Source organism: Mustela putorius, unplaced genomic scaffold (assembly GCF_011764305.1).
Source record: "Mustela putorius furo isolate JIRA1106 unplaced genomic scaffold, ASM1176430v1.1 tig00003972_pilon_pilon_pilon, whole genome shotgun sequence".
In the NCBI taxonomy this organism is placed as follows: domain Eukaryota; kingdom Metazoa; phylum Chordata; class Mammalia; order Carnivora; family Mustelidae; genus Mustela; species Mustela putorius.
The window spans coordinates 22890265-23019475 of record NW_025422115.1 but is presented as its reverse complement, the minus strand read 5'-3'; the positions used below and the strand labels follow the sequence as shown (position 1 = coordinate 23019475).

The following is a 129211-nucleotide window of genomic DNA, read 5'->3' as shown; positions in this document are numbered from 1 at the left end:
GCCAAGGGCTCCTCCGTGGCCGCGACCTGAGCAGAGGGCTCATCTTTAGGGAGCACGTTCTGGGTGTTGCTCTCCATGGTCTACATGCATCTCTCAGCATGTAGAATTTTTCTGTGCATTGAACCCTGAGCAGGAGCAGTTCCTACCCTCACTTCACAGATGAGAAAACTGAATTTTGGCAAACATAAGGGATTTGCATAACTGATACGCACACAGAAAGTGCGGATTTGACTGCAATCCTGCCCAGCTCTGGAGCCTGTGCCTGTCACCCTCCCCGATCCCTCCCAGTGGCTGTGTGTCTTGGAACTGGGAACATTTTCCTAGTCTGCCCTGCTTCCTGAACTCTGTTAATGCCATTTCCACAATAATCGATTAGAAATCAGGGCGATCAGGGTGGGGTTGGATATGAAGTTCTCTTCATCTGGTTTGAATTATTATGAAATCAGGATTATGTTGGTATTTTTCATGCTACATCCCGGAGGAGAGTGATTATTTTCTCTTATTCATTTATTTTCTTTTTCTATCAGCTTCAGTGACTAAATCCACCTCAGTATAACCTTCCGGATCTTCCCAAAATTGCACCGGATGAGGCGGCTTTACTGTGTCCTCAGCAAGTCTGCTCCTCAGGGTGGGTTAGGCGGCCCCACAGGCAGAACGGTGCTTCCAAGGTCTTTATCTTTTGGCCTATTTTGCCCATAAACTGTTGGTTTCTGCAGGGAAAACACATTTCTTCAACACCCCATCAACAAGCCCACATAAACTCTTCCACACACGGAATGCATCAGAAGACAAATGGAAAGCAAGTTGTCTTCTGGAGCTGGGGCCACCATGTTCCTCGGCTGCTGGTGGGGCATAACACTGTGGGAAACAGCAGAAGACTCTGTGGACAAACTAGCTTTACTGTCCTCTCACTCTTGCTTCCCTTCCCATGGCTTCCTCCAAAGACTTCACTTAGAATTTCTAGGCCGCTGAGTGCCAGGCCAGAAGGGTGGGTCTCAATGGAATGACTGTGGGGTCACCGCAGTCACCAGCGCCACTTTTGTGTAGCTCAGAGGAGGTGAGTCTGTCAGGGGTGGGGGGAAGTAGTGAGGAAAGGAAGGTTCTACAACTAGAAAGGATGGCCACTTCTCCCAACAACACCTTGTCTGTTGGGATGGAGGCACTGACAAGTTCAGCAAAGGCATCAGGGACATAACATATAAAATGTTCACCTTGTGTAAGGGAGTATCTCAATGTGGTTTTGATTTGAATCTCCCTGATGGCTAGTGATGATGAACATTTTTTCATGTGTCAGATAACCCTTTGTATGTCTTCATTGAGATACCACCTTACACCAGTTGGAATGGCCAAAATTAACAAGACAGTGAACAATGTGTGTTGGAGAGGATGCGGAGAAAGGGGAACCCTCTTACACTGTTGGTGGGAATGCAAGTTGGTTCAGCCACTTTGGAAAACAGTGTGGAGTTCCTTAAGAAATTAATAGAGCTTCCCTATGACCCTGCAATTGCACTACTGGGTATTGACCCCAAAGATACAGATGTAGTGAAAAGAAAGGGCATCTGTACCCCAATGTTCATAGCAGCAATGGCCACGGAAACCAAACTGTGGAAAGAACCAACATGCTCTTCAGTGGACGAATGGATAAGGAAGATGTGGTCCATAGACACTGTGGAGTATGATGCCTCCATCAGAAAGGACGAATACCCAACTTTGGTAGCAACATGGACGGGACTGGAGGAGATTATGCTGAGTGAAGTAAGTCAAGCAGAGACGGTCAATTATCATGTGGAGCATGAGGAATAACACGGAGGACATAGGGAGATGGAGAGGAGAAGGGAGTTGGGGGAAATTGGAGGGGGGATGAACCATGAGAGACTGTGGACTCTGAGAAACAATCTGAGGGTTTTAGAGGGGAGGGAGGTAGGAGGTTGGGTGAGCCTGGTGGTGGGCATTGAGGAGGCCATGTATTGCGTGGGGCACTGAGTGTAGTACATAAACAATGAATTCTGGTACATTGAAAAGAAAAAAAAAGGGTTAAAAAAAACAGTTCACCTTGTAAACCCGCATCCTTCCACCCTGGGAGTTAAAACTTGACCTTCTGAGGTATCAGCTAAGAAACCCAGCACATTCCTATGCATAAAGACAATAGAGCCATTTACAATCCCGGCACTGGGAGTTGAGTCAACCTAGAAGAGTGGGCAGGGATAGGCAGATAGGGCCATCCTGGTAAATAAATACGAGTTAAAAGTGATGGGTACGGTGAATGCCTCGCAACACGGATGGATCGTAACAACAAAGGACTTCATTTTAAAAATGAAGCAATAGGACAAGATATATAGATCATTTATATAAATTGGAAATACACGCACCCCCAAATTTATTTATGGTAACAGAAGTTAGAATAGCGGTTCCCTTGGGACACAGGGTGGGTAGTGATGGACTGGGAAGAGCATGGGAGAGGCTTCTGGATGTTGGAGGTCACCTTCACCTTGCTCCAGGAGCTGCATCTGAGTTACAGACGTGCGCTGAAGTCCCCTGAGCAATATACACTTCCAGCCTCGTGTTTATATGTGTGTATGCACATAAAATAATAATACTTATTTTGCAAATAATACAAACGAAATGATTAACACCTCTGAATGTTGGGCCGTGGAGTCCAAAGAAAGGGGAGTGGGGTAGGGGGCTAAGTGAGGATGAATGGCTAGATGGAGGGAGGGGTGGGGGGGTTGAGAGAGGACTGAGAGAGAGGGATGAATGGATGTGTGGACGGACGGACGGGTGGGTGGGTGGGATAAGCTGACCTACGGCCAGTTGGTGGGGAGGTATAATGTCATCGCTTTGGATCTACCACACTAGGTGCAAGTAGCAGACACCCGAAGCTGACGTCAGCTAGCTTCAGCATTGAACAAATTGATCAGAAGGACATAGGTGAGGCCATAGACCCAGGAAATCGGGCTCAGAAAGCAGGCCAGCCCAAAGGGAACTGAGAAGCCACAGAGGACTTGCGACAGAGACAACCCGAACGCCGGGTCTCGAGCAGGCAGGCTTGAATCATCCTGGAGACTTCATGTGTCTCCTTCAAGACTCAGAGTCCTGGCGGAGAGCATACGTCTTGCCAAGCGAGAACATGCGCCAGAGCCAGAGTCGCATGGGCTGGGGAAAAGGAACCAGCACCTCCATTGTCTTGTTGTCCCTGTAGTGATGGAGGGAGACTACACACTAAGGGGACACTATGGGGACTTCCCCCAGAGAGAACGTGTGTTCCCACACCAAGCAGCCACTCTGGCCTCTCTGCTCTGACACAGCAGAAGAAGGGGGGAGACGAGAAGAGCAGTTCTCCAGGTTCAGGCGTGAGGCCAGTTCCAGCCATTAAGACCAAGGGCACTTGGGGAACACGAAGGTCTGAGCAAGCCACTGGCTGGAGCAAAAGCAGAGAGAGGAGAGGGCCGAGGGAGGCTCAGCATGCGTGCCTCTGTGTGGGACTGTCAAACGTAGGGCGCCCGGCTGAGCAGCTGTGCTCAGACCTGAGGGATGCGGCGGGGGGACCCTGGGCTTTCCACACTCCCAACCGGAAAAGCCCAGGAGAACCAGGACGAGGTGGTCCCCACGGCAAAGACTCCATCAAGTTAGCACTGGGAGAACACGACTCCGCCTGGACCACTCACTCACTCCCCAAAGCGGGGCCCGGGTGCCGGGCCCAGAACTTTTGGTTCTGGAAAGCAAGTTCTGAAAAGTTTTGTTGAGTTTCAAGATACAATAAAAAACATGTTAACTATTAATGACTTCCTCCGCCCCACTCCCGCCCCGCCTAGCAGGCGCTTTGATTGGATCTGGAGTGTTTCTCCGTGATTTGGGGCAGGACAGGAACGCAGTAAAACCGCGTCCTCTCCGCCAGCTCCACCCAGGGCAGACTCTCCGCTCCCCGCAGCTATCAGAGGGAAATCCATGGGGTATATGACAGAGCCTTGTAAATTGTAAAGTATTATGCAAATGTAAGTAAGATATCATTATTATCCGGGGTTGTGAAAGTCCCTTGTGGTATTGATGATTTTTTATATGACAAAGATCTATGCTTTTTCTGTGCTGAATTAATAATTCACTTATGCTAATAAAACAAAGAAATCCAGTTGCCAGTGTCTCAAAAACAATCTTATTTCTTCCCATGAATTCTAATGTGGCTGGGTTTCTTCCCCCTCATCTTTTTTTTTCCGAACTGGCAAATGGAAACAGGTGAGTTGCAAAGTCTTTAGGGTGTTTTCAGCCCAAAAGAGCAAATGGTCTGTGCATGTAAAAAAAGGGGGGACAGAGGAACATTCCTCCGCATTTGCTTAACCTCAGAGCTGCAAGGGCTCCGGGCCTCCTCTCGGGCAAGCCCTTTGATCAACGACCCACCTTTTTGGTCAAAGCATGAGAGACCCTTGCTGCTGTGACATTTTGCTCCTGCCCATAAACGTGCCTGCCTCCTTGGTCCTCCACGAATGTGTGCTGTGGGCAGTCCCCGCCACCAGGTAAACCACAGTGGGAGCGAGCTGCTCGGTCGCTGAGGATGTCTAAAACTTTCTAGATGATCTGACAGACTCTTCCTCTGTGAGTGACTTCTGGTTCCTAGAGATGTTCTGGAAGGGATTCAGGTATTTCGGGGGTGGTCCGAATCTTACTATTTTCCAAAGCCTCCCGTCTTGAGATTCCAGTGGCCTCACTCTGCCCGCTTCTCTGGGCGCTGAGATGAACGGCTCTTCGGGGATGGGGGGGGATCATCCCTGCCGGAGAAGAATGTCACATGCTTCAGGGCTGTCCCAGTGCCCCCATTTCCCTGGAGCAACGAGCGTCAGGCATTGCTTTGTGCTCTCTGCCCCAAGGTGGTAGTGCAAAGTCTCTGGGGGCAGAGAGCTGGGTGTAAATGCCAGCTTGCTGCTTCGCTTGTGTGGCATCGGTGAGGCGTCGGTTTCCTCATCTGTAGAATGGGAATGAAAATAGCCTCCGTCCTGGAGGGTTGCAGGGAAAATCTAATGACTTCCCACCTTGGTGCCCATGGTGTGGTCTGGGTCCCCTAGACCCTTTCAAGGGCCTAACTCTATTTTAACAAAAAGCCTCAGGGGCGCCTGGGTGGCTCGGTTTGCGTCTATCTTTGGCTCAGGTCAGGATCTCAGGGTCCTGGGATGGAGCGCCCAGTCGGGCTCCCTGCTCAGTGGGGCATCGGCTCTCCCTCTGGCCCTCCCTGCCACTGCTCACGTGCATGCTCTCTCTCTCTCTCTCTCTCAAATAAATAAATAATTTTTTTTAATTAAAAAAAAGATAAACAAAACTCAGATTCTGTCAGGACCACACAGGGGAGATTACATGGAGAGTGATATTGCAACAGACTTTAAAAGTGACGTGCAAAAACGATGAATAATGCCTTTCTTTTCCCTAAATGCCCTGGAAAATATCAGTGGTTTCCATTAAAAAATACATAATGAGTTTATCACTGCTATTTTTAAATGAGTTAATAAATTATTCTACATGTGTTCAGTGTTAATTTATAACACAATAAATATCGATTGCTATGCTATAATAGAGATTTTGTAACAACAGCTCTTTAGGGTTCTCCATCATGTTTAAGGGTGTCGAGGAATCCTGAGGCCAGAACTCCTAATACAAGTAAAGCTCTTGCCAAATGTCACCAGTCGGAGTGGGGCTTCCTACTGTCCTTGTTTTAGAGAAAGGCAAACTGAGGCACAGAAATTCAGAGAAGAGGCAGACTCTAGCCCAGGTCCGTCTGAGTCCAAAGACTGTGTGTGTGGCCCGACATTGAGTTTACTCCCCTGCGGTCCTCTGTGCTATCTAGTGACTAGTCGACCATGCCCCGCACGCAGTGGGCACTCTGGAAAGGCCCATCGAGTGAGTGAATCCATGACTGAGCCTCCCAGCTTACACTGTACAACTGGACACATCTTGGCCACCACATGCCAGCGTGTGCAGGGGCTAAGACGGGTTTCCCCAGAGCAGGAACAAGCCGGTCTTAATCTCTGAGTCTTCGATGTCTCACAACGGTGGGCTTATAGGAGCTACTTGCTATGCAAATTGGCAAGCCCAGGTGACTGTTGGGGGTCTGTTCTCCAGGGAAGCAAAAGACTTGTTAAAGGAAACCAGTGTCCATACTAGCAATGAACCCCACCACAAAAATTGTGTGGTTTTGTTTCAATACCAGAGGAAATCTCTGGAAGCTTAACAAAAGAGGGCCTTCTAAACTTGGATGCTAAAGAATTTAGATTAATTCAGAAAAGACTTCTTGTCTGTCCCTCATTTTATCTTGACATTAGTGAACTCCTGAAATATCCCTGAAATTTAGACACAATCCACCTTTTGTCTCTCTGACTTTCAGGGTAGAAAATGGCTGAATGTATCCAGAGGTGTTTCTTATTCAAGGCAGATCTGAAATCGATTCAGGCCAGGGCCACCGCAAGGGCTTTGCAGTAAGGAAAGTAACGCGTGCCTCGACAGAGGGCTGGCAAGGTGGGGCCCTTACAGAGAGGGGTTTTCGCCCCCACAGTGCTCACCCCCAATACCCTAACTGCATCGTTTTATGGGGTGGCGTGGTTCTGCTCACATGCATACACACACGGGCTGCAGCCCCCGCCACGTGAATTCCCCTCTCTGGTACACCAGGTAGTCATTTGAATTTCACATGTATGTAATTGGAAGCTACGTTTCCTCCCGCAGCGCAGGAAACCACCAAGCAGTGACCACAGTGGTGATTAATAATATAGCCTCCCCCACCCACCCCCCAAGCTCCGAGGTTTAGGGTAGAAGTCAATTAGATTTCCACCTTTAAGCTCCCTGCTGCTCTAAAGCATATTATTTTATTCAATCTGTCAGTAATTTCCCACAATCTGGTTATAAAATCAAGGCACAATCTGGAGGGCTTTTTTCCCCTCCATCCATCCTCCTATAGGTTCTTTCTCCCCCAGATGAAATAGTGATGAAACCTGCACAATGGGGCTCTGATCCTTGGTCATACGCAGCCCTCGCCTGTTCCCAATGCTGCGGGCTTCTCCCGGCAGAGGACTCTAACTTCTCCGGCCCTGTTCATGTCTTGTGGCAGGTGTGTCCCCCAGGAGGGGACTGCAGCTTTACTTTCTTGGCCACTTGTGAAAATTGAGTTTTCACAGCATGAGGGGTCTACAGACGGTTCTAATCCTTCCTGCTGAGCGGCGTTTAGCTTTGGGTTTAGCTTTGGGTCAGCGGCACAGGCCAAGGCAGGTACTGGGACAGCTGGGACCCAGGGGCTCCACGCCGTCTTTAAGCCACCGGTGGTTTAAGAAGTTAAATGTTCTTCATTCTCAACAGCTTCCTTAATTAAAGACCAACATGCATGTCTGTTCCCTGGCTTCCAGCCCCGATGTGGGATCTGACACTCTGAAGACAGCGCATTTTGAAGTGCTTTTCCCTGGTGTGCTCCTTGGTGGACATGGACCACTTTTGTAAGTGCCAAATAAAAGATGACTCATCTACCCTGACCCAGGAATTGGTTTTTTAATTGGATGATCTCCATGGGGGAGACCTCAGCTACTAATTGAAAAGGTTAAGCTTTTCAAACTTTATGTTCAGTAAGGACTCAGCCTGCCGAAGGCAATAAAGCAGCCCAGGAGCTGGGGGGGCGCACGCCCCGAGACAAGCCTGAGCAAGACCACACACACTTACAGCCTGCTCTTCCTCAAGCCCCAAATAGGTTGTTTTTCAAATGCTTCTCCGCCATTCTCTCTGGCTGAAGAGAGAATGAGGGACAGAGAGGGAGCCCCAGACTCCGAACACGAGCCCCTTCTGGAATTGTGTCATTCTCTAAGTGATTTTGATTCTGCTCCTACATTAAGTCGGAAGAGAAACCTCACTCTGTGAGTCCCACAAGGCACAACACTGGAGGGCAGACATCTAGAATCTTCTGGACGTTAAAGTGACCTTTTCCTTCATCTTTTCAACCAGATGAACACAAAAATTGCAAGGCGATTCCAGCCACCTACTCCTCCATTACAAGCTTTACGGACCGCGGTTCTCGAATCCCAGGGTCGACTAACCCTTTAAGTATTTTGTGTTATAGCTTAGATAATCCCCTGTAGATGGTCTGTTGTGAAAAAGTGGCCAGGTTCAGTGGGATGACAAAAACCTAACGAGGTCTGTATGAAATTTTGCACGGCTCTGCACAGTGCCCCCTTGCGCCACATTGAAAGAAGCTGATTTAATCTTAGGTTCGCTCCCATTCTCAAAAACTATACAAACTTCCTGGGCAGGTCTGCCATTCTCATTTTAAACCAATTTCCAGCTTTCCGGTCCCAGAACTTCCCTAGCTCCCCAAACATGGTGTGAAATTTTAGGTTGTACTGTTCAGGATAAAAGCACACTGCTTAACTCTGTCCACTGACTCCTCAGATCCAGCCTCGCCCAGCAGTGTCATAGGCACTCCCCGGTGGCCCACAGGCCACCCGTCTGCTCCTCTCCAGCTCCGCGCTCCTTTACCGGGAGCACCGTCACCCTCATCCCAGGTCAGCCTTCTGGGTCCAGCCCAAAGGCTCCCCGAGTCTATTGGTTTCCCCAGATTATTTTTTTCTTTTCTCACCTGGCATAGTCCCTTGTTAGCATTTGTTACGTTGTAAGTAAATAATATATAATCCTTTGTTCAATGACATCTTCTCTACCAGGCTATGCTGGGCAGATGGCAGATGCTCAGTACATATTTGTTAGATAGGAAGGAAGGAAGGACAGACGGACGGATGGACAGAAGGGAGAGGAGGGACAGGAGGGAGAGGAGTGGACGAAGGGGGGAGGGCGAGGAGGAGGAGAGCAGGGAGGGGTGGGAGGGCGGACGGGCCTGGAGTGGAAGCGCACTGGAGTAGATCCCGCGATGTCCCAGCCCAAATTCCCCAGGGAAGGGCCAGAGGGCTGTCTCCAGGCAGCAGTGGTCCCTCCAAGGCCCACTTGGGCCACAGAGAGCTGCTTCCCCCAGGGGCACAGCCCCTCTCCAACGCACCCCATGGGTTGGCCAAGGCTGTCTTTGTATTAGAGCTCAGCCCCCTCCCTCTGCCCCTTCTGTTCCCCTGTGCTACTTTACACAGCTGCCCGTCATCCCAAGGGCCCTCCCAAACCAATCTCCAACACTAAATTCTGTCTCAGGGTCTGTTTCCAGAGAAAGCCCATCTGAAACTCTCACAAACCTCTCCTTGCGAATGGACGCTCTCTTAGGAGGAGTCAGCCAGCCCCTAAATCTCGGGTTCCAGTGGGGGAAAATCCTGGGTGCTACTCCCCAGCTATACCTCTAAGATGAGCCATAACAGTTTTGGCAAAAACCTTAGAAGAATGGCCTTTCTGGACCCACCACTGGAATCAGCAATGAGGCATCCAGAAGTTTCTCTCACCTGATTGAAAGTGATTTTAAAAGTAGAAAAAGTCACAGAAAGTATAGCCTGGTGCCAGGCAACATACCAAATACCCAATAAATGTTTGTTGAAACAATGAAAGCTGCTTTTTTCCCTTATTCTCTGTCTCTCCCCTAAGAATTTAAAACCAGAAAAAGAAAATAAGATTAACACATTCAGCCCATGCAGTTATTTTCTTCAAATCACTTGTTTTTAGCACAAAAGGGATAACTACTTGTGATGTATTTTTCCATTATTTTCTTTGTGCAGGAGGTTTTTAAATTAATTTATTCTCTCTCTGCATCAGGTTGTCTTATAATTGAAGATGTGAAGTGTTTGTCTTCCACAGGCTTTCTGGTGATGTCTTTCTGCTGTTAGCGTCTTCTTTGTCTACGCTCGTGATCCCTGCCAAATTGCCCATGGAGCAGCAGCTCGAGTACATAAATTATAAGACCACATAGGCGCTGCTAACATCACAGCCTGTGATGTCTGTGAGTCTAATGTCTTAGGACAGAAGTTTCCTTTTTGCAAAATAAACACAAACCTTGGTTAACTAGAACAATTAGGAAATGGGATAGTCCGGATAATTTCATTATCTGGGTAATTTCCAGTTAACTAGGAATTGATCAGTATTTTCAAACTCTGATGCAGAGAATCTTTTTAAATAATGTATTGCTCTTCTTTGCACTTTTAGCAAGGATGGTAGAACAAAATGGAACATTTCAGAGGCAGAAGGTGACCGTGTCATGGCAAGAATGTTGGACTTCAGGGCTGAAGCCCAAGTGTTAGTCATGGCTAACTCTGACTCAAGCAAGGACAAAATCCTCTGGTTCTCAATTTCCCCTAAAAAGAAGAAAGCTCAAGCCAACAAGCTGGCTCAGCTCAGTCAAATCCAAAAGCTTCCCGGTACCGACATCAGTATCCATATTCTTTCCTTCCTTTTGGCTCTGGAGACCATCTGAGAGTTTGGGCTGCATTCACCCTCACAGGAAAATCCAAGCTTTTGATCTAGAAATATTTCCTGAATGTCTACTCAATACTCAAACACCTGTTCACATGGATTTACCTTCTCATGTCCTGGTTCTTTCTTCTCAAGGAGGAATGCAGAGTAGAAAAAGCAAATGAGATTCAGGGTAATCGGAACCATAACCAACAGATGGCCTCCTGTGTGCAGACTCTGGAAGCACATCCTCATGCACCTGTGATGCTGTGGAAAGTCTGCTGGCCTGGGATGTGGAGCCTGGACTCTACTTCGGGTCCAGTGTCATCACCATTATGAGGAGCAAGCTGTTCGTGGGTTTCTCGTGGACTGTAACCTCACATGAGCCCCAGGCACTCAGCTTAGTACCAACAGCTCGGTGGACTGGACGTTTTTGTGCGGGACCGGCCCATGCCCACCACAAGAGATGCGCCGCAGGATGTCGAGCCGCATCCCTGGCCTTCACCGCAGCACCCCTCACCCCAAGCTGAGACATCAAAACTGTCTTCAGACACTGTCCAATGTTCCCCTCTTGCCCAAGAACCCTCTTTTGAGAACCATGCCTTTAAGGGTGATCGCTTAACCTCTCCCGAGAAAAAGAATCCAGGACTCAGATCATCAAGAGGACTTTGATGGTTTCTGTCAAGGGAGTTAGGTCTAAAACATGCTACCGTGGGATCCAAGAGGCATTCACCCCTAAGTGCTCGGGTCCCTGTATATCAGCATGAAGTCACCATGCCTGGGTCAGGATATGCCACGGACACTGAAGCGACCAAGAAAGTAAGCACAAGACTCATGAGATCACTCTGCAATGCTCTCTGACCATGTGAGAAGAACTGAGGTGGCTGGCACAAAGTGGCATAGATCTTAATGTAGAGGATGACTTCTCCTGCTTTACTGAGGACAGGAAGAGAGAAACGTTTATTTGCCTTAAATGTTTTGAATTGGGGTGAGATAGACACTCTTTAATACCTCCTTAGCACCACCTGAGAGTATATTGTTTACATATTCGTCTGTCTGGTTGGTTAATGGACACTCCCTCCTCCCAAATTAAAGCTCCACGGAGCCTGACTTTTTCAATCTTACGCCCTCATATGCCTACTGCATACTTAAGCACGGGGTAGATATCGGCTGAACAAACAGGATGGAGGACATCATGGAAAGTGTTGGCACACTCTGAAATCGGTGGACGGAAACTTTGCTATACGCTTTTGTTCATCTCTGATAAGGAGCATCAGGGCTGGGCTGAATCACTCATTTGCGAGTCTCTCCTTCCTCTCCCTGCGGAGCAGTGAGCCACTTCCCAGGCTTACTTAACAAATGCGCGCTGGTACCCGCTGGGAGCCAGGCACTGCTCCAGCTGCTGAGGACACCCAGATGTAGATGCTGCAGGCTGTGCTCCAAGGAGATCCCTCCTGGACTACGTATGTGGCCATCTCATTTCCTAGCTCACCAGCCCTGCTCCACTCATTCTTGAACAAGAGGACCTTTTGTGTAGGTCCTCCATGAATGGCCTCTGCATGTGTGCAGGAATCCTTAGAGCAAACGTATCTGACTAGAACACTAGCATATAGGAAAAAAAAAAAAAAAAAAGCCTGGATAGCCAGGCTTTCATTTATAAGGGTGTTGGCACCTCATTTCTGCCATATTACATCTCATTTCACACTACGTACTCACAGAAGACGACCAGATCTGCACTGTGGCCAGAGATAGGACTATGTCACTCTGCTCCAGATGCTACACATATAAAACCACCAATTTCTTACAGGAATCTATTCACTCACGCATTTATGCAGAAAAACAATTCATGTACTTCTAGGAAGGAATCAATCATAAAGGGTGCTGAACTTGCCTCTGGGAGGGAGACTGAAAGCAGAGATGTCTGTCACAGCTGGAGACCAAGGTCCTAGACGCCACAGGGCAAGTCTTTCTGCAATTCACAGCCCAAAGATCAACAGGCTGTCACCAAGCAGGAGACTGGAAGCTGCTCTCCATGGTTCTTGGTGCAGCCAAATCCATTCACTTCAAATCCAGGAGTATGGAGACAGGTCCTTGAGCAGAAGCAGAATTGAGGATAGTCCTTGTGGTTGTGCATGGATTGCAAACTGTGCCTTCCTTGTACCATGTGGTACTCACCAGCCACCAACCTATCAACCAACCCAGCAACCAAACACCAAAACAACAAAAAATGTACAAAAAATGTATCACAAGACATGATGTGACTATTCCTTTGCAGCTGAAGGATGCCATAATCCTTTGACTTGGAATGACAATCACTCACCTATGAAGTTTGACTGATGAAAGTTATCTGACAAACCTACAGGTCTACTTCTGGTCACCAGTTCATTTGGCTTGGAGAAAAAATGGGGAGAGTGCTGTGCTTACCACGAACTAGAGTAGCTGAAGAAATTAACAATGCATGGACCTTTCAGATTCACTCAATGCTCTCGCAACTGTGAGGGCTATACCACTGGCAGTGTAAAGATGGTATTTAACTGGTACATGGATGAGTAATTTTTAGTAGTTTCGTTTGTTACAGATCAGAAAATAAAACTATCTAATTCAGGCTGAGATTTCACAGATATTATTTAGGGTAATGATCACTTCTTTGAGACAGGGATGATAAAGAAGATGTAATACACAAGCACACACACGCGCACACAGAGGAATATTATCCAGTCATAAAAAAGAATGAAATCTTGCCATCCGTGACAACATGGATGAACCTAGAGGATATTATGCTAAGTGAAATACATGAGACATAGAAAGCCAAACACCATACGATTTCACTTACATACAGAATCTAAAGAACAAAAACAGATACTCTAAAATACAGAGAATAAACTGGTGGTTGCCAGAGAGGAAGTGGGTAGGGGTTGGGGGAAATAGGAGATTGGGAGGTACAAACTGCCAGTTATAAAAGAGTCAGTCACAGAAGAGAAAAGGACAGCATAGGGAATACAGTCATTATTATTATAAAAATGTTGTGTGGTGACAGATGGTGACCACACTTGACATTGACAATTGTATAAAACTGTTGAATCACTATGCTGTATACCTAAATCTAATGTAACATTGCACGTCAACTGTATTTCAATAAAAATTTTCTTAAATAAAAGCATGTGGAAAACAAGAGGAGTTAAACACAAGTATTAAGTAAATAATACACCCATATGTGGACACATATGGCAAAAAGCACTAAGATGATTCCCAAATGATTGAAGTTTGGAAATAATGGGTTAATTTATTACTATTAGAGTTTGATGAGTTAGCCAAAAAAGTCTCAGAGCCATCAATAAGTATATCTGTGCCTTCCATGTTTCCATTCGTACTTTTTCTCTCGAAGCATTGTGTCTCCATTGACTTAAAGGGCCTTTAAGACGTATAGATGTAGAAGACTAGAGTTGTATCGGTATGTAAAAGGACTCGACTTATTCTTGTGAAGAATACATGGACTATCTTCATAAGGAGGTACTGTTTTGAATTAAGAATTTTTTTCTATTGATGAATAATATTAAATATCAAAGAGACATCAATTCTAAGGGGGGAAAGTTTTGGATTATTGCACTGTGGATAGTGCCCTCATGTGGCTTCAAAACTTCGCTACATTTAAGAATTTAAAAACACGTTTTTAAGTTAAGAAGTCTAAAATATGGCAGACGATGACAAGTGAGACATGTGGGAAACGGAAACAGCACAAGAAAATGTGGTAATCTGCCATTAGCCAAGCTTTTTGTTGAGTGGAATGGGATACCAATATGGTGGACAGGATGTCTGGTTAACTGCTTGGGAGTAATCAGATATCATATTCATACAGGCTACTGCCTGTGATAGTTTGGGCTCAAATGTTAACAAATCACACAACACATTTTTCTTTTCAGTTTTATTTTTATCAAAACAAAATAATTTAACTATATAAAGGAGATAAATTTCAACAAACATCCAAGAGGCCAATAGCTTTCCTGATTATGAACAATCAAGAGAGGAAGTTTTGAACAGTTGACTGCATATAGGAGATGCTGAGTCATCCTCTAGGGCTCCAAGTTACAGAGATGGGCTATTTTTCCTGGCTCCTTTTCTTCCAGTGATGAAGCAATATGGTCAAACGTTCCTAGACTTCTTCACATCGAATGACATTATGTGCCCACATAAATACAAAAGCCATGGGTAAAGAGAACTGTACAGGTGCAAATCTAGCACACAAGATTTTCTGGGTCCTGACACCTATATTTACTGAGTTCTGAAAGATAAAGACAACGTAATTGTGCTTAAATATCAAGAAACGTGGTGTTTCAAAAGCCAAAGAGAACTCTGGGAATCACAACTGAAGTGAGGAAAAATACACAAATCTGTTCGCTGCAGTCGTAGACATCCGATCGCCACGGAGCCGGGCAGACCATTTTCTCCTCACCGTATTAAATTATGTCTGCGGAGTTGAACAGCAGCACATTCCAATAATGATGACAGTTTCCATAACTATAAAAATCTGCTGCACCAGGCAAATCTTGTGCAAAATGCAAATTTCTATGCTGGGGAAAAAATGAATAATGTGATCATTCTAAGTAATGAATGTAAATGCAAGGAAATACTTTTTGGCACAAGGCTGCAACTCGTTCATCTTTCATGCCAAGAACTGTGGTCACAATGCATTCTCGCAAGGCTACTCTTCCCATATGAGCCTTAGAAGAGGGATTTTAGGAGGAGAAAGTGTAACCTGCCTGCAGTTACCCATCATGCTACTGGCAGGTTTGATTGGAATCAGAGGCAACCCACCCATCTTTTTTTAATCTCTTGGCAAATGAACCATAGGTTCTCTTGCGTTGTGAATCAAAGGGATATTCATTCATCCAGTCTCCAAGGTCATACATGCATAACAGAAGGGATGTGCTCCATCATGCCTTACAACAAAGAGGATCCAGGCTGTGTGTTAAACACCATGTGATTTCAAAAGTCACTTAATAGTCCAGGCTGCCAAGGAGGGAGGTAAAACCCCTTTCCTTCATGCATTTCTGACAAGGGATGTCTGGCCAGGTGTAGGTACGGCTGGAGAGATAAACCGGGTGGTGAGCCTTGAGTATAACGAGTCATGGCACCTGTATACCTAGCCCTGAGAGAACAGCAAAGAATTCAAAGTACACTTGACTTTAGTCTACACCAGAAACCCTGAAGTGGAAGAAGCTGAGCACCAACCGCTTAAGACCCTCACCTGAAGGTACAATAACATTAGCAGCCCTCGGGAGAGTGGGGAGTCCGTGATCTGTACACTCCAGTTTGCCTTGTTCTGAAATCAATTTGTTTTCCCTTCGCCACTACACAGTGAACACCTGAAGAGTAAAAACTGCAGCAATTATCAATTAATAATATTTAAATTTTATTTTCAATAACATAAACTGGGTTGTAGACTGCTGATAAATGTAGCCCAGGGACAGCATTTCTCTTTAAGAAGCCCCACAGGAAAATTAAGATTTATAAAATCAGAGAGTATTTGTTGCTTTATAAAAGGATTCTTTTTTAAAAAAGAAAAATTATACCTTAGGATGATTTCCAATAGCCAATTTCCCTAGAGTCACTCAAAATATTTTTTTTTAAATCCATTGGAATATAGCTTTTCACAATACATGCTGATATAAAGTGAGGCACCCTTGTAAACACGGCCACCCATTGCAAATGACTAGCTGACAGGATGGCTTAGCAACCTGCTCGCCCTGATAAGACACACATACAAGGAGTCAGAGAGATGGAATCAATGTTCTACCATACTGGATCCAGGCTGGGATGTGGCAGTCAGCAGTGGTGGCTCTCAGAAGGACAGAACTTCCACCACCATCTGAAGGCCAGTGCTATTTGGAACTGTGACTTACTGATATAGATCAGCAATCTCACTGACAGCTTAGCAGCCACCAGGAAAAAAATATCTGGAAGATAATTTTCTTCCCCTAACCATGGCATCTCCAGACAGAGTAGTCAATTCAGCCCATACACATGCTGTCTTCCCCTCACATGGTAGTGTTCTGGGTTTGCTTTCAAGTTTTGAATTACGAGCCAAATGTATAAACTGGATGACTGTACCCCCAAAATCTGGAACTCTAAGGAAAAAGAAATCATATGGAGCTTCTCTTAGCTCATGTTCTTCATGGCAATACTTGGCTGAAGATGTTCATGCTTCAGCTCTCCATGGTCCCCCCTGAAATGTCTTGTGGGGGGCCCTCCCCATGGAGGCCACCTCAGAGCCCCCAAACCTCTGTAGGTAAAGGAGAGGGAGTTCATCTGACAAGGACTGGAGCCTGGAGACACATCCAGCTCATCTGGTCCAACTCTGATTCTCAGCTGGAGAAACTGAGGTGCAGAGGGCCTGTGTCTTACCCATGATTTCCCAGCTCAGTAAGGACACGGGTAGGCTTTTTACTCTCCCTCCAAGACTCAGCCACTTTCCTAGACCTCCTCTCTCATTACAGGAGCATGGAACATTCAAAGGTAGATAATCACCACATCGCTTTTGTTTGGTTTAAGAAGTACACAAAGAACAAAACGTACACAAAGTGAGTACCTAGCATCCTTTCCCTCCCTTCTCACGTTTTCCTTGGCTGGGCTTGAAATCACTTGAATATTTATGAGTGCGTCTCAAATACGCTAAGTCACCAGGGGAAGCTGGTCTTGTATTGAAGTTTCCTATGAATAACTCCAAAATCAGAAAACTCATGTTGACAATACTTGAAACTTGCCCATCCTTAGTCCCAGACAAGGACACGTTAAGCGTGTTCACGTGTGTGAGATACTGTGCATTGCTGCTGCTCCTGAAGGTTCAAGATGTCACATATACTTCATCACATCAAAAGCTAAGCCAAAAGAGCTTGGCTATAAATTTCAAATTGTACAAAATCATACCAAAAGCAAGTATAAATTTTTTTTTTTGAAATGCAGCAGTGTAAATCTCTTTAAGTTTTTCCTCTCCCATTTAAGGAGAAGGAGAAGAACTCTTCGCTCACTGAGTTGGCTGACGTTGATCAACTATTTTCTTCTGCACAGGGGCGCACTGGCTTGGAATACGGGGGAATTTTATCTGTACTGTTCTGACTTGCACAATACAGAGGCTGATTTAATTTGACAGCAAAGTAACACCAAGCCCCCAAAATAAAATTACTGAGATGTAAAACAGCGTCAAAACTCCAATTAGTTTTGTATCCTTGAAGCTTCTGGAGGAAATCTAAAAGGCTCCCGTCACGATGAGCAGGCATCAATTTAAGCTGAAGAGATTACTAAAATGTAACCCTCTAATTGAAATTGCTCAGAGCACAATATGACAGAAAGAATCAGAGAAAAATAACTGAATTTTTCCCCCTCAAAAAATGACTCATTACAGAAACTGTTCTATTAACTTTTAACACAGCGTTCCTTTGCAAGAGCTAAAAAACCAAGGGTTTGAGAGGTCTCAACAGAAAAAGCACCGGGCCCAAGAGCAGTGCATGCTTGTGTCGCTGGATCACATATAAGCTTTGACCACTGGCGGAACATTTAAGATAATCAGCATTTCACCAGATCATAGGCGTTTTGGAGTATATTTACAACTTCCACTAAGGACACAAGTTATTCTAACCAAACTGCAGTTTGAATGAATCTGGATTTTGTTTCCAGAATGAACAGATGTATCTTGATGCCCCATTCATACCCATTTCCTCTGCGAGCAACCCCGATCACCCACGTGCGCTTACCACCTCTGAAGCAAACCCTCAGCTCACTGACGGAGGAAGTCGGTCCACTGGACTCTACAGATTCACTTGCACATCACATGCAGACCGGCTGTCCTGGTTAACGCGTCATGGACGAGGCAGTGGGCACGACACAGAGGACGCGGCTGGGAGGCGAGTGCGGTCTTTGTGCACCAAGCATCCCGCACTGGGCTCCGTTGATCCCTTTGCCCTTCCTGGCACCTGGTATATCGCAAGGGGGCCGGGAGGATGCGGGCTGCAGTTGGCTGGGGATGCCTTGGAAAGATCCCCAATGGCTTTCCTCGTAGGGAGGTGCTTGGTGAAAGAGTGTTCGGCTGTCCTGCCAGCCTGATAGCATCTGGGCTCCGACCCCAGGCTCAGAAGCTTCACATCTCTATCACTAACCGGTCCTCGTCGTCACTGCTGCTGTCACTGACCTCCACTCGAGTCTGCTTTCTCAATCCTTCTAGACCCCTCCTCTTGACAGTCTTTGAAGGGACTTCGGGAGCTTCTCTGGGCTGCCCTGGGTTAGAAGTAACCACACGGTCCTTTAGAGCAGTTAATCCAGGGCCTCGACATTTCCCACCGTCTTTTCCTAAGGGAGGGCAGGGGGCTTTCCTCTCCCCACACCCGTACTGTCCCCCGGTAGGAAAAAACATCTTGTGTTCCCCTTCCTCTTCGTATGAACTAGCCAAGCCTGGTCCTAAAGCTGGTATTTCAAGATGAGTTTTTCCAGCTGACCCCAGCAAAACCAAACCTGAAATTCTTTGCCCAGATGAAGGTCTCCCTGGCAGTACTGGTGGCGACATGCCCTCCGCTCTAGCTTTTCTGTCTGGGGAGCTTCGTGTCAGGGCCTCCCCTGCAGCCCTGTGGTCTTGTGGCTCTGCACTGTGAATCCCCAGGGCTGTGTGAGCTGCTCTCTCCCCCAGAGCACACACGGCACCCACAGAGGGAGCAACATCCTTGCGGGGGGAGGTTCCTTTGGACTCAGGGGAAGAAGGTTCTTGAGCATCTGAGAAAACGTATGGTTTCAGATCCACAGAGACTTGCTCCTGGGAGGGCAGAGGCTGGGGCTCCAGCAAGCCCGGGCCGAGACCTCCGCCTCGAGACAGGAGGCTGTCATTCTTAGCCGGGGCCACACAGGACTTGGAGTGCTCTGACCGTCGTGACCCAGCAGCAGTGTTCCGAGGGCAGCGGTCACCGTGCCCACCGGCAGCTGGAGAAATCGCCTGCAGAAAACGTGCAAAGGAAAATAAACGGGGGAAGAAAGGTTAATGGTACAAAACAGACAAGCAAACAAAAACCTTGTGGTCAGAAACGTGGTTCTCAATGAAACTAGGTCTTGAGTTCTTAATGATTCTTTACCAAGCGTGAACTTCAACAGGATGCCCTCCATCAGTTCCCATTAGCGACTAACCGATGCATTAACTCGAGAAGAACCCCTTGTTGAGACAAAATCAGTCACTGAGATTGCCAGGTGTTTTTATCTGGCTTTATGAAAAACCCAATCGCTCAATTATCCCCCTAGTTCCAAGCATCTGATGCTAGATTACCATGCTCGTGCGGTAGACGTTACCTCAAACTTAAGTTTTTCCAGAGAAGCAGCTTCGAAGTGTGGTCTGGATTAGCATTTTTGTGCTTTTCAACCCACACCCAACCCCTCCACCCCCAATCCTGCCTGGCGGTGAAGCCATGTCACAGTGATGTCGGCACATGACAGCATCTCTGTCCTACTCAGGGACTAATTAAAAGCGTAGTCAGGATTTGAAGCGATCATCCTATTCTTCCGCGCACCGTGTCTGCAGGTGTTTGTGCACTCCTGGCGTTTGTGTGTTTGTGTGCCGGGTGGTGGAGGGGGCTCTCTGCCTCCCAGGACACCAACGACAGCAAGCGAGACCCATTAATCCAGACAACCCACGGGCAGAGAGCTCAGAACGTGGTCCCCACCTTCATGGTTACATGGTCTACTCCACTGCCAGCCCGTGAACTTGTGCTGGGAGAGAAGCTTCCCGACGTTTGTCTGGAGCCATCCTCCTCCTCCTCTCTGTGCCCACAACCAGCAGGCGATCCTGAAGAGGCACGAGATGGCTCCTCCTGCAGATTCAGACCTAAAATGGGGAGGCACACTTACACACACAGAAACTGATAACATCAGCAAACAGGGGTTCCCTAGGACTCTGGCTTCCTGCGCAGCTCGGGGCTCGTTTACCAGAGTCCTCCACAATGTGCGCGGGAACACAGCTTACTTTGAACCACTTCACACAGCCTAATGAAACATTTCCACTTTGGCTAAGAAATGGTAAGACCAATTCCCTAGGCAGAAAAATCCCTAAATCACATACATTTAAAAAAAAAAAAAAAAAAAAGTCACATGGATGTTTTTCAGCAGCACTATCTTCCTGGCCACGTTTAGGTCAGGTTAGGTTCATTTCAGGTTGGCGGGAATTCTCTGGTCACGCAACCAGGATGGAGGGTGGAAATTTCCGTCTCCATGGAAATGGGATTTTGTCTCCACTGGAGCATGGGGCAGCAGGAAGCCAGGTGGGTTTTGGTGTTGCTGTAGTTTGGTGGCAGTTACTGTGACCTGGGTGGGCAGAGGGCACCGAAGAGGAGACCTTGACAGCATCTGCCACACAGCAGCATCCTCTACAGGGAGCAGCTGCTTCCCCTCCTGTCTGCCCCGCACGCACTCTCCTTCTGTCACAGGGGCCTGGGATACGGGTCAGAAGGACCACGGAACTGCAGAAAGGATGGATTCCATCATGAGATGAGATCAGAAAATATTCTAGAATGGCTGCACCACCAGAGAAAAGCATTAGATCCCCTTTCAAATTTGCTTTCCTTTTGATTAAAATTACATATGCACAGACTTTCAAAAAGTCCAATCTTTCTACTTATTAAGAAAAATAACAGTGCTTGCCCACCCACTCACCTTTACCCACTTTGGATTCTTTTGATATTTACTTACTTCACTTTAATAATATGCTTACTGCAGTACTTCTTGATTACTTTTTTTTCAGTTTGGAGGAGAGTCTATGGCTTCCCACGAGGGAAGGCAAGCGTTCACCTCTTTCTCCAGCACTCCTGGATCCAGAACCTTCATTCCCCCACCACGACCTGCCACGTATGCACACGGCCCACTCCATCTCCTATCACAGTTACATAACTATGATGTCATAATGTCGTTTAGGAGAATATTCAGTGCTTACATATCAGGACCATGTCTCTCACTGCTGAGCCATGGAATGTGGCGTGACTACACGGTCTTTCTGGCCAACACTGTTTCTCCTCAAGTGAACAGCTACCTTGTTTTTAAATTTTGCTTGGTTGTCCATAGGTCTACTACTAAAACCATCCTCCCGCCTCTTTCGCAATTGTCTGAGGTTTTCTTTCATTTCCTTAGAAATGAAAAAATCTCTTTTCATTAGAAAGATCTCTTCAAATTCTCTGACCTGCCTCCAGAGGCCCACTGCTCCCTGGGCCCACTGTGTGGCTGTGCCCCCAGATCTCCTTCACCCCACTGTGGCGATTCTCCTCACCTAGTTGGCTCCTGGAGCCCCCCACTTGTTTCCTTGCTTCCCTCGGCTTCGCGAGAAAGGGTGCATTAAATACAATTGTTCAGACTTCAGTCTGCCACTTGTTGGGGTATAACATTCTGAATTAGAATTCATTTGCTTTCAGAATCAAAGACACCATTCTGTTGAGTTCTAGTTGTTAAGAAGTCTGGAGCCAACATGATTTATGATTCACGAACCTTTGGGCAAAACCTTTTTGTGTTTTGTCTCTCTGGAAACTCCTAGACTCTTCTTTGTTCAGTGTCTCCATGGTCCTGCGTCTATTTTCATTCATTGTCTGGGCATTCAGTGTGCCCTTTCAAACTGAATCATGTCCTTCAGTTTTGGGAAAACATGGTGCTGTTTCTTTGATATTTATTCTCCGGTTTTCTCTTTCCTCTCTTTCTAGAACCGCTCTTGGTAAGTTACTGGGCTTCCTTGTCTAATCCTCTTTTTCTTGTCTTTTCTCTCGTATATCCTACTTGTCTTTTTATTTTACTTCTGGAATTTTCTATTCCAACTCTTCATTTCCTATTTCTGCTATTAGGTTTTTTAATTCCTAAGAGCGTATTATTATTTCCTTCCTTAGAGCACCCTGTTGTTACCTCATGGCTCTAGTATCTTCCATTCTGTCTCTGGCAATATTGATAATGTTTTGTTGCCACTGCTGAAGTTTGGCTGAAGTTCTGGCTGAAGTTTGCCTCTCCCTACATGGTCTGTCTTCCAAGTTCCTTTTGTTCTCATTTGTTTTCACCTTTACCTTTCAGAGTAAAGCCTGCCTTGAGGTATCCATCAAGCAATCTCAAATTTCCACCCACATCTAGCAAACAGGCACTGCACAACAGACTGTGAGCTCTTTACAGGGGCACTTGGTCCACTGGGGCCACCCTGCGGGGGGCAACCTGCTTGCCACATTTCATTGGGAAGCCCTGAAATAATTCTCTGGGCCTTCCACAAGGACTGGATGGCTTCTGTGTGAGGAGTCCTCCAACCTTCTGCCTGGAAAGTACGATCTACTTCCTATATCTCGAGGGGTAGGTTACCAGATTAGCAAGTGCATTAATCCTGAACAAATCAAGTCTGAAAATCTATAGGAAAGTACAACGGTTTGGGGAAGGAAGTAGTCATTTTTCCTTTAATACAATTTTCACTTGAGCACCTGTGCATCAACATAGAACCCGACTCTTGGTATTCCGTTCATCTGCTCATCAAACATGTCTTGGACCTGTTCAGTGAAGCAGGCGCCATGCTGCTCAGCCCCGAAGCACTGGACAACAGGGTGAAGGAGTCCCGGCCCCCGAGAGCCTCTGCTTCAGTGGGGAAGACAGACGAAGGCCGGTCAACTGATCATATCATTTCCAGTTGTGCCAGGGGTGGAGGAGGAGACGATCACCCGCACACGGCGGGGCGATCGCAGGGGGGCTCTGAAGGAGACTGATGGTGAACAGGGAGGGGAGCACATCCCCATCACCGTAGCAGGGCTCTCACCGAGAGCTGCAGTCAGTGGGGGGCGCAGGACAGGAGTGGTAGGCGGGTCACTGCTGCCCATGACCGAAGAAGGTGACTCTGAAAAACCAGTATCTGGAATGAAACTTCCAGGTGAGAAAGAACCAGCCCAGGATGGCCATTCCAGGTGACAGAGGAACAAATGCAGAGACCCTGAGGAGGGAAGGAGCCTGGGGTGGGGAACCAGTGGGAGGCCATCGTGGAGGAGGGCAGTGAGCAGGAGCGACAGGAGACGAGATGAAGGTGGGGCAGCCAGCAGGGACCCAGACGTTGTTGGATGCGGGCAGCTGTGGAAAGGGGCTTAGACTTATCTCGCAGTCACTGTGAAGAAACCAGTTTCCAGTGGGAGGGTCCCCATCTTCTCAAGATGCATACTCGCCTGCTGCCCAGCCACCGGGGCTTCCCAGGGCAGTCCAGTGGCCAGATGAGACAGTTAGCAAAGGCAGTGGATGTTGAAATGGAGAAAACACGTGGATTCCAGCTATATTTTCACTCCCCCACCATGAAAAATCACCAAAAGATAATAATGATGATAAACGTTTCTCCAGCCCCCCTGCTCACCAAGCGCAAGCACCTCAGCCTAAGTGGATTAAGCTGGGTCCCCACAGTGACAAAACAACCGGGCAATTCATTCAATTCAGTGAAGAAGGAAAACCAATTAGTATAGAGAAAATAATCAGATTGGCCAAATGTCTTCTCAGCAGGCTGTTTGGGTTTTGAAGCTTAACGGAAAGGCCATGTGCACATTTGACCAATACTTTCTGACTCATCTGAGAGCGTGAAGGGAGAAAATCCATTGATTTAATTTGCTTTTGACCTACAGTCTACAGAGAAAAGTGAGTTATCTTTAATAATTGTGAAAAATGCCCAAATAATGTCACTGAAGTGTGTTAAACTAATTTGGATTATTGAAGAAGGGCGCTAACTCACTTTTAAATGAATGGCCCTTTTCAAAAAGTAAGTGGCGCCCTGGCCAAATGGTAAAGCACAGAATGTGGTCCTGTTTGGGGCACAGCATCACTCCGTGAATCACTTCCTACATCTTCAGAAATGACGGAGTCTGCCTTCTTCACACAGTCTTCAGAAATTTAACCGCTCTCACACAATTACGTGAATCTTCTTAAGAAAGCACCTGTCATCTGAGCTTCGCATGCCGTTCTGTTCTCCCCCTGATGAGAGGCTGTGCTTTTAATCATTTCCCTCAGAAATAATTGCCAAGCCACGTTGAGAGGAAGAGACTGCTTAAAACGTTGTAGCAAATTTAAATTTAGCCATCTTGAAAAGGCTACCAGAAACTGTAAAATAATTAGAGAGAAAATGGAGTGAAGCAGGCTGATGAAACTCACAGAACTATCGACCTCTTCAGAGCCAAGCCTCCTCCCACTGTCTCAATCCCCGGGCTAATATGTTTATTAGCATTATGGAAAAGCTAATAAACATATTACTCAAATATCATTATCAATGATAATGCAAGTAAACGGATACATCTCCTTCAGTTGCCCCAATACACCAAAAACTCCATTAATCTGGAGACCAGACTCTGAATTGTGTATGAGGAAGGGGTCAAAAGAGTCCACTGTGTTGGGCTTCTAAGCAAGGTACAAGCATCAACAAAAACACAGGCGTGATCTCCACGACTCTGAACTGATCTGAGATTGAACTGTTTAAGAGCATCGCTATCACAGAAGGACGCACAGTGTGTTGGTGAGAAAAATGTGCAGTGACTTAAGAAAGGCCAGGCAGAACTTTTCAAGTTCTGCCACTATATTGGCAGATGTTTGCTCACTTATTCAGATGTTCACTGAACCCATTTTTCTGAGTCCCTATTTGTTGGGCCCATACACAAACCCATATCTGTAAGCCTAACTATCCAGTGAGCCCAGGTTTACCGAGCACAGAGTCCAGCCAATACTCGTGTCCAGAACCACGCCGAGCACAGGCAATGCATTCAATGGCAGTCAAGGCAGACACCCTCATGCAAATTACCGTCTAACGGGGGAGAGATGCAGCCACCACAGTAGGACGCAGAAAATGCACCAAGCAAACATGGTAAACAGCCTGAAGGGAAAAGTGGAAGGAGCCATGAGATGGTGAAAATGGGGCCCTGACCCCACCTAGACCTGTAGAGGACAGCAGAAGCCTACACACTGCAAGAATGTGTGTGGACGCTGCACCTGTGCAGGCTGCTTCTCTCTTCACCAAGTCTCAGCATTCATTCATGTTATTATTCAGCAAAAAATTTTTAGGCTCTGTTTCATGCCAGACATTGTACTAAAATATTTTTGCAAGTAGATTCATCCGCTTCCTCAATCATACTGCAAGCTTCATTGGTAGGGACTCTGTGGAAGGATGATGGAAGACAGGACTTCCTCTTCTCAGGGAGAGTCTGGGGGATGTCGATCCTAATCAGAAGGTGATCATGAGCCAGCAGGAGGCAGCCTGAGACCCGAGTTCCATAGACCAGGGCCATGGGAGGGAGGACCACAAGAACACTTTCATCGGGGACAGTCTCAGTGTCTCTGTGCCACCCTAATGCAGTCTCGTGAGAGTTTGCCTCTAAGTAATCACAAACGAATCTTTTACTTCGGAAACTGCATTTCCTTGCAGTTTTCAACTATTTTTTTTCGTGGGGGGAGGGTAGAGGGGCAGAAGGAGAGGGAGGGATGAACTTTAAGCAGACTCCACACCCAGCACAGAACCCAACGTAGGGCTCAACACAAGGACCCTGCGACCATGACCTGAGCTGAAATCAAGAGTCGGACACGTAACCAACTGAGCCACCCAGGCACCCTCTTGTCCATATATTTGATGAAAGGCAATCAGTCAGGACAAGAATCCTTCTCACCTGGAAACTCTTCACTAAATGGTGTTTAGTGCAAAGGGTGGTTTAAAATCTTGCTTTCACAGGGCATCTGGGTGGCTCACAGTTAAGTGTCTACGTTTGGCTCAGGTCATGATCCTGGGGTCCTGGGATCGGGTCCCACATCAGGCTTCCTGCTCAGCAGTGAGGCTGCTTCTCCCTCTGTCTCTCTGTCTCTCATGAATAAATAAATAAAATCTTTAAAAAAAAAAAAACCCTCCTTTCAGTTATAAGTTTTATCATGTCCGGAGTGTGACTTTAAGGCACACAGCAAAAATAGGATTAAAGAATCACATAAGGAAAAAAGATCATAAAAGAAAGGCCATTTGGAACATTATAAATGCCAAGGCTGCACCTCGCCGATCTACTTCATGTATCGTTATTCCAGAATTTTCTTGTTGCTAAATGAGAACTGTCTACGCGATCCTCTTCCCTAGGACATAACTGATACACCCGCAACATCCTCTCATCTTTTCTCAAGATTTACACCCTAGAACGAAGAAGGAATTATTCTGTTTCAGCAATTTCGGAGCACTAAGACTTAACTAATAGCTTTCGGGAAAGAATTAATACTTCTCTATTAATTCTAATCAGAGAAGACGTGGAGAAGTCATTACCTCCTGTCAGAGAGGGAGAGCGAAGGCACGGGGGAGTGGGCACTGCAGAGACCCCTCTCCAAACCCTCCTGTGTCTTCCTGACACTCGGACTACATTCCAGGGGGCACCCGGTTAGCTCCCGAGCTGCCACCATGAACTCACAAAAGGAAAGCACCGCCAAGCGACCGGTGAACAAAGGCAGAAGCCACCTTTATTCCAGGGACTTATTCAGCCTCTTCATACACTAGTTAGAAATTGTACCTTTTATGTATGTGTAATTAGGTAAAGCTTTTACTTCCGAAACCACCTGTAATCGTGGCGTCTCCACATTTCTGTTCCTGAGATGAAAGGGATGCATTTTGATCACTTTCTCCTCTCAGATATTTTCTCCCAACTCAGTGCATGGGGCTGGTTTGAAACACCTCAGGGGTTTCAGAGCTCAGCCGTGTACGGAATTCAACGCGCCTTCATAGAGTGAAACCCAGGCCCACGGAATCGGGACATAATGAAGACGGCTTTACCTCAAACCCGGCCGAGGACAAGGGTTTTGTGATCCGTCTGCGGCAGTGGTTCTTAACCGGGGGTGATGGGTCGAGACTTCCCATGGTCATCCTGACTCGAGCGGGGCAGGCCCCTGGCATGTCATACGAAGAGGAGGCAGCCAGGGAGCCAGTGCCCAGGACAGGGCCTGACCCCCGGCTGCTGAGTCGCAGAACAGACGGCCCGCCTGAAACCAAGTCACCAACTCAAACGCTGTAGGGCCCAGGCAAAGAACATAAATGAGGGAGGCTGCCTGGGGCTAGGGACTGTGGTGAAGGGAAGGCATGCCCAGGCTCGAGGCCACAGGAGACCCCCAGGGCCACCAACTGCCACTGGCAAGGACCAGTTCGCCACATCTGACCATTTTCCAAGAGAAACCAAAACACTGGATTCCATGTGTTTGTCAGCACCGATGATGAATTTTCACACAGCAACGCTGTGCTAGCCAATGTGCCCGCGGTCCGAATTCGGCCAACGGGGGTCAGTCTGGGGCGCTCGCCGGTCACAAAGCTCTGGGGCGCTGACAGCAGTGGAGAGGCTGTACGCCTCACCCGGGCCTCATGCTTAACGGGAGCAAAGTTTCTTTTAAAAAATGCTGCTGAGGGGCGCCTGGGTGGCTCAGTGGTTTGGGCTGCTGCCTTCGGCTCTGGTCATGAGCTCAGGGTCCTGGGATCGAGTCCCGCATTGGGCTCTCTGCTCAGCGGGGAGCCTGCTTCTCTCTCTCTCTCTCTCTCTGCCTGCCTCTCTGCCTACTTGTGATCTCTGTCTGTCAAATAAATAAATAAAATCTTTAAAAAAAAAAAATGCTGCTGAGTGCACTGTGGTGAGTGCTGTGAAGTGTGTAAACCTGGCGATTCACAGACCTGTACCCCTGGGGCTAAAAATACATTATATGTTTATAAAAAAAATTTTTTTTTACAAATGCTGCTGAAAACTACGGAGGAGTAAACATGGTCTTGGAGAAGTACTTTGGGAGTACCTTACGCAGGGAAGTACGTAACGAGAAACTACCAAACGGAGCCAAAACATTTCCTGCAGCAATAGTTGTGGTAGCAAAACAACAGCAACCGACCAAAACACCCATGGAAACGGGCAGGGTTGAATTAAAAAACTGTGGTACAGCTATGTCAAGGGATTTTTATGCCATGATTAAAATGATCAATCAATCTCTAACCTAGGCCCAGAATTTTATACAAGACGGACGAAGAAGAGTCGCACACTTCTACAGATGGGATGGCTCTAGTTGTGAAAAAGCAAGGAGCCCGAAGTGTCTGTTCTGAGTTTTCCGCACGCAGAGGAAGGTGTGCGAGAACACGAGCGGAACCCTGGCAGCTGCAGAGGGCCCTAGCCTGGGGACCATCAAGCTCTCCTCAGGTATGTCAATACTGCTTTCTTAGCTGCAACAAGCATGGTATTGCTTTATTCATTTGAAAGAAAAATAAGAGGCACTGGCCCTAAAATTCACACTGAATGGAATAAGGAAAAGCCCCCGGGGTGTGCCCGGCATGTTTGGGCAAAGCTACGGCTCAGGCCAATTCAGTCAGAACGCAAAACACCTGCTGACAGAGGGCTCGAAAGACTCACACTCTGGTGTGTCATGAAGTTCTGCTTCTCGGGCAGAGAGCAGGGGAGACTCACCAAAGAAGAGAAAAATACATTTTTCCATATCTAACCAAATCTGGAGCATTTCTGAACTACCCTAATTTTTTTTTTTTTTAATTTCGCCTCTTCTGAGTAATCATTTTTCAATCTCTTTTTTTCAGAAACCACTTTTCTCTATGGTTCGAATTTCTCTTCTCTTTCTCTGATGAAAGGCAATCAGTTTGAGAACACTTCACTTACCATTTTCTCCAAAAAAAAACACATTTAGTGGAAAAAGTACGCTTAAAATCTTTTGGTAGGTTGAAACTTTAATCACACTCAGACAATAAGAGAACACTCTAAAATGAAGAGAGGACAAATTGTGGGGAAGAAAGAAAACTAAATGGAGAACAAAAAATAGCTAATATTATTTGAATTATTTAGTGCCAAAATTGAGTCAAGAGAATCCACTTTATGGACCATTACTTTCAAAGTTTCTTAACTCTAAATGAAACTGTAGAGAAAAAAAGTTCAGGCTTTAGAATATAATTGATGTGTTTAAGCAATTGTCTCATCATTTCTTAAGATTTACACCCTGGAGAAGGAGGTGTTATCCTGTTTCAGCAATTCTGTAAGCAATATTACTTAACTAATGGCTTTAGGAAAAGAATATCTCCCCATTAATTCTGACAGGAAAAATAATGGTACAGAGCCATTAGCTCTCGTCAGAGAGGCAGGGAGGGAGTTCGTGGATTTGGAACCCTGGAGCTCAGGCTGCCATTCGTGTTTCTCTTAGGAAAACACTTGGAGGTGATTTGTGACAGAGGGAGCAGGGCACGACCAACACCGAGGGAGCCCTACCACCCCCATTCCACTCATGGCAGACTAACAGAAGTTTAAAGGCTAAAAGGGGAAAAAAAAAATGAAGATACTTAATTTCAGAGAACTACATCACTATGCTCACATAATATTTAGCTATTCTACCTCTTAACACAATTAGGTAAACCTTTTATCTCAGAAAGTACCTGTCAGAGAAGTTCTCTTTACCTTTTCTGTTTTTTCAATGAAAGACAGCTGCTTTGATAACGTTAGCCTCGGAAGCATCTTCCCTAAACTATATTCGTGGGGGGAAAAAAAAACTAGTTAAAACATTTCAGTCACTTAAAAGTTTAGTTATGTGCATAATTCAAAGGAAGAGATTCCAGTGAGAAAGAAAGTAAATGAGACAAAGAGAAAGAATAGAGTGGCTCCCTCACCCTGGAATTAAATACAGGTTTATGGTCAATGATTGAAGTAGCTCAATTCTACCTAGTTGATGCAGCATGCATGTAGCTGAAGAGAAGAAAATTAGGACATAATTACACAATGACTGGTATTGTGATAAATACCACAAAGAACATGAGTTATGAATCATACCACAAGGACATCTAGTCTCGCTTGAGACTCAGGAGCAACCAGCCTACAGACCCACTAAAATGTCACTTCACAAAACCATCCAAGGAGCCAACATGATGAAGAAGGCTCAGCCTGGTTCTTCAGAGAGAACATGGCTGAAGGACCCATCAGAGGGACAGGAAAATACATTTACTGAAAACCTCACCACATGCCTGGGTATTTCCCTCTCCTAATGCAATTTTCTGAAAGTTTGTCTCTTCCAAGTAATCACATATTTTGTTTCAGAAACTACTTTTCCTAGTAGTACTCATTTCTTTTTCGTTTCTTTGATAAAGGGCAATCAATTTCAGATTTTCCTCTTGGAGAGTTTTTCTTTCCCTAAAAGATGTTTAGTGGAAAGTCATGTTTAAAATCAATTCTTAAGTTAGAAGTTTATACCCAGACCATAATCATGTACTTAAAATTTACAGAGCAAATGCAGACAATGAGGTGAGGAGGCAAAAAATACAATTACTGGAAATACCATTTGAAATCTATAATGCCAAGACTGAAATCAAGAGTATCTACTCTTTGAATTATTATTTTCAATGTTACTCATTACTAAATGAGTCTATGAAAGATAGTCCATTTCTCAAAATATAATTGAGGTATTTGAGAGAGCTCATTTTTCCTCAAGATTTGCATCCTTAAAAAGAAGAAATTGATCCATTTCAAGGATAATAGCTGGGAAGAAAGATCTTTCCTTTTCTACTTCATTAATCCTGATAAGGGGGGAAAATGGACTAATTTCAAACTAGAAACAAAGACAAGAAAGAAAATATTGGAGTTGGCCTCATCAATTCTGGTTTTCCAATATACCTTAGGAAAGAAAACATTCCCAGCCCAGTCTCTGTGAAAAGATAAATGGTCACAGAGAATCTAGCTCTTCCCTCAATTCTAAATCACAGACTAATAAAACCAAATTTGATGACAAAACCAGGGAAAGAGGAGGAGGGAACATTCTTCTGTTTCCATGGCATGTTTGGGTACGCTACCTTGTGTGGCACAAAGGTCATTTCTTACTTCAGAACACCTGCCGGTGCGGTGCTCTTTGCTTTCTTGAGGAAAGGCAAGTGTTTGGAAAGCTGGAAACCCTCTTCCACTCAGATACTTTTTCCAAACAACATTAGTGGAAGAGTCTGTTTAAAATATTCCAGTAATGTGAAGTCCTGTACACGGACAGAATTCAATAGCATTTCTCACATACTATCTGAGAGCAAGGGGACCGGGATAAAGGGAAAGAAGAGAGGTGACCCCTGCTCTTGAAAAACTTTCATACCAACGTTCACTCAAGAATGTGTGGTTTTCTTAATAATGGCAGAACCCCGGCTGGGTCAACTATGCCAGTCATTGAAATACTTGCAACTCGGCTTCATCTTTTCTCAAGACTTGAGAGAAACAGAACTCCTGCCCCTGCAACCCTGCAGCAACACGGCGAGCACTGGTTTTGGAGGAAAAGCCTTGGCATAGTTTCTATGGATCCTGACACGAAAAAACAGGGGGATGGTCCCAAGTTCTTTCAGACCCCAGTGGGTAATGAAATGTCAAGTAGGGGCGCCTGGGTGGCTCAGTGGGTTAAAGCCTCTGCCTTCGGCTAGGGTCTTGATCCCAGGGTCCTGGCATCGAGCCCCACATCGGGCTCTCTGCTCAGCGGGGAGCCTGCTTCCTCCTCTCTCTCTGCCTGCCTCTCTGCCTACTTGTGATCTCTGTCAAATAAATAAAATCTTTAAAAAAAAAAAAAGAGTCACCTGTGCTCTGCTTGGGAAGACCATGGACACTTGGGACTCACAGGTTCCCTGTGCCTCAGAAGCTGAGACACGGGCAACAAAGCAGAAAGGAAGAACAATAGGAAGACAGGGGCCAAATTCTCACAGGACTCTATGAAGTCACTCTTTTGTCCTCACACCAGTTTTAGAAATCCTCCCTTTTATGATGTGAAACTTGAAGTACCAAACTTTTTTTTTTTTAACTTCAGAAATTCTCTCCCACGTTCAGAATAGCGCCTCTGGCCTCCTCTGAACTTAACAAAAGCTCAGGTACGTGTGCAACTGAAAGCCTACCTGGAAATAGGGGTAAGACCACCAATGCAACAGGAAGGAAAGAAAGAGAATACAAAAGAGAGAATACTGCCCCAAAAATCATTTTTAATCGCTACTAATCAAGAAATCATATTTCCAGATTTCTTTTTTAAATAGACATTGATATAGTGGAACCATCTAGAAAGTCCAAACTTTGAGGCATTTTAAAAAACTTTACACCCTCCCTGAAGACTTCTACTCCACCGTTCCCCCCCTCCAAAAAATGTACGTCTGTTTTGCAGTTCTAAAGCAAAATAAGGGAAGGAAACCCATGGTCTGAGAGAAAATGGGAGGTGCCCTTCAACTTTTGTCTGGAAGAGACTGTAAACAGCATCGTGGATCCAGAAATTCCACCCGGAGAAGGGGTGGAGGGAGAGTGGAGTGGGAGCTGAATCTTGAGGCGGATACACAGTTCTGTGTAATGACCAAAAGGAGCTGAGGGGGTGTGGCAAGAATGGAATGTAAAACACTTGAACCCGCTAGAGGGAGAGGGGACAATCGGGGGGAGCTTCTGCCTCGGAGCAGCTCCCAGAATGCTCCCCGACAGTGGCCCTGGGCAGGCACAGGGTGGGGGCATTGGCACCCCTCACCATATAGCTGTCCACCTGCTCCTTTTCCTGAAGTAAAGACAGCTAGGACTGGTAAGATTTGCTCTCCAGAATCTTCTCCACATAGAAGGCACAGGGTCTGTTTAGAATGTGCACAGAATGAAATGAAAATTCACTTAAGCATGGAAAACGAGGGTCCGAGGAAAGTAGCCTTGGGTGTGTGTGTGGGGGGGGGTGGTATTGTCACTGAACAATCATTCAAGAAATCCTCTTGACTCGTCTTTAAAAATATGTTATTACTAAACTCAAATCAGAGAAAGAATACACAGCCTAAATTATCATGGAGTAAACTAACATAATGATTTTGAAATAAAGTAGTTTACACTGTTTCTGTGAATGCTGACAGGAAAATAATGAGAAAATTGCATGAACATCCATCAAAGAATGCAGGCTAGAAGCACCAGGAGCGGGTTCTGGTAGATTTGCTCACTCAGGCCCCTCATGAAAATTGAAAAAAGTCAGTGAGAAGAAGGCAGAAGACAAATGGCAAGAGGGCTCCAGCCCCAAAGGACGCCGGTATCCAGAGACAGAGAGCCCATGGCAGCCTGCCAGGGAGAAAGAGATGCGTGGATTATGATGTTCCACGCGCATCCTATCACTTCAAGGAGTTGCCAACTTCTCTGTGCAAGAGCAGCCTTCAAAACTTCTATCTCGAGAAATTATTAGTCTATTTTCACCTCAAATATTTCTCTCATACAGAGGAAAACAAGGCTATCCATTTTCCTTGCAAAATACCCTCCAATCTTGTATTCACCATGAGCGGTTGCCAAGTACTCTTCATTATTATGAAAGTTCTCTCAGGGAGAGAAATCCATACCCAGCCTCTAATAAATTCAAGGGGGAGAGGACAAGAAGAGGTGAAATAGCATGAGGTAGATAATCAAATTTAAAATAGGTTCTAGTGTAGAAATGTTACCCTGTACACAAGCTCGGAGTTCGCTGCCACCTATTACTAGGGCTTCCCAGTACATCTTCTGAGCCAGAATGGCGCAGCTTTGATGCTTTCTGCCTCACGAATTTCAAAGAGAAGAGAAAATTAACCCCTTTCCTTCCATGATTTAGCTTTGCAAAAAAGGAAGTGAAGGTGGCAAAGTAATGGGGAAGGCCCGTCACTGTCCTCTTGTCTGTCCTCTGGTTGGGGTACGCAGCTGGGAGGCCTCGGACCCTGAGGAGGAGGAGGAAACCCTGTATATTTGAGCCAAGGACTCAGAAGCGAGAGCGACAGACATTCAGAGAAGCGAAGAGACCTAGAAGGATCAAAATGATTGACGACAGGAGGCTCCAGAGGGTCTGGACGGCCAGGATGGAGCCGGCCTTCCACTCCTCTGACGAGGAACTCCAGTAAGAGTTCCTCCACCCCGAAATCAACTCCAGTAAGAGTTCCTCCACCCCGAAATCACCAGGCTTCCAGGCAGATGGGGCAGGAAGGGCAGGAACCTCCAAATTGATGACAATTCAGAAGTGAAATCAGATTTGAAGGAAAAGTTGAAGGTAAATTTTGAATCACATGGAGACCCCCAGGGAGGCCTCAGCCAGAAAGAGTGCTCTGAGGATCTCGGGGAAGCGTTGCCAGATAAAATGGGGATGACCACTTAAATCTGAATCTCCGGTCAGCAAAGGATCATTTTTAGCATAAGTATGTCTTATGCCATGTTTGGGACATACTTATGCTGAAAAAATATACTCACTGTCTGAAATGTAACTTTAATTGGGTGCCCTGTATTTCCATTTGGCAACTCTGGCCATGAGCCACATGGAGCCTCTTCCCCTGAGCAGCTCCAAGCACCACACGCTGTTACTCTGGGGATGGCTGCAGGCTCTAGATGGAGCAATTATTACCGAGCAAGAGATCTTGTGACAGGGCACACCACAAACATGCTGACAGTCCGATGGCCCCAACCAACTGCTCTTTTAAGATATTATTTATTTATTTATTTGAGAGACAGCACATGCACATGAGTGGGGGGGTGGGGAGGGGGTAAGAGGCAGAGGGAGAAGCAGACTTCTCGTTGAGTAGGAAGCCCAATGTGGAGGTTGATCCCAAGACCCAGGGCTCATGATCTAAGCTGAAGGCAGATGCTTAACCAACTGATTCAGGCACCTCGGCCCCAACGGCTCTTGATGGAGAAACGGCTTATGCATCCGAAACACTCAGGAGCCAAGCCCACAGGCAAAGGCCAAAGCCCGGTCTGGTGTGGGGAGAGAGCCAACATCCCAGCCCTTCTCCCAATTTTCAGAGTTTTTTCACCACCACGAGAAAACAACCTTCAGTCTATTGGGGAAAATTATTAGTCTCTCTAATCTCATGATTTCCCCCACTCCTGTGTATCCAAGGATCCCAAGCCATTCATTTTCCTCCCGAGAAGTTCCCCTAACCCACACTCACTGGAAAAGCCATCGAGTAGAGTTGGTTATCAGGTTTTCTGGGTGACAGACCATGGCTGGCCTCTAACAAATGCCAGAGGGAAAGACAAGCAGAGCAGAAATGGCATGACGCAGGTAACGGCACCGGAAGGCACATTCGGCAGAAAGGCATTCTAGAGTTCCCAGCCAGTACCCAGGACTGGCAGGCACGACGACACTTTCAAGACAAGAGTCTTGTGCTCATAACTTCTCCAGCAAGAGCTTTAACCCAGAGGAAGGGGAGAGAGAAAGAGCAAACTTCTTTTTCTTCTTTTTAAGCCAGAAGCGGCGGGGGGTCGGGGGTGGTGAGTACAAACTTTGGCTCTTAGTAGTGAACCAGCCAATGGCATCTGATTCAGAAAAGAGCAGAAGGTCTTTCCTGCCAGGAACATCTTTTCCCCAAGGGCAAAAGGCTCATAGGAAAACAAGCCCCATCCAGAGGAAGGGACTCTGTCCTCAAGGAGGGCTCCCTGAAGGGACAAACCGAGCACCACAGAGAGACACTTGGGTATTCGTTTCCCTCCTACACCTGCTAGAGGAGGGAGAAGGAAGCAAAAGGACCCAATGGAATGTCTGATCCAAGTGTTCGCTTTTGGGTTCATCACATGGTTACAGCAGAGAAAGGCGTGAGCTGCTTCATGAAAGCTTCTTGACGCTGCAGGGATCTGGGCAGGCCTGGAAGGAGGAATGAATTTACGAGGATTTCAAATGGACCCGGAAGGCCACAACACACAGACAGAAAGTACGGGACTGACCAATGGCCAGGCTGGAAAATCAGGATCCCATTCCCTTCCAGTCAGTTCAAGGCATTTTTAACCTCACTATGCAAAAACAGCCATCAAAAATTCTGTTTTTAAAAACTATTCGTCTGTTTACCTCAGAAATATTTCTCCCCAATATCTGAGGACCCAAGGCTATCCATTTTTCTCACTGAACATCACTCTACTTGAGTGCCTCACGCTCCCCAGAAGAGAATCGCATGTGCGCATTCCAGGATCATGAAGGTCACTGAGGCCGAGAATGCTCTGCCCACCTGCTAATAAACTCAGAGAACAGAAGTGGGAGCCCATGAAATAGCACAGGGTAAATAGTAAAACTTAAATCAGGTTTCAGTGTGGAAATGTACCTTATGGTTATTTTCTAGCTAATCTCTCTCCTCTGACTATAGGTCTTACATATGTTTTCTCAGTGAGGATTCTAATGCAGTTCCTATCCAATATTTTCAAGGAAAATAAAAGTAATTTACTTTTCCAATAATGTCTGGGTTCAGGTAAAGACTATGTGAACTTGCGTCTCACAGAGCAGCTCCGGGTTATCCCTATTCCAGAAATCCTAATTACACCATGCATCATAGGAGACAGAATCTGGTGAATGGGGAGACTCTTGAGGGCAGAGGGCAGAGTCTGCAACCAAAGGAAACCCATGGAAAAATGGGGGAATGGGAGAGGGAAGCCAACTTCCTGCAGGTAAAAAGTTAAGGGTGGGCATAGGGGCCAGGTGACCTTGCAGGGGAGAGCTTGACAGACCTCAGCCCCTTGGTCAAGGTCAACATCAACTGCGGTGAGTCATGCCAAGAGCATGCACCCTTGATACGATGGGTGGAGAAGGTCACTTCACCCCTGGAGTCTTGCTCACCAAACCATCACCCCAACCTAATCATGGTGAAAACACCAGACAAACCCCAACAGAGGGACATCTGACAATATACCTAGCCAGTCCTTCTCTAAACTGTCATGGTCATCAAATACAAGGAGGGTCTGGGACATTGTTACAGCCAAGGGGAGCCTAAGGAGACATGATGATAAAAGCCACGTGGTGCCTGGGTGGGATCCTGGGCTGGAAAAAAGAACACGAGAAAAAAAAGTAGGGAAATCTGAATCAACTATATAACTTAGTTAATAATTCTTTACCCATAGCTAATATATCACTAATTATAACAAACATGCCATACTAATGTAAGGTGTTAAAAATGGGAACTGGGGGTAGGCTATATGGGCATTCTCTGAATGATCTTTACAACTTTTCTGTAAGTCTGAAACTATTCTAAAATAAAAGGTTGACTGGGAAAAAAGGAAAGGCCAGTGTGCCAGGTGCTGTCTCCTGGGGCCAGAGCTCTGTGGTGGAGGGAGTGGTCTTCCCCTTCCATTGCTCTAGAGGTCTCAAGACTTAGACAAAAATCTGAGGTTCCTCTGGAAGCCCACATCCTCTCCCTTACTCTCCACGGCTTGTACAACTTGACGCGGCTCTTCTGACATGTGACCATGAGGGCCTCCTTCCTCCCGGAAGAGACCTGAAGCAAACAGACACCTTGCCCCCACTCTCCTGTCCAACCACCTTCCTCAGCAGAATTCCGGGTACTGTGCTGTCCAGACACACAGCCTCATCTGCAGACCTCATGGAAAGGAAAATGCAGGCTCTTGTTCCAAAGGACTGAGCTTTTCAAGCCTCCCAACAGAGCCCAGGCCCCAGTGTGGGGCCCTCTGAGTGCTCACATGGGTCACACACTGTGAGGGCTGTGGTAGGAGGCGTTCACAGCTTGCCATGAAGCTGTTAGTACCAGCACGGACAACCCACAGAACAGCACCTGGAGGGCAGAAGAAGGGAAGAATGGAATCTCATAAAGCCTGACATGCATGGAAGTGAGGTGTGCCAGCTGGAGGAGCTACACCTCTGTGCCCTCTAACTCCCGAGGAACCCCGAGCGCCCCCTCCAGCTGGAGGAACTGGACAGCCCGCAGTGGGAAAAGCCGCTCACGACCAGAGGTGGTCGTGAGGGCGGGATGGTGATCTGGGTTGTTTTCTCTCCTATTCTTTCCCAGAAGGTGGGAGTGGAGTGGAAAAGGGGGACTGTTGGCTTTAGGGGCGGGCACGCATGCGCGTGCACACACACACACACTCTCACTCTCTCTCTCCTCCTGAGAGAGGGATTAACTCCTCAAGAGCTGGCACACAAGGGCTATCTTGTCAATTTGGATCCTCAGGAACATTGGAAAGGGGCTTCGGAGAATCCCTCAAGCTATCACCCTGATTCCTGTCATGTTTTGGGGATAAAGCAGAGGAGTGGCTTAGGTCTGATAAATAAACCTTTCATCCAACCCCAGGGCCACACGGTACTTCAGGGATTACTGAACCAGAGGGATCTGGGTAGGGACAGGCGGGGAAGGGGTGCTCTTCTTCCTCTGAATGGACTGGTTTTGAAGCCTTGGCTTTGGTAGAATTGACCTTCATGGCTGTTTCCGGATCAGATTTGTGGGTTTTTGGTTTGGTTTGGTTTTTGTTTTGGTTGTTTGGCTCTCCTGTTGCCCAGTGTGCGCCAGACTCCCCCCGAGTTAACGTGTCCTTGCTACATGCATGTCCCCCACCACAGCTGAGGGGCTCAAAGGCAAATGTCGGGGGGAGGCCCTGGGCCCATGGCAGCTCACTGAGACACCCACTGCCCATGCCGAGGGAGGAAGGAGGTGACAGCCAGTGACTAATCCTGGCACCTCAGAGCTGTAAAGAAAGTCGTTGGCTCCCACCTCCGGTCTGTGCCTCAGTGTCCTCAACTATGTGATGGGACGATTCAAGCCCTTCCTACAAGGGTGGTGGAGAGAATTCAATGAGCCGATAGCACATGCGCCACGCTCAGGCCTGGGATGTTGTGCCTCAAACGTGTGGGGCTGCTACGGCCTTAGCGCTGCCAATACCGTCACCTCTGTGACATTTTTGTATCATCTGACTCATGGCTTTGTGGCTTAGGCCCATCTCCCTCTGGCATAGTGACAGGACCTGGTCCTGATTGTAGGTTTTTCCAGCACCTAAAACACTGTGAGTGGCACATAACAGGTACTCCATAAACAACCTGTTACATGAACTCACCGAGTGAAAACTAGTCTTGACTCCAAACTCAAACCACACCCTGCTTTTCCACTTCATTCCTTGAGATCGCAAATACAAATTTGCATAGAGACTTCCCCCTCTGTTGTGACGGCAGATCCTGGGGGAGGCTCGCCAAGGGTTAACGAGGTGTCTAGCAGCCTGGGGCGAGGGGGAGAGGTCCTACAGTGGAGTCAGACCCCAGGGAGGACTCACAGTTGGACAGGCTTTCCAGAAAATCTCGTCTGATTAATTCACAGCAGTTCTTCCCTCCCACCCCCACAAGTGAGATCAATAATGATTTGACTCTGCTCTACTATTCTCACTGATTATAATCATATTTAAAAACCCTGATCATTTTCTTAAACTCCATTTAGTGTCAATTTGCATTCATCAAGGGTTTTTCTTTAAAGGGGTAGTGCTCTTTAACGGCTAAATCTGAATTTTGAAGGTGACAGGTCCAAAGTGTGAAGGGAGTTTGAAGAAGATGAAATGTGCCCGTGTTTTTCAGCCATGTTCCCACAATGGGCCTCACCACGCGGGAAGGTTCTGCATCCTGGGTTATGAGCCAGCTCGAGCATCTCTCCTCCCAGTGACACGTGGTATTAACCTTCTTCGAGCGGGTATATGGGCGTACCCGTGAGCAGACCCTGGGCGGTTGGTGAGGGGCACAGAGAAGGAAGAAGGGACTATGTACAGACGATGCGATGCGCTTCTGCAGTGATGACGGGCTCACACCTTGTTCTGTGTCAGTAACAAAGGTGTTTCCACTACTGCGAGCTGCTACGGACGCTCACCATATAATTTGAGATTTCTTCAGGGGGCGACGGTGGGAAAGAGCAAGGACTGAATCGAAGTGACAGGGAGGAAACCAGCCACCATTGGGTACAGTGCCTAGAACCTTGGGGACAAAGGAGGAAAACGTGTTCCCTGTTTTATGATCGGGGGCTGGGGGGAGACCATGCAAAAAGGTTTCGAAACAGAAGCATCCGAAAGTATATGCTCAGGAAAGAAAGGCACGTCCCCAAGCTTGTAAACATGCACATGGCTGTTTAGTAACAAGACTCTTGAGCGGGATCGCTCGCCTTCTGCAGATAAACAGACAAAAACATGCTCTTCTCTAACGAGCATTTCAAAGTTCTAGCTGTAATTTTTTTTCTTTTAACTCGACTTGTTACTGTGATAGAGAATGCAATCACGAACAAGATTTTACTCCTGCTTAGGGAGGCACATGGTCAGGGTACGGAGGGAAATCTAACCAAGGAAACAGAACATGGAAAATGGCATTACTGCATGAATGTTAACTGAAACTTCTCTTTACATGGAAAAGAGTTTTGGACGTTCAGCCTGTCTGTATCTCTAGCTCATGGGGCAGAGCATGTGAGATGCCTCCTTATTCCTGATCTCTTTTCTTAGTAACAAGAACCTACTTTCTAGGTGAGGTGCACTGTTACTCTGCTTAAAAACTACATTTCTCAGTTTTTCTTGCAAACATGACCAGGTAATTAAGTTCTGGCCAAAGAGATATGAGAGGACATGATCCATAGAATTTGCAAGGCATGCCCTTAAGGGAGGGGTAGATACCTTCTCCTTTCTCTTTTCCCTTTTCTGTTAGCTGGAATGCAGACCTAATGGCAGGAGCTGGAGCAGCCATCCTATACCACAGCAGAAGGAAAACCTATGGCAAGGAGAGTAGAGCAAGAAGACAGAAGGAACCTGGGTCTCCACAGCACCATGGAGCCACCAGACTAGACCAGACTACCTACACAGATGGTTGTCTCTGGGAGAAATAAACTATATATCTTTTAAAATCATTGTTACTTTCAGTAGTGGTGAGAGAAGCTAAGGCTTTATTGTGCTAATACCATGGTAATGAAAAACACTACAGTGCAAAAGTCCAAACTTTGTCCACATACAACGTTGGTGAATCTGCCATGTCTGCTGACTGCAGGAAGTGTTAAGCCTCCATCATTTTGCCACATCTGCAAATTATCTGAACCAGGGATGAGCAAACTATAGCCTGTAGGCCAATTTGGCCCACCACTTATTTTTATAAATAAAGTGTGATGGGAACACAGTCACGCCCACACATCTACCTTGTGTCCAGGGCTCCTTCTGTCCTATCACGCCAGAGTTGTGCAGTTGCAACAGGGCCTGCATGGCTAGCAAAATTTTTTTAAAATACAAAAAAAAACTTAACTGGCCTTCTATAGAGAAAAGTTTGCAGACTCCCATCTATACTATTAATTACATAAAAAGGTATAATTAACACCCTTTTCCACTTAAACTAAATTAAAAAAAAAAACAACTATATTACTGCCTCAGGGTGGGATGCTGGTATCACTCGGACAGGCACTGCGGGCTGTCTCTCCACTATTACTCTCCATGCTCTCTTACCCAGGGGACACCAAAGCTGTGTGGGGCACCTCCACAACACTCTTTTCCTGGACTCCTTGCAGCCACGGGTGGCCTTGTGACCCAGACACCCGTAGACGACGAGACACAAGTAAGCACTGCTGGCAGCCCTCAAGAACGTTCCGGAGGCATTCCCCTTTGGGCTTTAGGCCCTTTCCCTGCCTGCAGCACAGTCTTAAGGTCTGCGGGCACTGCAGAGGTCACGCTACCCACAGAATAAAGGCACAGGGTGGCAGAAAAACAGAAGGATCCTGAGTCACTGGAGGCTCCCCGGCCAGCTAGACTAGCTCAGACCTCCTGTCCTTAGCCTACTTGTTGTATGAAAAAAATGAACCATTTTTTTCCAGAGCTCCTGACAATTGTGTTCTAAATTGCTACACGTGCTCTAAATAGAAGGTAGGGTTGGCGGATAACACAACACACACAAAACCAGCCTAATTATTCACCATCTCCTATGCCCACACCCTCTGCAATGTGAGGTGGGGTCAATTTCTTCACCCTTTAATCTAGGCTGGTCTCGTGATTCTCCTTGGCCAGTAGTCTACAACAGAGATAATATGCAGTCCTAAACCTAGGCCCCCAGAGATTGGTGTGAATCTCCTCGCTCTATTTCTCTCACTCTGACTCCCTTGGAAATCAGTGCAGGTCAGGAGACATATTCTTTTCTTCACTCTCATTCCCCAGGCTGAAGCCCAACCAACTTTCAGGGATGCAAGTGAAGCCAATCTCCCAGCCGTTGCCCCAGCTCACCCCCACAGACGTGTGAGCGAATCTGGCAAGGCTGGACCAGGCAGGATCAGGTCAGCAGAATGCCCAGTTAACCCAAAACCTCATGGACAAGACTAAAACACTTACTGCTAGGAGCCACTGAATTTGGGGTCTTCTGTTACACAGCAGTAGCAAACTTCAGTCATGGCTAAACATATATTTGATGTAAGTTAGCTACTGCTGTACAGCAGATATATATATGGTCACCTCTGGTGTAAGCTATATACAGAAGTACTCTATGATCTAGCCATTGCACTCTTGGGTACTTACCCAAAGGATACAAAAATACAGATTCAAAGGGGCACAAGCACCGTGATGTTTACAGCAGCAGCATCTACAATAGCCAAATAAGAGAGAGAACCCAAATGTCCATCAACTGAAGAACAGATAAAGAAGTTGTGCGATGTGTATGTACATATATACATAGCAGACTATTACTTGGCCATCAAAAAGAATGAAATCTCGCCACTTACAATGATGGGGATGGAGCAAGAGTATATTATGCTAAGTGAAATAAGTCAGAGCAAGAAAATCACATATGAGTTCACTCATATGTGGAATTTAAGCAACCAGACAAACATTGGGAAGGGGGAAAAGGAGGGAAAAAAAGAGAGGGAAATGAACTGTAAGAGACGCTTCATGACAGAGAACAAACCGAGGGCTGCTGGAGGGAGGTGGCTGGGGGGTGAGCTAGATGGTGATGGGCACCTGTCGGGATGAGCACCGGGTGTTGTGAGTGCCAAATCGCTGAATTCCACTCCAGAAACCAATATTGCACTGTATGTTAATTAAGTAAAATTAAAAGTTTTTTTTTAAAGATGTGTAATCAAGTGAAAAAAAAATAAGATGCATGTGTATATTTATGATTGACAGGCATATTTTTTGATAACTAGAATTCTTTCAGAATAGGTCTTTATAAATCACAGAGGTCAACACACTACATGTCAGGGCTTCCAGTGACAGCTAGTGAGGTCTGGAAAGAGCAGCACAGTAGTTCATGACCTGGAACAAGGGGTTGGACCGCCTACTTTCCTGCTGTTCCTCGTTACCACCACCTCCACGTCAGTTACTACCTCTGGGTCGATTTCCTCATCTGCGAGATGAGGATAATTACAGCACCTGTGTTTCTGTCCAGAAGCTTCCAGGAGATGATAAAATGGCTCAGAATAATGACTAGTCCAATGATAAGTGCCCCAATGATACAAGCTACGATTATTCCTGTGGTGATTATCAGATAACGTAAGATTCTACGAGCAAATCACAATGGGACCAAGCACTGGGCAGAACCAGAGTCTGGGAATAGAGATGTTCACACTAAAGAATCCTAAAAAGTGAGTGGTTCTTCACAATGGCGCGTGGGAAGCTAGAGTTTCCGCGAATGTCCCTCTCTGACTGACTCATCACTCAGATGCTGGGTCTTCTTCTGTACCTGTTTATACTGAAATACTGTGCTTTCAGAAGGTCACGTCCAAGTCAGGCAAGACCCGCTGGTCCCACCTCAGCCACTGCTGAGCGTGTAGAAGGCATGGTACGTGGAGGATTGCTCAGGCCTGACTAGCAGAGGTTGCCCCAGCTCGTCCTTCAGAAAAGATGGAGCCACTTTATGATCACATCCTTACAAAATCTCCTACTGTATGAGGAATTCCCCAGTTACTTCATGTTGAGTTACAAAATACAGTTTAGGAAGGTGCACTGGCCTCACACCTTGCCGGCCCCTAGTGGGCCGGCTCACTGACAGGAGCACTAATAAAACTGGTGCTGAAAAAGGCCACAGGAGGGCGAAACGTTAACATAAACCTAGTTATGCTTGGGCACTTAGGACTTGGTTATAAGCACTGGATATTGTTGCAGATAAATCTCTTGAAGATTGCCTTAAAAAGCAAAACAGGCCCTGTTGACCCATGGAAGCCGCATATGCGCATGGACCAGGAGAAACTAAAGCAGCCCCAGCGCTGTGACAGCATGGAGCTCCAATTCCAGAAGCACTGAGTCTCAAGTGGCCCAGATGAAAGTGCAGGTGTTGCGCTCTGGAAACTCCTGTCTGACTCTGGCAGGTGGCCCTTGTGGTGACAAGAGGCCACACAAAGATGCACGCCACAATCCTGGCTAGAATGATGGCTCATGCGTTGGGAGCAGGAGACACAAGACGGCTAAGTTAATAGTTTATGTCACGGATGGTTTATGTCCGTATTGAGTATGAGAAGGAGAAATTGCCTGCTTCATCTACATCTTTACTTATTATATTTCAGGTTAGCTCCCAAACACCTTTCAATCTTTGTGTTGAGAAAACAGGGAGGCCCGACATTAGGATGTGAATGGTGGGGAGCCGCAACACACGGTGTGCAGGTGACTGCTATCTTGGGTTCTTGTGAAAGTGATTTCTGGAGAGGGTGCTCCTGGGAGAAACCCGACAGGAGCTGGAGAAACAAGAAGTCAGACAGCAGTGTGACTTCTGAGAAGTCTAGCCTCTGCCTGAGCCCACAGGGAGGTCTGCAGTGTGTCCCAGTTGGGGGAGCAAGGGCTGCGCAGCCCGACACCCACTCAGGCAACGCCCTGTGCTTGCGGACGGTAAGATGGTCCCATCGGCCAAGGGCAATCCTTTGCAGAAGGGCCCAGAGAAGAGCAGGAAGCAGCATGCGGCGATGGGCGGGTGCCTGGCCTGAAGGGGAACCTGGGCAGGCCACCAACAGCACCTGCCGCCACCGCCGCCCACAGTAACTTGCAGCACCCTGCATGGAGAACAAAGCTAACCTCTCGGCTTTGACCTCCCACACCAAGGAAGCGAGAGAAGCTACGATAAACATCTGAGTTCGTTCTGAGTTCAGCAGCGGGTTCGTCCATCTTCACCGTCCTTTGGGAACATCCTTTTCCAAAAGAAGTCAGCTGGCTCATGATCACCTCTCTATCTCCAGCTACGGGCATGTTCTGCCCATCTGCCCAAACAGAAGCTTCCGGGCCAGGCGCACGACCCCAACCTCACTGAATCAGAGTCAATGCTGGGGTTTCAGCCCGAGTGCTCTTTTTCTACCACAGGCGCTAAGTGGGGAGGATAAAAGCTAAGGCCCCTGGGAGTCGCAAATGGAATGAAATGGGATAAAAGCAACCCAGAGGAAAGCCAACTCCAATAGGAAGATGGGAGAATCAGAGCCCAGGTGACATTGCTGGAGTCCCAGTCAGGACCGCTGAGGGCTCTGCATTACGTGAGCGAGCCACATCTTCCTGGTGCTTAAAACCTTCCTGAGTTGGGATTTCAGTTATTACCAAGAATCTCGACCCATCCCCAAACGTCCTCTGACTCGTAGACTTCCTTCCCCCTTCCTTGTGCACCAGAGGATGAGAGGGGCAGATGCCATGATACCCACTGACCCTGAACACCCTCTTAACCACATTAAAGGTGGGATTACAGAGTTCCTTCTCGTTACCTAATGACAGATCTAAAATTCAGACCTTGATTGTCTGCTACCAGCCCCTGGAAAACCATCTAATGTGTTTGCCTAAGAGCTGCAATCATGACTTTGATGAAAGAAGCCAGTCTTTTTTATAAGGAGACATTTCCAAAAGACATTGATTAATCTAGTTTCCCATTCTTCTAAGCAAAATAATAGAGAAATCATTATTTTCTTCCTTATCTAACTACACAGATGACTGCTTCGTGACTCCTCAAATTTATTGAGTGGCAAAACTGGAAGCAAAGAAGAAATATGTCCTGTGTCCTCAGAAGCATCGAGAACCTCAAGATGTCAGGACCAAAGCAAGCAGGGTGACGCCAGTGGATGCACATCCAAGCAGAGGCAGGGACAGGCAAACACATCAGGAAGAGCCTCTTCTTCCTCCAGGAGGCTCTGGAGCAAATCAGGCTAAGCAGGTCTTCTTAGCATTAATGCAGAGTTACTTAGAACTCACTAAAAACGTTCCCCATTTCTTAATTAAAAAAAAAAATTTATGCATTGATTCAGAATGAAATGTTACTTAAATGAATCCAAATTAGTTGAAATTAAAGACAACACAGACTTCAAAAGGCAGAAGGGATCAAGATTATTAAGTGAAAATACATGTGCCCTCTCCCCTGAGCAGTGCGCGGCGGTCTACAGAGTAGAAAGCACAGGGAGCCCTGCAGACACAGGAAGCAGTTTTAAAAGGAAAATAATTGTTTTCATATTAAAACATATAAAACTGATTTCTTTTGAACCACTAATGTTTGGATTTTTAAGAATCAATAACATATTACATTTAATCCAGTTGAATGAAGATGAATGGGAATGCTTGTCCTTGCTTCTCTGTAGTGTTTATGAGAATGCTTTTTGGAATCGCCGTTAGCATGCAATTTCTGTTGTTTTCTCTGTTCAACTTGGAAAAGCTTGAAAATCTCAACACTTTACGAGACAGCGGGAACACAGTGAAGTATGCTTGATATGCCCTTCAAGAAACAATGTCAAATGCGCAGTAGCTGCTCAGTAAACAGCCCCAAGTGTGTGGATGCCCAAGTTGAGAGAGATGCCTCAGCCAGGACCGGGCCAGGTATGAGAGCAGTCAGACTTGTCACGACGACAGGGCAGCAAGTGTGTGTGGGCAACAAGCGCCATCCTCGGGGCGGAAGGGCATGGAATCGGGAAGGGACATAGGAAAGCCAGAAGGGGCAGCCCCTATGTTCTCTTCTCATGGTGCAGGGGAGTGTCACCCCCTTGAACTTGGGAGAAGCCAGCCTGGGAACAGATGCCACTGACGGAAGCCAAGCAACAAGATGTGTGGGCTGGCAAAAAGCGCGCACCTGTTGTAAGGAGAGAGAGAAGTCTCCAGGGACAAGGATGAGGTCACACCATCACGTTTCCACAGCGGCCACTGAAGAATTCCTCATGGTCTTGAACTCACAGTGGGTGCTGTCTGTATCCTCCCAGGGGGAGCGGAGTGGGCCCACTTTCCCAAAAATCATTTGCCCCACAGTAGCGTGAGCACACTGGGTTCGGCGTTTGGCTCGAGTGCCCCAGGTGCTCCGGGTGCGAGACGGCAGCCGGCGCCCTCCCCTCCTCCCCGCTCCCTGCTCCTCCTGAGGCCGCCTCTGAGGTGAAGGCTGGAAACTACCTGAGTGCGTGTGGGTCCGGATCCGTGGGTACGTGTGTGTTTGAGTGCAAATTCATCACCATCGTGTAAAAATTGGAAGAGTTTCTTTAATGGAAAATTCTGTGTGTCTCTGGCTTCTCTATGAAGACAGATTAGTAACAATGAGCTGGCAAGCTCACCACGCAGCTCCATTTTAAATCATATCTGATTAAATTATAAATTATAATTATTAAATTTTAAATTATATATATATGATATAAATGGTAACTCAACAGCAAGCAGTTACTGCTATTATAAGCCTCATGTTATGGATGGTAAACCAAGATGGGGAGAAGCAAAGACTCTCCCCAGAGACCAGACAAGGGAGGGTGGGGACCACCAGATGCAAGCCAGGTTGTCTCCACCCCCGCCCCCACGTGGCCTCCCAATGACTCTGGCACCAAGGAGAGGCACCATGGCCCCCGCTGGGCAGGCTGCTGCAGCCTCTCTCCTCTCCTGCATCTCTGTTTTAAAAGGTTTGCTATTAACATTTTTCATGTGCTTTTTAAAAAAACATGGCCAACTCTGAAAGAGAGCCGGTGTGTTTCCTAGTTGGGGAGGATAGAAACGTCTCCTACTTGGCACAGAGAGCTTCAGAGGTCCTGCTCAATACACAAAGACAGGCAGCTTAAGTTCGTGGCGGAATCCTGGATTCCACATCACATGCCTCAGGACAGTCCTCAAACCCCGAAAAGGTGCTTGAGCGCCCCGTGCAGTCCTTCCCGACTCTTACCCATCTTCTCTGGCTCCCCCTTTCCTCCCCTCTCCAACTCTCCTGTTCTCAGCTGGGGCTTCTGCCTCCTCTCGTCTGGCAATCATGTTTGTTCTTGCACACGCAGGCAGCATTTAAGTACAAGCAACAGAATCACACAGAAGAGCCAGGGTCTTCCTGCTCTGACAATGGCGGAAGTCCTTCTCCAGCAGGGGTCCAGCCTGTTTCCAGAAGCACCAGGACTCCCTGTCTCTAAAACCCTCCTCTCCCTTTCTCTGGCTGCAGCCTTACACATTAGTTCAGCCACGTAAATTCCTAGGAGCATGAGACAAATCTGTGGTGAGGGGCCCCCTGGTATACAGAGCAGCCCCCCATGTGCCCAGCACCCCCCCCGCCCCCACCCCGGGTAAAGCCAGGTCCAATGCACATCCAGACCCAGGCCTGGCCGAGATCGGGCACCCGGGCAGAAGCAGGCTGCAAACGTATGCTGTGTCAGCCTGTATTCACAGACCGGCGCTAGGGGGCTCCCTTGAAGTTTGGAAGACAGTTTCACATCAAATAAAGAGTCGTGCTTCGCTTCTTCCGGTAATAAATTCGCAGAGCTTGTTTTTTAACCCCCACCAGAGGTTAAAACAGTTTCATAAAAAGTTTTGGTAAATTCATGGGTAACTTTGGAGGTTATACGAGGTTGTTGCCAAAGGGAAAAAAAAAAAGAAAAGAAAAAGAAAAAACACAGCCTTTCTCTCTGCTCATGTAAGAACCCAAATGACAGAGCCCGAGAGGGCGGACAGGAGGGGGGCTTTGGGCTTTCTTGTTCCTTCTAGAAGGGTCCACGCAAAGACGTGGTGCCCACCGCCCCCTAATGCCAATGGGGGGGGGCTGGGGGGCTGGGGGGAAGCAGAGGCAGGAGATGAGCTGAGCTCATCCCGCACCAGGGCTCTCAGACTGCCGCGAGCCCCTGCAGCCCAGACTGCCTATCCAAGGCTGTCTGTGCTGCCTTCCTGATTTTTCCACTGCTCTCACCCACACACTGGGGCAAGGGCTGGTCGGGGCTTTTGCACCCATTTCTTCCTGCCGGGTAGTCAGGAGTAAAGCAAAAGTTCCAGTCCCTGAGTAGGGGTTAAAAAGAATGAGAACTTTATAGGATTCATAAGAAATCAAGAGAGACGAGGAGGAGGAAGGAAAACAGTGCAGTTAAGGGAGGGGGCGTCGCACATTAACTATGATTCACAGACTCAATGCTCTGAGTTCATTTTTCAATCTGCCTTTAGCTAGGGGGAAAAATATAAGGAAATTATAGAAAATTGAGAAACAAACATCTCCGAGAGTGCTTTGCACCCGGGGGTGCTTAATGAACACTTAATAATTTCAAATGCAAGTACTTAGAAAAATGGTTTTTGTCCATTCCCGGCACGCCAGGTGCCTTGTAGCAGAAATGGGAGAGCTGACAATGACTGGAAATGATCACTAATGTCTACGTGGAGGGTACAACAATTACTTTTTCGTGTCTCTGAAGTTAAGGAAATAAACAAGCCAAAATTTTTAGAGTTTTAGCAAAGGAAAAACCTTGGAGCTCAACTTGCATTTCTTGTCCTCAATGTTTGAATTCAGGCAGGCCTCCTAACTGGGATGGAGGATGGCCACAATACCCCCCTCCCGACCCCACAGGGTCATAGTGAAAATGAGATGAGGAAAAACCCTTGGAGGAAACTCTCCAAACGCTCAGGCAGAGGGCAATGCTTGTTGCTGGAGCAGATTTCCTGTGCTCCCTGCCAGCATCCAATGTTGGGGTGAGGGCCAGTGTGAATGCACATCTTCAGAGGAAGGCAGTGCCCCTAAGCAGAGCTGGGGGTTGCCAGGGAGATGGGGTGGGGCTGGGTCACAGAGGGTTATTCTGATCCTTCAAAGGGTCTCACCTGAGACAGGGAGAGCACCTATGCAACCATGTGTCATAAAGTGCCCCCAAATAGCTCCCCAATAACAATGAAATTCACCAGCCATGGACTCATGGGACTTGTAGAGGTCTTCTCCAGACCTGGGGTGGAAATTCAGCACACAGCCTCCCATTGTCAGCCATGAAAGCCACACTGACAGAGTCCTCTATGGTTGACAAAACACCCTTCTACTCACCAACACACATAGCTTGAGCCTCTCAACAGCCCCCTGGGCAGATTCCCAGACCAGTTTCATGGGGTTTTCAGGGGTCAGGTGAAACGAATCAGTGCAGGTGAACACCTCTGAGATCTAACACCCCCATTTTGACAGATGAGGAACTGAAGCAAAGAGAAGGGATGGCCCTCGCCCAAGAATGCAGTAAGAGGAACAAATTCTTCTGACTCCCAAACCAAAATTTCTTCCCTACACCAGTCTTGTCCTAAAAAAGGCTAAGAGGAGGGTACTGGGATTATTGGCTATTAAGGTCTTTTGTACAAATCAGCTGGGTAAGGTGAGATGTCCAGCATACAAGGATACCTGTAAATATAAATGTAATAAAAACAGAACTGTGCTCTCAAATTCTAGCTGGATTTGCAACCTGTTTAACAGGGAGATTAATAAAGAGTTGGTTAGCAGGCATTAAGTAGTAGCATCAAAACAAGACATTCTCTGTGATATAATCAAGAGACTTAGAGGGGAATTAAGAAGAGAATTACCTTCTCATTATGACTGATGTATTTTAATGTTACTGTATGTATTACAGGATCACTCCTCCTCTAGGCTCACCTAGAGGTGCTGATGCCACCGTTCTGCCTCAACTTACCACTAACACCTTAGTTAGAATTACTCCTAGAGGAGTAATCCTCCTAGAGGATCACCTGTCTCCAAACCTACCCCCTCCTGAAGAGAAGGTATGATGTGGAAGTGGGAAGAGAAAGACCCAGCGAGGTTAGCTCTGAATCCTTGGTAATTCTGCATGCCAGCTGGAGGTCTGCTGAACATAATGCCAGAGATCGTCACTTCTCATTCTGTCTCATCCTCTGACTCTATCTGCCTACTGGCTTCAGCATTTCACACAGAAAATTCTAGAACAAGACTCAGATCTTCTTTTGTGGGATCTGCTAAGAAGGGGCTCTTCCAACTCAAGGTTGAGAATGGTTTCCAGAAGGTCCTTCAAAAGCAGGACAGTTTTCATTTCAGGTTTGGGATTGAAGGTATGTCTTTCTTTCTCTCTCTCAAACTCTCAAGATAAACATACGTCTATCTTTCAAATGCCCGTATTTCAACTTCTCCTTAAATGACTGTATCATCCTGCCCTCCCACTTCCTCAACTGAACCAGCCATGAGTGCACGTTCTCACCTTCCGTTGGCACAGAAATCAGAATTCAGAATGTATCGCTCCGTTCCTACAGGAATCTATTAGTGACTGCCAAGGGAAACACTTAGCATTTTAGATAAATAAGTAAATAGTAGTTAAGTGCTGTGCGCCTCCATTTCCAGCAGTTTAATGTATATGGCAAAATTTCTTTATGATCCAACGAGGAAAAGACGGATGACAGAGAAGGGCTGCCTTCGGGCCGGCCGCGTGCTGCCATCACTCCACTCGCGGTGGGGGCCCAGGTGGAGGGGCCTTCGAGGGGGGGGTCAGAAGCGTGGCGGCCCCCCCTCATTATGTTCCTGTTTATGCTAGCCTACTCTCCCTTCTCGCTCCAGCCGGCCTTGTCAGAGTCCCTCATTTGGCAGCTTAATCATATCAGCGCGCTTACCGCACTGCATCTGTAATGACTTGTTTACCAGTCTGTGCCGGCTCCCTCTGCCAGACTGGGCTCTCCCTAAGGACAAGGGCCGCGTCATGTTCTTCTATGCCTCTCTTCCTGCTCCCACACACTGCGTGGCACAGAGCAGGCCCCAGTAATTGCATGTGAACCTCAGGCTGTGTGACTCTAGTCTGTGCCACAAAGGCGTCCCCGTCCACCAAACAGTCCCTAAGCTCCTTGAGAAGAGGGCCCATGTAATCTTCCCCCTTGGCGCTCTCAAGGGGCAAAAGGGGACTCAACTCATCACATGTGTGTGCTGAACTGCATGAGCCCAGGAGTAAGGGGTAATCTGGACATCCGTGCTCTTTACCTGCCTTGTCCCCTCTTCTTTGGGGAGACCAGCTCTCCTTGACCCTTAACTGCCGTGGCAAAGGAGGCCCCTGCCAGTCCCTCCAAACAAGGTCAGGTACGCGATCCAGACCTGGCCACTCAAATCCCTAGTGACTAACTCAGGAGAGACACATGGCCCCATTCGGGCCAGCAAAATTCAGCCTGGGAACTTGGGCAAGGAGCTGGGCAGAGTGTGAACGGGCTGGGAGGTCCCAGGGGAGCTACAGCTGACAACTAAGAGGACAGAGGGGCCAAGCGATGGAGAGAAACATCGTCCTGATGGCATCACCCATACCTCTGAACCTGGCCAAGCCTGCAGCCATAGTTTTACACGAGAAGGGTTTTGCTCAGGCCAGTTTCAATGGAGTCCCTTTTCCCTACACCCAGAGCCCTTCCTGCCACCACATGCAGAGTGGAGAGCTCCACCTCCAGTGGCAACATTTCCGAATAAGACAGCCAGGGTGTCTGTTTGGGGATAATAAAAGCTTGCAGAGAGAAACATTGCTATCATATTGGCAGACGCAGTTCTGTGAGCCTTCTCATTTTATCCTGGGAGTCTGGGCTGTGGCCCCAAATCCCACACTAAACCAAAAAGGACTGAGAAATCCATCTCTCTGCCTTCTGTTTATAATGCAGAGCAAAGATGCTGCTCAGCCTCTCTCTAAAGCCCTCACATATGACTGTTTGCTCTCCTGAGCTCCCGGGCGGCCTGAGCTCTCTGGGAGGGAGCTGGGCGACACTCAGGGCTCAGCAGCCGGCAGATCGATTCATCCCTCCTGCAAACTGCTCACCGGGTCTAATGAATTGGCTAGGCACAGAGAAGGCCTGCGTGGCTCTGTGTCCTCCACAGTGACAGAGCCCTCTCAAAGCAGACTAAGACGTCGTGCCTTGACTGAGGAACAAATCTATTAATATTGGGAGAGAACATCAAACTGTACTGGTGGACCTAAAGTCTGGTCAAGAGAGACTCACTTCCCTGCGATTTAAAAGAAAAGAAAACAAGAACAAAAACAGCCTTGTGATTCCTCCAAGGTTTTTCCCTACTGGGTAAGGCCAGCCTTCCACATGGTCCATCTGGGGAGTGGTCCCAAGTGAGCTGCCGGGTGGGGCAGGAAGGCCACGCTGTCCACGGGCACCGGAGGCAGTATCTTTTAGCCATCAGAGGAACTTTTTTTAAAAGTTGGAGAAGATCAAGGAAAAGAAGATGTACTTTGAAATGCTACAGCTGGGAATGTAAACAGAGAAGCAATCTGGAGAGCTCTATCAGAAATGTGCAACCCAGCACCCAGAGACTCAGCCATCCCTCTACTTGGGTCTCCCTATAGAAAACCCCCCGCTCAGGCCAAGAAGTTTGAACAGCCGGTCCCAGGAGCAGGATGCAACAGTGAAAGGCTGGCAATGCCAGACTCCCCCTGATTAGCACGGCTCCATAACTCAGAGCCCTCCCACACAGAGAGGCTCTGTCCCTATCTGCAAGGTTGAGATAGGTCTCTGTGTATTTATTAACAGTGTGGAAAACTATGAAATGTGGTTGAGTAAAACAAGCAGCGAGTTGCACAATGAGACATACATGTGGCTGTTAAGCACACATGCACGTGGCTGTTAAGCACACACGCACGCACACGCACAGATAACCATCTGGCAGATGCACTCCAAACAGCCGTTTTATCTGAGGGGGTGCTGGGAATGGCGGGGGGAGAGGGGTGGTCAAAGCGAGCATTAGCCTTATCTACTGTACTCTGATGCGTTAAAGGAAGTATCATTCATGCTTACACACATAATTAAAAATTAATAATTCACTATTTTATACCTCTAGGTGGAGCATCAATTTTCCCAAGATCTTTTTAAACACAAATGTGCCCAGCCTGTCTCCAGGGCCTTCCAATCAGTCTCCTGGGGACCACGCCATCTGCCACAATCCCTGCTCCACTCTGCGCCCGGAGTGATCTTTTCAACGCCTCCAGTGACAGTCTCCGCGCTGCCCTCCTCCTTGTACCCAAACCCTTCAGCAGGTCTCGGTCTTCCTCAGAAGCAAGATCAATGCCCCACCCGAATGTCTGCAAAGGCCCAAAGAGTACCCGGCCTCTCCTGCATCCTCTGATGGCACCTGGGCCCCCAGGCCTTTCTCACCACCCCCTTCCTCAGCAGAAGCCTCTGGGGCGCTGTGTGGGAATCAGATATACAGAGTCTGAAGTTGCCTGGGAGGCCCCTGGCAGGCCCTGCCCACCCCTAAGGAGGCAGAGAAGGTACGGACTTCCAGGAGGGTCCGTGCAGGTCATTCCATGGCCTCGGCAGCTGACTCTGGTGAATGCAGAGTTTAAATCTATACGGTCAAGCAAGGCCTTATAAAAGTTAAGGAAACATTAGGTTAGGACAACACAAGCTGAGGGAGGTCCTTCCTTTGGTCAAGGAAAGGGTGTGGCAGCCACCAAAGTCCCAGGGAGAGGAGATTCCCAGCTTAAAGTTAAATAAAACTGCATCACACAGTGAGAGAGCCATGCCCTTGGAATCCCTCTCATCAAGGGAAAGAAGAAAGTCTCAACTGGGTGCTAATGGACCTCTAATGCCCCTCAAGACTTCACACTCTCTTGCCAGCAGAGGGGGGCCTTCCAAGGGCTCCTGGCCTTCTGCCCACAGCAGACTGCAGCGGGAATCCATTTACCATCAAACATTAGAGTGTTTTTATCCTGTGGCACTCTCTTAATGCCAGGTGATGTTGGCTTTCCATTATCCGTGTGCAGAAATAGTTTCTCTTTAAAATAAATGTATTTGCGTTTTTGGTGAATGAGTTTAAAGGATAAGATGAGCAAACATTCACACAAGTGACATGCAGACGCAACATTTCTAGAGGTGACACGTGAATTATGTGAATGCAGAGAACACTGCTGACCACCAGCTTTATCACGCCAGGGCCCCAGGCAAGCTGCTGACGCCTCCCTGGATCTCTGTTTCTCCAGTTGCAAAGGACATAAAGAGTCCCTTATCACTAGCTTGCTGGGAGAGTTTCTAAAATCTCACTGTGAAACCCAGCCCTGAACTTCATCATGTTCAGTGTTTCAAGCCATACTGGCTGCAGGAAATTGCAAAACCATAAACATGGTATAGTTCTTATGGTTCAATAAGTCCCCCTCAATTGGTAGGACTTCAGACATGTCATCCGGGCAGAGGGCCATGCTCGGCTCCCCTCAGTGTTCCAGGTTTAGTCTGTGCACCAGCACAAGTGTACGGCTGCCAATGTGCCTGACGAAACCCGAATAATTAACCTCAGCCACATCCATGTTCCCCATTCAGCTCTGCAAAACGCATTTCTAAGGAAATACATAAGCGCGCTCTTTATACCATGGAATGTTTTAATGTATCCCAGCATCAGAGTAAATAGAACAGGTCTCAATTAATGGAGCAGGTCCTTTTAACACAAAGGGTTTCAAAAATAAAAAAATAAAAACTGGTATGTCATCGACTAGAGAGAAAGGGATGTGCATATAAACATGAAAACAGGGCAAACCTAATGAGATTCTTTTTTGCAGCCCAGGGTCAATAACAGTGATATTAGGAAACTGCTAATAGGGTTGCATGCTCATGGGTTTTAAGCTCCCGGAGACCAGAAAGTCCCACTTGAAATGCAAAGAGAATTCAATAATGTTGTGTTCATCTCCACTGCGCCCCCCATTTTGAAAAGAAAAGTATTCATTTCAGAGCAGTGACCTCATCAGGAGAAACACACTGGGAACTGAGTAACCACAACAAAAGAGAATCAGTAGCTGCTTTCGCTCAGGTGGTGTCATCTACTTTATATGGATGTGTGGGTTTTTCTATTGCTTTTCTAATGGAAAAATAACCTTCCAGTGCGAGCTGTGCACACACATGTGCACACACATGCACACGCGCACACACACGTGCACCTGCACACACACACATCTGCACAAATCCTCTTCTTAGATGAGACCCCAACTTGTGAAGTAAACAATAAAGAAACCACTGTCATGAAAACGGTTGGTGGCGAACTGCCCCTTACAGCAGAAGAGACGGTCTCTGGCTGACCTACACCAGCTGGTTCACACTGGTGCGGAGCAGCTGCCAACCAGAGAACCGCCCCCAAGCGCTAAGCCAACACCAGATGAGAAACACCAGCATCCCACCGCACATTCCGACACTCTGAACTCTTGAGACGCTGCTCCCCACACCGCCTAGAAGACACAACTCCAGTATCTTAATCCCACCACAACAAGCCAGTCCCTCAAGATGCTGGAGCGGTTTGAGAGGCTTTAATGCTAAATCCAAATGGCGCGCACTGTGCAGCAAAGCAAGGACACTGGAAAGTTCCTCATTCCCCTCCTTAGAGGGAGCGTTTGTTGTTGATCTTCAAACAGCTGGGACAGACAGAATGCCTCTTTTCCTTACTTCTTTTACTCAGTGGTCCTCAAACATCTTGTGCATGAGAATTTCTGCTCAGAGCTACAAACACTGAGCACACTCTTGCAACCAAGTTACAGGATTTTTGAAGATAGCACTGCCCACAGATTGTTTCGACTGAAGTGCGGGCTTCGGCAAATGCCCCACTCAAGGTTTAGTCCCACCATTGTGTAAGAGAGGACCCCAGGTTAAGAGACATCAGAGTGAGCATCCTCAGGTTCAAAGTCACCGTATGTACCTCTCCGGGGCTTCCATCGGTATACCTGAGGTGGCATTAGACAGACAGACGATCCTTAAGGTTGAAGACAGTAGTGCCACAAAACTGAGCCCAGCAAAGGTAGGAGAACATGGAAGTTTCATTTTAGATGAAAAAGTTTCTTTTATGAAGAAAATAAAGATAAAGTTTCTTTTATGCTGCTTCGCCCCCTGCCATCCAAACCACACACCCACTGGACTCCTGTTGCTGACAATGCTCCAAAATACAACCAGAGATGAAGTCTACCAGCTGCCTGCCCCTTCCTTCATTCTCCAAGAAGCCTTGGGAGTTGGTTTTGCTCATCCTTTCAACTGGGCTGAGGTTCAGGGCAACTCCCTTCTGTTTGTTCAGTTGCTCATTCCATAAATGCTTGCTAAGAACCTGACAACGTGCTAGGCATGGGTGCATAGGCAAAGATGACCCATCAGCTCGGCAAATCGGGCCCTTATTCACCAAGATGAGTAAGCTTCCCCAGTGGCAGCCGGGAAAGGCCACTGGGGAAAGGCCACCTAAAAGGAATCCATTCACCATGGGGACCAAAACTCACACAGTAAATAGTGGGAACTCTATTAAGGACTCAGAATTTATCTTGAAATCAAAAGTTGTGAAAGTAAGCTGATAAACCAACAAAGATAAAATAAAAATAAGCCCTCACGGCAAACTGTGAGCTAATTGTTGAAATCAATGAAGGTTAATCCAGTGCTGATGGGGACAAAACCATAGAGCAGTTTTACGAGCTGTTCTTCAATCTACATTTACGCTCACAGGAAGATTAAGATGGACCTCCCCTCCCCAATATTATATGGCCTCCTCAATTCTCCCAAGGGGCTTCTCCTAACTCTCCAACATGTACCTCACTCTCTTGGAATTAGCCTCCTTGGAGTTCTCCTGTCCATTTGTCAACTAGTCAGATTCTGTCACTGAGTTTCCATCAAGGCAGTGGTCACTTCCATTAACTTCATGAAATTCTATGGCCTGAGCATGATTTATGGTTTCACTTGGCAATCAATTTATATCATGAAAATTAATCTGAAGGGCAGGAATGAAAGCTATGCTAAGAAGAGAGAGAGACACAGAGAAAGTGGTACTTTAAAGGAGTCTGAATTTATAAGCAGTCAGTTTACTGGAGAATGTTCTCATCCTCTGACAATCATCGCCTCCCCAGGCAGCCTGTGACTGGGGCGTCCCATAAAGAAAGTTTGGATTATAATGTTTTCCCTCAAATCGCTGTATGCTCTTCTTGGGATATTCAACTACTTAGTATCTTTAAAAGCATCTTTTTATGAATTCCTTTGATGAGGAACCTTGAGCTTCTGAGATTAAAACCACCTAATGCCATGCCTCTCCGGCGATCCTGAGGTGCACAGGAACGAGGAAGGCAGTGCTCCGAAACAGCAACACCCCTGACAATGGACAGTCACCATTGCTGCTAGGAATTCATTGCTACTTGTTATTTCAAGAGAGATTTCCAGCTTCCCTGGCCCTCCTGCTGGAAACATGGAAGGCAAGGACCACTGGATTCAGGTTTAAAAACAGACTCAGTTCTCAGGAAAGTCTCAAAGACTCCAATCACTCTAAAATCTTATAAATTAGGTCTTCATCCTTCCTAAGTTCTCTGGCCTTCTGCTTGCAGATGACTTCACTGCCAAGCCATCTGTCAACTGCAGTGATTAGTACCCAGCTATCAGAATAGTTTAAAGAAAAGGGAAATTAAGCATCCTTTTAAAAAATATTTCTCAGAAACATCCTCTTCCTCTCATCTTTATACACTGTTGACAGGAAGAGTCACCAACACTGAAGAAGACAAAGAATCGGTTATGACAGTTTCTTTCAGTCCCCGACACAAGTATTCATGCCTACTTATTTGAAGAGATGTTTCTGATTCTAGTTGACTTACAAGGATCAGGGCTAAAGGTTTTCCCTATCTTTTAATTGGGAAGTTCCCCCCAAAGACCATTCTCAATTTCTTTGCTGCATTTCGTCAAGTTCCCTCAAACTTACAGCCCCTCAGGTCACCCAAAATAGATGATTCTATCGTTGTCCCGCCGTGGGAAACAGGACCTCCTACCGTACACACACCCCGCAAAAACATATCCACAGCCACATGCACTCACAGGCACATCCCTGCACAGGCACGCGCACACACACACACATACACATACACGGACTCGGCGAGGCCAGCTCCCTCACTCAGAAGCCAGCACTGATCTCTCCATGCAGGACCTGCCAGGTCAAAGGATAAAAGAAAGTTGTTTGTAGATGGTGGGTGACCAAGGCCCACTGTTCGGTTCCTCTGAAGTAGCGGCACTCTGTCTTCGAACACCCAGCTCTCAGAGTGCCTGTCACTCAAATGTGAAGTACTGGTAGGGGCAAGCAGTGGCAATAAACTCCCCAGCCCCTTTGATTTCCAGGAGGTATTTATTTTAATGCACTCTACCACCCTCCGACTTGGTGTCCATCATGACCTGTCCACCCTGGGCTGGCCGGTTGGGTAAACCAGCCAGCCCTATTCCCACTCGGACACTTCAATAAGGGACAGGGAGTGATTAATACTCCACGGGCCAATGCTCAGCCCACATCCTGCAGGCTCACACCTGCTCTTAATGGACATCCTCCATGTTCTTCCTAATTACGGGGGAGGGAGCCCTTTGAAAATGGGCACCAGTGACCCAGACCTCTGGCACAATCCGCTTCTCAAATAATAAACACGAAAGCAGAGACATTTGTCACCACTTGGGCTATTGCTGGGGCATTATAATACCCCCTTGTGGGGCCACATCCCAGGGGACGTTTGAACTATGGATGGCCTCTCCTTTCTCAGCTCCACGTTCAGACTGTGTTTCTGATTTGTTTGTTTGTTTGTTTGTTTGGGTCTGTTTTTCATCCACATTCACCGTGCCCCAGTTTGCTGTGAGGCTTTGGTAGGAAAACCTGCCGTTGAGACGGGAGGTAGATAGAAGAGGGATTTCTCCCAACGTGGAAGGGTTCTCCAGGTGCCCTCCATCAGTCCACATGGGTGGGGGCAGGACCACCCCCGAGGCTGAGAGAAACTTTCAGAGGGAAGAAGGGGGTGCAAAGGACCGTGACAGGTCAGAGGCTTCCCACTTGGTGTCTCTGCTTACGTGGGGGTCCCCGGTCCACGAGCACACGGGGCACCTGTCCACATTAGGAAGAAGAGGAGAGAGAAGCCAGGGCTGACATCCCCATAGTCAGAGGGCAAGGCCAGACACACCAGTGGGAACTAAACTGCAGGCCCCGGGGGCACAATCCACACAGGCAGACCTGCAGGGCTCGCCTGCGCCCTACCCCGTCTGTCCCTGGGCTTCTCCCTAAAGAGAAGCTAATGGGTTCTCTACCCCAACACAATGGTCCTGGTGCTGAAGCTACTCCTAAACTCTTCCCCCAAATCTGGAACATGTCCTGCTGGTGGTGGGCCGGGTGACTCTTAATGACTGTGTATTGGTTTGGTTCGAACAGAACTTTCCTACCCAAACTGCGTATACTCAGTAAGAGCACAACGTGCCTCATCAAACCCTGAATGTCCACGTGTGCTGTGGCTTTTCTCACTTGGAAACGTGTTTTTAGGTCACTTCTGTTGGTTCGCAGTGGGGGGAAATCGTAAGAGTGGTACAGTGATTGAACTGTGACCCCAAAATGGTATGTCCAAATCCCAGTTTGCATCACCTGTGGCTGTGGCCTTACTTGGACAAAGAGTCTTCGCAGGTGTCATTCCATTGAGACTGGAAGTGAGAGCAGCCTGGATGTGGGGTCAGCCCTAAGTCCGATGACCAGGATGTGGGGTCAGCCCTAAGTCCGATGACCAGGATGTGGGGTCAGCCCTAAGTCCGATGACCAGGATGTGGGGTCAGCCCTAAGTCCGATGACCAGGATGTGGGGTCAGCCCTAAGTCCGATGACCAGGATGTGGGGTCAGCCCTAAGTCCGATGACCAGGATGTGGGGTCAGCCCTAAGTCCGATGACCAGGATGTGGGGTCAGCCCTAAGTCCGATGACCAGGATGTGGGGTCAGCCCTAAGTCCGATGACCAGGATGTGGGGTCAGCCCTAAGTCCGATGACCAGGATGTGGGGTCAGCCCTAAGTCCGATGACCAGGATGTGGGGTCAGCCCTAAGTCCGATGACAAGGATGTGGGGTCAGCCCTAAGTCCGATGACCAGGATGTGGGGTCAGCCCTAAGTCCGATGATAAGGATGTGGGGTCAGCCCTAAGTCCGATGACCAGGATGTGGGGTCAGCCCTAAGTCCGATGACCAGGATGTGGGGTCAGCCCTAAGTCCGATGACCAGGATGTGGGGTCAGCCCTAAGTCCGATGACCAGGATGTGGGGTCAGCCCTAAGTCCGATGACCAGGATGTGGGGTCAGCCCTAAGTCCGATGACCAGGATGTGGGGTCAGCCCTAAGTCCGATGACCAGGATGTGGGGTCAGCCCTAAGTCCGATGACCAGGATGTGGGGTCAGCCCTAAGTCCGATGACCAGGATGTGGGGTCAGCCCTAAGTCCGATGATAAGGATGTGGGGTCAGCCCTAAGTCCGATGACAAGGATGTGGGGTCAGCCCTAAGTCCGATGATAAGGATGTGGGGTCAGCCCTAAGTCCGATGACCAGGATGTGGGGTCAGCCCTAAGTCCGATGACCAGGATGTGGGGTCAGCCCTAAGTCCGATGACAAGGATGTGGGGTCAGCCCTAAGTCCGATGACAAGGATGTGGGGTCAGCCCTAAGTCCGATGACCAGGATGTGGGGTCAGCCCTAAGTCCGATGACAAGGATGTGGGGTCAGCCCTAAGTCCGATGACCAGGATGTGGGGTCAGCCCTAAGTCCGATGACCAGGATGTGGGGTCAGCCCTAAGTCCGATGACCAGGATGTGGGGTCAGCCCTAAGTCCGATGACCAGGATGTGGGGTCAGCCCTAAGTCCGATGACAAGGATGTGGGGTCAGCCCTAAGTCCGATGACAAGGATGTGGGGTCAGCCCTAAGTCCGATGACAAGGATGTGGGGTCAGCCCTAAGTCCGATGACCAGGATGTGGGGTCAGCCCTAAGTCCGATGACAAGGATGTGGGGTCAGCCCTAAGTCCGATGACCAGGATGTGGGGTCAGCCCTAAGTCCGATGACCAGGATGTGGGGTCAGCCCTAAGTCCGATGACAAGGATGTGGGGTCAGCCCTAAGTCCGATGACAAGGATGTGGGGTCAGCCCTAAGTCCGATGACCGATGTGGGGTCAGCCCTAAGTCCGATGTGGGGTGGGGTCAGCCCTAAGTCCGATGACCAGGATGTGGGGTCAGCCCTAAGTCCGATGACAAGGATGTGGGGTCAGCCCTAAGTCCGATGACCAGGATGTGGGGTCAGCCCTAAGTCCGATGACCAGGATGTGGGGTCAGCCCTAAGTCCGATGACAAGGATGTGGGGTCAGCCCTAAGTCCGATGACAAGGATGTGGGGTCAGCCCTAAGTCCGATGACCAGGATGTGGGGTCAGCCCTAAGTCCGATGACCAGGATGTGGGGTCAGCCCTAAGTCCGATGACCAGGATGTGGGGTCAGCCCTAAGTCCGATGACCAGGATGTGGGGTCAGCCCTAAGTCCGATGACCAGGATGTGGGGTCAGCCCTAAGTCCGATGACCAGGATGTGGGGTCAGCCCTAAGTCCGATGACCAGGATGTGGGGTCAGCCCTAAGTCCGATGACAAGGATGTGGGGTCAGCCCTAAGTCCGATGACAAGGATGTGGGGTCAGCCCTAAGTCCGATGACAAGGATGTGGGGTCAGCCCTAAGTCCGATGACCAGGATGTGGGGTCAGCCCTAAGTCCGATGACCAGGATGTGGGGTCAGCCCTAAGTCCGATGACAAGGATGTGGGGTCAGCCCTAAGTCCGATGACCAGGATGTGGGGTCAGCCCTAAGTCCGATGACAAGGATGTGGGGTCAGCCCTAAGTCCGATGACCAGTATGTGGGGTCAGCCCTAAGTCCGATGACAAGGATGTGGGGTCAGCCCTAAGTCCGATGACAAGGATGTGGGGTCAGCCCTAAGTCCGATGACAAGGATGTGGGGTCAGCCCTAAGTCCGATGACAAGGATGTGGGGTCAGCCCTAAGTCCGATGACAAGGATGTGGGGTCAGCCCTAAGTCCGATGACAAGGATGTGGGGTCAGCCCTAAGTCCGATGACAAGGATGTGGGGTCAGCCCTAAGTCCGATGACAAGGATGTGGGGTCAGCCCTAAGTCCACATCATCTGCTGTGGAGTCGCACGGCACCTACTGCATATAGCCGCGCGCCCGACACGCACACTGAGCCACTGGGTAGGTACAACCTTTACCAACAGCCTCGCGCTGTGCGGACACAGATCCCAGGGGGCAGCTAAATGACCTGCCATGTTATCCCCCATGTGGCTGAACGAAAGGGGACGAGCAGGTCCACCAGCCCATCGGGCTTCTCCCTGCAGCCCAGAGGATCATCTTTCTCCTCCTCAGCGCACAGCACAGCCTTCAGAATACAGGCATGGCAGCTGCCACGAGCTTCCAGCAGCAGCCTGACTTAGCCCCCTTTGAGGCGCTGGGAAGAGAGCTGCTGGGAAGGTTCTGCCACTTGGGACAAGCGACAGCGTGCCACTGGATTCTGTTGGAGGGGGCGGGGGTCACCCAAGCAAGCCCTTGGGCAGTTCCCTCGGCTGTACCCATCTGAGAAGAGTAGTCCTGAAGTTGAGAATGTGGCCCAGAAGCGAAGGAAGGACCAGCGGGGCTCTGCGGGGCCTTCGCGCCACCCCCCACCCCACCGTCTAAACCTCCGTGGTCCGAGCGATGCTCTTCCTGGCCAACCTCCAGAGCAAATACTTACCTTGATTTAAATTCTCACTGAGAAACAAAAGACAAACCCCTGTCCTTGCCTAAGGGAGAGGGTTTGGGGGATGGTGGAGAGGGGGAGCGAGGAAGAGCCATCTGCCGGCAGGGGGCACTGGAGCTACACAAAGCTGGAGGGGGAGGTGCCCCCAGCCAACTGTCCCCAGGGACCCAAACCTCAGCCATCAGACACAGCCCAGGGTCAGCCCTGGAGCCAAACAGACAATAATCAGCCACAAAAGGATGGTAATTCAGTCACAGCTGGCCAGATGGGACCCTGTAGCCTTTCCACAGAAGCTCTCCATTTTTCCCCCCATCAACACCTTGCAAAGGAGGCTAAAACTGGGCCCATGGCTACTGGGGCGGAGGAGAACCAGAGCGGAGAACAAAGGTCCGGAGAAGTGCAGTGATTTGCCCTGGTTGCCCAGTGATTACAGCTGAAAATAGTCCTTTTTCCAGGAAGCACTCTGCATTAGTTCATCCTTGATTTATTTCTGAGCATAACAAAACGTGCACCTCTGACACCTTCCATGTAAGCAATGTTCCCTGCAGCTCCCACACGCGCTGGCTGCTCCTCTTTCTATTCCAACACTGACTCTCAAGCCCCCCACTGACCCACTGCAGCCTCGAAATGGCCCTATGGAAAGAATCAAGTGAACTTCCTTTTTAAAGACAGGGGAACATGGAGGCACCTAGAGTTCTGACTCACGTTCCTGAGGTCCTGGAGGAGCTCTGTACCCAGCACCGGGCCCAGCACACGTGGCCAGGACTGAAGGACATACCCTGACTTCTCCATATTCTTGCCCAGTATGCCCCCCCCCAGTTTGGGGTCACACTGACTGTCCCACAGATGTCCCACCTTTGCCAGCATACCTTCAGGCTCCTGGAGCCAGAACAGCCGGCTCCCACCCGTCCTGCACACCCAGCCTCTGCAAGGAGCCCGGCCCTCTGGTGTGCCCAGTTTGGATTCACCTCCAAAGAGAACATTACCTGCCATTTCTGAAGAAGGCTGCCTGCAGGTCCCACGTGGGTCCAGCCCCTCGAGTGGGGAGGGGTGGCCGTCTCTTCTCAGCACCCTGGGTGGCCTGCGCAGTCCACTCCCTCTCAGCTGAACATGGCTCTGTAAAAAACTGCCTTTGTACCTGTGGGACAGAGAAGCACGTGTGCTGTATAGCCTTCCCTGAACACATGTGCCCAGAAGCCCATACACACAAACATTTACAAAGGCAACACTCGGACAATAAACCCTCGGGTGAGCCTAGAAACTCCTTATCCTTTCTATCCTCCCCTCCCCTCTAGGACATGGAGACAACAGCAGGACCTAACTCGAGAGGCCGCTGGAGGGACGACAGGAGACGATGCATAGGAAGGGCTTTCCGAGCCGCCTTGCGCAGAGCGCGTGCTTACTAAAAGCCAGTGGCTGTAATGAAATCCTGAGCCATACGGTCCTGACTACATACAAACACGTGGCTCTGTACAACTTCCGACAATGACAGGAATGTTCTATGATCTGCACTGACCACGTGCGGCTGTTGAGCATTTGAAATGCAGTGTTTGAAATGCAGAGGAAGTGAGTTTTACTTTATTTCATTTTAATGAATTTAAATAGCCACATGTGCCCGTTGACTACTGTACTGGACACTGCAGGCTTAGAGGGCCTTTGAAAAAATGGGCATTGTACACTTTCCATCTGAAGAGGACCTTCCGGATCAGACCATTTGATCTAATCTCTGAAATGTACTCCCGTCCCGGTGGGAAGGCACGGCGAAGTTGAGAAAGAAAATACTGGAGCTTATATTTATATTTGTTTTCTTCCAGACTTTCTTGAATCTATTGCTGTATGCCCTTTATAATATACATAACACATCAGTAGAGAAGAACGTGTGTATAATTTGAGTAAGCAATTATGCATGTATTAGGATGTGCAACGAGACATATAACCAGAAACAGACCCACACGCTGCTCCAGGGCCGCCGCAGAGCAGGGCCTGTGAGCCCTGAAACAATTAAGACCCCTTCACCAACTGGAGCTAGGACCCTGGGTCCAGCGCTCTGTACTGGTTTGTGACAGGCCACCATCAGCTCTTGGAAGAGACCTTCGCACTGCTTCTCTATGCCCCATGAAGCCACCGGGACGCCCTTTCTTTTCCAAGCCTCAGCTTACACGAGTTCTACTCCCAGACACTCTTCAGCCTGCGGGGGAAGGTGAGGCCACCTGCTCGGCCATTTTCCCTTCTCATTTGTCTGAGCCACTGCCAGCCTCTAGCTGCAGGCCCCTAATCACCAGGGCTGCTCACAGAATTTTAAATAAGATCTGCAGGATGCTGTATTCTCTTAGGTGCTGGTTTTTACAGCATCAAAACAATGAGAAAGTGATTTTTTTGTTCATCTTTTCTGGAGTCCGTGTTCCGGAGAGGCTCCAGTCACATGACCCAGCTGCCTCCCTGGCCTTGGGCAGGAGCTGTCATTCCCCAGGGGTGCCTGCCTTATTCTTTGAAGCAGTCGTCCCCGCTTGTCAAGTCCACAGGTTCCTGAAAGAGTTATCTGCGCCTGGGTAGGGAGCTAATCACAAGCCCCGGAACCAGTCAGGGCTCCTGCTGGGCCTGGGCGGAGAGTGATTTGGAAGTGTGGAGACAGAGGGAGGGAGGAGGGTAGGGGGTGGGGGTTACCGGGAGAATTCTTCTCTCTGTGCTGCCAGGTCACCTTTACTCCGAGTCAGTGGGTGACTGCCACAAGCTTGCAGGTGTTAAGAATGGCACAGTTTGAACTGCTGGGAGGTTTTGCTTTTGGAAAATGGCCTAGTGAGGGACTCTGCTCAATGAAAACCACCAGGAGACTGCGGGAGAGCCCCGGCCCCTGAACTCAGGTCTCAGGAAGGTGGAATCTGGGCCCTTTAGCCCTTGAGGGAGCCCTAGAGGATCCTAACCTAGCTTCAAAGCAGCATTCTGTTGAGTCATGGGCAGGGCCTGTTGCTCTCTCTCCTGGGTTCTCTCAGAGCATCCTGTACGCCACCCCTTCCTCTGGGCAGGAACACACAGGTGTGGCAGAGGAGGCCAGCTTGTCACCACCACGAGACGAACAAGGCCTCCGGTACTTTGGCAGATGTCATGAAGACCCCTCTCAACAGCCTTCACCCGGCTACACGTTGTATCCCAGAGGCTCAAGGGTTAGCTGCTAGTGATTCACATCTACCCCCTTGCCAAGAGGACTGCCCTTGGCTGATGGGAGCCATCTTGCCTGAAGAGGCCTGGGGAAGCGTGCACTCACCCCAGGAAGGGCCCTTAGCCCCTGACCAGCAGCTGCAGAAGGTGACAGCTCAGCCACTTTCTCTCTGAGCAGGACAATGTCTGGTGCACCTCATACTCCAGACCTTTCCACAGGATCGGGTAGGACTGCCAAACCCCGGTGTGTTTCCCTCGCTCCCGAGAGCCCGCCCCCTCAGGTCGCCTGCCCGGGAATGCCTGTCTCAGGCTCTGCTTCTGGGGAGCCTGACCCTAGACACATGATTCAAGTGTTTCCCCTCTCCTCTGAGTCCTTTGGCCTATCTTCCCCAGAGACTCTCGCTCAAATATGTTGACAAACATCCTTAAATATGCAAGGATCCTTATAAATACATGGTGTCGCTTTTGTGCGGGACGTAGTCCTACAGAGCCATTCTTCCTCTCACTGTGGTTTTACCGGAGGTTACCGTTCCAGTCCACCTAGGTTTCTGTGTTTGTGTCTACTGAGCTGTGAGCTGATCTACAGAGTGGCTCCCAGGATCTTTAATAAACTGCCACTTACAGTCCAGATTTTAAATGTAACTCCTACACTCGGAGTACCCCCTGTGCTCTCGCGCTCTCTCCAGAGCTCTTGCTTGAAGAGCCTGCATTGCTGACACTTACGTGGACTTACGTAAGACCAGCACAATCGTTTTGTTGACAGGCCTCATGAGAAACTGATCAGAAAAATAGCCTTCTTACCCCACATAAGCTCCAGCAGATACCGGTGACTGGCTGGCCACGGTCAAGAACTCAGGAGACACTGGTTTTAACTAGAGTTCAGTGAGGAGCTCTCAAAAGGAGGCAGAGTGAAGTTTTTGTCCTGTATCTTGAGGCCGACAGAAGCCACCGGCCAGCCTGCCTCCTCCAGCCGCTCCTCCCCACCCCACACACTTTCCCTGCTCCTTTCATCAGTCTGCGGGAAGGCAGGTGGATCCAAGGAGAGGGTGAGGTCCCTTCACACATGCTCGCTCGGGGGGGAAAGAACGTGTGCTGTCATACCGTTCCTCCCGTTGGATCCTACAGGAAATAAGAAAGCAAAAGGAAGCAGAGTGGAGGCCTGAAGACCTTCTGCATGCCGCTAAGCAGGTCGCAGGACTGTGGCCAAAGCCTCTGGCGCCTTGGTGAATGTGACAAACGTCTCAGCCAGGCGGCCACCACCATATCTCTTACGCATATCTCCACCTCACCTCAGAGACTGTGCCGTCGCCCCTGAGAGCGCTACTTCCCTGAACAGGTAAACTGTGTCATGACGTGACATGAGCAGCAACTGCAGGGGATACAGAAGATACAGTACATATACAACAGAATACTGCTCAGCCTTTTAAAAAAATAAAAAAAAATTTTTAAAAATTATAAAAAGGAAAAGAAAAGGAAATCTTGCCATTTGCTGCATACAGATCAACTCCGGATAGAATAAGCCCGCTACAGAAGGACAAGCGCATCATCACTTGAGTCACGACTGAAGTGAGCGGACACGTACCTCAGACAGACAAACATCCACTCTAGAGGGTAAGATTTTATTCTCAGGGCCCGGTTTTCTCTCTCTCCCCCACTTTCAATGACAAACATATACTTTAGGGTTTCCAGCGCGCACTTCTCCATGTGACCCCCACCTCTTCCTCGCTCATTCTGGCCCACTAGGGACCTCACAACCCATTGTTACGTTTGTCAGAAGCGTCCCCAAATAAGCGTCGCATGCTTCGTACAGCACGCTGCACAGTTACAAATTCATCAATAAAATCCAATTCCATGGTCCAGCGCTTGCTCTGGGCACAGCAGAGCCGTAGTCTGTGGGCGCTCTAAATCTCTCTGCCTCTAGTTTATGTCAGGGCAATTAAGCATCCAAGTATGAATTTTCTACGTTTTTCCATTTCCCCTCTAAAAATGGATCCTGCATTTTCTAATCCCTCTCCTTTAGCTCATGTACTTTCACTAATGAAAACAGCCATTTTCATTACAGTGTGGTATTTAGAGTTGGCAACAAATGAAAAGACAAATAAAATCAAGTGGAGGGCCCAGAAATAAACTCCAGGTATAAATGGGAATGTAAAATACAGCAAATAAGAAAGAAAAAAAGGTAAATTAATCCAGAGCTCTGCAAGTTCTCTGTATAAAGGTCCAGAAATAAATATTTTTCAGGCCACACACCATCTCTACCCCATATTCTTTTATTTATACACACACACACACACACACACACACACGTGTGTGTGCGCGCACGTGCGCATGCGCTTTTAAAAATGTCACAACCTGTCTAGCTCACAAGGGTATATAAAACAGATCAAAAGTCAAATCTGACTCACAGCCCATAGTTTTCCATATGGACAAAGGTAAAACTAAATCCTTCCTTACATTAATATACACACAACATAAGGGAATACATTTTTGTGTTTTTGACACTGGGAGACTAGGAATGATGAAAGATCTCTTAGACAAGACCAAAAAGTAATAATCATAAAGGAAAAGGCAGCTCCACTAGAATACAACTGAATATACACCTTCTTGATGATGTAAAGAAGTCCACTTCCAACAGTACAGCTGACCAGTTACTCTGGTTGTCTACCACTATACTCCTATATTAAAAACAACTAAAAACGCAGATTAAAACATAAAAATGTTCAATACTTCTACATAAATCTATTGATGTTCTGATTAGAAAGTGAAATATATTTAACATCAAAAACCAAGTGAAAACTGAAACCTGAAAAGGTAAGAGAGTTTTCATTTTGAAAGGATTTCCCAAATCAAGTGAGCCTGATCTTCCACTTCTATGGTCTGGTGGGGTGCGAGGAGCAGGATTCAAACCCAGAATCCACCCTAGGTGCAAATCAAGTGGAAGACCCAACCTCTAATCCTGCAAAAGCTGAGACCTCAGAGGGACCCTCAATAGATAGGTGAATTAGAAATACTACACCCGACCCTCACCGCCTTCCCAGGGAACCCTGAAAAACTCCAATCTTATCACTAAGTAAAGAGGGCAAAAGTCTCTTCTGTTAATTTTATAACAATAAGACAGTCTTCTCATAGGTTTGTAATCTGAATTCACACTGCACATAACATGAAAAAGCCAAAAAGTAACAAATTTTATTTAAAGTAGTGCCCAGTGCATGCGCTCGGGCACCTAGTAGAAGCAAAACAAATCATTACTGGAGAAACCCACCTCCACCCTAAGTCTCAAAGTCCAAAAATCTCAGCTCACCATCAAAAATCCAAAAACAAACAAGGAAATGAGTTACTACAAAGTGAGAGCTAATGATACATAAAACAGAGTCAGATGTGCCATGACTCCCTATGTTGGTATTATCAGATGTAAAATATTAAGTGTATTTTTAGAAAACGTTGACAATAAGAGTAAAGATTACAGAAACTTTGAAAAACAATCCCAAAATTCATACGCAACCACACGAAACTCTAATAAACCAAGGCAATCCTGAGCAAGAGCAACAGAGCAGGCCGGATTATATTTACTGATTTTAAAATATGTTTCAATACTATAGTAATAAAAATATTATGGCACTGGCATAAAAACAGACGTATCAACTAATGTGACAGAAAAGAGAGCAACAGAAGCCAGAAATAAACCCACTCATTTACTATAAACTGATTTTCAACAAGAGAAACAAGAATACACAATGAGAAAACATTGGGAAAACTGGATATCCACATGCAAAACAATGAAACTGGACCCTTATTTTATACTACACACAAAAATCAAATCAAAATCATTTAAAGACTTAAACATAAGACATGAAACTGTAAAACTCTTAAAAGAAAACACAGGGGGAAAGCTTCTCAGTATTGGCCTTGGTGGTGATTTCTTGAATATGACACCAAAGGCAACAAAAGCAAAAATAAACAGCTGGGACCACATCAAACCAAAAAGCTTCTGCATGGTGAAGGAAACCATCAACAAAATGAAAAGGCAGCCCACAGACTGAGAGAAAATACCTGCAAATCATTTATCTGATAAGAGGTTAATGCCCAAAGTGTCAAGAGGAACTCATGTAACTAAACAGTGGGGGGGGGCAGGTAGGGAAGAAACAAACAAACAAAAAAACCAACTTTAAAAAAATGGGGAAAAGACCTGAGTAGAACTTCCTCCATAGAAGTCATAGAAATGGCCAACAGATACATGAAAAGGTACTTGACATCACTGATCATCAGGGAAATGCACAACAAAACCACAGTGAAAGATCACCTCACACCTGTGAGGATGGCTATTATCAAAAAATAAAAATAAAAGATAATAGTATTGACAAGAATGTGAAAAAGGAATCCTTGTCATGTGTTGGTGGGAATGTACATTAGTATGTCCTCTATTAGTATTTCCTCTATGGAAAACAGTATGGAGGTTCCTCAAAAAATTAAAAATTGAACTACCTTATGATCCAGCAATCACACTGTTGGGTACATACCCTAACAAACTGAAATTAGGATATCAAAGAGATAACTGCACACCCATATTCAATGCAGCATTGTTTACAATAGCCAAGATATGGAATCAACCCAAATGTCCATCAGTCAATGAATGGATGGTTAAAGAAGATACGGTATATATACAACAGAATGTTACTCAGCCTTTAAAAAAAAAAAAAAAAAGGAAATCTTGCCATTTGCTGCAACACAGATAACTTTGGAATAGAATAAGCCAGCTACAGAAAAACAAAGACTACATGACCCCAGTGATAGCAGAGATCTGACACAGTCAAACTCATAAAAACAGAAAGGAGAATGGTGGTTGCCAGGGACCAGAGGAAGGGGGAATCGGGAGGTGTTGATCAAAGGGTACAAGGTTTCACTTGTGCAAAATGAATGAATCCTAGAGAACTACTGGACACCATAGTGCACATAGTTAACAATGCTGTATTGTGTACTTACAAATTCAAGAGGGTAGATCTTCTGTCATTTTTCTGATTTTAAAAAAAGGAAGAAGCTTCTAGAAATTAAGGTAAGTTTAGGACATCATATGTGAGGATGGTTTCATGGATGTTTTCATATCTTCAAACTCATCAAGATGTATACATTAAACTTGTAGAGCTTTTGTGTACGTCAATCATAACTCAATAAAGAAAAGAAGACTAAAGAGCAAGAGACTATAAAAATGATGAAGCAGATCTGAAAAATAATTAAGTGGAACTTTTTGGAAATAAAGCACAATATACATAAACAATCAGATTTAACACTCGATAAATCAGTAATAGGAGGGTAACTGGGGGAGGGTGCAATTAAGAAGCCACTGCCGGGGCGCCTGGGGGGCTCAGTGGGTTAAAGCCTCTGCCTTCGGCTCAGATCATGATCCCAGGGTCCTGAGATCGAGCCCCACAATGGGCTCTCTGCTCAGCGGGGAGCCTGCTTCCTCCTCTCTTTCTGCCTGCTTCTCTGCCTACTTGTGATCTCCGTCTGTCAAATAAATAAATTAAAAAAAAAAAAAAAAAAAAAAGAAGCCACTGCCACTGTCCAGGGTCTTTTTCTCCTGAGCAAGACAGTTTAACAGTAACTGCATTTATTCTCCCAAAGAAAAAACGAGGCAAATATATAAAACAATGGTTTTCAGGACAGGAGACATCATGTAATGAAAGCAAAGATCCCTTGAGAGTAAAGAAATGGATGAGGCAGATCCTGTAATTGCTCAGCTTCCTGGTGAAGGGATTTCCCAGGTCCATCACCATCCGTGGATAAGACTATACTCTCCTTTGAACCTTCGGGGCAAATCAACTGACGAAATACAAGGGGCCTATTTCTGTACTGTCCATTCTGTGCCATGGACCTATTCGTCTACTTTGATGCAAATACCATTCTGTCTTTGATATTTTAGCTTTATAGTAAGTCTTAAAGTCAGGCTGTGTAACCAAGATGGTGTGGTGTTTGCATCAAAACCAAGACATGGACAAATGGCACAGACACAATTATATGTCCACACACAAACACGGGAACTTCCATCTATACCACTCGATACAGAAAAATTAGGTGAAAATGTATCATAGGCTGGAATGTTAAACCTAAGAGTATAAAACTTCAGAAGAAAACCTAGGAGAGAAACCTTTGTGGCCACGAGTTAGGCAAAGATGTTGTGGCGATGACACCAAAAGCACAATCCAAAGAAAAGAATAATGACTGGACTTCACCAAAATTAAGAATATATGTTCTTTGGGGCGCCTGGGTGGCTCAGTGGGTTAAAGCCTCTGCTTTCGTCTCAGGTCATGATCCCAGAGTCCTGGGATCCAGCCCCACATCGGGCTCTCTGCTGGGTGGGGAGCCTGCTTCCCCCTCTCTCTCTGCCTGCCTCTCTGCCTACTTGTGATCTCTGTCAAATAAATAAATGGGATCATAAAAAAAAATAACAAAAAAACACAGAATGTGTAAGGAATCCTCAAAACTCCAAAATAAGAAAACAGCACATTTTTATAATGGCCAAAAGAGCCGAGACAGTACTTCACCGAAGCGATACAGGAAAGGAAAATAAGCACATGAAGAGCCGCGCCGTCCCGTGAGTCATGAAGGAAGTACGGATTCCAGCCTGCGGGACACCACTACCCACCTACGAGGATGCCTGAAGGAAAAAGAACAGCCACGCCAAGTCTCGGCAAGGCTGCAGAGAGGCCGAGAGCCTCACGCAGAGCTCGCAGGAGTGTGAGATGCTACTGCCGCCTGGGAAAGAGTCTGGCATCCACTACACTGTCCGGACGCTGCACTCTTATTTGCTCAAGAGAATTTAAAGTATATACCCGTACATTTCAGAGTCGGCTCCTTTGTCTCTTTTCTTCTGTCTGTTCATTTTGGGTGGGGGATGGGTGAAGCAGGTGAAGCAGGAGAGAGCGCACTTCTCGTCATGAGCCCCGAGAAACGTACAGAATGGCTGAATCACTGTATGGACACCTGATGCTAATATAACACTGTATGTTAATTATACTTGAATAGCAACCAAAAAAACCAACTCAGAAGTTTAGAAAATAAAGGATATATTCATGCAAAGACTTGCATATGGATATTTATAGTAGTTTTTACTTACAACAGCCCCAATCTGAAACAAACCATTAATGTCTGCCAACAAGTCAATGTATAAACAAATTATGACATATCCACCCAATGGCTTACTACTGAGCAACAAAAAGGAATGAATGACTGGGGCGCCTGGCTGGCTCAGTTAGTTCAGCATCTGACTCTCAATATTGGCTCAGTTCATCATCTCAGGGTGGTTAAGATCGAGCCTGGTGTTACGCTCTACACTCACCGGGAAGTCGGCTTCTCTCTTCCTCCCTCTCCTTCTGCCCCGCCTCACACTCGCATACTCTCTAAAATAAATAAATAAGTCTTTAAAAAGGGGGGGGGGAATGAATTATTGATACATGCAACATGATGAACCTCAAAATAACCATGCTGAGTGAAAAAAAAGCCAGAATGCCCCACCCCAAAAAAGAGTATATATTGTGTGATTCCACTTCTATAAAATTCTAGAAAAAGGGAACTACTCTATAGTTACAGAAAGCACATGAGAGGCTACCTGGGGATGGCAGGAGGGAGGACACATGGAAGTCTGAGGGATTTTTGACACATGACCTTGATGCTGTTATTGGTTCACAGGTGTGTACATACATCCAAACCTATTAAATGGTATACTTTAAATATGCATAACACTATAATTCAGTATACCTTAACAGTGCTTTAAAAATAACTCAGGAGGTTGAGAAAATTAGTAAAATTTTAAAGATAGACCTGAACAAAGTATCTAGATTTTAGCAGAGAAAGACAAAGTTATTGAAAATAGAGGTTAAGACACATAAAAGAGAAGATCTAAGGTACATTACTTCAGTGTTCCAGAAAGAGAAGACCGAGAATGGGATACAGACAATGTTTGAAGAATGATGGCTGAGAATTTTCTAGGTAGAAATCAATCCACAAATCGTAAAAGCCCCATGGATTCCTAATGGAATAAATAATGGCAACATACACCTGGACACATCAAAGTAAAACTATGGAACACCAAAGATTAAAAGAATATCTTAAAACTAGCCAGAGATAAGAGACCTTCAAAAGACAGATGCGTACACTAATAGCCGAATTTTCCACCACAAAATAGAAGCCAAATGACAGTGTGGTAATAGCTTTGATGTGTGGAGAGAAAGTAACTGTCAGCCTAAGGTCATATACCCAGCAAAACATTTTTCAACAACAAGGAAGAAATCAATGTATTTTCAGACTAATGAGAGTGGAGATTTTTCTTCTTTTACAGAAGTTCTTAAAAAAAATATGCTTCAGACAGAAAAAAACAATCTCAGAAGTAAGATCTGATATTAAAAAAGAATGAAGAGATAACACATTTGCAATTATGTGGGTAAAAAACATACAGAAATGGGCTTAAAAAGAGAAAAGAACAGATTTGGGAAAATATCTACAGTGTGTATAATGGCAAAGCACCTACACAAACCTAGAACATATACTGAAACCTACAAATTCTGGATGGGCACAGCATACAAATATGCTAATATCAAACCTTAGTAGAAATACGGGAGCAGGGCGAATTCTCACTCACAGCTGGAGGAAAACAAAAAGTGACCCGTCAGCTCCCAAGAGCCATTTAGAAATGACATGTAAAGTTGAAGATGTGATTACCTTGTAACCCAGCAATTCCACTTTCGGGTCTAGCACTGAGAAAACCTCTTGCATTGAGCCTAAGGAGGCATATATGTATATACATTCATTCACTGCAAATCAGCAAAAAAAAAAGAAAAAGAAAGAAAGAAAGAAATTGGAGACAATTTCAATGCCCATAAATAGGAGAATGGACAATAAAATGTGTTATACTCATGGGAAGGAGACCGCTAGGGCACCTATAATCAATGAATTTGACCAACATGCCTCGATCTTCAAAAACATGATACTGAATTTAAAAGTCAAACTGAAGAATGATTAATTCCGTATGATATTTATACACGTGCTTTAAGGACTCAAAACAATTGTAGATGTTATTAGTGTGTACACCGAATTGCAAATTATGAAAACACAGATTGAATCCATGCCAAATATGTAAAACTACCTAACATTTATGTATACATGTATATATATATGCTATATGTATAATATAAATATATACTTCAACTATAAAATATAAAGTAATATTTTATTTCATTTTTTTAAAGGCTCAGAAACAAATAAAACAAAATGTTAATATTAACTAATTCTGGATCATTACCCAGGAGTCTGTTGCATATTTTCTGAACTGTTCTGCATTTTTAAACGTTTCTCAAAACAAGAAGTAAAACAACAGATACTCAGCAACACGGGTTTCAGCACATGCGCTAGAGCTAAGGCCTGCAGAGAATCTCTGCTGCAGTATTTCATTTTCTGGTGAATGTGAAGACAACTGAAGTGAAATGGGAACGTGAGTAAGAAAACAGGCCTCTTTATCGAGAACACACGGATGGATAAATGACAGAGAGATGCACGCATACACCGTACACACGAGAGTGCAGAGACAGATAAATTGATGTGTACAAGTGCATATATATCATACACATGTGGGGAGACAGACGGACAGGTAGATGGCGTGGAATAATGCCCCACCCTCAAAGATGTCTGTGTGCTAATCCCCAGAGCTGTGACTATGTGACGTGCCTGGCAAAAGGGACTTCGTGCATGTCACTAAGGACACAGTCCCCAAGATGATAAGGTATCCTGGATTATCCAGGTAAACCTAAACTAACCACACGAGTCCTTCAAAATGAAAGAAGAGGCAGAAGATAGGGTCTGAAAAGTGAGACTGAACAAGAAGGAGCAGACCTCAAGTGCGAAGGGGACCCAGCCTGCCCTTGGTGGTCTGTGACACGGAAGCGCAGCTGATGGCCAGGAACAGAATCCTGCCAACCACCCAAATGAGCAGGAAACGGATTCCCCACTGGGGCCTCCAGAGGGAATGCAGCCCTGCCAACACTCTGATTTTGTCAGGTGAGACCAATACTGAATTCTGATCTACAGAATTATAAAATAATAAACTAGTGTTCAAAACAAAATTTACACGAAACTAGTAATTTGTTACAGCAGCAGTTACTCTGTTACAATAGAAAACTAATTAATGGGATGGTCCACATGTAGATGGGAGAGTAGATACACATGAAGACGGAGGGAGGGTAGATGAGAGACCCTTCATCAAAAGTTTTCCTGGGGCACCTGGCTGGCTCAGTGGGTTAAGCCTCTGCCTTCGGCTCGGGTCATGATCCCGGGGTCCTGGGATCGAGCCCCACATCGGGCTTTCTGCTCTGCAGGTAGCCTGCTTCCTTCTCTCTGCCTGCCTCTCTGCCTACTTGTGATCTCTGTCAGATAAATAAAGAAAAAATCTTTAAAAAAAAAAAAAGTTTTCCTGTTCGGTTATCTGCAAAATAAGTACACGGTAAACAAATCCTGTTACTATTAATGTCTGTTATAAACTAGCCAGAAGTTACTATGTGAGAAATGGACGGATTTCAACATACTAAGGAGGAAAAATAAGTTGTGCAAATGGCCTCCTGAACAGTGAACTCAAAACTCCTTTAGACCAGGCACTACCTCTCAGCATTTTCCCGATATTGCCCCTCAGACTGGGCATCAAACCCCTGTTTCTGAAGATGGACTAAAATATGACAGAATCGGAGAGGGCACTTCTCCAAGAAGCTCTATCATCCAACCAGAAAATGAACTGAGTTTGAGACCTCGTGTGAGTCAAAAAAAATCGGTCATCTCCTTTATCAAACCTTTGCATCCCAAAGGCTATCAAACCAGTGATAGTTTGATAGAAGGCTTAGTAAGAAATTTGCCATTAAAGGGAACTCTTTTAAGCCCAGCATCACATTCCCTTCTGAACACCTCTCCAGAGAGGTGTATCCTTCATTAAAAGGAGAAGTCTTAGCAACCACTCACCATGAGTGGTATGATGGAAGACACCGGGTCAGAAAACTCAAACTCAGACTGCAACCCTAAGTGAAGGCCTTCTCACCCATTAGCTGGCTGAGCCAGGGAAAGCCATTTCTGGCAGACATACCCTAGAATTACCTTTGTGTAATCCTCTCAAGTGTGGTGTGACTTGCTCCTAACAAAATATGGCAAAGGGAAAGGTATTTTTGCTGATGCAATTAAAGTTTCTAATCAACAGAGAGATTATCTTAGGTGGGCCTGACCTAATCAGGCAAGCCCTTCAGAGGAAGATCTGGAGCTCAGACTTAAGGCAGCAAAGGCACATTCTGTCTCCATTGTTGGTGCTGATGAAGCAAGCTACCATGCCTCAAAAAAACAAACTCTGCCAAAATGCTGAGAATGTAATGAAACCAGATAGTGGGAGGGAGAGCACTGAAGTTCAGGGGTCAGAGAGGTCCTACCATGATAGTGCTGTCTTTGCTGAGACAAGGGAAGGCCAGCCAGAGGGGAGCTGTGCAGGAGGAGGCCCAGGATCTGCACGTGCCAATACTGGAGCTGGAAGCTCCAGCAAGCTGGAAAGAACTCCAAGGACAGTCACAGGCCGGTAAAGGCACGAATGATGGTTCATTCGTGGTCGCCCAATAAATGCTTGATAGACATAAACACCTCAACAGCCTCGTCCTCATCCAGGACTCCGGCTTCTCCTTTTCCTCCCCTGCGCCCTCTCCGACCTTCCCACCCGTGCCCTTACCTAGAAGCTCGCTGATGGAGGGGCCAGTTTTTTGGCTCCCACAAAACCAGATGTGAAGACTATGATTTGCGGGCGCCTGGGTGGCTCAGAGGGTTAAGCCGCTGCCTTCGGCTCAGGTCATGATCTCAGGGTCCTGGGATCGAGTCCCGCATCGGGCTCTCTGCTCCGCGGGAGCCTGCTTCCTCCTCTCTCTCTGCCTGCCTCTCTGCCTACTTGTGATCTCTGTCTGTCAAATAAATAAATAAAATCTTAAAAAAAAAAAAAAAAGACTATGATTTGCAAACTCAAATGTAACACAACTGGAAGAGGTGGGAACCGAGCAAGGTGCAGAGCACAGGCACGCTCAGTGGGGGCGGCCACTACTCAGTTCCCGCTAGCTGCCTCCATGCAAGAAGACAGGACAAGCCTCTACAGAGCTCCAAATACTTCAAGACAAGCTAGAAATTCAGGTTTTTATGTGAAATCTCTTGGTATTTATTTGGCTACTAAGAGTCAAAACTTTTAAGTATGGCCAACCATAACGAAATTCTCACCCAGGCTGCGCTTGGTCCAGGAGGTGTTGCAGACATCTCTCCAGGCCTCCCAGAGAATCAACCTGGCGCCACCAGCTTGGTATGGGGACGCTTTCCCTGTGGCCTCCATATGTGGCACCTGGCACCTAGCAGGTGCATGGCAACAATCTGTTGTATTAGCTAAACTGAAGCCTTGGGAAGATGGAAGGAATCAATGAGGCAGTCAACATTAGTCCCTCACCCCACATCTCCTGGGACCATGACTGAGGCCCAGAAGCAGGCTTGGCAGCTGTCACTCCATGCAATTTAGTGCTTCTTCCACATCGGTCCAATGTGTGAGATACTGACGGGGCACAAGGTCACCTGCCAACGTCCCTGTACTCCCTGAATCCATGAGCAGCTACTCTGGCTAGCATCCATTCCATCCGAGGAGCGATCCCTCCCCTACTCTACATGGCTCAGGGGTTTGTGGTAGGGTTGGATATCCCTGTCACACAGGCAGTGACCCTTCTTTCGCTCAGCTTTGAACAGCTGGGCTCCTTTTGGGAAGGATGCAATGTGGGGCAGCACAAAGAACAGCTCCTGCAAGAGTGTTCCCTAGGGGCCAGCACCCTGAGCACCACCTGGGAGCCTGTTAGAAATGCAGGGTCTCGGGCCCCATCTCAGACCTGAGGGACGTGTCTCAGCATCAAAAGAAAATCCAGGTGACGCTTGTGCCTGTTGCAGACTGGGGAGCGCAGAGCACAGATAGCAAGATAGCAAGCTGCTATCTGCCATAGGGGCTCTGAGGTAAGACTTGCTGATTCAGGGGCAGTGGGTGGCTCAGTTGGTTAAGCATCTGTCTTTGGCTCAGGTCACGATCCCAGGGTCCTGGGATGGAGCCTCCTATCGGGCTCCCTGCTCAGCAAGGAGCCTCCTTCTCCCTCTCCCTCTGCTGCTTCCCCCTGCTTGTATATGCTCATGCTCTCGCTCGCTCTCTCTGGAATAAATAAAATAAAATCTTTTAAAAATAAAATAAAATAAAAAACCTGCTGATTCACATCAGGGTGCTTGGAGAGGCCGCCCGATCTGTCTGTGTCTCAAGATCCTCAGGGGAAAAATGGCAGCGGGGGCGGGGGCGGTGATCACGGTCACACAGTGCCCAGCACATAGCAAGCCTTCAGTGATACCAGCTCTGGACATGCGGTCCTGCAGACAACTGAAACAGGCAGAGACCTCATCTCAAAGCCTGTCCAGACGGCACATCATCTCTAGCCATGAAGGTTCTGAGCAGCTGTAGGGAAGAATCAGGAATCTGCACTGCTTCTTGAAAAATATCTCAGCTTTGGGTCAAATACCAACAATGAGGGAAGAAGGCAGGCAGGTTCCAGGAAGAAGAGAGTAGGAGGCTGAGATGTGGAGGGGGAATTCAGGAAAGCATTAGGGCTCTGGGCTCAGAGTGCAAATTCAAAAACAGGAGATGCGGAGGCAGCACGAAGTCACCCTGAGCAGGCCCGGAGGCCACAGGAACACCAGATCCAACAGCTTCTCTGGTGGCACAGAGGAGTGGGGCCTCATGAAAAAGTGGCCTTCCCCCTTCATCCCTAGGGGCAAGACCGTCCGTGATTAAAGAGTGGGGTCAGTAAAACCTGTGCGTCCCATCTGTTGTCTGGACATGCTGCGCGTGCACTTGTCACAGAGAGAAGTCTGCAAGAGAGCGCCCTGCACACCAGCAGCACCCCCAGGGCAGAGGCAGTACCAGGGTGCTTTAGCATCTCCTCCTCGCTGGCCTCTCTTTCCAAACTCCTCTGCAAAGGACACGTACCGCTCGCATAAATAAAAAAGCAGTACAAGCTGTAAATAACTAACGCACTCTCTCCTCAGGACTTAAATGGGTGGGTGGGTGTGTTTTGACTCCGTTATTTCCAAAATCTACTGGATCCCTGGCCTTGGAGAGGCACCCCCAGAAAGCACACAGTCAGGCCGGGGGTCTGCTGTGCGGACGGACTGATGGGGAACCTCCATGAACCTCCTTTCCCCATGAGCCTCCAGACCCTCACTGCCACACAGACGTTTCTGGAACCCCTGTGAAGGCTTCCCTGGGTTAGCAAATCACCCCGATAGCTCCGGACAGACAGAGCTTGCCACGCCCCCTACCTTCTGGAGCAGACGCTCAGCTTCCGTTTGCCGTTTCTCCGAAACATCTTCGCCTTCCTCCACAGCGGTCCTTTCTTCCCTTCAGGCTCAGACACCCGCTCCTGGGACACTATCCCCGAGGCCACCGGGCAGGAGAGCTGAAAACACCAGACATGTTGGCATCATATTGCTCAAAGCCCTGTAGTGTGAACTGGAGGCCCAGGGAACACCATGGCCAGGTCTCCCCCCAGCCCCCAATCCCACCTCTCTAGGAACCCCTGCCTTTTGGAGGAAGGAGGGCCCAACTGGGTCTCAGCCCACCCTACCCCCTCATCTGAGCCTCAGCACATCTTTATTAACCACCGCTCTCGGAATGAGGAAGTGCCTGCGAGGCTCTGGAATCTTGGACCTGCCAGTGTTGCCCACGGTTACATCAGAACAGAACCTCTTCAGCTGCCCTGGCCTGAGACTTCCCAGAGCAGCATAGTCCAGACACATAGATTTGTGCTCGAAGTGGGACCACAAACTTACCACTAGTCACCAAGTGATAGCTCCAGAGCACTCGGCCCCTTTCCTGTTAGCCACTCCCAGGGAACTTGGACATTAAGTTGAATCTGACCATAGTAATTGTTTCCCAAATTCTTGATATAATAGCTCTCTTTCTCTCTCTCTCTGTTGCTCACTCTCTCTTTTTTAACTTTATTTTTAAGTAATCTCTACACCTGATGTGGGGCTTGAACTCACAACCTGAGATCAAGGGTCCCATGCTGTACCACCTGAGCCAGCCAGGCACCTCAATAATTCTCTCCTTTTAAGAGATGGTGTTCTACCTGCAGTGTATCTCTCCGTAACAATTTCCAGCTTATAATCCTGGGCAGTGTTTCATTTCACTCTTCGCTGCTGTTACCAGGATGCTCAAAGTTAAATTTAATGTCTAATGATGAAAAGTATCTCATCTTGGATCTCAGTACAATAATTCTCTCATTTGAAATGCGTCTTTTCATTATTTTGTTTTGTGTTACATTTTTGGCCTTTATCCCACCCTGCCATGAACGTGGCAGCCCCACCTTCCCTCCGGAGCAGGCTGAGAAGACCGTATCACAAAGAGCAGGTGTTCCCAGGGTGGCTTCACGCCTCCTCTCCATCATTCGAGTTCTGTGTGCCAAGCACATTCCCCCAGCCCTGGGCCCCCAGGCAAAAGAGGAGGTTACCTTTGACGTCTGGACCTGCCCTCCTTCTCCCAGACCTGTCTTCATCCGTCCTCCCACTGTCCTGCTCACGGGCCGGGTGTCTGGACCCTTGGCCGGGGTGCTGCCACCAAGGAAGTGCAGTGCCAAGTACACAGAAGCAGCCTTTTCCTTCTGCTCTGTGGGCAGAGGCAGGCTTCGGCTCAAGCAACACCATGTGAGTCGGGGCTCGGCCCTCAATGACGGGAAAGGGCCGTGGGCCCTGAAACTCCACTGGGTCTCTGAGTGGGTACACGAGGCCAGCTCTGGCCAGCTGGGGGGTGTGGAGGCCGCGAGGAAGGAGCAGCAGGAACTGAGCCCAGCCAGGGGTCCTGAAGGAGGGTCTTCCGGGACATTCTCTGTAGGTCCCCCCAACTCCCTGAGTGTGCAGGGACTCGGGACACCCCCAGATGGCCTGGCGCCCACTGCGGTACTGCCCATGCAGAGGTGACGGGTGTCAGGGGGCCCACTCTGCCGAGTGGCACACACTGGGGCGGGCAGAACGGAGGCGGTCTCCCTGGGGGCGCCGGCGGATGAGCCCGGGGACTGGCCCCCTGCTGGGGTGCCGGTGTCCAAGTCTCCTTTCTCCTCTCCCTGTTCCCCTTTTCTCCTGCCCCATGGCCTAGAGCAGTTGGGGTCCTCCTTGAAGCTGTGTGCCCCACTGGTGGCCATGACTGAAGTTGGGCGGGAAGGCAGGCGGGTCCCCAGCCCTGACCCAACAAAGGACACCAGTTCCTCAGGCCGCCTGCTCCTGCACGCGGGGTCCTGGCCTTCTCCCAGCCTCGTGGGGACAGAAGGTGGTGGGCAGGTCTCTCCCTGAGGCAACTTGAGGAGGTACTTGGGAGGGAAGGCAGTGTCTGCCAGAGCAGTGAGGACACCAGGTGCCGCGTGGGAATGATGCCCAAGGGACGTGGCTACAGGACACGGCAAGATCTCTTCCCCCAGCTCCGCCTGCCTCTGGGCCACAGAAGGAGTAGCAGAGGCGGCGCCAGAAAGCTCCAAGGGCCTACCTGGCTGCCCAGCCCTGGCCCTCGCCATGCCATCAGCACTCTCACATAGCTCCCCTGGCTTATCCCCAGGGTTCCTGTCCTGGTTCTGAGTCGGTGGGGAGGCGGCCTGCATGGGGCCACCCGGGGCCTCTCTTTCTGTTCCCAGAGGCTCTGAATGCTCCTGGCAGCTCAGCTTCTCCACCTTCAGCTTCTTCCTCTCTGAGGGGAGCTTGTCCTCTGAGGGCTTGGGTTCCCCAGAGCTACCACTGGGCCGCCTCGGCATAGTTTGGGTCCACTGACAGGGCTCCTTCTTGTCCCCACCACGAAGGATGCCTCCTTCCAGCTTAGGGTCTGGCAAAACCAGCTTGGGAGTCTCTCTATCACCTCCCCTGAGGGGACCAGGTACTGGGGGCAGCTGACACCCCAGCTCCAGCCTCCTGCTTGGAGAAAGGAGGGGGCTCTTGCTGCCTGAACAGGAGGCTTCTGTGCAGCGGACGGTGGGAGGAGACATGGCCCTGTTCACCCGAGGCTGGTCACTGCTTCCCGCTTGGGCTACCATCGCCCTCTGCTTGGGGGGTTCCATCACTAAGAAGCCCTCCGGGGCCAGTGGATTTTGGCAAGGCCCTGGTCTGGCCCCCGCAGATGTGTCTCCATGACCAGGGCTCCTCCCGTCCTGGGATGGTACTGTGCCCTCTTTCCCTGCTACCTCTTCCTGGAGCGGAAGGTCCAGCTCTGTCCCACTACCCACGGTCATCTCCCTGGCCTTCTTGCCTCCATGGCAGCTGGTTTTCATTTTCTGGTAGATTTTCTTGAACGTCTCATTCCCATACACCTGCCACTTGTCCTGGGAGAACATCTTCAGCTTCCTCTGGCTGCATTTCTTACTGGCTGCTCTGCCCTTGCTGGTTGCCCCCTCCCCAGCAGCAGCTCTGTTTCCATCCGGGTCCTCTGCAGGCACCAGGCTGTCTCCAGAAGAGGGACATGGCAGGTCCTCCACGGCAGCCTGTCTCACCAGGGCCCGGGGGTGGCCACTGGGGACATCCACCAGTCGGGAGGGGGCAGGCCTGGGGCTCAGGGGCTTCTGCCTCCAGGGGCAGGCATCCTGGTGGTCCGGGGGCTCCTGCCATGTCCTGGTGCCCTCGACAAAAGGCAGTGAGTTGCTCCTGGTGACGGGCACACAAGCCACAGTGGTGGAGAGCTGAGTGGGGACAGAGTGAAAGAAGAGCGGCCGCACCTTGTCTGGGGGGGTGAAGGCAGAATGGGCCGAGCTGAGGGCAGCAGGCTTCCTCCGGCCAGGCTGCAGCGCCCGGATGTCAAAGTGGAAGGAATCTTTGTAGGTGTAGGGCATGGGCAGGTCGATACTGCCTTGCTTGCACAGGACTGTCTTGCGGGGCCGCACGTTGTCCAGCTGGGAATCGTCCACCACAGCCTGATTGTGGGAGATGAGCCAGGAGATGCGCTCCTCTAGCTTCTTCTTCTCCAGCTGCAGGCCGGGCCCCCCAGACCCCAGTGCCACCTCCCCCTCGGACTCAGCCCTATGCTCCAACAGGCCGCGCGGGGGGCTGCCAGGGGCCGGCGGCTGCTCTGCACTATCCGAGCGGGAAAGGTAGCCCGAGTCAGTGCTCTCACACTTCCGCAGCCGGCCCTCTGAGGCCTTAGTGTCCCAGGGCTTCTCTGAAGACGTGGCCGCCTGCTGCTGCTGTAGGGAGCACAGCCGACCGGCGGTCGGGGACGTCTGCTCTGGCAGCTTCCACCTTGGTTGGGAGCCAGGCAGGGCGAGCCCAGGGGAGGCTGTGTGGGCAGAGATCACAGGGGTCTCTCTGTCATCAAATGTGGACCCTGGACAGGGAACAGCTTCCAACTTCAGACCCAGGGTCTTGGCAACAGAAGACAGGCGCATGGCAGGCACCGGGCAGTGCCCAGCACCCTGGGTGCCTGGAGAAAGGGGTCTCTCTGATTGGGCCCCATCACCCACTCTCTGGCTGCTGCCGTCCCCCAGGCCTTCTGCTCTGGAGCTCTCTCCAGCCTTGTCCCCCTCCTCCAGGAGGCTGCCCCCACCTCCGTCAGACTCTGAGGACAGTCGAGAGTGGTTGAGGTGGGTCTGGGTGCGTCTGTGCTTATACAGGTTGCTCTGGGTCTTAAAGGCAATGCCACAGGTGGCACATGGAAAGGGCCTCTCACCCGTGTGGGACCGGATGTGCTTCTCTAAAACACTGGGCTTCAGGCAATCCCGGCCACAGTGTGGGCAAAGGTACTTGCCGGCATTCCGTACCTTGCCCGGGCTCCCCAGCGTGGGCCCCAGTCCTGGCGACAGGACAGGCAGAGTGCCCACGATGTTCACGGTGAGAGCCGGGCACACGAGTGCCGGCTTCCCCACCTGGGCAGGGCCAGGTCCTTCAGGCCGCAGCAGGGGGCTGAGAAGAAAGGGTGCGCCGCCCCCATCCAAGCTGCGTGTGGCTAGGGGGGCACGTGGCTGGAGGCCCCCCGGAGGCACTGTGTGGTACAATGGGAGGGGCAAGGCCTTCAGGAACACTGTAGGGGCCAGACCCTGCTCCGGGGGCAGAATGACAGGACTCAGGGTCAGGTGAGGTGAGACCTGCCCACCGGGGGCTCCTGCATGTCCAGGAGCTGTCGCTGGCTGGTCCCTGGCAGGCGACGCAGGGGAAGTGAGTCCTGGCACCTCCATCCTGCGTCATCTGGGTGGTTCAGGATCCCTGGCGACCTGCGGGCAACAACCACACTTTACCGCGGGCACCTCTCTTCTCTCATCATGTAGTAAACCCTTCCCGGCCCCCATCTGGCATTTTAATCACCCCACTGGAGCCTGGTAACAATCCCCCCACAGAAGGGGTTATCCTCACATTATTAAAGGGGAGACAGAGGCTCAGAGAGAAGAGAACTGACATGACATGCAGCTAATACACAGCAAAGCAGGGTCTGGACCCAGGTCTGTCTGAATCCTGCCTCTTCTTCCACATGCCTTACAGGAACTCTTAACGCTTGCCCTCTACACACTGTAGGCTTGCTACTGTCATCCCCCAACACCCAGCACAATGGTCTGTGCAGAGGGGACACTTAGAAAGTGTGCTGCCTTCATGAAAAAGAAAAGTCGTGTAGCCTAGCAAGGTCCTCAATGTGATTCCATGCTGGGACTCGGTTTCCATATCTGTAAAATGGGCAATCAGCACCTTCCTAGGACCTTTTCACTCGGAGTTCTTAGCTTCTGCTGTTGGATGAAGGCAATAAGAAAACTGACCTGAAGGGAAGCCTAACAGATTCAGCATTCTTTAGTATACACACATCCCAATCTTGCACAGGTCATGCTTATACTGAAAATTATGTACTATTTACCTGAAATCCACATGTAATGGCAGCCTGTATTTTATCTGGTTAACCCACTAGGACAAGGAGCACTTCCTGAAACTCAGGATCACACTTGGGTCTCTGCTCAAAGGTGGGGCTTCCAAAACCCCTCCAGAGCCAACTGGGACACAACCAATTCCCTCCCAGCCAGAGGGAAGAGCTGGACAATGTGAGGCAAAGCAGCAAGAGAGACCTAGCCATGTTCCTCAAACCATGGGAGGGAAAGACAAATACAACAGCAAGAGACAGGACAGGCCCATGGTTGCAGGAATGGGGGTCTCCAGGTGCTTCCTGCTCAGATACCCATTCCCTAAGAGTCCATAAGCTCAGCTCCATAAGAGTCCCCCAGCTCAGCTCCTTCAGAAAACCAATACATACAGCAGCTTTTTACTGCAAGCTGGGTAAGGTAGGAGTAATGGCAGGAGGGAACCAGCTCCTATTGGTTCATACCAGCTCACGCTGGCTCATGAGAGCTGATTTTCCAGAATTTTGCAAGCCAGTTGTTAAACATAGCCATAATTAAGAGTTTAATTATATAAACGTATAAGTTATATTAAAAACAAAAGTATACAACTGGATATTCACATGCAAAAGAATGAAGTTGAAATCCCTATCTCACTTCATATACAAAAACTAACTCAAAAGTGATCAAAGACCTAAATGTAAGAGCTAAAACTACAAAACTCTTAGAAGAAAATATAGAAGTAAATCTTCATGACCTTGGGTTTGTTAATGAATTCGTAGATATGACATCAAAAGCACAAGCAATTTTTAAAAATTTTTTACATCGAAAACTAATGACATACTGTAAGATGACTAACATAATAAAAATAATTTTTAAAAAGTAGAAAGAAAATATAACCAAAGGTTACAATGTTAAATGTGTACCTCTGAAGTGAAATTTTTATACTGAAAGCCTAAAAAATTAAAATAAAAACCTGGCACTGTTAACACATTTAAATGTATCTTTAAGAAAAATAACTATATAAATAGCATTTTGTGTGATTTTATACTAACTTTTTAAATCTAATTTTATACCAACTTTTATTTTTTTGAAGATTTTATTTATTTATTTATTTATTTACTTACTTACTTACTTACTTATTTATTATTTGAAAGACAAGAGAAGGGAGAGCGGCAGGCAGAGGGAGAAGCAGACTCCCCACTGAGGAAGGAGCCTGATATGGGGCTGGATCCCAGGACCCTGGGATCATAACCTGAGCTGAAGGTACTGGCACAACACGAATGTACCTGAATGCTGCCAAGATGTCCACTTTAAAAGAGTTAAAATGTTGAGTTTGATGCTATGTGAATTTTACCTCAATAACAAAGGTTCTAAATACTCAGAGCTCATCACTTGCTAATTATTCTATTTCATCTTCCCATTACCGGTGCTCTGGGGGCCCTTGATGCTGACCGCGTCGGCATGATGGAAATGCCATGTGATGGTGCGGCACTCCGCATCCCAATATCGTCCTGACTTCGGGTTCAGTGATGGCACACTCATAGCCTGGGACTGGCCACGGTGGGGGGTATCACATCACAGAAATCAGCAAATGCCACAAGCCAGTCCTTTTTAAATCCTGAAACCAGCTCTCCCAGTCTCTGTCCCTCACAGATCTAACCAACATTATGGATCTCATGCCGCCATGCCACCTGCCTCAAAACATTGGACGGGTTATAATTTTTTAAGGGAAGATTTAAAGACAAAAATATTTAGAGATCAGAAGAGAGTACTGGAATTCCTCAGAGCTGACTGACATCGAGGAAAGACAACGACTTATCCCAAGGCACTGTGTCCTACTAGCTAAAGAATTTTGAGATGCTTTCCAGAGGAGCCATCAGACTGAGTTCCTGTCCCTGCTCACTGCTGGTGGAAATCCCTCAGATCCAGATCCCTCCTCTCTGAGAGCAGGTCACTTGGGCAGAGCTACAGGGAGCCCTCCTGACACAGTCTGTGGGAACACTGAGCATGGCACCAGACATGGAGCAAGCGCTCCACTTATTTGGGTTTCCAAAGTACACCGTGATATTTTGAACTACTCACTAGTGAATTCTCCCCCGCCCTCTCTTCTCTCCTACCCTGCTGCTTCCCCCATCAGTCTGCAGACCCCAGTTATTGTTTCTGGGAAGAGATGCTGTCTCATGCTGGGCTCCCCCAAAAATGATGTCATCACAAGGATTCTATTTGGGAGGTGATCCCAGAAAACACTCATAAGGGGGAGAGAGAGATGAGAGGAGGGAAGCTACAAAGTGTGTGTCGTGGGGCAGGTAGAAATTGAGCCCGAGGGGGAATGATGAGAGACCACACAGAACACGCATCTCACTGACCCCACCCAGGAAAGGAGCTGTCATACGCCAAGAGCCCTCCTGAGAGCAGTGCGATGTTGGAGGTGCAGCTGGCCACGGGCACACAGCAGGCAGCTCTGGCGATCCCATCAGGCCCAAAGTGTTGCCCGAAGCTGGCTCCTACAAGTGCAGGGAGAGATGGACAGGCCTCCCACTGGAGTTGCTACGGCAGAAACAGAGTAAAGTTTCCGGATTCCAGAGCCTAAACCCCAAGGAGGAAAGCCATTTCCCAGTCCTCAGTTATGATGGTCCCTGAGGTGGGAGACAGCAGAAAGAGGAGAAGTGGCAGGCCAAGGAGGAGACCTGTCAGTTGGCTTCAGGGGGAGTTGGGTGGAGGGGTGACCTGGACCCCACTCGCTGGGGGAATCAGGTGAGGGGCCAGGACAGAGCAAAAACAGCCCACTGTGCACATCCAGGCAAGCAGGACTGAGGAAGCCTAGAGGGCTCCCACGCCCCCAAGTGAATACCAGAGTCCCAGAGAAACTCCAGTTGGTCCTGGGGGTCCTGCTTGGGGAGCTAAGGACTGAGCACATGCCCCCTGAAATCAGCCCACCCTTGGGGGAAGGAGAAAAGCAGCCCAGAGTGCCTCAGGGAAGCAAGGGGCTTCAAAGCAGAAATTCCAGAAAGAGTGCTACATTTCTGACACACCTGCCATGATGATTATTTTGCTCTCCCTGAAGCCTGTTCTGTGATCACAGCAAAACCGACGCCCTTTAGGAGCAGCTGATCCCTGCCGGCAAGATAACGAGCCGACTAACACCTTCCTCCAGGGGGATGGCACTTTTCTCAGGGAGAAATCAAAGGGCCGCCACTAATTTTTCTCACTCTGAATGGAGGCAGTAGCAGGTCCTATTATCCCCACTGGCCTAATGGGGAAACTGAAGCACAAGGTGGAGAAGGCAGGCATGTCAGGCAAGGCTCGGGGAAGACCACGTGGTTGGCAAGACTCACTCGAGGCACTCACCTCCTTGCCATCCTGAGGGTCCACGTGCGGAGAGCGTGAAGCACCCCTCGCCTCCTCCGTTCTGCAGACCCGCACCTCCTCTGAGCTCCCCAAGCTCCTAATACTCGTTGGGATGAGTGTGCAGCTTTACAGGCAGGTAAATGGAGAGGCATCAGAAAGTTATAGGAAAGTGACTATTTCCAAAGCTCCCTTTTTTTTTTCTTTTTTTTTTTTCAAAAACAACCCATAAAGGGGCCTAGGGAAAGAAAGAGCATGGAAATGCCACAAATAGGTTCTAACAATGCATGTTTGCGGCCATGAAAGAGAAGGCTTTGGAGAAACGTACCCAAGGTGTTAAACACATTGAACTTTTCAGGAAGAATCTGGTGCTGAGTCCACTGTTTTAGCTACAAGTTTCCCAAGCCACCGTCTGTCACCTGCTGTGCCGTGTGGGGACCTCTCAGACCTTTACTTCCTCCCCATCCTTGGGTAATTGGGGTTTGCTGCAATACTTACTTTTTTCTTTTTTTAAGTTTTTCTCTCTCACTCCTTTTTTTTTTTTTTTAAGTTTATTTATTTGAGTAATCTTTACACCCAATGTAGGGCTTGAACTCATGACCCTGAGATCAAGGGCTGCATGCTCTTCCAACTGAGCCAGCCAGGTGCCCCTGGAATATGGTCACTTTAAAAGGGAGCTGTGTGCACGAGAGTGTGAATGGGCTCGGTGCAACTAAACTGCACACTTAAAAACTGTTACAATGATAAACTGTATGTTGTGCGTATCTTACAACTTTCAAAACGTAGGAAAAAAAAAAAGGTATGGGATGGATGGGTTGCTGTATCATTACCCAATAAGCCAAAACCTTACACTCACACAAAAACCTGCCCAGGGACGTTTGTAGCAGCTTTCATCATTAATTGCTAAAACTTGGGAGCAACCAAAATGGCCTTCAGCAGGTGGACGGAGAAGCTGTGGTCCGTCCAGACAGCTCAGTATCACCCAGCACTAGAACCAAATGAGCCATGAAGCCGTGAGAAGGCCTGGAAGAACCTTCAGTGCATACGACTAAGTGGAAGAAGCATGGCTGAAAAGACTACATCCTGTATGATTCCTACTACATGACTTTCTGGAAAAGGCAAAACTAGGAGGTAATTCCAAGATGAGTGGCTGCAGGGTTTGATGGGAGGGAAGAAGGCATGAGCAGGTGGGACGCAGAGGAAGCTCACGGCAGTGAGCGATTCTGTCTAATACTGTCGTGGCAGACACGTGCCATTATACATTGTCCAAACCCACACAATGCAGAACACCAAGAGGAATCCTAATGTCAACTCTGAACTTCAGTTAATAATTACGTATTAAGGGGCACCTGGGTGGCTCAGTCATTTGGCTCAGGTCATGATCTGAGGGTCCAGGGATCGAGCTCTGCACTGGGCTCTCGCCTCAGTGGGGAGCCTGCTTCCCCTTCTCCCTCTGCCTGCCTCTCTGCCTACTTGCGGTCTCTCTCTCTCTCTGTCAAATAAATAAATAAAAGCTTTAAAAAAATAAAAATAATGACGTATTAATACTGGCTCGTCAACTGTCACAACATTCCACACTAATGCAAGATGTTAAGCACAGGCCAAAGCAGACGGAGGCTCGGGTGAGCGCGACCTGGGAGCTCTCCGTACCCTCCCTTCATTTCTCCATAAACCTAAAACCATCCTTAAAAAACGAAGTCTATTAATTTTTAAAATTAAAAAAAATCAGAACAATGTTTTAAAAGACACATGAAAAGACGCTTATCCTTAAAGTCAAGAACCGCAAGGTGTATATATATATGATGCCCTGTTTTGCCTATCAGAGTAAATTAAAGAATATATTCTTGTAATAATTGGAGGAAAAAGGAGATTATTTTTCCTTAGAACTAATATTAAAATATGTAACCGTCTTTATATACGTGTATCTGTGGGGACCTCAGATGATCTAGCACAACTGAGTGGTATGGTCCCATGCTGTGGGGAATCATCTCCAATTTAAGATCTTGACCTGGGCCACCTTCAGCTAGACCCTCCAGATCAATCAGAGGCTCTTCCCTGTGCCTTCCCTCAGGGCTAGCCATGGCTCCCTGGGCCTCTGGCAAAGACTGGCAGGTCAGAGCGGGAGGGCAGAGAGCCGGGACGGGGCTGGTTCCGAGGGAGCGCCTTCCCTCTGCTGAAAGCCCAACGCTCGTCAGGCAGCATCTCTGGTCAGCTATCCTTGGGGCCCACGGGCCCTGGTTGAAGACCCATCTCGCAGACTCAAATTCCAGTTCCGACACTTACCCGGCTGTGTGGCTGCAGCAAGTTCCTTTCCCGTTAGGCTTCTCGTTGGTAAAATGAGGCTGAACAAGGATGAGAGAGAGACGCCCCACAGGCTCCTAAGACAGCGTAAGCACCAACGGGGAACAATCTGCTGACGGTTCCTGACATTTCTTTTTTCCTTTTCCAAGTTAATCACTTTCACTTTGGTCAGCCCGAGGCATCTAGCAGCCAAAAGAGAGGATTTCTACAGGCTGGCAGCAGGCATAGCTGGGCCTTACCCAGTGCCTGCCACGTGTCGGTCAGCAGCCCCAGTGCCTTCCAGGGGCGAGTCACCCCGTACACACCAGGCTCCCGCTTCGGAAGGCACCACTGGGCTTCCAGGGGAGCGGGAGGCTGCAGGAAGGAGAGACTTGCCCAAGGGCAAGCTGCTGGGGAGCGTGCTCCCTCATGAAGAAGGGAGACGGACAGAGAAACCCGTAAGTAAGCTTCAGCTTCCCACTTGCACAATAGATTTCTGGTCAGACATTAATCTTGAGAGCAGATACTATTGTTGAGGGCGAAAGGTTTTTCCCAATTACTTTCTCTCTTCATTTGACGTTTTGAGTTCCAAGACAAGAGGACCTGCACCTGGAAGGAAGTGGTCCCTGTGTCTGTGTAAGGCAGAGGAGGACACAGAGGTATACACAGACAGGCAACGTGAAGACCATGCAACCAGACAGAGACAGAGGGGTGCGGCCGCAAGCCAAGGGGCCCCTGGAGCCACCAGAAGAGGCAAGAGATGGGAAGGAGCCTCCCAAAAGCCTGCAGAGCAAGCCCCGTCCTGCCCACACCTGGATTTCAGACTTACAACCTCCAGACCGTGGGAGACCACACCGAAATTGTTTCAAACCTCCCAGTGTTGCAGGGGGACTTGGTTATAGCAGCCCCAGGACACTCATGTGGGAAACAGAAGAAAATGTTCCAATTGCTGGCTCTGGAAGATGATGAAGGGGTCACGGGCCCAGAAGAGGAAGGCAAGCAGGACAGGAGAAGGTGTAAGGCTGGGCAATCCCGGGCTGTCCCCACTCTGTTGAAGCCCTCTATAAGGAGATGGCCAGAGCCAGGCAAGGCTGGGCAGAGGGAGACCTCTGGGGCTAAGTCATCCGGAGCTGCCACAAGTCCTCCTGGAGGCTGAACAGGGTTTGGCTTGAGGCTCACATGGTGCTGGGAAGGGGGCTACGTGGTAGGAAGAAGAGCTCTGTTAACAAAACCCCAGAACAGGCCAAGTAGACCACCAGATGCCATCTTGGAGACGCTGTGGGTGAAGGAGCAGCCAAAGGATGTGAGATGAGGAGGCCCAGGACATTTCTTCTAGTTCACTCTGCAGAGAAGTTAGAGAGAGGGGCTTGGGAGGCAGGCTGCAAACCTCACTCCGCACTTATTCGTGCTGTGACCTCGGATGACCTGCACAACCTCCCTGTGACTCAGTTTCCTCACTATAAAATGGGGAAACAGTAATACTGTTATACAGTAATACCACCCCACAGGGTGGTGAGAGTTATGTGGCTTGGAAGTGAGCCTGGCCTAAAGTGCCAGCTCAAGAAAGTCAGTAAACACGTACTAACTTTCCTCTTGCCTCCTGCTAGCCAGGAACAGGGCCTTAGAGAAGAGCCACTTAGCCACAGGCAAAGGACAGGAGCGCTCTGCTCTATGTGTGTCCGAGCCGCAGAGTGAGTGCTCTTTCTCCGTGCCATGCAGTTCTCAGAATCATTACACTTAATGGCTGTATATTATTAAGCATTGGTCTGGACGGCCCGGCACATAGTAGGTATTCAATAAATAAACTGCTGAATGAGTGCAGCGCTGGAGAAGAGGAAAAAGAAATGGCTTAGCTTGGATGGGGAGCTGTGGCAGATTCAGTGCCCCATCCAGTGACTGCCCACCCTCTCCCCTTAAGAAAGAAGTCAACCAGAATCAGGGCCGAATGAAAGCAGAGGACACTCCCAGGTCCCGTGTCCCCACAGAATCAGGAGTGAGGGGGAGGTGAGGCTCGTGCCCAGACACTCCAGTGTAAAAAGAGTCCTCACCTGACACGAACCAAGCCATGCTGCCCCCGTCTCTCACCTCTCAGAACAAAGGTTCATACAGCGGGGAGGTTGAGCAACAGTAAAACTAATCATTTCAATCTCTTGGCAGTGCCCCTCGTCAACTCCACAAGCAAAGAGCAGGGTAAAAGAAGCGGACCTGAAGCCCACCTGGTTCTCACTCCATGAGCACCTCACCGCTGAGCGCGACCGCGGTGCCGGCGGTATGTTTAACGCTCCATGCCCTGAATAGACAAGTCCCCGGCCGCACGGGGTGCTCAAACAAGGAAACAAGATAAGCTTTAACACCAAAGGAAAAACTGACCGAGTCTGAGGTACTGAGAAATACTGTTGGCAGGTTGCAAAAACCGGCTCAATCCCTCACTCCTCACTGTTTCCACAGCCTTTGCAAGAGGTCTTTGCTGCTCTTCCCATTAAGATCCGGAGACGACTTCTCTACCCCTCGACTCTGGGTAACAGAGTGGCATTTATGATCATGAGCTGGTTCCAAGCCTGGCACTCAAAACCCTCCATCTGCCTCCGCTCTGGTTCAGCCATGAGAACAAGCCCCAGTGAGCCGCCTGGGGGACAAGAGCCCACGTGGAGCCAAGACAAGCCTTCCCAGGGAGGCCGCCTCAGTCCTGCCAGGCCCCAACAGAGCTAGTTGCTGCCCACAGACACCTGAGTGATCCCAGCCAGGATAAGACCCACTCAAATGAGCCCGGCCTCAGATTCTGACCCACAGCATCATAAGCTCAGCAAACAGTTGTCCTTTTAAGCCACTATGTTTGGGGATGTTTGTCAGGTAGCAAGAGCTAACTGAATAGTATGATAGCAACATGGTGCCCACCTGAGGAATTCTGAGGGTAATATTGACCAGCGGTGATTTTTGCCTTACCACATCCCTCACAGGCTGTGGCTCCACAATAAGCCACTTTCCCTGGGATTCGCTGCTGGGACAGACAACTGCATCAGCGGTGAAAGGGGTCAGAACTAATTAGTTCCTCTGGCAGTGGCACAGTACTTTGTCTTCAAATATCGAAAGGTCTTGACATAGAGTTTCTTCAGTTTCCCTTTTCCCACCATTGGTCACCCTCCCAGGCCAACTGAGCTTTGATGATGGCCTCTGTGTCTGATCTTTGCTCTCTGTTTTTTCACCCACTTCTCTGAAGGGCCCCCACAGCTCATAAATTAGCATTTTTAACCTACAGCAAGATTATCTTCCACTGGTTAAGGCAAGTACTCGCATGCTTTTCGACATCCATTTGAGATCAACACTGGTTGTTGGAATGCAAAAGAAACAGCTAGGAGAGAGGCCACAGGACACAAAGGACAGTTCTCCTGGCTGAGAGAGCTGACGGCAGGGATATCCCACTCTCTTCGGCTTAGAAAATACTATATGTTCTGCCCCACTTGGTCTCATCAGCTGGACGTTGTGCCAAAATGATGGGGGTGTTCTCATTCACAAACTCGGTTTATTTAGTAAAATATTTCAAACAAAAAGCGGTAGACTCTATTAGCACTGCTCAGGATGACATCAAATAGAGGAGTCCAGCTTAGTTTTCACGTATTAAAAATTCATTTTTTGATCCATTCAAGTGTTTATGGAGCATTTACTCTGGGTCAGGTGCTATTTCATGTGTTGACTTCCCTTATGATACAGCAGTACACAGAGAGCTGAGAGAATTTTTTTAAATAAATTATATAATGCATCAGAAAATAAGTATTACAGAAAAAGGTAGAGCATGGTAAGGAAAGGTAGGAGTGAGGCGGGGGAAGAGGCGGGCAAGGAGGAAGGGCTACCATTTGAAATGGGATGGGTCAGCTAAGCCTCACCTAGAAGGTGATGTCTAAACAAACATAGGAAGCTACTGATGGAGTGAGCCACAGGGGTATCTGGGGGAAGAGGGTTTCAGACAGCAGGAATAGCAGTACCAAGGCACTGAGGTGGGAATGTGTTTGGCATGCTTGAGACACGATACCCTAAACGAAAAGGAAAATTCATTCACAGATACCAACCTGCCCAACTTTATTTTGTGATTTTCTCAGGGACAGTCCATTACCCTGAATCTTTGTTTCCTCAGCTGCCAAGCGGGAAGAAAAAAGTCTAGGTACAAAGTGACCTACAACTGTAGGTATAGACTGACCCTTCTCAGTTCAATGACAAGAGGCTTGTCCCTATCACCCCTGTCACTATTACTTTCCTCTAAGGCAGATGGAGAAAGCACAGCTTAGAGCTGTCTCACTGGCCAAGAGATGGGGAGAACTGTCCTCCAGGGCCACCTCCCTTTATTCACAGAACACGAGTTTGTTAGATGTCGTGCATCCCAACACCAGTTCTCTGTATCACGGGCCTGATGACACTGGAGGCTTATCATGACCCCCTGCAGCTCAGAACCCATAAAATAAATGGTACATTAACACAATTCATGATCACCTGGCAGGCTATAAATAGATTTGTGTGTTTATGGTATGAAACATAATTCAGAATATGGTATTGGAGATAGTTACTGTTTTCTATAATTATATTAATTAGGCAGGAAAACTGCGAACAGATGTAGTGCTGAATTCAAAGCAGAATAGGAAAGAGGGTTCCAAATGTTGATCGGATTCAGAAGATTACAAGAGTTAACCCCTACCTATTCAACTGGCCACTTTGGGAATGTCCCATACAGGCAGGCATTCTCTGTACATACACACCTTGTGTGCACTGCGTGCAATGCACAACTACATGCAATGCACAGATCCACCTTACAGGGGGCTGTGGGCTCTACTCATTAAAGGCACAAAGATGATCTCTGGCTGACAGGCAATGGTATTCCTCAAACTTCTCCATCTTTTGGCAATTCCAGCCTGCACCAAACTTTTTCAATTAAGCTACAATTTACATACGGTACTATTTACCTTTTTAGTATACGGCTTTATGAATTGTGATAAGTAGATACAGCTGTGTAGCCACCAACAGAACGGAGATACAGAATACATCCTCCTCCTCCCAATTACCCCACATCTCTTCTGATCAGACCCTTCCCTTCCCCTAGCCTGGCAACCACAGATCTATTTCTGGCCCTATTGGTTTACCTTTTCCAGATGGGATAAAAATGGAATTTATATTTTTCTAGTAACTTTTCTAGTTGGACTTCTTTCACTCACCATAATGCCTCTGAGATGCACCCAAGTGGTTGCATGTTTCATTAGTTCATCCTGGTTATTGCCGGGTAGTATTCCAATATGTGGGTGCGCCACAGTTTGTTTACTTTCCCCACCTGTTGGGTGGGGTCTGAGGAAACCCAAGGTTGCAGGGTCAGGACATTCACCACTGTCTAACAGCAAGGAGACCATCCCTGCCCATGGTGGCAGTGGAAGCCATATGGGGAGCACTAACAGGGCATCGTATGTTTTCCAGGCACGGCTATCTCCCAGGGAGATATCAGTGATGGCCCAGTGGGGAGCGAAACCACCCCCTCCCCAAGGACCAACGAGAAGCTCCTCCTTGGGGGTTGAGACGGGGTGATCAACCTGGCCTTCTCTCCACCCGCTTCTCCTGCTGAGCAGTATCCAAGAAAGCCAGCTAAAACTGAAGGTTGAATCATCCAGGCTCATATAACACAGCACCAAAAAAGTCCACATTTCAACCAAAACTCATTTGTCATACCAAGAAACAGGAAGAAAGTGACTGGAAAAAAAAAAAAATCCACAGATGCTAACACCAAGATGTAAAAAATGTTGGAATTACCTGACACAGATTTTTAGATCAGCTATCATAAAAATGTTTCAATGAACACTTATGAATATGCTTGAAACAAATTAAAAAAATAGAAAGTTTTGGGGCACCTGGGTGGCTCAGTGGGTTAAAGCCTCTGCCCTTGGCTCAGGTCATGATCCCAGGGTCTTGGGATCGAGCTCCGCATTGGGCTCTCTGCTCAGCAGGAAGCCTGCTTCCTCCTCTCTGTATCTGCCTGCCTCTCTGCCTACTTGTGATCTCTGTCAAATAAATAAATAAAATCTTTAAAAAAAAAATAGAAAGTTTCAACAAAGAAGAAGAGGAGGAGGAGGAAAAGAACCTAATGGAAATCTTAAAACTGAAAAGCTCTCTAACAAAAATTTTTAAAACTCAATGGATGGGCTCCAGAGCAGGATGGAAAGAACCAAAAAAAGAGTCAATGTATTTGAAGATAAAGTAATAGAAATTCCTTGTCTGAACTATAGAAAGAAAACAGGCTTAAAAAATGAACAGAGCCTCAGGAACCTGTGGAACTAACAAAAAGTGTAACATTCATGTCATCAGAGTCCTGGCAGGGAAAATAAAAGGTGACTGAGCTCAAACAGTATTTAAATAATGCTGAAAACTTCAATTTCGCAAAAGACCTAAAACTTACAGATTCAAGAAGATAGTGAACCCCAAACTAGATAAAACCAAAAAAAACCCTCACCAACATACATCAGAGTCAAACTTCCAAACTCTAAAGACAAAGAAAAAAAGTCTTGAAAACAATGAGAAAGAAATGACACCTTACCTAAAGGGGAAAAACCATTCTAATGACAGCAAATTTCTCATCAGAAACTTGGAAGGCCAGAAGGAAATGGTACATTTTGAAAGGGCTGAAATAAAGGAGCTGTCAACCCAAATTCTATATCCAGAAAAAAAAAATCCTCCTTGAATAAAGGTGAAATCAAAACATTATCAAATAAAAGAGAACCAAGAGAATTTGTCGCCAGCAGACCTACTCTAGAGGAAGAGCCGAAGGAAGTTCTCCAAACAGAAAGGAAATAATAAAGTAGGAAACTTGGAACATCAAGAAGGAAAAACAGTAACAGAGTAAAAATACAGGTAAATACAGGTAATATTAGTATACCTATAAAAATACTTATTTTTTTTAAAGATTTTATTTATTTATTTGACAGAGAGAGATCACAAGTAGGCAGAGAGGCAGGCAGAGAGAGAGAGGGGGAAGCAGGCTCCCCACTGAGCAGAGAGCCTGATGTGGGACTCGATCCCAGGACCCTGAGATCATGACCTGAGCCGAAGGCAGAGGCTTTAACCCACTGAGCCACCCAGGCGCCCCAAAAATACCTATTTTTATACTTATAAAAATATACGAAAATTCTCAATTTCCTTTAGAATTCTTTAAATGATGACTGATGGTTGAAACAGGAAGAGCAGCCTGATGCGGCTCTAAACACAAGCAGAATATTTAAGATAACCATAAATGGGGAAGGGTAAATGGAGAAAAAGTTGTTACACTTCATTCCCAATGGTAAAATAATGACATGAGGGGACTCTGATGAACTACATGTCTACGATGTCATACAGACAGCAACCTCATACTCAATATGGGGATATCCGATGGAGTCAGGCCACAGGCCACAGGCCACAAACATGGTCTCTCTGAAACTGTACAGCCTAAGACCAGAGATGATGTGTCTGTAGCCTTCTTGACAGAGAAACTAGGGCCCCAGGAGTCAGAGCACCACCCATCTGTGGCTGGGGGTCTATACAAGGGGCTGCTCCCTCAGCAAGACCTACTTCCCACCACACAGCCCATGAGCTCTGAAGAGCTCTGTCCCTACCGGTGTCCAAACTCCCAGTATACAAACACATCTCCTGCCTCCTGCCTGCCCTCCAGGGTATTTACCTACTGTTTACCCAGCAACACCAGACAAGCTCTAATCTGGTTAACCTAGTTAACTCCTCTGCTGTTCAATGGCAAAACCACAGCTTCCCCATTAAGGTCCAAATCACTTCCAAGTGTGCCCTTTCTTGGATAATCTCTCTACCCTACGGTACCACAGAGAGTTTCTTATATCTTAGAGTTGGTCTTTTATGACAGTTCATTGTTCTTATGTTAAACTTCTGGAGTGTCAACTACTGTGGTTTCTGTCTCCTGATTAGACATAGATTACTACAGAATTCCAGGAGTGGTCCCAGGACACAGATCCCTAAAGATGGGATCTAGGGACTGATCTGGTCATGCCCCTGGACTTGAGTGTGATGGTAAGTTCCTTGCCAATAAGAAATGTGCTGCTGGTAACCCCTGACATGCAGTGGCGTCACAATTAATCAAGCTACCATCTGTGGTTGACTGTGATTAAGTGCCAACTGGAGCACGTTCCTCGGAAGCTCGAGTGCCTTCTGCTCTTGCCACATGGTGGTAATGAGGACTACAAAGGCTGTGGTGTGGGATGAACGTTTCTAAGTGCTTATGGAGAGAAAACGACAAGCTCAGGTCTGTTAACTCCTACCTCAAGTCATGGTCTGAAAAGCAGACAGCCTCCATGACAGCCCTAAAAAAATCCCTTCTTTCTCATAGCCACAGGGCTGGCATTGCTGAAAATCAAACACAAAACATAATGATGTAAGTTGCTGAATTAAAATGGCAGCTGAATTCACAGTCTTGCCAAGTTTCTCATGTGAAAATTAGGCCATTAATGGGGGAGAAAGAAGATTCTTGAAACGTGGAATAAGGAAATCTTACTGGACCTCAAGAAATTGACAATGTTGACATCTGGGTCATCCTGAGTCCCTCTTAGCAGCAGCAATAGATTTCCCTCCGATGTCCAAGACCTGTCTCCGTCAGTTTAAAAAGCCTTGTGATACCCTCACTTGGGGCAGACACCTTGAAAAGGGATGTCCCTTCTTCTCTGAACCCAGCCTACCAACCCCTGTTGCCAGAAGACCCCTAACAAGAACCATGTCTCAGCATGACTGGGTGGACAGGTATACACTGTGACCCTGGAGGAAACAGCTTATCTACCAAAAGAGCTGGAGGCCTTTGCCAATACATAGTCACAGAAACATGGGGAATATATATGTGGGAATGGATTCTCAGGACATTGAGAAATACATTAGTGAGGGGCCACTTGGGTCTCTGAAAACCTTTGTGGTTGCTATTTTTACAAGCCAAGCATAACTGTAGGGGATGCCACCCTTGGGATAGGCTCCTTGATTTCAATGTGATGTCTGAATCCCAGTATAGCAAAGGCCAAGTGGCAGAACTTAATTGTCAAAGGCAAAGTAGGCATGTCAACCACACAGCAGGGGGACATGTCAGTAGTCAGAATTCTTTGGGCCTCAGAGATCTTTAGAAGTGGTTGCCTGATCCTGTGTCCTTAAGAGCGAAAAAGGTGGAGGCGCCTGGGTGGCTCCGTCAGTTAAGCACCTGCCTTCGGCTCAGGTCATGATCCCAGGGTCCTGGGATCAAGCCCTGTATTGGGCTCCCTGCTCAGCAGAGAGCCAGCTTCTCCTTCTTCCTTTGCCTGCCGCTCCCCCTGCTTGTGCTCCCTTGCTCTCTCTCTGTCAGATAAATAAATAAAATCTTTTTAAAAAAAAAAAGTGAAAAAGATAGTCAGCCTGCTAGGACATTGCTTGGTCTACATGGCAAGAAACACTCTGTGGTAGTAAACAACCTGACTCAAGTCACCAAATGGACAATCATGACCTTGTATCCAGTTTTCAGATCTAAGTCAGTTCACAGGTCAGAGGTCCCTGAAGGACAGGGGGGGGTGCCAGGTCCCTGAAAGAGGAGCCCCTGCTTTTGCCACAAAGACACACTCGATCTTCCTTCTAGTCTTCCCCAGGGGGACCTTTAGCCACATACTAGAGTGACAGTAACTAGAGGAAAAACTAAATACTCAAACTTTTTAGGGAATACTACCTAATCCAAGGGTAAAGAACACATAGCAGCTGAGGTCCTGCCCTGAGGGCAAGAAAACTCTGGAATGGACCACGACCTCATGGCCACCTGCAGAAAGGACAGCAAGAGGAGCTTTCTGTGGGTCTCTATGCATGCGGTACCGAAGGGTCTGTCCACACAGAGTAATCATCCTCTACTTCTTTCTTCTCCTTCATACTTTTAGATTTTATGCATGAGTTATTATTGGAGGTTAACTTTGTAAAAGTTGTAAACTTGGTCTTTAGGGAAGAGAATATTCAGGAAGCCCTTGACTTACTCCGGGTAGTAATTAATATATCCTGTGATGGATATAATGACTATTTACTCTTATTTTGAAAGAGTTAAAACGTCTTCAATTGCAGGAAGGAAAGATGTATCTCGTTCGGCAGAAATACAGTGTTGTTTCATTGTGTTAAGGAAGTCCCAATATGTACATGGAAGCTGAGTGGCCCCGGGGGCAGGCCATGTCAGTTATGAATTTATTGCCTGTCAGTACCAAATGCACCCTTCGACATATGCTATACGATAAACAGTGCAATTCCTTTAAGATTTTAAAGAGGGCACGATGTTAAGGGGCATTCCAGGAAGAAGAGGCTCCCTACAATTTTTAGCAGCGGCCAAGGAGAGGCTCAGCCGTGCGGTGCAATGACATCCGCCAGAGCCCGCCCTGCCGGTCCCCACACACACGCCCCTGCGGTCCTGCAGCCTCAGCCTGACACTGAGCTGTCCACATCCCCACGCGCAGAAATCAAAGCCTGCCTATGGCTGGAGAGTCACACGGTTGTGCAGCTCCTTCTGTATCCTGTGCGCAGCAGCCCTCCAGTGGCTGCGGTGTCCACAGACAACCACTCCACCTCCCACCCATGCAGCCCATTAGCTCCAAAGGCCTCTGTCCCCACTGGTGTCCAGATGCCCAATGTACACCCATGTCTCCTATTGTCCGTCACCTGCTGACAGCCTACAATCCGGAATGTGTCCTATTGTTCACCCAGCAACTCCAGGCAAGCTCCAGTCTGGCTATATCAGCCAGCTTCTTTGCTCTTCGAGATCCAAGCCATAGCCTCTCCGATGAGGTAGGAACCTCTTCCAAGTCTGTCTTTCCTCTCAATCCTAAAGTACCCTACAAATTTTCCTTACATATTATAGTCACTCTCAACAAAGGATATTACTTCTTGTTTTAACTTTCTCTTGTATAACCTGTGTAATTTCTACTTCCTGCCAGGACCCAGATGCCATACCCGGAGAGACCATTTCCCAGACTGTAACACAAACCTTAGTAAGAACTGAAATCATACAGAGAGTGTTTTCTGCCCAGAATAAAATCAAACTGGACGTCAATAACAGAAAGGTAACAGGAAAATCTCCCAACACTTGGAAAGAATCAGCATACCACTAAGCAACCCAGGTGTTTAAAGACGAAGCATCAAGGGTAGCAACAATAACACCACCACCGAATGAGTGGTGCCTCTCAGAATTTGTGGGGAGCAGCTAGCACAGTGCTCAGAGGGAAATGGAGAGCACTAAAGGCTTGCATTAAGAGAACCACAAAGCAAAAATCTAAGCTCCTACTTCAAGTACCTAGTAAAAGAAAAGCATCATAAGCCCACAGCAAGCAGAAAGAAAGAGATAATAAAAAAAGGAAAGCAATCAATAAAGTTGGAAGAGAAAAATAATAGAGTCAATGAAAGAAAAAGCTTGTTCTTTCAGAAGATCAATAAAATTGATCTTCAAAATCTCTGTGAATACTGAGACAGGAAAAATGAGGGAAGACGCCCATTAGTAGTATCAGATAGGAAAGAAGCAGGGATAGCACTACAGACCCTGTGGATACCAAATGGATAAAAAGGGAATTCTGTGAATAAACATGATACTCAGATAAATCTGATAACCTAGATAAAATGGACAAATTCCTCAAAAAAGCACAAACTACCACAAGTTGCCAAATATGAAAGAGATCATTTGTATACCACTCTATTAAATAGACAGAATTTGTAATTTTAAAGCTCCCAAAAAAGAAATCTCCAGACCCTGATGGTTTCACTGAAGAATTCTACATAATGTTTAAAAAAGAATCAACACATTGGGGTGCCTGGGTGGCTCAGTGGGTTAAGCATCTGCCTTCGGCTCAGGTCATGATCCCAGGGTCCTGGATCAAGTCCCGTATCCGGCTCCCTGCTCATTGGGAAGCCTGACTCTCCCTCTCCCACTTCCCCTGCTTGTGTTCCCTCTCTTGCTCTGTCTGTCCCTGCCAAATAAATAAAATCTTTATAGAAAGAAAGAAAGAAAGAAAAGAATCAACACCAACCTCTTGCAGAAAACAGAAGAGGAGGGAAGACTTCCTAACTAATTTTATGAATCTACACGTTATCCTGACACCAAAGCAACAGCACAAAACAGAAAACTACAGAGCAACATCCTGCATGGATACCGAGGCAGAGTCCTTCACAAAAATATTAACAGACTCTACAGTATAGTTCTTCACGGCCAAGAGTTCCAAGGATGTACTAATGGGATCCACCACATTAACACAGTAAAGGAGGAAAATCATATGATCACACCAACTGATGTAGAAAAAGCTTTCAGTGCAAGTCAAAACCTACACGTGATAAAATCTCTCAGAACACAGAAAATAGAGGGAAAGTTTCTCAACGTGATGAGGAGCATCTACAAAACATCTATAGCTGAGGGGTGCCTAGGTGGCTCAGTGGGGGCCTTCAGCTCGGGTAGTGATCCCGGGGTCCTGGGATCCAGACCTGCATCGCGCTTTCTGCTCAGCAGGGAGCCTGCTTCCCCCCCTCTCTCTGCCTGCTTCTCTGCCTACTAGTGATCTCCGTCTGTCAAATAAATAAAATCTTAAAAAAAAATCTATAGCTGATACTACACTTAATGGCAAAAAGCTGAAATACTTTCTCCTTAAGATCAGGAACAAAACAAAGACGTCTCTCTAATCACTCTCATTCAACACAGTACTGGAAGTTCCAGCCAGTACGATAAAGCAAGAAAGGGAATCAAAGACCTATGCATAGGAAAGGAAGAAACAAAACTGCCCCTTTTTGCAGATGACGTGATTGTCTATGTAGAAAATTTCAAGAAATCTACAAAAAAAAAAATTCCTAGAACTAATAAATTCATCAAAGTCACATGATACAAGTTCAACATATAAAAGTTAATTCTACTTTCATAACTAACGAACTGGAAGCCAAAGCTTAAAATACAATGCCACTTAAAATCACTCAAAAATAGAAATACTTAGGAATACATCTAATGAAACCTGTGCAGGACCTATCTGCTGAAAAGTACGCGGCACTAACGGAAGAACTGCAAGAAGGTGTAAATGCAGAAGGAGGCACTGTGTCCACAGAGTGGAAAACTGACCTTAGTGAAGATGTTCGTTCTCACCAGACTGACATGCAGGCTCAAGTCCGTTCCTATCAAAATCCCAGTAAGACTTTTTATGGGCATAGACAAGACTATTCTAAAATTTATATAGAAAGGTAAAAGAACTGGAATAACTCAGTTTTGAAAATGGATAATAAAACGGAAATGATCAAATCAGTCTACATGATTTGAAAATGGATTACACATGGCGCCTGCATGGCTCCATTGGTTGAGCCTTGGGCTTAGGTAGTGATCCCAGACTTCCAGGATCAAGTCCCGCATCAGGCTCCCAGCTCCTTGGGGAGTCGGCTTCTCCCTCTGACCTTCTTCTCTCTCATGCTCCCTCTCACTCATTCTCTCTCAGATAAATGAATAAAATCTTTTAAAAATTTTTCTTAAAAAAAAAAAAAGAAAGAAAATGTATTACACAGCCACAGAACCAAGACTGTGCTGTATTCGCAAAGAAACAGACACGCAGATCAACAGAACAGAATTTTCTTAAAAAAACAGAATTAGACCCACATGAACATACCCAACTGATTGTGAACAAATGTTCAAAGGCAATTCAGCGGAGGGAGTATGTAACTTTTTCAACAACGGACATGTATAGGTACAAAAAATAAACTCAGCCTCAACCTCACCCCTTTTGTAGACAAAAATTAACTCAAAATGTGAAACGGGCTTGAATATAAAATGTAAAACCAGAAAGCTCTAGGAAAAAACACTGGAGAAAATCTTCAGGCTCTAGGGCACAGGAGAGAGTTTTCAGGGGCCCCTGGGTGGCTCCGTTGGTTAAGTGTCTGCCTTCGGTTTGGGTCATGATACCAGAGTCCTGGGATCAGACCCCACATCAGACTCCCTGCAGAGCAGGGAGTCTGCTTCTTCCTCTCTCTCTGTCCCTCCTCCTGTTTGTGTTCTTTCTGTCTAAAAAAAAAAAAAAAGAAAAAAAATGTTTTCAGACCTGAGCTAAAGATGAAAAATCACTGCTGTGTGAAAGCCCCTATTCAGAAGACAGTGAATAGAGTCCTGCAGACTCACGGGCTCCTGAGATGCTCAACACTGTCAGCCATCAGGGAAATGCCAACTAAAACCATAGTGAGGTATCACTGCACACCTATCAGAATGGCAAAAACAAAGCACAGTGACACCACCAGACACAGGGGCGGATGTGCATTCACCAGACACATTGGTGGTGTGAGTCTGGAAAAGTACAGTCATTCTGGAAAAGAACTGGGCAGTTTCAAAAAAAAAAAAAAATTAAAGATACAACTACCGCTCAATCCAGGGACTGCACTTCTGGGCATTTACCCCAGAGAAAGGATAGGTTCCGTCCACACAAAAGCCTGTACACAAATGTTCTTAGCAGCTTTTTAAGAACCAAAACCTAGAATCAGCCCAGATGTCCTTCAACAGACCAATGTTTAAACCAACTGTGGTACATCCACATCATAGAACACTAATTGGCAATAAGAAGGGCTAAACTCGGGGGGGGGGGGAAGAAGGGCTAAATTACTAATACGTAGAACTGGGATGACTTTCCAGAGAATTATGCTGCGCAAGGAAAGTTAATCCTAAAGACTACACGCTGTGTGGTCCTACCCATATAACATTCCTGAAGTGACAAATTCTAGAACTGGAGGATACACTGGTGGTTACTAGGAGTTAGGAGGAGGAGGGCAGGAGAAAAGTGAGCGAGACCATGAGGGAGGGACACTTCTGATGATGGAAATGATCTGCAGTTTGACCTTCCCAACGTCAATATCCTAATTGTGATCTGCAAAACGTTACCACGGGTGGGGGAGGGGGGACTGGATAAAAGCTACAAGGGATCTTTCTGAATATTTCTTACAACCACATGCAAATCTACAATTATCGTAAAACAAAATTTTACTGATTTATTAAAATAATAAACAGTAAATAAATAAATAACTGAAATAGGAACCACCCTGCCAGTGTGTGAATCAATGGATTTAATGCAGCGCCCATAGTTTCCCTAAACTAAAACCATGTCCCTAGCCTGGAGTTCCACAAGGCTCCCCTTAGAGAAACGGCCTCAATGGGCATCATTTTCCTTGACATGGTCTTCTTTGTACCAACCCCTTTTCCTTATGTATTCCTATGTTCGAAGCCCACAGGACATCACCACCATATAAGGAAAGCTCGGCCATGGCTATGACTACCGAGTGGTCATCATGAAACCACAGCTAAAGCAATGAAGGTCTGCAAAGGCCACGCTCACTTGGTTGCCAGCCAAAGCAGAAAAAAGGCTACCTCCCAATGCCCCAATCGAGCCCTGCAGAAACTCCCCCCCAGTGCGGTCATCCCAGGGCCACTCAGCCACCATCACAGCACCACACCCTGAAGGGCCGCGTGGGTGCTGGAATTCCCAGACTCCAGAGACAACCGCTGTCTTCGAGTCTGCTGCCCCTGACAAGCTCTGTGACTTTGACTAAGCCACCCAACTGCTCCGCACCGAGCACTTCGGATATGAGGAGGGGGGCTCATGTCCACTTTTTCAAAGAACTGGAAACAGAGTGGATGTGATTGGTGTGTGCAGAGCAGGTGCCCCACGTGTTGGGATCTTCCCTCTTAATCAAACAGAACTCCCCCAGCTCCCTTCTGCAAGCTCGGTTCTCTGCATACATGTTCACAATTTCTACAAGGAAAGAAGTCTCTGGCCGGTATCCATTTGCCTTTTGTCGTGGCCTCATTTCCCACAGGCCACCCCGCAGTGATCATTTAGGTTCTTCTGGATGACCCGGATCACATGGGCCCCCTCCTCCGTGACCACAACCCTCCCTCAATTTCTCAGCTGAAGTGCAACTGAGGAAGCCCGTCTTCATCCTTTGTGTCCTCAGGATCTTCCCACAGTCCCCAAGATGGCTGCAGAACCTCCACGCTCCCTCGAACTGACATTAGCCTTGTGGTCCAAAATGCCTGCTCTTATCTGGGGCAGTAGAATTAGGCACATTATTTTAAACTGGCCCTGACGTTGATTCTGCTTTTCCCAGCCAGCCGACGCTATCATTTTTCTAGCTCGCATCCTGTCCCTCGCTGCATTTTGGCAGATAACATCTCTGGTTTCATTCTCACAGAAAGATTTGCTACGGGAACAGAGAGGCATGTTACCTCTCAGAGCACGGCTCCATGGCTTATCTGACAGACCCTGCAGCTCTCAGCTATTTTGGACACTGGGAAGCCAAGTATGTGTGTAAATACGTGGACCAGGGTCCATGGTCCCTTGTAAATCTCATTGAAAAATGCTACCCTTGGGTGATCAGCAGAAGCACTATAAATAGGCTCTGTATCAAATAGCTTTTTAGAATCTACTGTACATTTAGTTTTGCACACTCTCAGGCTAACATAACTAGTATTTCTAAACAATTCACACCTTCATTTTAATTAGGTCTATCACTAGAAAAAACTGCTTACAAAGCCACAGATTTCCTATAGCTTGTTTTCATGTTTAGTCAAACGTGGATTGTAGACCTGGTTTCTGACAGCCATTATGAAGTGCAGTAAATATTTTGACAAAAGCAACAGTGCTGTTAAGCACACAAGAGAATAACTGAACTGGGTCAGACCCAGTTTTATGCGATATTTCTTTTCAACTGCATGCTTAAAGATAAATATATCATTAAGAACACAGGCTTAAAGAAAGCTTGTTTTTTTTTTAAACTGACATCTTCTACATGCTTATCTCAGGGGACATGTTACATACCTTTATGAAGCTTGATGATTTTCAGTCAATGATGCTCCAACTCAAATACAAATGACCTGGCCAGAAACTGAGAAGACAGCCATAGTTCCCGAAGAAACCTGTGGGCTGCCCCCCTCCCTCAGGATGAGGGGGCTCATGCGCCCTTCTGCTCCTCTGTGTAGGGAGTCTGCGACTCCTCCCCGAGAAGGTGTCTGAGGCATCTTCCACCATCCCAACTCCACAGGCAGAATCTCAAAGCATAGGGAGATGTTCCCTGCATCTTAGAAAATAAAACAAAAGAGGATGGCTTCCCCATTGCTTGGCCTTTGAGTCAACTCCATGTTGAACTAGAAAAGCACCATTCTGAGCAGCATGGAGGAGACTCAACCAGAGACGAAACCCGGGCTGGCTCTGAAATAGGAAGTACCTGATTTTCTATACATTACTTAATGTCACAGTAGCAGCCCTTAGAAAACAGGAAGAGACCGACACAGATGGGGGAAAAAAAAAACAAAGCCACAGCTCATATCTAGTAATTGTGATTATTGATCTAACAACCCATAAACAGAGGCTGCCCCCTGGAAATGAGGGTGTGTGGTCCCATGCATCACAGGGGAGATTTTTCCGGGCAGGTTGGTAAGAAGCAGAGCCAGTGTGGTCCTCCTCCTGGCTGTGGGGTTGGAAAAAGCAACTGCACAGCCTCCACATGCACACCTGGAGCTTCCCAAGGGCCGAGAATGAGCATTTCCACTGCAGGTGACGATGGCGGGAGACCTCACAAGGATCTCTGCGGTGCTGTCTCCACTTACAACTTGATATTTTGTTCAACCTGGAACTGTCTGCGTTCATTTTTACTTGTGACACAGTGCGGTGAACTATGATCCCAGTGACTGCATTTTGGGCATCCCTTAAGCTGTGCACCCATGCTGAGTCCTCCTCTCTCCCCACAACTTTGAAAGGAGCAAACATGACAGCGATAGAGGATGAAAAACACAGCTGTTCCAAGAGGTGGAGGCCGAGAGCAAAATGGGCACGCTGCTGGAAAGAAGTGCACTCAAGAGAGGGACCAGGCTGGCCAGATGTGCTCTGGACAGGTGCACTGGGGCATGTGCCCTCCTGTAGGCTGGCGTCCCGTTGCTCTGAATGCAGCAATTCTCACTGGGAGACTGAAGCTTCCTCGCCCCACTTTGCCATCAGTCATGCCCAGCTGGTCAAGTATCTAAGACTCGTGTTCAGCTAGGTTGGGTTTGGGGGCGGATTTCATCTGGCTGAGTGATCTGGGCTTTGGAAGAACCAAATGGTGCAGATCAATGTGGCTTCCACCCCCCGCCTCCTGGCATTAGGAAGCAGGCACCTCACTGGCTCCAGAGGCCACAGGGAGCGCGCAGCTGAAGACAGGAAAGTGACTGATGCAGAACCAGCTCTGATTCGACCAGTCCGTGTGAGCGAGATGGAACCCAGTTGGCATGTGTGGTACAGCCACACCTCAGTGTCCCCTCCCCTCCCCCAAACCCCCAACTCGGGCCCCGATATCTCCCGAACCCAGCAGCCAGGAGTAAATACCTGCCTGGCTCTGACTAGTCTGGTCTGGTTTATTGGGGCCTGTACCTCTTCTGTCGTTAAATATTGTCAGAAACACCCTGGCCACAACAGACATACAAACAAAACTCTGCCAGAGCCCAGAGGAAGAAGGTTTCAGGAGCCTGGAAGCTCCTGGAGGAAATGAGCTGGGTACTGCCACATGTGGAGGAGTTTGATGGGCAGGAGTGGCAGCAAGAGGCAAGCTGGGAAGGCCGGAAAGTTCATGAAGGCCAAAGACTTTCACATGTTCCACTGCCCCAACAGGGAGCGGGCCACAGGCAACTGGACGACAGGGGCATGGGGGATATTGGAAACACAAGCCAGCACGAGTCAACAAGACATCATGGTGAAGACAAGGGCCTTGCCAGCCATGAGGTAGAGCCCTAGCAGCTTGAGTGCTTTGGAAAGGAGGGACCAAAGCAGAAAGGGGTGAGGGTCCCTGGGGCACTGCCCCCCCATTCTCTGAGGGGCCTGACTCAGATGTATCCCTAGGCTTAGCCAAGAAGGTCCTCAAGAACAAATTCGTCTCTATGTCCTAAAAGGACTTTGATTTGCCTTTTTTCTCCAAAGTTACACTCCTCATTAAGATAAATTAACAAATTTTCCTGTACAAGAGCTAAAACATTGATTAAAAACAGTAATAGGAAAAAAAACCACCTTTTGGAGTTGATCGAAAATAAGTATGTCAACAATGAACAGATAAACATCCAAACATCCATACGATGGACAGACCATCATTAGGCAACAGAAAGGAAATGAAGTCCTGACCCCTGCTATCACACAGACAACCCTTGAAAACGTCACACTAAGTGAGAGAAGTCAGACACACAAGGACTCATGTTGTGGCCTTCCATCTCTAGTAAGTGTCCAGAACAGACAACCCCACAGGGCAGAAAGTGGATTTGCGGTCGCCATGGGCGGGGAGAGTTGGGGGAAGGGCTGCTAATGGGTTCAAGGTTTATTTGGGGGTGCTGAAAATGTTCTGGAACTAGATCATAGTGGTGACTGCACAACTGTGTGAATATATTAAAAACCACTCAACTGCACACTTTCAGGGGATGGGTTTCATTGTGTGCAATTCCTACCGCAATGTAACAATAATCACTCCTGGGTCGAGTTCTTGAGCAGAATGACCCAACTCTCCAGAGTGGGTGTAGACAGCCGGTGAGCTTGGCATTGACAATAGTCACCAAAAAAAGAAAAGAAACGTAATTTCCAAAGAATGGTGAACTTGCTCTCCCCAGCGTTTTACCCCCAAGGAAACAAACAGAAAAGATCACTCCTTTGCCAGGAGCAAGTTTTATCTGGCAACACCACAGTCTTCCAGGACTGTTCTTGGGACAACGCTAGCTTGGCAGCCAACAAGCAGCAGCAGCAGCAACAGAACCAGGAGAGACACCAGACACCCCGGGGGTCCCATTGAGCCCAGGCAGGAAGAATCACACACACACATTCCTACTGAGAACCCGCAGCTAGAAGCAGAATGCCCCCCTGCCTCTGGGGTTTGGTTTCAGTACCTTCCCCAGTCCCCGAGTGTGCCATCCCACAGCTGAAAGAAGAAGGGAGAGGCACTGGCTGTAGTCGCCTTCCCCGCCCCCTGCCCCGCCACCTCAGACTGCTTGGGGACTCGCCCAGCCTCACCGGCAAGCAGGGCACAAAGAAGTCATTCCCACTGCTGCCTGGGTCAAGTCAAGAGCAGCTGCCAGACTGGTCCTCCAGTGCTGCCCTTCTATCTCAACACGTGCCACCTGCCTTTCCCTGCCCCACCTCCGCTGGCCCTCTGCCAAGCACTGAATGGACACTGAACAGTGCCTACCTAGCACCGTGTCACAGTCCCAAAAGTATGGACCAAATAAATGAGCATTTGTTTGTCTGAAGCCAGTACATGAAGAACCGAGGCCACACAAAGCCAAGCAAGACAAATACCAACCCTTCTTCTCTGCAGACTCTCCCAAGATGGACACACACAGCCCATCTCCTGTTCTGCGCATGCTGCCCTTCTTGGGCCGCGTGCCCCGTGTGTCGCCAGCACTTCCTCTCTGCCAGGCCCTTGCACATGCCCAGCTGCACAGCCCACATGGCAGAGGCAGCCCTCAAGCAGCGTCTGCTGAAGGACGAGCCCTATCAAAACCCTTGCTCCCTGGGACAAGCCCAGACCTTGCACCAAGAGCCTTCCTTACAAAAACATACAAACCAGGCGGGACCTGCTTGACGTGGAAACCAGAGGCTGGCCTCTCCAGGGGGTAGGGGGCGGTGGGACAGCCAGCTCTGGGCTCTACAACGAGTTGCCTTGGGGACATGCATACTCGGATTTGCATTCAAGCCCAGTAGTCTCGGGGTTCAGCTCCCCTCCACATCCTCCACACGCTGTCCTCACTGTCAGAAGCGGTTTGTAATCACAATCCATGTGGGCTGGGAAATGAGGTGTACCTGTCGAGCCCTTCAGAAAGGAGCACTCCACAGATGTGCGACCTCGTGCTGACGGCTGCTGTTCTCATTTCTGTGCAGATAGAAAAGGGCCCCCCCCGAAGGGTAATTGCGCGAGTGCCCCCATGCAATTATCTGTCTGCACGTCCTTGGGGCCACTTAAACAATGTTTTTATTTAAAACATGATGCATCCAGCCAGTTTTTGATTATCCATGGTAATGGGGGTCAAGGATCAGCTGAATAATTGAAATGGAAACTTGATTCCCACCGAGAGTTTCCCTCTCCCCCACCTCCTTCCTTCCTTCCGCAGAGGAGAGAGGCGCTGTGGGACTGTGGAAGGGGCGCTGGGCTGGGGGCCGCATCCCAGCCCTGGCCAGGACTTTGTGACTGGCTTTCTGGGGGACGTGGACCAACGCCCTTCCCTTCAGGGGGGTTGTGACGGGAAGGGGCTGGACCACAGCGTCCCTCAGCACCAAGCTGTGTGGCACCTTTATTTATAGTTACGACAGATTTCTTCAAACTGACTTGCTTTTACCACCACTTAATGTGTCCCAAACAGTATCATTACTGTAATAATACTAATGGACGTGGGCCTCAAATTATTTTTGTTATGTCCATTAAAATAACTCCCTAAGCATTATGCTTTTTTAAAAAGAGTCTTTTGAAAGATACCAGGCGGAACATCTCTCAGATGATGTCCTTGTGACTCACATGCCAGCTTCCCCCAAACTGTCCTGATGCAGCGGAGGCTATTTGGGAATAAATGCCTCCCTTCCCTGACCCGTTCCGGAACAGCTCCCATCACGCTGATGCAGAGGGCTCCATCAGGCTGACTCCCACCTCGCACCGGCTGTGACTGCGGTGGCGGGGAAAGGTACAAAGCCTCACAGCGCCCATTACACCCGATGTTCTCCTGCCGTAATTGCCAGCTGCCACTCATTTCCCCAGACCATCGCCCCTGGCTGCCTGAGTGACAGACGAAAAGCGACGGAAAGGCAGGGCGTTTGTTCCTACAAGCTGTATCCCTGTTTAGGAAGATGTGATATGGCTCTTGAGCACTCGGCTATCAGACTTTTAATCACAGAGTGTATAAATGAAATCATTTCCAGCACCTGAAGTGATCTTGCTGGCGTCACCCACTGTTTTTGTAGATTAATTTTTTAGAGCAGAAAGAAAACCCTTACATATCAGCTGTAACAAGAAAAACTGGTTTCTCTACCCCCCAACACTTCAAAAAGTTCCTTATGTAAGGACTTTATTTTTTATTTTTACTTTTTTTAAAGGTCCAGATGGGGAACAAAATGGCAGGGTTAAGACCCCACCACACCCCACCACTTGGGAGACTGGTCAATCAGTGTCTTTTGCATGTATTCACAAAAACAATATGTTTAAACATTTCAATAAACAGATTAAAACACAGATTTGTATATTAGCCTCTGCCAGCTGCCTTTCCAAGCCAAGAATCCTTTTGTCCTTATGAAACCAAATGATGATTATTCCTCGAATCCAAGGCCTGGCCTGAGAGACCCTGGACCTTCCTGGAGATTCGGTCTTCTCTTCCTTTTGGGGGCCTCTGATCTCATGTTCTGGCTTTATTTCCCACTGTCCTAGCCTCTGGGTGTGTTCTTACTGTAAGTTCCCCCGAAGCATTTTTGGAAGGAAGTAAGGCTCGAGTTGTAAGCCACCCAATTTCCCTCCAAAGCCAAAATCCAGAGTCCCATCCACAACCAGAGGAAAGAGCTGGCGTGACCTCAAAAGCATGCTTCCAGCAGCACAGAGACCTCCAGCCCCCAGCAGGAGTTGCACTTAGGTGCTGGGAATTTCAGGGGCTTTGGCTGAGCAGCAGGGAAAACACACAGCTCATCCATACCTTCCTCAGACTGCCCATCACTCCCTACCCCCAGGAGAGCTTTCTCAGCACATCTCTCAAGATCAGCCTCCGCAGATGAAGTCTCCTGATGTGGGAGACTTTGCCCCTTCACTCAGGGTCCCCAACACATCTCTTAGCATTCCCAGTGGATGAGCACTGCCTGGAATTTAGAGAGAAAGCTGCTCCAAGGACCATGTAACCCAGCAATGTCAAGTGCAGGTACACATGTCCCCGCCCCTCCTGGCACCCACGGCTACTTGGTCACAGCACTCTTCCCCACAGAGCTAGGCATCGGAAGCCTCTTTATCTGGACCTCTAGGAAACATCCCCAGTGAGATTCTGTACTTGAGCTAAAACCAATCAGCCACCTCCACATTGTAAAGATCACAGAAGGGGGACCAGAACCCACCTCTCACCAGAGCCCACGCCATTCCCCGCAACACCAAACGACGGCTGCCACTATTTTTTGTCATCGTGTTACCCGCACATACATGTGGCTGCAGACACACATCCAGGTATGCCTGTTTTCCTAACCTGCTTGGTCCAGGCTGTCCCTTCACTTCCCACTGGCTTGAGAGGATTCTGTCTTCACTAAACAACTCTTTACTCTTTCATGTGATACATAATCAAGATAATTGAAAGAAATTAAGGACAATGTCCAAATAGGCAGACACTAACCCCGGAAAAAGCAATGAAAAAAGAAGACATTACCCCTCCCAGATGTCTGGGAACTTGCATTCAATAGGTACACATTCACCAAATGCTGCTTGAGTACCAACCAGGTTCCAAACTCTAGGTCAAAGCATCAGGAAGAATAAGACAGACAAAGTCCTTGCCCTCACGAGGCTGTCATTCTAGTGAGAGACATCATCATAACTACGAAAACACATCAATGAGCGGAGTAAGCTCAGACAGAAATGAGTGTGATGACAGCAGAAAACTTTGACGAGGAGTGGTTTGACGAGGAGTGAGGGAAAGGGAAGGAGGAACACGCCTGGGAAGGGGCCCGAAACAGAAGGAGGATTCAGCCATGAGGAAACATGAGGGCACTGGGTTCCAGACAGAGGGAGGCCCCGGGGCAAGCACCCCCTTAGCAGGTTAAGACCAGCAGAAAGCTAAGGGCATGCAGGGCAACAGCAAAGAGGAGAGCACTGGGAGTCAGGCGACAGGGCGGGCAGACGACTGACGATGCAGAGCTTTTTAGGCCACAGGAGAAACTGTACTCTTAAGAAGCATCAGACAAGGTGTGGAGCTTGAGAGAGCAACTGACAGAAACAGCAGGGTCAGAACAAAGGTAGGAATTTTCCATAGACTCCACATGAGAGAAAGTAAATGGGAAAAGAAAGAAGACATTTTACAAGTGCTGCTGTGGGTCATGGTTCGACCTCCCGGGGCTGAAAAAATCCAAACAAAGAAGCATGCACTATCCAATCATTTACTGTTTTCTGCCCCGGACCTGATGCTCATGGAATTGCTCTGACAAGAGACCACACAAGTGTCCACTCTAAAGGCATCAGCCGTGCATCCTGTGGGATCAAGCAAGAGGTGTGACTATGCGTGTGTGCATCTTTAAAGAAGTCTCCACGCTGGACACCTGTTTCCCTATCCCTGAGTGGGAAGAATGGGTCCAGGCTATTCAAATGTTCCTTCCTCTATGAGACGTGACCCAACTGGCTCAGGCTGCGGGGACCCCCACCCCTCCAGGGTCCCATGGCAGCGGGCACGTCCTTCCTTGCACACTCAGCATGGCGTGCTATCATGATCAGTTTACACATCACTCTCTCTCATGAGATGACGCATTCCTCGACAACAGGGACAAGAGTTTAACTCTGTCAGCCTAGCCCCCAAGTAGGTGTTTGGTAAGCAACTGTTGAGCAAGACCCCCCCAGCTGTGAGGGGAGACCCGGTGCGGCCCGTGGCTTTTTCAAAGGAGCTCGCTGCAGCACGAAGCAGCAGGGCAGGACATCCCTCTCTGAGGCTGCGCTGGCCCAGGCATCTTCCCACAGAGTCCCCATCCCTCTGCAGGGACACCCCACCTCTGACTTGCCCTTCACGGGGCATGCTGGTGGGCCCTTGGGACCACCAAACATGTCCGTCCAGTCTCCCGATCAGGTCTTGGCCCTTGGGAGACCCAAGCTGTCTGGGTCGCATCCAGCACAATTAAGCTCTTCACCTTGGGGGCCTCTCTCAGTGGAGCAATCCGCTCCTCCTGCCAAGCCTTCTGCTCCCTGGGAAGTCCAGCCCTTGCAGACGTGCCCGGCCCGGCGAGGAGCGCCACACAGAAATCCGCCCTGACCTCCTCCAGAGTCGGCAGCGGGTCTGGAGCATGCTTGATATCTTGTGGGCTCCTTCCTGTTCTCCTTGGATCCGACTGCACAGAATTTGGCTCCAAGGGGAAGAACTGAGAGTGTGTGGGCTAGCAGCCAACACACGTGTTCTCCCCAGGAAGGTGGTGGGGAGGCCAGGGGAGGGGGGACTCAGGAACAGGGTCTGCATGACACGCTGCTCCCGGGGCAAGCTGTGAGCCGCTCAGCAGGTTGGGGATGACAATGGTGGCCAAGCAGGATTTGGGTCAGACTGGCTTCAGTCGGTGAAAGCCATTCCCTACCTTCACCCTGGCTTCTGACAGATCCACACCCCGACAAGCCACAGCCAGAGGGATGGTTCCCAAACACAGTTACATCCACCACCTCACACTGGTGACAAGCCCTTAGTGCCCACTGTTCTCGAAACTTCAGCGATCGGCTCTGCCTTCATGATCCACAGGCACCGGCCTCCACCACCTCCCTAGCTCCTCCCCGAGCCTCTCATCTGACCTCTGCGTCCCAGCCCTGCTGGCCACGCAGCCCCTCACAGTCCAGCCCATGTCACTGCCCCTGCTAACCCTTCAGCTCTCAGCCAGTTCCCGGCTCCTTGGGGTGGGGGTGGGGGGCAGGGGCTGCTGGGATGCCCGCTCCCTAACCAAGCCAGAACACCGCGTTCAGCACAGTTATAGCAAAACATCACATGCTAAATGACACAAACCCCACAGGCCGGGACCCTTCTGCTTTGTCACCAGTTGCAAGGCTGTTGCCCTGCACAAGTGAGTCAACGGACAAATCATCCACTCAAACTGGACAGCTCAGACCAGCCCCCACCCCGCACTCCTGCTCACACACCTCCCTCAGCCTGGCGCTCCCACAACTTACTGCTCATCAACGTAGATCCAAATGCTGCCTCCCCGACAATGGCCTCAGGGTCCACAGCTGGAAGCGGTGCCATACTCTGTGGCACTCTGGGGGGTATCTTTACCACCCCACACTGTAATGAATTTAGCTTGGTTTCCTGAGTTCTAGGACCATCAAAGGTGAGAGCGACACATTCCATACTACTGCACCCCAGTGGCACCTGGGGGGGGCCCCAGCAATGACTCATAACAGCAGAAACTTCTTGGGCGAGAGACCAGCCATGCCTCCAAGCCATGGTGTGAGGTAGGCAGCCCTCATGCACACCATTTCACAGGTGAGGAAAAGGAGGCTCACACAGGTGAGGCAACTTGACCAAATACTCAGCCAGGCATCAGCAAAGACACCCTTTAGACCCAGACTACCGGTACCACCCATGTGTAGCCCTGAAACCAAGCTCCCCTCGCTCAGCCCACAAGAGACAGCAAGAGGCAATGCACTCCCCATCAGGACCCCTGCGCTCAGAGCCCAACTTGGAGAACACTGCCCAGCATGAGGTGTTCAGACGGCACCAACGTCTGAGGCCAACCACACCGACACTGCCAGCACCGATCCCAAACTACCTCAGTTCTACCGGTGCAGATCTCCATAAAGAGTTTTTCAAGACAGTGCTCCCCCGTCAGAGAGTTCATGCGCAGGACGCAGGTCCAGAGACTGCCTTGTATTCAGCAAGCAGAGGTTCACCCGACCGGGCAGCAGAGCCTGAGAGCCAGTGGCACCCGGGGCTGAGCTCGGCTGGGTGTCTCGGCCACTGTGGGCAAGCGACTTTACCTTCCAGAGCCTCTGTGTGTCCACCTGTCGGTCAGGCAGGGACAATCACCACACAGGCACCTTCAGGAGAATGAGGTACAAGGTGCTCACCAGAGGACAGGTAGACCTCCAAGCCTCAGCCAACGTCCACAGCAGCATCACCGTCGGGACCCTTCTCATCAGTCATCTCTGGGGCCGGCCACCTCAGCAGGGGGGTGCCCAGGGAAAGGGGCTTTCTCCTGTCTCGGGAGGTCATGCCAGGAGACAGGAGCCATGCGGCCTGCCAGGTGTGCACAGCTCGAGGTGGCAAGTCACACACACGTCAACATGCTCCTCCAGCCTCACACGTCCACCTCCACGCCAGCCCCCTCGCATCCTGAGCCACGCCGAGAGAGCACGTGTGTATGCACTTGCTCACGCGCACACACACACACCTCCTGTCCCAGCCCACGTGCACCCTGGGAACGTGGACCTCGCCAGGGGTCCAACAGGGCTCAGCCAGGTACACCTGCCCTACCGGAAAGCCAGGCTGGCAGGAGCTGTGCTTACGGGGGTCCCATCAGATAGGTGAGCCTGTGAGGGGGCAAGGTGTATTTGCATATAATTTGCATGCACTGACACAGCCTTCCCATCTCTGCACAGAGCACTTCCAAGCTAACCTGTTATTAGCGCTCCTCCAAAGCCTGGTTTTTCTCAGCACTCGTGCTGCTTACCACCCACTGCCAGAAAGTACTATGCAGTGAGACGGGCCAAGAGCTGACTCTGAGCACTGGGCAAGCCACCCCGGGCCTCAGTTTCTCCCCTGAACAACAAATAACAGCCTACACCTCCACCGGGCCGACCCGAGAAGGCCTTCCTGCACAGGAAGTGTCGGCGTGTGCCTGTAGCTGGCCACTTTCCTGCTCTTGGAACCAGAAAGCAAGTCTGGGTGGAGTAGATGGTCCAACACTCTGCCAAGATGTTTTCTGAGCCTCAAATGGTGGATTCCCTGTGCTGTGGCTACCAGTTGCAGCAAATACGTAAAAATGCAGAACACCTAGTTAAATCTCAACAAAATGTTAGCATAAGCATGGCCTGTGTAACATTTGGGACACATACCAAAAACGCATCTGTTGCACACCTGGAATTTTCTTTAAGATTTTTGATTTATTTGACAGACAGAGATGACAAGTAGACAGAGAGGCAGGCAGGGGGTGGTGGGAAGCAGGCTCTTTGCGAAGCAGAAAGCCCGATGTGGGGCTCGATCCCAGGACCCTGGGATCATGACCTGAGCCGAAGGCAGAGGCTTAATCCACTGAGCAACCCAGGGGCCCCTGGAATTTTCATTTTAACTGGGGGTCCTGTATTTTATCTGACAACCCTACCTGGGACTCGAGGTTACTAATTATCTGTCCACTCACTGCATTTACCTACACCCAGAGAACATGGACTTTGTTTCCTAAATGTCCAGCTCCCGAAGGCAGGGAGAACAGAGGTTACATGGGAGGTGAACTGAGAACTGCTGACGGGAGGTGGGAAAAGAGAGGGGAGGGACATGTATTTCCTAATCTAGTTAAAAATCTACAATCTGTTCCTCTTTGGTCTCTGTGAGGAGCCCGGTGGTTATCACTGTGAACGTGAGGCCACATTTCCTGTGGTGAAGGGTACATGTGTTTGCATCAACAGGGCCCGTTTCTAGGGCTCCTCTCAGGATGTGAGGCCCATGGCAGGTCGCAGAGGAAGAGGGAGGGCCTGTGGGCAGGGGCTGCTTGGGGGGGAGGCTCTTACTCTGGGAGCTCCCTTGAGAGAACCTGCCCCCCATGGGATAAAAGTCTCCTTCCCCTAGCCCTTTGCCCAACTTCCCCACCACACGCCAGTGGACGAGGACCCTCTGCAGACACAGAGGTGATCCAGTACCTAATTTCCACTCAGGAGTTCACCTTAGCAGGAAGGGACAGTGCTGAGGGAGTCCCATCTTTCACGGGATTTGCCATCAAATGCAGAAGGCCTGAGCACGAAATGTGCATGGAGAACATGGTCCCTGTACTCAGGATGTCGCAGTCTGACCCTCTAACGTGCTGAGCTCGAGCTTTTCCTGTTCTTTTAGAATGGGCAGAGTGCCACGGAAGTACCACCTAGTGACACTACAATCAGCATGTGCCGCACACGGGAGTGGCAATTTTCGAGATATTTTTTTTTAGAGGAAAGTGTTAATTTACAGTCAGATCAATGGAAATACTATAGAGTGCCATGACAATTTTTCATATTTTTAAATAAAACACTAAAAATAAAATTTGAAACTTTCAGCTTCCTCCTTCTTAAAGCAGTGATGGAAAGCAGGCCATCCTCAGAGACACAGGGCCACTGCAAGGACTGAATAAAGAAATGCAGGTAAAGCCTCTCCCCGGAACAGAGCCAGGCAAAAGTAGGCCCTTCTCTACCTGGGACTCTGATCACTGCTGAGACTGGACACAAGGATTAAGATCTCTTCATCTGATCGTGTATATGAGACCTCCCTGTGCATAAAGGAATCATGAAGTAAAACAAAGAACTCTCTGGGCTTTGGGCACCAGAGGAAGATTTCATTTGATTTTCTAACGGCAGCCTCTGGTCAGGTCTCAGGGCAAAAGTCTGAAGGCCACCGCCTAAGACAGGCACTTATGTTCTACATCTGCGGCCACAGACGTGGCCGGCCGAATATGGGCCAGAGATCCTCATTACCAATAGAGAGACCATTCACTGGCTCCTCTTCTGTGACCTCTTGCCATGGCTGAACACAGGTGTTCCCAGCCCATAATAATCCAACTGTGCCTGCTGAGGTGCCAGGCCAGAGGCGCCCAGGTGAAAGACATGGTCAGCAGTGTTCAAAGAGCATGGTGTAGTGAGGAGGTCAGATGCACATAACTGAGACAGGTGGGCTCAGGACCCTTGAATCAGCTGTCTGGGTGGATGGAATGGGTGGGGCCTCACGGCATGACCCAAGGTTAGTGCTTATTCATACCCTCTGACCCTTCTTCTCAAGAAGTTCAGAAACTCAGGGGTGGCATTGCTTCTTCAGGACTGAAGACCAGTCTGGCCAGTGCTCATCTACATTCTGGTTCTCCACTCAACAGAGAGGCCAGCCATGGCCCTGGGAACTCTCCCAGCCTGCTATGAAGACTGTCCGCGCGCCCGACTTGGACGGGCCAAGCAGAAGCGATTTGTAAACTAAAGGAGGACCATACATAGTTCTTGAGAAACAGCACTGACAATTAGCAGTGACTCAATCAGACTCTAGGACAGCAAGAGAATAATACTGTGAATAACGTATGAGAGTAAAAGGCACGTCTTTTTAGGGGCCACAATGTATTCACGCTTTTTTAACTAACTTAATAATTGTCACAACTGTATAGAACAGTAGTCCCAACAGCTCGACTACCTTTGCCTTCCACTTCTCCTTCTTGCTTGTGCTCAAGCTGGCTGCTGTCCTGTTGCCACCTCGGAAGGCAAGGTGCCATGCTCATGGTAACTCCTACATTTAAACCACTCTTCAGATTTACATCCTCGGCTCTGAAACACGAACAGGCTTTCTCAGGGTAATTAGCCTCACACACTATTTCAGCCAACATGTGATCAACCTAGCCCCATAATTAGTTCCTGCTAAAATATTACACTTTGTCTAAATTACATTGGAATATGTTCCTCAGTTGTGAAATCTACTTTGTCAAAATTAGCCTCGTTTGGAGATTGAGGGCCTCACTCTTCTTCTTCGTGGTGGTAGAGTTGCCCCCAAAGCCATTTTTGTTTATCCAAACCATGATCCAACATCTTTTTTTTTTTCCAATTTCAGCTTGTACAGCCTTTCCTTTTTGAAAAACAAAGCATAGCAATCACAATTTTCCCTTGGCCAGTGGCCAGCTATCCAAGGGCTGGAGCCAGGAGATTAACGGATACACCCAGAGAGGGCAAGGTCAGGGAGCAGAACATCTTGGACACGTGTGTGTCAGGGACAGACTTGTAGGACCGCAGAGCACCCCTACACGAGGGCCAGCCCCTCCCAGTTTGAATGACATGCGAAGGCCCTTCCAAACCAGTGGATGAAACATGCCTGTGACACTAATTAATGCCAGGCAGAATGTAACAGCAGATCTTGGAAACTAAAAATAGACCTATTCCAACTGATTCATCCCCTGACTGCACAGAATTCGGAGGTTTCTGTATCTGTTTCTCTTCTGCATGTACGTTAGATTATGGCCTCTTTTCTCTCCCTCCATCTTTGTTGTTCTTCTTTTATGGCTCTCCTTCTTGTTGAGAGGTTTAAACCTTCCAGAAGAGATGTGCCCACTTGGCTACCCTCCGACCCACAAACATGCTTAATAAGCAAGGAAGTCATTTCTTTTCCTGGCTCACATGGTTGGGAGCTATGTAATTTGTACTTAATATTTTCCATGCGGATGTTTCTGCCTGTTGCATCACACACACAACTCTATAGCTGCGTTTCCGATTACGGTCCCTTCTATTTTAAACTTTGTTGATTTCTACTGGGAAGGAAGCCTATTTCATACAGATTAGCTGGACAGCTGGGTCTGATTGCTTCTGATGACTGGGCACGGAGCCACCGGGGAAACAGGTTTCCCGAAGCCCCTCGGATGGAGCCCCGTTCCATACAGCCCCAAGAGAACAGGTCGGCGCTCCCTTCAGGGAGGAAGGGTCAGCAGCCCCCGGTGGAAATCAACAGGTCAAGCCAGAGGCAGGACCGGACCTCGTTCCACATCTCGGGCTTGGGAGGCTGTGCTGGAAGGTGGAGGAGGGGGATCCGAAGCCCCTGGCTCAGAAGCTCTCGCGGGGACCTGCGTGGGGGCTCGTGTCAGAGAGAACGACGTGTGCTTGGAAGGAAGCATCCATCACGCTTGCCTGAGAGAACCACTCGGGAGGCAACCGACAAGGCTCAATGATGACGGTCCCGTCATCCGGCCTTGCATCCCAGACCTCCAGGTGCATAAAGAAATCACAAAGACCTCTCTCACCTTCACGCGCTCAGTCCGCAGGCAGGTGGGGGCCGCCGCGCTCTCCCGAAAGCCGGTGGCTCCGATGAGGCAGGAGCATTCTCCCGGCTCGTCCTATCTCTGCCTTGCTTCTCTTTGTGGCTTCTCTAGAGAAAACCGAGTGCTGGAAATTAAAAAAAAAAAAAAAAAAAAAAAAAAAAAAAAAAAGATGGTGTATGTGGAGGGTGGTGGGTGCCGGGGTGCCGGGGCGGAGGGGCGCCGGGGAAGGTGTGCAGCCTGCCCTGGCGTGGGTTCGGGTGCAATGGCCGACGCGGGGGATAGGCTCGCCTGCCGAGGCTCGGTGCCACTGCAGCTCCGCGTGTGGGCGGCGGCAGCTCCGCGGCTGGGTTTCCAACCATTACACTGAACATTTGCAAACAGATAAAAAAACAAACCACCCGGCGCCCGTGGAAACTGCCGTCCGCCCCCCTGCCTGCGCGCTGGCCCTCGCCGCGCGCACGGGTCGGGGGTCGGAGGGCGCCCCGGGGGCGCACGGCCCTGCGCCCCCCGCCCCCCCCCCGGCCCCGGGCCCCGCCGCCACCCCACCCGCGCCCGCGGCCGCCGGCGTGCGCGGGGGCGTCGGACCACGGACACCCCACCGCCCCGGGGGCGCCCAGGTACCCGGGAGAGTCTCCCTTCCGCACCGCCTCGCCCGGACCCCGGCCCCGGAGCCGTCAAACGAGGCGGCGCGGGGCTTCGGCCGCCTCCCGCCCCTGCCAGTGTCCAAGCCACCTGAGAGCCGCAGACGGGGACGGCGACGCTGCTGCCAGCTGGGTGACCCCTCCTCGCGGAAGGTCCCGAGAACGCGCGGCGCGACGGAGCCCGCGAACACACAGCGGCTGCCCTGGTCAAGTGACTTTGGTAACCGCTGTATCCGGCATCGCTCTCAGAGAGTCACACGGCGCATCAGCCAGGCAAGGCTCTGAGAAGTCCTGCGTTTCTCTCGTTTAACCCGGCGTTTCCACGGCGTGCGAGACCTCAGCCCACAGATCGCCGAGGGCCTGACCAGCGCCGCCGTGGCTCCCACCACGCAGGCGCACGCAGGCTGCGCACGCCGCGCACGCCGCGCACGCACGTGCCCTCGCGCCCGCTCACTTCCTCCCAGGATCCTCCGCGGGCACTCCCACGGCTGCCCCACGCGGTGAGGCTGAGGCCGCGGTTGCGGTTCCGGCGGGACGGGAAACGCAGCGGCGCGGACGACTCCCTGGGGCTGCGAGCGCCCAGCCCGAGGGGTCCGCTCCTGGCTCCTTCCTCCCAGAGGCACAGCCTCCGGCCGCCCGCCTGGGAGATCACGGGGCGCCGTGGGGCACCGCCCGCAGCAGCCTGAGAGCCCCCTGCCCGCTGCCCCTGCCCCTGCCCCTGCCCCTGCCGCGCCGTGCAGAAAGCGGCCGGGCGGTGCTCTCCTCGGCTGCACGATGCTTGGCTGGCGGAAGAACGGAGCGGGAAACGCGTCGCCTCCAGAAGGTACAGGTGCCGGACAGAGGCTTTCTTGTTGGAAATGGCCGGTGGGGCAGGCCGGGGCGTGGAGGACGGCACAGGAGAAGAGAAGATGGTGCGCTCCGCTGCACGGGGGGGCTGCTGGGGCCCATCAGTGCCAGGAGCTGCCAGCCCCGTGGCCCCCCATCGTGGGGACCTGGGCAAGGCCTTGGAGCCCCAGCCTCCTCATCCAAGAACCGTTCTTAACCAAGGGGGATCTTGACCACTGGGGTACATTTGGCAATGTCTGGGGACATTTTGGGTTGTCAGAACGAGGGGTGAGTGCCCTCGGCATCCAGTAGGTAGCATCCAGGGTAGGGCTGAACATCCAGAGATGCACGGCGAGGTCCCCAAAGGAGAATGATCGAGCCCCGGTGTCAACGGGGCAGCGGAAACTGGGAACCCAGTCCAGGTGGACCCTCCAGGCCCCCTCGATGGGGCTCAAATGAGATACCACATGGGGTTCTGACTAAACCAGAAGGCAATTACAGTAGGTTCGGTGAGAAGGAGACTTCCATATCCTTTAGACGGCATTTAATTTCTTATTGAGCAACAAGATGGAAACAGATGGAAAGTCGAGTAAAAGCTCTCTGCTTCAGGCCAAGATGAGAGAAGGGCTGCCTGCCTTGCAAACACTCCAAATTGCACGATTTTTAAAAAAAATAAATAAATAAGAAATGCCTCCTCTTGCTTAAGTACATCAGAGAACTTGAACTCTGTGTGAACAAAGTGAAATGAGTGTAGAAAAGCTTTAAAAAGCTTGCAAGCACTTCGAAGGATAATCATTGACAATTAGAGCATTTTATAGAATCCATTAAAGAGGCTTTAAACAAAGCTGAAATTATTTGTTGACCTTCCCTCTGAAGGAGGGTAACAGGCTTGCTGACAGCACTAATGTGTCCAGCCTGGTTGGAAGTTTTGTTTTAAAGAAATCCTCCGCCAAGCTTACAGTACATGGCAGATTATTAGAGATCAACAAAAAGAGAAAGTGAAATTAAAGTTCAGACTCCTGTTCCAGCTCACGTCCCAGCCTCAAAAAGAAAAGCTGACCGTGCCTCACTATGCACCCCCATTCAGTGGGAACCTGAGGCCTTAGAAATGATTTTCTCGTGGCCAGTAGTGAAGACCCACGTGGGTGTGAACTCAGGAGAGGCAGGTAGGGCCAGGCCTGCTATGATGGAAGCAAAGGAAGACAGGCTGTGTGTGCAATCAGTGCAGAGACCAGCACTCTTGCAAAGAGGCTTTCGAGGAAGGAATGACAAGCCAAGTTTCTGACGTGGACAGTGCACGGGGCCCACACTAGCCAGTTACATCAGCTTCCTTTAGGAGCCAAAACAGCAAGGCCTGGCTGTTAGGTTTGACTTTGCTGTGCCTTCCTCATTCACCTATCCACTCTAGCCAGGCCAAGCAATAGCTGCACATCTGAGAACTTCCTGTGCCCGCATTTCACTTGGCCCTAGGAACAAAATGGTGAAGAAAAAGCAAAGGACAGCCCTTGCCTTCATAGTGCTCATAGTCAGATGGAGTAAAAACACAAAAATCAAAAAATTATGAAAAAGGCACATCCAATTCATTCACTTAGTCATTGGCTGAGAATTGCAACCTCTACTTTATACTAAGCACAATTCAAGGAGGAAAAAATTGTGCAAGCAAATTATTATTAACAATGAAAATAACAATTTTATGAAACTCTGTGTGAAGACTGATGCTTATCAGGAGCTCTAAAGCTGAGGCCACCTCTCTTTGTCAAAAAGGGATGGGAGGGACCAGGCGTTAAAGACCTGATCTAGGCTGGGTTAGCTGGAAAAGGAGTAACTTCCTGTTTGGTGATGCATCATTAGACAACTCCAGATTCTGTGCTATCCAAAGCCATCTCACACTCCACAATTTCTGTGAACTGTAAGCTTTGGATCAACAAAATGTCCCTTAAATGTGGAGGCATTGTTGAAGAAGAAGAGGACCCAAACCATCCCAATCATGGACTTGAGGTCTTAACTAAGGGAGGTTCAGAACCTAGGACAGCTCTGGAATGCCTGGCTGTCCAGTTCTCCACCTTTCCCTAGGTGCTGCCAGGCCAGAGGAGGCACACCAGTGCTTCCCACCATGGGAAAAAGTTTCTCTACACTTCAGTGTCTACTGTTTTTTGTATTCCTCGCTCCCTCATGTCTCTACTTTTTCATAGCTTCTGTCCTATTCCCACTGCCAATTCCTGACTCTTTCCACCTGACACTCAAATGTGCCAAGAAGGGACCTGGTTCACTTTGTTTATACAGGGCCACACAGCTGATCAGAGCTTGCCCTTTGGGTTTACCCAGGAGTCACAAGCCACCTTACAGATGACTGCTATGGAGTGAACCAGCTACCTCTGAGCCAGACCTAGACAAGGGACTGAGTTTCTCCGAAGGGCAAAGCCAGCGTTCTATGGAGGCCTCCCTCCCAATACAGTGGTGTTAGGAGATGAGGGTCTGGACCAGTCTGGTGGTCCACGAGGTCATTTCACGTGACTTACAGATGAATATTTTAAATTGTCATAGTTATATTTTTATTCTAATGTAACAGTACAAAAGATCAAACTCGTGTGTTTCCTTTTTCAATAAATTTTAATAGCCAATTTTTAAAATATCGATTTTATTGAAAGAGTTATATGTAAATCTAGATGAACTAGAGTAGATAATTGATTTTGAAAAAGATGAAGAAAGTCAGAGGAATCACACTATCTAATTTTAAGACTTATTATATAGCTACACTAATCAAGACTGTGGTATTGACAGAGATAAACACATAGATCAATAGAACAGAATTAAAAACCCAGAAATAGACCCACACAAATATGCTCGACTGATTCTGGCAAAGGTGCAAAAGCAATTTAATGAAGGAAGGATGATCTTTTCAACAAATGATGCTGGGGCAATTGGACGTCTTAGGCAAAAAGAAAAGAAAAAAATCTATGCTAAATCTCACATCTTATACAAAAAGTAACTTGGAATGGATAGTAGATTTAAATACCAAAAGTAGAGCCATGAAATTTCCAGAAGAATATATGGGAGAAAAGCCTTTGGACCTCAGGTTAAGGCAAAAAGTTCTTAGATTTGACACCAAAAATGCAACCCACAAACAAAAAAATATATTTTTTTAATTAAAATGAAATCTTCTGAAAAAATTAAATCTTCTGCTCTTCAGAAGACTCTGAATGATAAAAAAAAGTTTTTTTGAACAAATGGTATTGAAATAACTAGACATCCAAATGCAAAAAAAAGAATCTGGGGACCCGGGGTGGCTCAGTCAGCTAAGCATCTGCCTTTGGCTCAGATCATGATCCTGGGGTCCTGGGATTGAGCCCCACATTGGGCTCCCTGCTCAACAAAGAGTCTGCATCTCCTTCTCCTTCTCCCTGTTCCCTCTCTTTGTGTCTCCCTCTCTCTCTCAAATAATAAAAATAAATTAAAAAAAAAAAAAAGAATCTAGACACAGACCTTACACTCTTCACAAAAATTAACTCAAAATAAATCACTGACCTAAATGCAAAATACAAAACTATAAAACTCCAGGAAGATAACCTCGGAGAACAACTAGGTGACCTTGAGTTTAGCAATAATCTTGTAGATACAATACCAAAGTCACCATCCATGAATGAAAAAACCAATCAGCTACAATTCATTAAAATTAAAACTTATTTTTAATTAAAAACTTTTGCTCTCCGAAAGACA

General features: G+C 48.2%; 1 protein-coding gene and 1 long non-coding RNA gene across 14 annotated transcripts; one reads left to right on the top strand and one right to left on the bottom strand.

The window, feature by feature from the left end:
* Nucleotides 1-14258: 14258 nt before the first annotated feature.
* ZNF831 (zinc finger protein 831) lies at nucleotides 14259-124157 on the bottom strand. 13 transcript variants are annotated; one of them, XR_006603865.1, is made up of 9 exons: nucleotides 109194-109578; nucleotides 92380-92579; nucleotides 90100-90223; nucleotides 82420-86145; nucleotides 81230-81366; nucleotides 64675-64826; nucleotides 20022-20182; nucleotides 18078-19303; nucleotides 14259-14897 (listed from the first exon to the last, which is right to left on the bottom strand). XR_006603865.1 is itself a non-coding variant. In XM_013060197.2 (8 exons), the coding sequence occupies exons 4-8, from the start codon at nucleotides 86107-86109 to the stop codon at nucleotides 18461-18463; spliced, it is 4983 nt and encodes a 1660-aa protein (XP_012915651.1). In that variant the 5' UTR covers nucleotides 86110-86145; nucleotides 90100-90223; nucleotides 92380-92579; nucleotides 109194-109578; the 3' UTR covers nucleotides 15723-18460. The 13 variants fall into 13 exon arrangements, 10 of the variants coding, with proteins under 10 accessions (XP_012915651.1, XP_012915653.1, XP_012915654.1 ...); XR_200013.3 differs by having other exon boundaries at nucleotides 14260-15692; XR_001180741.2 differs by having other exon boundaries at nucleotides 14260-15411.
* Nucleotides 50060-54942, top strand: LOC106006589. Its single transcript, XR_001180742.2, has 3 exons — nucleotides 50060-50394; nucleotides 50780-51230; nucleotides 53980-54942. It is a non-coding gene; the product is annotated as an uncharacterized LOC106006589 (long non-coding RNA).
* Nucleotides 124158-129211: the final 5054 nt, after the last annotated feature.

Bases quoted from the DNA above. Each gene is read 5' to 3' on its own strand.
- ZNF831 (XM_004759951.3), bottom strand. From the start codon at position 86,109: ATGGAGGTGCCAGGACTCACTTCCCCTGCGTCGCCTGCCAGGGACCAG. The intron at 81,367-82,419 runs GTAACCTCCTCT...TGGTGTTTTCAG, and splicing joins GGCAGGTCCAGACGTCAAAG to CTCTCCTGCCCGGTGGCCTC. The intron at 19,304-20,021 runs GTGGGGACCACG...CGTTTTCTGCAG, and splicing joins TAGACCATGTAACCATGAAG to GCGATTTCTCCAGCTGCCGG.